We start from the raw sequence: 144,179 nt of genomic DNA on the forward strand, positions 1-144,179 counted from the left end.
ACTATTAACTCCTTTTTAAAGAGAAATTAGTTTGAATTTACATGACTGTGGCAGACTAAGTAACTATCAACATTTCACTAAAAAATAAGTGGATATTTATATGGATGTGGACCAAGATCGGGGACTAGAAAGCTCCACTAATTGCTCCCCCTGCAAGGATACCAAATTAACAACTATCTGCACGGAAAAATCACTTTAATGAGAACCAAAAATCAGATGAGCACTCGCAGTACCTAGTTTTAACTTCATGTCTCTGAAAGAGGCACTGAAGAGGTAGAAAAAACAACCTTGAATTGCCAACACCAGGCCTGCCCCATCCCCTAGCAGTGGCGGCATGGTACTGAGAGTCTTTCTGTGAGCTAGGGGCGGGGGAACAGAGCAATTGTGAGGCACTGAACTCAGTCTTGCCCTATTACAGCAGAAAGAAAAACTGTACCAAACTCACCTGATGCCTGCCCATGGAGGAAGCATTTAAATCCGCCATAGCCAGAGGGGAATCACTGATCCCAGTGGCTAGAACTTGAGTTCCACAAGCCTCACCACTGTGGGCTAAAGTGTTCTGTGGCTCTACATAAGCTTGAAAGGCAGTCTAGGACAGAAGGACTGCAATGCCTAGGGAAGTCCTAAGACTGAACTGAGCCTAGGTCAGTGGACTGGGCGGGGGAGGTGGGGGGGCATGTGACATACTGAGATACCAGCTGGAAGAGCCAAAGGAGTGCTGCTGGCATCACCCTTCCCCTAAACCCATGCTGCACAACTTGCAGCTCCAAAACAAACAGCTTTCTTCACTTGAGGAGAAGAATGGGAAGAGTGAGGAAGACTTTGTCTTGCATCTTGGATACCAGCTCAGCCACAGCAGGAGAGGGCACTGGTTAGAGGTGTGAGGTCCCCTTTCCAGGCCCTAGCCGCTGGATTACATTTCTAGACACACTCTGGGTCAGAAGGGAATCCTCTTCCTTGAGGGGAAGGATTCAGCTGTGGCAGGATTCACCACCTGCTAACTGAAGAGCCTATGGGCCCTGAATAACCAGCAGTAATACTCAGGTAATATTAATACGTCCAGGGCCTTGAGTGAGTCTCTGAGACTTGCTGGCTTCAGGTAATAGCACATTCCTAACTGTGGTGCCTGTGGGGTGGGACTCCTTCTGCTTGAGAAAATAGAAGGAAAAGTAAAGGGGACTTTGCCTTGCACTTTAAATACCAGTTTGGCCACATCAGGGTAGAGTACCCAGAGGGGTCTTGAGGTCCCTGATTCTAGGATTTGCCTATTGGACAGCATTTCTGGACCTGACCTGGGCAGAGGGGAGCCTGCTACCCTGAAAAGTGAGTCTGATGCCAGGCAGCATTCACCACAAGCTGACTGAAGAGCCCTCGGGCCTTAAGGAAACATCAGTGATAATCTGGCTTTACTCTCTGTAGGCCTGTGGTGGTGATAGCTATGAAGTAAGGCTCCTCTGCCTTTTCAAAGGAGAAGGAAAAGTGGGAACAACTGTGTCTTGTGGTTTGAATACCAGCTTAGTTGCAGTACAGCACAACACCAGACATATTTCTAAGGTTTTTGACTGTGGTCTCTGGCTCCTGGATGGCAAATTTGGACCTTGCCAGGGACTAGGGGAACTTGCTGCCTGAAGGGAAGGATACAGGCTTGGCAAGTTTGTCATTATGGATTGTAGAGCCCAAGGGACTTGAGTGAACATAGGCAGTAGCCAGGGAGTGGCTAGAGTAGGCCTTGAGTGAAACCCAGTGCTGTGCTGCTTAAAGTCTGACCCAGCACCGTTTTAGTGGTGGTGGCCACAAGGGTGCCTGTGTCACTTCACCTCCAGTTCCAAGTGGATCAGAACAGAGAGAGACCCAGTGTCTTTGGGAGAAAGTAAGAGAAAAGAGCAAGAGTCTCTGCCTGATTATCCGGAAAATTATTCTGGATGTTTTCCAAGACCATTAAGTTGGTAACTCAACAAATCTGCAAGAACCACAGCATTACTGGGCTTGGGGTGCCCCCTAAAACAGATACAGCTTAGTTCACAACACCCAAGTCCTTTCAAAACCTTCCCAAGAAGGATGAGTACAAACAAGCCCAGACTGTGAAGACTACAATAAACACCTAACTCTTCAATACCCATCTACAAGTATCAAAACCATCCAGGAAAACATGATCTCACCAGATGAACTAAACAAAGCACCAGGGAACCAGTTCTGGAAAAACAGATAAGTGACCCTTGAGATAGAGAATTCAAAATAGCTGTGTTGAGAAAATTCAAAGGTATTCACGATAACATAGAGAAGGAATTTAGAATTGTATTAGATAAATTTAACAAAAAGATTGAAATAATTAAAAAGAATCAGGCAGAAATTCCGGAGTTGCAAAATGCAATGGGCATACTGAAGAATGCATCAGAATCCTTGAATAACATGATTTGTCAAGCAGAAGAAAGAATTTGTGAGCTTGAAGACATGCTAAATAAAAATACACAGTCTGAGGAGGCAAAAGAAAAAAGAATAACAAAAAATAAAGCACACCTACAAATGGCCTTAAAAGAAAATCTAAGAGTTATCTCCTTAAAGAGGAAGTAGAGAAAGAGATAAGGGTAGCAAGTTTCTTCAAAGGGATAATAACAGGTAACTTCCCAAACCTAGATAAAGATATCAATATCCAAGTACAAGAAGGTTATAGAACACCAAGTAGATTTAACCCAGCAAAGACTACCCAAGGCTTTTAATAATCGAACTCCCAAAAGGTCAAGGATAAAGAAAGGATCCTAAAAGCAGCAAGAGAAAAGAAACAAATAACATACAAGGAGCTCCAATACATCTGGCAACAGACTTTTTAGTGGAAACCTTAAAGGATAGGAGAGAGTGATATGACATATTTAAAGTGCGGAAGGTATAAAAATTTTTCTGTAGAATAGTATATCCAGTAAAAATATCCTTCAAACATGAAGAAATACAGACTTTCCCAGACAAACAAAAGCTGTGGGATTTCATCAACACCAAATCTGTCCTACAAGAAATGCTAAAGGAAGTACTCCAATCAAAGAAAAGGCTGTTAATGAGCAATAAGAAATCACCTGAAGGTATCTTAAGTAGAAAGGCTAAACAGTGAATCAATCAAAAATAATAACTAAAATAACTTTTCAGGACATACACAGTACAGTAAGATACAAATAGAAACAACAAAAAGTTAAAAAGTGGGGGAATAAAGTTAAAGCATATAGTTTTTATTAGCTTTCTTTTTGCTTGTTTGTTTATTCAAACAGTATTGTTATCAGGTTAAAATAATGGGTTATAAGACAGCATTTGCAAGCCTCATGGTAAACTCAAGCCAAAAAACACACAAAGAATACACAAAAAAATAAAAAGCAAGAGAAACTAAATTATGTCATCAGAGAAAATCACCTTTGCTAAAAGGAAAACAGAAAGAAAAAGAAAGAAGGAAGAGAAGATCACAAAACAATGAGAATACAAACAACAAAATGGCAGGAATAAGTCCTTACTTATCAATAACAACATTGAATGCAAGTGGACTAAACTCGCCAATCAAAAGACATGGAGTGGCCGAATGGATAAAAAACAACAATAGGAACAACAACAACAAACAACAGCAACCAAAAAATAAGACCCAATTACCTGTTGCCTTTAAGAAATACATATCACCTATAAAGACATACAGACTGAAAATAAAGGGATGGAAAGAGATATTCCGTGCCAGTGGAAACCAAAAAAACAGCCGAAGTAGCTGTACTTATATCAGACAAAATAGATTTAAAGAGAAAAACTACAAGAGGCAAAGAAGGTTACTATATTATGATAAAGGAGTTAATTCAGCAAGAAGATATAACAATTATAAATATATATGCACCCAACACTGGAGCACCCAGGTATACAGAGCAAATTTTATCAGAGCTAAAGACAGAGATAGACCCTAATACAATAATAACTTGAGACTTCAATACCCCACTTTCAGCATTGGACTGATCTGCCATACAGAAAATCAACAAAGAAACATTGGACTTAATCTGTACTATAGACATAATTGATATTTATAGGATATTTTATCCAGTGGCTACAGAAACACATTCTTTTCCTCAGCACATGGAACATGCTTCTCTTCAGGAGATGTAACTACTTCTGATTCCAGTAAGTGTTTCAATAACACCCTGTGCAGATTTCAAGCACTAAATTTAATTCATGTTATTGTCATTATTTATAGGTCTGTCTGCCAAACTGGATGTTGGGCTTTTCAGGTCATTTTAATATCTTCTGTCTTTGTATCCACACAGCAAGTGTAGTGTCTGAGGCGTTGTGAGTCATTGACAAATATTTGTTACAGACATTCATTTATTGAGGAAAGAACTCATGTGGTTTATTTGATCACATAATGAGAGCTTTGTACTACTTTCTGTTTTTCCTGGCTTGCCAAATAAGTTCAAGCCAAATTTTACACTCTGTGACAATAGCTATCTTATCCTAACTCTAAAAGATATTTTTAACTTTTGTTTTTATTTTAATTAAGCTAACTACATATTTTCATCTAAATGATCTCAAATGCATTTTGGAACTATAAGGAACATAAATTATAAATAAATACACTTAGCAAATTTTGGCCCATCTCTATGTTGAAGGAAGATCCAATCAATGCCTCTCACTAAGATGAAACATTAAGAAACATGAAGAAGTAATAACTGTTAGATAAACAGGCAAATGTGTTATGTATTATGCTTATGAATAGAAAAGGCAAATAGAGATTACTCAAAGAGTAGACTGGAGATTTATAAGCTATAAACAGATACATTTACATGGCTAGGGTTGCTGAGATGACTTGGCACTGATGGATATTATGCAGTGTGGAGAATCATGTGTTGAAAAAATTCATTTTACTTTTAGTTATGTATTGGTTGTTTTGCTACTTAGGAGAAAGACAAAGGGACATAGCAAATCCAAAGGATTTCTCAGAGGAGAAGGATACTATAAACCTGGTGAGACAGCTGCATGGTGGTCCAGTTACGAGAAAGGCAGAGGTCAGATGCAGGTACCAAGGTCAGGCAACAGAGTCCAAAAGGTACACTTCTATCACTATGAGAGAAAAAGAGTATTCAATTTGAGATTGGAGAATCTCAATGGTCCAAGGAAATTATCAGTTGCCTTCGATAGTTACAGTGATATAAATCCATAGAAATATTATTTTGTGAAGTAAGGAGCATATTCGTTGTCAAATTACTCTTGGTTTTGCTACAGGCTTACCAAAAGGCTGAAGGTTAGAGTGAAATGGGAAGACAGAAAACAACAGGAGGAAAAAGGAAAACCAGAATGCATGAGGACAAGGCAGAACTTTATTTATTAAAGTTATATTTGGGAAAATTTGAGAAAGTAAAGGAGTTGAGCATTTTCCTGTGGAAAATGACTGAAAACAGACCATTGGTATTATTTATAAAGTAAATAGCACTTTCTAGATGAAAACAAACTACTGAAAGAATGAACAAAGAAGCAGTCATTTCACCATCAAAAGAGTCAATATTTTCTTTTTATTGTAACCAGAAATAGCTGGGTTTGTTTTTTTATTTTAATGGTATAAATTTTAATGACAAAGATTAGCCTTTAGTGAAAAATTGGAAATTCCTACAGTAAAATTTGCTCTTAGAAATGGACTCCAGTTTTAGAATGAAAAGTGCCCTAACTTAACACTTATTTGTTTGTCAAGGTTGATGAGACTATCTAGGCATTGTGAAGTGGAAAAGGAACATGCTCACAGAGAAGGCTGGCATCTGCACTGGGAAAGGAAACTTAGAGGCAGTTGCTAGGCTTGACCCGTGGTAAAAGTTCTTGTCTTTGACACCTGCTCTCAGAGGTCAAAAAACTTTTAGCCTTCATGAGGCCATTTGGGAAGTCTGAAACATCCAAATTCATTACTAATATTGAATTGTGAGATTTCATATAAAAATTTACATTTCTGATTTCTTTTAAAAAATCGGATAACATTCCAGCATAGCAACTATCAATAGGAACTGAAGAGAAGCTGCTCATTTGGGACAGAGCCAGGTCACGATTGTCCGTTTCCCAACCCCGCTATTTTTGCCAGACATGGAGACTGAGTTGCCATCTATCAAAATGATTGCACAGCTGTTTGCATTATTATAGAATTAATAAAATATTGAAGTATTTATTTTTTTTCCAATGTTCAGTTTTCTTTGATGATCCTCACCTCCCTGAAGCACAGGTTCAGGTAGCTGGGTGATGGCAGGAGATGTTCACTTGAAGATCTTGCCCTGATTGAAGGCTTTGCCCACATGCTGGACGGCTCTATCCCAGGAAAAGTACTCTTGAACCTGCATCTGGTCTCATCACTGCCAAGATCCAGTTTCTGCTATGTGTATGACTCGTAGTCCACCTGCCAATCTGGACTCAGGGGAAAGGCAAGCTCCTGGCCTCTTAAGACCCAGATTCCAGAAATGGAGTTGCTGTTGTTGGTTCCAAAGAGGATGACACTGGCAAAGGTGTTCTTCCTCAGCTTGTCTGGTCACTGGAACACTTCAGCGATGAGGTTGCAACTCATGAAGGTCTGGGTGAGTTCTTCAGGGAGGTGACAGTCAGAGTACCATAGGGACCAGCCATCCTTAACAGAGTGCTTCCAAAAATATGGCAGTGACACAGTGTGTCCTCACTGGAGCACTTGGGTGTAAATTCACCCGACATAAAGGTACCCTTGGGCAGCTGAGCAAAGCGGTCCTTGGCCTTAGGCTCAGCAGCAGGTGCATGCTCACATTCATCCATCTCCTCCTCAGGAGCAGGAGAAGCCACATTTTTTCCTCTTTCTGCTCAGCCTGAGGCATCTGCTTCTCTTTTAATGAACCTTTCCCTTTCCATGGGTGTCGTTTTTAGTCAGGCTTTCTACAGAACTTTTAGCATCAGACTGGGCCATCTTCTCACACAGTTTCACTTCTTCCAAGATGGTCTGGAACTGGGTCTGGTTAATGCAGGTGAGGAGCCAACGGTTGATATTGAGAAATGCTTGGAAAGAAGTCTCCAGCACCTGCTTAGAGAGCCACAACAAGGTGCAGACAACTGTGATGTCAGCCAGTTACTCATTCACCCACCAGAAAAGTCCTCATCTTCAAGTGAGCATCCAGCAGCCCCAGAATTCACTTCATGTCCTCTGTTGCATTCTTAGTGGCCTATTTGTTGTGGTGCATGATGCCCAAGGTAGAGAACAAGCAAGTACTGGCTAAGGGTACTATGTTGTTATCAGCAAAGCCTACCCACTGCACCACCTGGGCTTCTGCTTCTGGGGTACTTTCCTGCAGCTCCTCACTGCTCCCACAGTAGGTAATGACATTACTCTTAAACACACAGACTCCACTGTAACCATTAAATGCTGGAATCTTGCCAGCCGGAATAGTTTGGCCAAAGTGGAAGTGTGAATGGTGCAGAGAGCATGCAGACCGAGCCCTGGTGTACTAAGCAGTGATGAGGGCTTTGAAGGCCCTCCAGTTTTCGGGATATGTGTACAGGATCTCAGCCATCATGGTGATTCTTCAGAGAAAGAGAAGGGAAGAAAAACAAATCAAGAATGTATTTGGCTGCCAGTAGCAGAAAAGCTGACCAACATGACTTAAACATGAAGGGTTTATTTTTCTCATATTACCAAACCGATGCAATTACTGGTAATTGGTTTTGCTACACAACTGCACCCAAGAGTTCAGACTCTTGCTATCCTTTCTGCTAAGCATCCTTCACATGCTGGCTTTTGTCTTTGTGGCTATCTCCTCACAAGTACAAAATGGCATTTACATCTCCAGATAATTTGTCCACTTCAAAGCAGGAAGAAGGGGGAATGATCAAGGGCCAAACCAATTGTATGTACCTTCTACAGAGAAATGTAAAATCCTAAGTCAGCAGAGTGTCCTGCCTACATCTTATTGGTCAGAGCTGGGTTACATGGCTAGAAACAAAGGAAGCTGAGAAATAAGAAAACGTGAGTAAAAATTTTGGCATAGACATGGTTCTAGGCACATTGCCACCATAAAAGGCTCAGAATTTCACTGAAAATAAAAGAAAGAAAATAGGACTGTCTCCTGAGGTAGGAAATATTTTATTTAAGTCTCAGTGGTGATCTGTACCCAAGGATGAAGTTATAGATACAAAAACTAAGCTAGGGATCTTAAACCCAAAGTCTAAAAGGGGATAAGTGAGTAAAACAGGCAAGTGACTTGTGTACATCTATATCTTCTATGCAAAATTATTTCTAAGATACCCTTCACAAGAAATATGACTTTTCCAATTGTTCTTGAATCATGTGGCATCTAGGTGCATTTTTATCACCCTTGTGTATTTTAGATATCAGTCTCCAGTCAGATGATGGTTTGCAAATATTTTCTCCCATTCTACAGGTTGTCTCATCACTCCATTTACTGTTTCCTTTGCTATGCAGAAGCGTTCTAATTTAATATAGTTCAATTTGTCTATTTTTGTTTTCATTGTCTGTGCTTTTGGAGTCTTAGCTGTCAAGTGTTTGCCTAGGCCAGTGTCCTGAACAGTTTCCCTTTGTTTTCCTCTAGTAAGTTTACAGTTTGGGGTCTTATATTTAAGTGTTTAATCCATTCTGAGTCAATTTTTTTGTACATGGTGAGAGATAGGGGTCCAGTTTCATTCTTCTGCATATGGTTATCTAGTTTTCCTAGCACCATTTATTGAGGAGATTGTACTTTCCCCAGTGTATGTTGTTAATGGCTTTGTCAAAGATCAGTTGGCTGTGAATATGTGGATTTATTTCTGGGTTGTCTATTCGTTCCGTTGGTCTATGTGCCTATTTTTACACCAATATTAAGCTATTTGGGTTACTCTACCCTTGTAATATATTTTGAAGTCAGATAGTGTGGTGCCTTTAGCTTTGTTCTTTTTGCTCAGGGTTGCTTTGACTATTCAGGCTCTTTTGTGAATAGTTCCACAAGAATTTTAGGACTGCTTTTCCTATTTCTGAGAAAAATGGCCTGGGTATTTTGATAGGGATTGTATGGAATCTGCAGACTGCTTTGGGTAGTAGAAAAAAATTTTTAATGTGTAGATTTTATTGAAAATATTTATATTTATATTCAAAAATAGTTTTGAATTCTAAACACTTAGATTTTACCTAATTAAAATCAGAAGTGTTGATTTTATTGTTAGAAGAAGCTTTGGTTATCTTGTCTTAACAGATAATTTCTACATAAACAATTATTTGATTATATAAAATATCAAATGTAAATAGTAGTAGACCACGAAAACAATAGACATAAATAATTATTTAACCAGTAGCAATCATTTGGACCACCTTTTAAAGGTATTTTTGGATCCATGAAAAATGGAAAGATATTGTAATAAGATATTGCAGCACACAAAGCCATTTGATCCTAACTTGTCACTGTTACTAAGCTTTTGTTTTTCAGTAGTGGTGGACCCTCATTATTGCCCATCAATCATTCGGTTTATTGTATAAACCAGAATGCAGGACTATGTGTTCTGCAGGCAGGACAGGTCTTAGAATGCCAGCATCTCTGATGGGTTGTAAGGCACAAGACTTAAATGTTTATTTCATTCACTACTTTAGACTTTTCTCTTTTTTTAAGTTCTAAGATGGACCAAGTTATCCTGTTGTTTTTTCTCTTCAGGAGGAATAGACAAGCATTTAAGTCAGCAAGTACTGCAACTGGCTGCTTGGAAAAGAAATCAACCAAGGAAGGGCAACAAGGAAAGCCATAGTGACACTGTGCTCCAGAGGCTGAAAGTTCTTAGAATCACCAAGGCAGCCCCTTCCCTTTACAGGCCATGTTCTCTAGCACGTTGCCTCAGTACCCTTGCCAATAGCAGACATTGCTGCTCCCAGCCCAGCATTTGCAGCATCAGTCTTAGCTGGTTGGGCCATGCTGTTGTCTGTGGTTGTGGTTTGTTAATTTTCACTTCTGTATATTGTTCCATTATGCAAACCTGCCACACTTCATCCATAGTACTGTTAATGGATTTTCCTTTTTTCTTTCTTTCTTTCTTTTTTTTTTTTTTTTGGTGAAATAGCATGCTTTATTGGGAAGCAGAGTGCTGCACAGTGACCAAGATAAGAAGGCTGCCCAATGGGCATTTACACATTTTACTCCAAAAGACACACAGAGCATCTTACCAATAAAAATAAACTGGAACAGTGATTCCTCTGGGCAACTCCCCAGCCTCATCCCTTTCAGAGATTGGAAAATCTCCCACCCATTTTCCTCATGGCAGCTGTGGTTCACTAGAGATAGAGCCCCTTGGGAGTGCCTTCCTGTTTTTTGCAAAGAACATTTTTTCTTTGTATTTTTTGAAATCCTCCTTTGTTACCTTCATTCTGTGGCTCTCTTAAGGCCATCAGGCAAGCTTCTGTGCAGATTGCCTTGATGTCAGCACCAAAGATGTCATCTTTAGTCATGATCAAGTCGTCCAGAGTTACATCATCAGCCGGCGTCATCGTGCTTTTGTGAATCTGAAAGATGGTCTTCTTAGTATTTTCATCAGGGAGGGGGATCCCGATCTTCCTGTCAATGCGACCTGGTCTGCTAAGTGCTGGATCCAAATTTCTGTTTGGTTTGGGTCCATGATAACTTTCACATCTCCCCTAGAAACAAATCCATCCAACTGGTTCCACAGTTCCAACATTGTTCACTGAATTGCTTTCTCACCACCAGAATTTGAGTCATATATTTTTGTCCCAGTGGCATTAATATCATCAATAAACACAATGGATGGTGCGTGTTCTTCAGCAACTTGAAACAATTCCAGTATGAGTTTGAGCCCATCACCCAGGTACTTCTGAATAAGTTCAGAGCCAACCACTCTCAAGAAAGTGACTAAGGTTTGGTTTGTTACCGCTTTGGCTACAAGGCTCTACCTGTGCTAGGTGGACCATAGAGAATGACCCCCCACCCGGTAGGAGGCTTTATACCCATCTCTTCATAATATTCAGGTTGGGTAAGAGGAGGCTCCACAGATTCCTTAATTTCCTGAATTTGGTTGTCCAACTTTCCCCCAGTATCAGCATAGGTCTCCTGGGGAGTCTTTTCCACCTTCATCACTGTGACTAGGGGATCCATGTCATCCATCAGCACCCCTAATCACTGCATGCACCTTGTGGCTTGGCAGAACCGAGCAGCCAGGTTCCAGCAGATCCTTGTCTATAAATGAAAGAATGCCGATGTAGTGTTCTGAGCCCACAGATGTAGAATGATGGTATGATTGCGATCTCTTCCAGGGTTCCTACTGCTCTTAGGGTCCCCCTTCAGATCATCCACTTTTAATCTTTTCTCCTGTTGCTTTTCCTCTAATGGTTTCATTTATTTCTGATTTCTAATGAATTCTTCCTCCATGAGAAGACAGTCTTCAGTTCTCTCTAACTTCAGTAATTTTCATCGGCACTTTGCTGGCAGCATCTAGTCCCTGTGTTTTCTTCTTCTCCACTCTAGTTGATACAGGAGGTTTGTATTTATTTTTCTTGTCCTGTCATCCTTCTTGCAAACTCCAGGACCATAACCCCCACTCTGACTTTCACCCATCTTGCCTTGGCCACTTGAGCTGCCGATTCTTTCTTAATGTCTGTCTTTTCATTAGGCTGTGGCTTCACAAGGTGTTCAATAGGTTTTTTTTTTTTGTATGAATGGATACTGAGTAGATGGTGTAATGTCATGGTGATGTGAGATAACCCTGGAAAAGGTTAGTTGGGGCCGTACTGCCGAGAAATGCAAAGTCTGGTGAAAACTTTGTACTAATTTGTTAGACAATGAAGCTTCAGACTGGAGTAATCAAAAGCACAGACTAGGAGCCAGACTATCTATGTGGGTTCCACTGCCAGTCCTACCACTTACTAGCTGTGTAACCATGGGGTTATTTACCTAACATATCTGTGTCTCAGTTTCCTTAACTGGAAAAAAAAAACGGATTTCATAGGAGGATTGTGAAGATTAAATGAATTCATATTTATAAATTGCTTAGACCAGTACCCAGCAGAAGATAAGTTGAAAGCAGTGGTTATTAAATAAAATGGGTATCCATCACAGGTTTTTGAACACAGAAGTGGCATTTTTGGAGCAGAATGAGAGGCTGTAATAAAGGCAGGGGCAGTGGTCCAGGCTACAGCTACTGTTAGGGTCAGAAGGCTGATTCTCACTGATCCCTGTTGCCTGTATAAGACATACTTATGAGCAACTCACAAGCAGGAAATAACTTGACAATAGGGATTGAGAAAATTACATTTTCAAAAATTTTATCCTTTACTTTTGCAGACAAATTCTGAGTAGGCAGTTTGGAATTGCAACCTGTAATTAGAAACTTTCATTTTTTATATCCACCAGTGAATGAACTGTAGTTATCACAGTGGTGGAATTTCAGACCAGCAGGAGAGGGATTTTTTCCATCCCACTGAAGTGGCACAACATAAGTTTCTCCCTGTGTTGCCTAAGCACGAGGTTGATCTGTTGAAATTTGCAGAAATTTCCACTGTAAGTTTCCTACAGTGAAGTTGTCTCTGTAGAGCTGGGTCATCTCACTGAAGCCACACTATGGAACAGTGAATATGTGGGAGTCTAGGAAGAAACAGATGTTCCACTCCAACTGGGTACTTTGAAACATTGAAGAAAAGGATCACTTGCTGACTAGGGAAAACAACAAGAAATGATACAGAACCCTGAAGCCAGCAACCCTGGGGAAGCCTGATCATTTCAAGTCTGAATTGCATGCTTAATCTTATTTAATCCTCACATTATCTCCATAGCTATTATTACTAATACTTCTCAGATAAGGAAAACTGAGGCTTAAAGAAATTAAGTGAGTTGCCCAAGGTCTCACAGCTCGTAAGAATCACCTGAATCAATTTTAGTGCTAGGTTTTCTGAAGCTAAAGTCCATGCTCTTTTCACTACTTGAGTGTTCTACTGACCTTTTATTTATGCAATAACTTTATGTTTTACTCTATTAGATGAGTATACTTGTATACAATTCAAACATTACAGAAATTACAGAGTAAAATTATAGAGTAAAAAGTTCAATTCAGTTCTTCTGACCTCTGTCTCTCAAACCACTTTTTTTTTTTTTTTCTCAAAAGTTATCATTATTGACAGTGGGACATGGTTTCTTCCAGATACTTTTTCCCCTGTGCATTTACAAACTTAGTACATATATAACTATTCTTACAGAAAAGGTAAACTGAAGCTTAGAGAAGTTAAAGCAACTTGCCCATGGTCTGTTTCTGCTGGATATCCACTGTAAATAGGGTCATTTTGTTAATAATTTCCTTTAACTTCTTATTACTTTGTGTTTTTTTTCCTTTCACTTTGGACCCTTCCCTCCCAGAGTGATTTGAATTATTTCATTATACAGTGGCTTAAATTATACAGGTATATATCTACACATCTATAGATACATATCTAAATATATATTTAGGTATGAAACTTCCTGGTGTCTTTATAGTTATACATAACTACAAAACCTGAATAAATTAAGAAACAACATAATTTAAAAATAAAAGTTAAATCATCAATGTTAATGCAATGCAGTTTAATATAATTGAAATAAAATTGCCAGTGTTTGGGTTTAATTATAGGAAGACATTTTATTCACTTGTTGACTTTTGATTGGAGCATGATAGTCCATTTTTATCTTTTTTTTTTTTTTTTTTTTTGAGACGGAGTCTCGCGCTGTCACCCAGGCTGGAGTGCAGTGGCCGGATCTCAGCTCACTGCAAGCTCCGCCTCCCGGGTTCACGCCATTCTCCTGCCTCCGCCTCCCGAGTAGCTGGGACTACAGGCGTCCGCCACCTCGGCCGGCTAGTTTTTTGTATTTTTTAGTAGAGACGGGGTTTCACCGTGTTAACCAGGATGGTCTCGATCTCCTGACCTCGTGATCCGCCCGTCTCGGCCTCCCAAAGTGCTGGGATTACAGGCTTGAGCCACCGCGCCCGGCCTTTTTTTGCTTTTAAACAATAAATATATACTCTCATTTTATCCTATGGCCAGTCAAAAGGCAGTAAAGCAATGTAATAGTGCATGCCCAAACAATACTGAAACATTTTTAAAGAACAATTTACCAAAAATATTTTTCATGTATCTCTACAACTGTAAGTTCTGGTAATGAACTTCTGCAATCTGATTAGTACAGAGGTAGATACATACAAAGAATCAACACTTCCCAAATGGTACTAACTACCATACCACTGTATCTGAATTATTGCGTATAAGATGACTCAGTTCTCTCACAAATTGTTCCTTGTTTGAATTATTGGTAAACTTTTGTTTGCATAGTATAAAATGAGGCAATCTGGCCTCCAGTGGATGTTGGTGCCTTGTTTCCATTCTGAATCCACCTCAATTTCTTCCTCATTAGCTGCCCCTGTTCGTATATATTACTGCCCCGTCATTTTCATGACAGCATATGTAAACCTCGGTTTATTCAGTAACTTAAAAAACTAAAGTTTCAGTCCATGAAAATGTCTTATAATTCTATCATTGAAAATCTCAAGATTTGTCATATAATTGGTTAAAATAAATTACAAGTACAATAGCAGATACAGAATGTTGTCATTTAGATACCAGGATGTGCAGGCTCAAATGCATTCAGTTATGCGTGTGAATACATAGAAATGAAATGCTATTCCTTCATAGGATCACTTGGTTATAACCTGATTAAAAATAGCAGTACAAAATGCAGGGATTGCATTTTGTGGGTATTAGGTGGTCAACTGATGCAGAATATGCCTACGTTTTTTAAAGAGTATCAATCATATGAGAATAAAAAATTAAAATAATCTCACGGTGTTTGTGATATAGTCCCCCACCCCCGCCCCAACCACAGCTCTGGATAAGTGAGAAGTTCCCAGTTTGAGAATTGTTGTGCACTGCGTTCTACTTCCCTGCATGGGGCACAGAGGCCATAGGATTGGGGGTGGGAGGAGAACGCTGCTGAAGGGATTGAACACAGACTTACCTTCAAACTCTTACAGGGTTCTGTCTGCTGCTGGCAAGGAAGTTGGCCAAATTAAGAATGGGATGCTGTAGTCTGTGTGGTTTTATATCTCCCCAGTGCCCAGGCCAGGGAGATATTTCTCCATTTTGCAGACAGGCTTAGATTACATTCTTTCTGTGGATGTCTAGACTCTGCTGGATTGATGTCAGCCTTCCATGTTACCCATCTCCTAGTTTGTACTATGGCTTGAAGCCCCTGTTTCCTGTCCTAAGATATACTTACTATAAAAGGGAAGAGAAAAAGCCAAAATGGAAGTTCTATGGCATGTAATGTCCTCATGAATCCATTACCCTGGTGCATAATAAATTTATTATTCTAGTTGGCATAAGTGCCAGAAGTGTTTCTGTTTCTGGATCTTTCCTTGGGATTCAACATGGGAATCCACTGAAAGGAAAGTGTTCCCTTAAAATACTATTCGTTTCCAAAGTAACTGATAGTTAAGAAAAAGGAAAAGACACTTTTTCCCTCCTTCCTTCCCTTCTTTAGTTCCTCTTGTTCCTCTGTCTCCTTTTTTCTGTCAGATATCCTTTAAGCAGAGTTGTGACTGGACAGGGATACCCAGACCCCCAGGACTGTACTCCCCACACTAGGCACCTGCTGAGAAACATAAATCAACAATATATTGAGAGTAGGATGATAGTTAACAGAGGCTGGGAAGGGTAGTGGGGCAGGGGTAGGAGGTGGGGGCTGGAGAGAAGTGGAGATGGTTAATAAGCACAAAAAGTATAGTTAGAATTAAGAAAATGTAGTATTTGATAGCATAACAGGGTGACAAAAGTCAACAATAATTTATTGTAGATTTTAAAATAACCAAAAGAGTATAATTGGAACATGTATAACATAAAGAAATAAAAAATGCTTGAGGTGACCCTGATGTGATTGTTATGCATTGTAATACCTCATGTACCCCATAAATATTTACACATACCATGTACCCATAAAAATAAAAAATAAAAACAAAAACCCAGTATATCAAGAAACACAGCCTTACAGAAGAATTCCAATTAATAAATGTAAAATAAAAGAGGGGGAATAAAAAACCATCATTGGGGAAATGCCAGAGTAGTAACTATTGCAGACAAGATCCAGTGACAGATAAAATTAGTGGGCAAAAGTTTGAGGAGAAATAGGACATTAGCACAGTCTCAAAATATCTCTCCCAAAGCACTTATCCCTTATAAAGGGAAGAATAATACATTTGCAAGGGAGAAACCCAATAACACCACAGTAACCAAGTGGTCAAGGTTAATGTCACTGGTATTGAGACATATCAACATTACACACCTGCTGATAGTGTTCACTGGGAAAGACACAGTATCATTTTTGCCATAATCTTTCCAAAAAGGTATAAAGCCTCTATTTAATCATGAGAAAACATTAGGTAAACTCAAATTGAGGGTCAGTCTACAAAATACCTGATGAACCCTCATTAAAAGTGTCAAGGTCACGAAAGACAAGGAAAGACTGAGAACTGTCACAGACTGGAGCAGACCAAGGAGACAATCAAATGTGATGTGGGATCCTGAGTTGATTCTTCAATAGAAAAAGGACATTCAGGGAAAGACTGAAGAAATTCAAATAAGAGCTGTAGTTCAGTCAATAGTGTCGTAACAATATTAATTTCCTGGTTTTGATAATATACTATGGCTATACAACGTGTTATTAAAAATATTAGAAGAAGCTAGGTGAAAGGTATACGGAAAGTCTCTCTCTCTCTCTCTCTCTTTTTTTTCTACAACTTTTTGGCAAATCTAAAATTATTTCAAAATAAAAATGTGAATAAATAAAAGAAACACTTAGGACTAGAATGGTCATAATAAGTTTCCTATGTAAGAAATTATTTGATCTCAGCCTTGAATCGTGGGCAGAATTCCATAGGCAGAATTCCAGACAGGGAATCTCCCAGATAGGGAAGGAACAAATCATCACTTGACTGATCAATGGCAAGAACACAGGGGGCCATGGATATTGATGTGAGGTTGGATTTGTAGTGGGAAGAGAGAAAACTGGATTATGAGGATTCTTGAAAACCAGGTCAAGATTATTAGACTATAAGCCTGCAGCAGATAAGAGAGAGTCTTTATATGTCTTGAGAATGGGAAGACTGTTGTGATCATCCAGATGGGACCGGAGGCCTTGCTAAGTTTGTGTTTTGACAGTGAGGATGGAGAATGAATATTATAGGAAATGTTATAGGACATGAAATATTATAGGAAATGTTCAAGATTTGATGAATATAAGGGAAATGAGGAAGAGTCAAAAAGGACTTGATTTTAAGCTCAGACAGGTGGATGGTGGTATCATTGACAGTAAGAAATTCAGGAGGCAAGAAAATGTGGAGTGGGGGGAAAGGACATCATATTGGTGTGAAGTTTGAGATATTGCAAGAGATTCAAATTAAAAAGTTTTAGTAATAGTTCTAGGGACATTTCTTTCTTTATTTGTTTAGCAGACATTTATTCCTTACTTTGTGCTAGGACTTGTGCTAGGTGCTGGAGATACTAAATCCCATGATGTGGCTCTTACCCTAAATGAGCTGGAGAGGAAACAGACACTGTATGGAGGGTTGCATATAGGCTGGGATTACAGGGAGTATGAAAAGCTTTAAGAATTTTCCCAGTGTTGGGAATATGGGACTACAGGTCAGACAAATACAGAAGATGTGAAAACTTAGGAGTCATTAACCAAAAATGGTAGTGGAAGCCTTGTATAGCTAAGTTAAAATTTAATAAAAGAAGGAAGGCAAAAGTTCAAGAGGTAGTCCTGCTGAGACTCACCCCGAGAGAGTGAAAGTCAAAAGTTACTCACAGAAAGGAAGAAAGTGTTGGAAAAGTTGCAACAGAATCTGTAGTCATGGAACCACAGACATGGAAGAGAGTTTCAAGGAAGTAGGAGTTTGCCAGTTGTTTGGATTTTGAGGGGATCAGTTCAGTGGAGTGGAAAGGTCAAGAATTATAGAGGCACTAGAGAGGAAATGAAAGCATGGAGTACTCATTTGAAAAGTATAGTAATGAAAGAAAGTCAAGAAGTAGGAAGGTACCTGGAGGGGGCACCGAGAGTGTGTGAAGTAGAATCTTCTCCACTCATTCACTCAATTCAACAAATACTGATTTCAGTTGCCAGGCACTGTGATGGGTATTTCATGTATATTTCTCAGTTAGTCCTCACAACTTTTTGAGTGGGTATTATCTCTTCAGCAAACATTTTTTTGGAGAGCCTACTTGGTACCAGAGAGTGTTTCAGTTGATGAGGACAAAATAGTGGACAAAAATAGACAATCTCTAACCTCTTGTCACTATTGACGTTAAGCAAATTATGTCACACGTCATGAAAAATTGCAAAAGGAAGAAAGTATACTATTATGGAACTTGTGATCATTCATAGAGGGTTGTGCTCAAGTTCACCTTTGTCCTGTAAAAAAGAAAGGCTTGCTAAACAAATTAATAGTGGAAAGGTCATAACATCTTTATGCAAAACATTCCCATTTACAGAGAAGTGTGTAAATGGGAACTCTGGGTTTGCTGTAACTCTTAAGGCCATTCTAATTGTGGGCACTGACTTTAGGTGACTTCAGATGGAAACTTGTTCTGCTATTCTCTTGAGCCTTTCAACTCACAAATGAACCTTTTCAAAGTCCAGAATGGTTCCAGGAGTGTGCTCTGAAAGTGGTGGAGCTGGAATTTAGCATTGAACCTGGGAAACTGGGTTGTCCAAATGCCTTAGGACAACTTAGGTTGTCCAAATGCCTCCTCCACCCTAAACCCCAAGGGCAGCCAAGAATTTGGAATCTGCAGATTCTCCTTATCTGGGGTAGAAACCATAGAGTTTCCAGACAACATTCTCAATGCAGCCTTTGGAGTTTCTCACTTGGTCTTGAGACCCTATTTCTGTTATCTGAAGCTCCTGATCATTTTCTTTTTTACCCAGGCCCTGATCTCTGTTCTTAACTTAGTCTGATAAATTGAAATCATCTTTGATCTGTTTCTTTTTTCTAAGTTGGTTTCTGGGAAGGGCAAGACTTTCATAATTTTGATAAGTTTTATCACTTTTTTCCCTGCCCCTCATTTGGAGGCGGGTAACTTCAAATTTCCAGGCTATATGATTGTCTTTAGAGTAGAATAATTTTTGAGCTTGGTTTGAGCATCTTATTACAGCAATTAATTAACTCAGAGTCATTCTGTTGCACCTTTGCAGAAATGAGAAGCAGTCATGTCTTCCCTGACATTCATTTTCTGAGCTTCTCAGTGTTTTCAGGTCTTATAGGTAAATGTGTCTTACAAGGCTAGTATCTTTGCATGACTGTAATATAAAGTCACCATAATGGTTAACTTAAATAACTATTCATCATTACAACAAATCTGAAAAATGTAAAATTAAATAAAAGACAAAATTATAAAAAACTACTATTCCAATATGGCCCTTTTTTATTCTATCTGGTCACTGTGCTTTCCTGTTGGTCTAACCACCCTTAAACTAGGTCACAGAGTATATAAGTAGAGCCAGTTTTAATTTGTCTGGACTCACGAAGATGTGGCATCTATTTCTTCACACCCTCATGAAGTTAGTGGATCATTACCTTTGATTTATTAGAAAGTCTGAAGCTCTTGACTGTGAGAAGGAACTATTTCTCTTCCTCTTTTGCCCTGAATTATTTTCTCCTTCCCTAATCAAGAATTTTATTAAATTTTTCTTTACTTCTCTAACTGCCCAAGAACATCACCTAGAAGTTCCATATTAAGACTTTCATATGAAAAGCAAGTTCCTCTAATTATAATAGCACTGAACTTTATTCTTATATATAATGTGAGGATTTCTTTGAGTTTTGAGGAGGGATGGCTAACTCTATTTACTGAAAGATATATTTAGAGGTCCAAGTTATATAACCAATTGGCAAGGGAGAATGTTTATATTAGAGAATAAACTGATTTTAATTGCTAATTTTATTGTGACTAATTGCTGTTCATCCTCTAAGATGTAACTCGGGCATCGCTTTATGTAGAAAGACTTCTCTGAATTTCCTCATCCCCACCCAAAAGCACTAGGTAGGCAAACCAGAATCTGTGGTCATCCTATATAATGTTCTGTCTAAATCTCAAAGTGCTTACTACATTGATAGATGTCCTATAATCACACAGAATCAGTGAATGATAGAATGCAGAAAAAAGTGTGGTATAGTGATGGTTTATGTGGACGTGTAGAAGGTGCCATTTCGTCCAGTGGTTAAACACGTCACGTCTGCAGCCTCAGTTCAAATCTCAGCTCCTTTACTAACTGTGTAACCTTGAGCAAGTCACTTAAACAATCTATGCCTCAGCTTTCCCTATCTGTAGAATGAGGATAATGATATCTACTTAACAGGATTGCTGTGAGAGTTAAATTAATTACATATGCAAAATGCTTAGAAGAGCAGATGTATAGTACCTGCCTTATAAATATTAGCTATTTAATGTTATGGCATGTAGTTGGCCTAATAGAAGAGGTAGAATTTGAACTGAAGTTGAAGAATAAGCGTACCTGAGTATATAGAGACAAGCTGCCAGTATGTGTGTACACATTTCTATGTGGCTGCAAAGATTACCTGTTACAGTGTTGTAAGTAGGTGTTTTCGTTTTATGTCCACAGGTTTCCAGCCACTGCACTGGGTTAGGAAAGTAATTCTATGATTTTTGACCCAGTAGAACTTAAAGTCCACTTCCTTTCTACTGATCTCATGATAGACACTGACATGTTCATAATGGCATTCTTTCCAATGAGCAGGTATACTGATCTCATGATAGACACTGATATGTTCATAATGGCATTCTTTCCAATGAGCAGGTATAGCTTCAAAGTTCTTAACAGCATGACCTTCTAGGGTGGCCCTGCCAGTGATCACAAGAACCAATAAGAGAAAAACACATATGCTATTCCCAGAGGAGTCATTCTTTTCACAGCAGAGAAACTGGATCCCAGAGAAGTGAAGTCCCTTGTCCAAGGGCACACACAGGTAGGCAGAGCAAGAAGAACTCGGGTCATTCTACTCTCTGAGGGGTGATTATCTTTCCATTATCCATATCACTTGTTTATCTTAGTTTCTAACTAAAATTTTCTGCCACAAACATTTGCAAACTATTCACCTGACAAAAGTCTAATATATAGAATCTCTAAGGAACTTAAACAATTCAACAAGAAAAAAAAAACCCATTAACAAGTGGGCAATGACATGAACAGACATTTCTCAAAAGAAGACCTACAAGTGACCAACAAAAATATGAAAAAATGCTCATCATCACTAATCATCAGAGAAATGTGGATTAAAACACAATAAGATACCATCTCACACTAGTTGGAATGGCTATTATTAAAAACTCAAAAAATGACAGATGTTGTTCAGGATAAGGAGAAAAGAGAATGTTTACACATTGTTGGTTGGAATGTAAATTAGTTCAGCCTCTGTGGAATACAGATTGGAGTATTCTCAAAGACCTAAAAATAAAACTGCCATTTGATCCAGCAATCCCATTACTGGGTATGTACCCAAAGGAAAATGAATCATTCTACCAAAAAGACACATGTACTTGTGTATTTATTGCAGCACTATTCACAATGACAAAGTTATAGAATCAACCTAGATACCCATCAATGGTGGACTGGATAAAGAAGATGTGGTACCTATGCACCATGAAATACTACAAAGCCATAAAAAGTAATGAAATTATGTCCTTTGCAGTAACACGAATGCAGTTGGAGGCCATTATCCTAAACTAATTAATGCAGGAACAGAAAATAAAATACCACATGTTGTCACTTATCTGTGGGAGCTAAACAAGGGGTATACACAGATATAAAGAGAGAAACAATAGACACAGGAGACTTCAAAAGAAGGGAAGGAGGGAGGAGGGCAAGGGTTGAAAAACTACCGTTTGGGTACTATGTTCACTGTTTGGGTGATGGGTTCAATACAAGCACAAACCTCAGCACATTATGCGATATATTCATTACATCCGCATGTCCGTGTAACCAACCTGCACATGTACCCCCTAAATCTTAAACAAACAAACAACAACAACAACAACAACAACAAACCCACACCCGTTCTGGAGCCAAGTCTGGGTCCAAATAGGTTTGTTGAAATAAATACATATAACTGCAAGTAATTAAAAACAAAAGGAAGCAAGGTACACTCATTCATCCATGAGGTGCCCTATTGTGATATTATTGTGAAATGCACAGATTTGCATGCTCCGCAGCGGTGCTGATGGTACTATCTATCTGACTTAACCAAATTATTGTGACACGATCTTGTACTCAGGTTGTAAATGAAAGTGCTCCACCAAGCTCATCAGCAGCAGACTGAGTGTTCTTTAGAGCTTCATGCCTGTAAGCATAATTTGTGATATTTTACTGCTTTTAAATGATGCATGATGAAATGATTGAAGACATCATTAAGTGGAACAAAATGTAGCAGGGAGCGTGATGCTAACTATTAAGCACTTCAAGCTTCTATGGGAGTGTTGAGTACTTTTACTGAAAAACAGTAAGGAAGCGCTGTTTGTTATGATCAAGACCGTATCTAGAGAAAGAGTAGTGCCTTAATCGTATTATAGACATGTTCGACAAGCCTGGCAAGTGGGAGGGTACAGAGGAGCATCCAGCTTGATGCTGGATTTTAGTGATTTAATCAGCATTCACTAAAAGTCTGTTAAAGTGGTTCCCAATCTTGGCCAAGTATTAGAATTATCTGGGGAGTTTTTAAAACTACTATGTTGGGCGCTCCCTTCTGGGGGTTTCGATTTAGTTTCTCTGGTCAGGGCCAGGCATTGGTAGTTTTTAAAGCTCCCAGACGATTCTAATGTACAACCAGAGCTGAGAACAAATGGTCCAGTACTTGAGGAGAAAACAGTTGCAGATCTTTACAGATGCATCAATGAACTTTTAAAAAAAGTCCTCCCTTTTAAAAAAATGCTCATGTGGGGATTGCTGTGAGAATAAATAGGAGCAGGAGAGAAGGAATAATGGGTAGGAGAATACAGGAGAGGGAGAAAGGTCTCTCAAAACCTTCACCAGATGTTTAAAAACTCACCTTAGGTGAGTGACTTCATAAAAATGCTAGTGACAAATCATGTCTGGAATATGACTCAATGCCTCTACTCTGGAGTTGTAAAAGGGCTTAATTTGTTCATCAATCCATTCGTTTACTGAGTTTTTATGAGAATATGTGGTGCAAAAAACCATGTGCTGTGGTTCTCTGTGCTCTTCAGAAGGAACACTTGCATAATTCTGAGGCAACCAACACCTGAAAGGTACAGAATATGCTATGTGGGTGATGAACTTCTCTTTTCCCTCTTTGAAGCCGGGTACCTTCTCTGGCCCAGGTAAATATAACTCAGGACTGGGAGGAAGGCATTGCATTTGCATGGTAAGGTGCGAGAGATAAGCAGGGTTTCAGGGGTTTACATTTTGACAGCGTAAGGGCCAAGGGAAAACGTCCCTTTTGGCCTCTGAAGATTCACTGAAAAATCAACTGACAAAAGGCAGATTAATAGGAGAAATGGCAGACAAATTTATTAATATGCATGGAGAAGAATCATAGAATGATTACCCCAACACCCCGAAGTGGGTACAGATGCTTATATGCCATCTTGAGGTTCCAGAAAGAATGGGGGACTTGGATCATGGTCTGAAACAGGTTATGGTGGTAAATCATGCCTCTGTCCCATCCACTCTTACACCACAGCCAGTGCCATCATCTTACAGTATAAATGACATCACATTCCTTCCACATCATCCCCCTGCTTACAGTCCCTCAATTAGAGAAGTTTGAATCCTGCTCTACTGCAGCTGGAAGAACTATGTTCTCTTTGCCCCAAGGGCTTCATCATCCCCAGCCACCTGTCGCTGTCTTTTTAGCACACTAGTGTTTTTTTTTTTAACTTTATCACAATTCATAAATATTTTGCTTGCTTGATTTTTTGTTGTTGTTGTTATCTTGCCTACCAGATAGTATCATTAATAAATCCAGAGATGTTTCTGCTTCTGTCTCATTCATTCTCATTTTCTAGTACGAAGCCCAAAGACTAGCACATGGTAGGATTTTATTCCCTATGTTTTTAAGTAAAAAACTTCAAACACAATGTTAACAGAATTTTGCAATGAATGCCTGTATACCTAGCATCTAGTTTCTATTGTTATATGTTCTTCATCACATATGTTTTCATTTTTCTATCCTTCTATCTATCCATCAATACATGGTTGACTTTTAATAAATTTATTGAATGAATGAATGAGTGTTACTCTTTTGGTCCATAGCCAGGAGCTGTCCATCTTGAGGTTGGTCCAATACAAACACTGAGCTTCTTTGTTTTTGTGTGGTCACAGGGTAGAAGGAGCTACATAATGTCCTCTTGGGTGGGAGTTTGCTAAGCTCTGTATCAGCAGATTCAGAAATAAGGACAAATCTTACTGGGGATCACTCCAGTAAGAGGATCTAAATATATTTGTGATGGAAGAAGAAAAAAACAGAAAATGCGGATGAGTGATTTTTTTTTCCCGCAAACAACTTAATGAAGATTGGTTAGTCCTATCTTGATATTTAAACTGCCTGATATGTTGACATTTTGTGTTTTTTGTTGCACAAGCAGATAAAAGTAATTGTTGACTTGGCCAATGCCAGGGAAAGAACATTTTACAATTTCTCGTTTGGTGAGTGACAAATGCAAGTTCACTGGGACCATGGAACCTTTGGCCTTTCTTGTTTTTAAAGTTCTGTACACATCATTGAAATATCTAAGTAATGGAAGCAAAGGAAAGACACACGAAAAGTGTTTCTAATCTAGGCAAACTGTGGTCAAGGTAAAGAATGTCTCTGCCATGTCTGGAAAATAAACTTAGCAGGCAGGGAAAGTAATGCTTACTCTTCTTTCCCACTACACGCTGATAGGTTTTTTTTCCCCCAAACTATTTTTGATTATGTTTTTTGGACGCTGTATTATTATTTTGACCGCTCATAAGAAACACCTTCGAAGTGACATCCTGGGGTGGTGTTGTGCAATAATCTTTTATTAAGCTTTGCTGTGTCTATTCATGTTTATTTTAACTCTCTTATTTTTAGATGGAGGATTTTTTGAGAAGGTCAATGCCGTATCTTTGTGATTGAATTCCAAGAGTGCTTAGCAGGGGTCCATGTATATAAGGGTGTTGAATCATTATGAACTGGGAATGCATCCAAGTTCATGCTTAACTGAGAATTCTCTTAAATATTTAGAAGTGAAAGCAATCTTTCAAAATAGGCACGTGGGCTTTGGAAGCATAGAAATGGGTGAACACAGCATCCTAGGTACAGCAAAAAAAGTGACAGCTAGGACCTCGGCTTATCATTCCTCCAACCTTGGCTGTCTCCTAATGCTCTTCTTTTTATTTGATGGAGTTATACTTTCAAACGTTGGTGACACTCATCCCATCAACTTTCATTTGTTCATTTTGTCCTCCCCTGGGCTTTCGTGTACAAAATATTTGCAGGGCCTGGTGTGGTCCTGACCTGGATTTGCATCCTTGCTATGCTACTGGTAGCTAATCCACCTTGAATAAGAAATGTAACCTTTTCAAGTTTCAGGCTCTTTACCTGTAAGTAGGAGATCTTTGCACCTACTCCAACATGGAAAATGTGTCCAGCATGGAGAAGTCCCTTGATAAATGTTAGGTTTTTGTTACCATTTTAAGACCCGTTACCACATTGGATTAGTAAGAAATGATATGCTAGGGAGAAATATGCAATGTACCGTCTAGATATTTAGTGCAATATGAAAAAAAAAAAGTAAATCTGGAAGTAGATATTTACTTACAAAATTAATTTTATTTTGCAAAACTCAACAAATACATGTTCAGATCTGGTTTCTCTTCAAAACATGTGTTTGTTTTTTTAACAAACATGCAAGTTAATTTGGCATGCCAAACATCTTTCTCTCCAGCTCACCTTGGAAAAAATTTTTTCATAACACAAACAAGGGTGCAAATATTGTTCAAACCTATTTACATTTTTACCCTCTAGAATTACATACATTAATATTTATTGGGAGGAAAGCAAAACTGTAAAACTTAGTCTTTGGCATTCACATTCACTTCAGCAGTATAATTAAAACCTTGTATTTGTTTTAAAGATAAACCCTTTGAAGGAAATTTAATAAATCTTGTTTTGGCTCTGCAAAAGAGCCACTATATCAAAGCACTTAACTGGAGCTGTTGAGTTCCTGCTGGTAGAATATTACTTCCAGCCTACTTATTAGCTTTTCTTCCTGTGGCCCAATACATGCTTTTTTCCCCTCCGCTGAATAAAAGCACAAAAAGAAAACAATTTCCTTTCTCTTTTCCCCCCAGCATTATGCAAGGCAAGGCAATACCACAAATCACAATATCTGAATTTACTTTGATTACACTTTAGTTTCCTACACTTAAAATTATTTTGTATTATAATACTTACTTGGTTATCTAAAATCAACATTGTTGATTTTAAACGGTTATAAAGCCAGGCTTTAAGAAGCATTTAAAACAATTCATGAACTGTGTATGAAAGGAAATAATTGCCTCCAGCTTATTCTTTTGTATTTGAAGTAAAAGAATTTCCAGTATCATCAGTTTACTAGAAAATAAGACTTAGGGGTTCCATATAATTTCTTCACATCTTTTTATACATCATAAACAAAGATAGGATACTTCTGACAGTAGCCTAAAAAGAATTTTAAAAATTTACCCTTCAGTATAGAATAAGTGTCAAGGGAGTACTTTAAGTATGATTCTGGTAGGTCTGTTATGAGCTTATTTTCCAAAAAAAATTTTGTAGGAAATTGTTCTGATTTTAAATAAACTAAATTCATAGATTTGTGTTGAGAGAATTTGATTTGTGAGGTAAAGTCACTGTATTATCTATGGTCTGATGCACAATGTAGCATGTGCGAAAGAAACTAAAGAGACATCTACTTCAAACTCCAGGCAGAAAGGCAGAATATAAGAGTGCATAGAGAAGAGAGTGCTTTTCAGGTCAGATAGTGAAGGAAGACACAATAGTTACCTAAATCAATAAGTTGTAAGCAATATATAAATATGCAATGCCATTTCACTGAACGTGAACAAGATCAATTAGAAATGGTACTGTGATATCCACATATTTTTGAGAAAAATTCCCAAGCCAGGCGAATGTGGATTGGAATAAAGACATAGGCAGTGTATACCACCATAGCAATAATGGTTAGTAAGATGGTGTTAAACATAGATCGCTCCCAGGGCTCTAAAACAGCACAGCAGCTAATGATTTGGTATTGATAGTAAAGCCAGGAGAAATATTCCTTCACGCGCCTCAAATCCATGGTTGGCTCCTTCAAGTTGCAGTAAGTTTGTCCTGTTAAAAAATGTAACATATTAGAGGACAAGGAACCAAACAAAGAATCTCTTTAAATGTTCATGATCTCAGCATGTTAAAATCTTTCAAAGATTTGTTAAAGATCAGTGAATATATTACTAACATATGAATATTCTGTAAAATAATATATACTATATTAACTATAAAAATTAATAGTATTGTCACCACTACTAATAATTACTACTAAAATTGGCAGCAATAATACTATTAGTAATGGTAATATCTATCTAAACATGATAATTGTTAGAAATAACTTTCATGATAACAGTACCTAAAAATTGAGGTTAGCCTCATTTTCCTGAGCCATGTATACAAAGAGAAATAAAAGTTAACTTTTCTATTTCCTACAGCATATATTCTAACAGAAGATTTAAAACACGGTGTGCAGAGAAGAAATAATATAGCAAGCCCAAGGCTACTACTCTTAAGAAGGGCATGCTTGCAAATTTAGTCCTTGACTGGCATCTGAGAACGTGGCCTTTGGAATGTTCTCTCCATTTCCTAACAGATAAGGAAGATTCACTGTGCCTAATCCGTACAAGCAATACAATTTATAGTGAATATCTACTGTATTCTGGTAGTCTGGAATTTTTAATTGCCAAGCAAAGTGTGCCCACATGACCAGCCCCAATATAAACTTTGGATGCTGAATTTCTTTCTAATCGGTCTCCCCAGGCAGAAGCTGTACATACATTACTGCAGTTTTTGCTGGTAGAGAAAGGAACTCTTAGGTGGATAATGCTCCAGAATCTGGAGAAATTCATGTACATGCTTCTGATGCGCTCATGAATAGATACTCTGTGGATAAATATATGTTGACTCCCACAAGTCCTTCTGGTGAATCACTGGACATGTGGGTGGTCTTAGGGGTCCCCAAAACAAATGGGAAGCCCTAAGCGTACCTTTGGGTGGTCATTTGGTTTTGTAGTAAAGAACTTATAAAAACCTCGTTAGTGTTTCATTAGTCTTCAGATAGGACCACAGTTACAACCACAAGTAAAACTTCCCTGAAAGAAGTCATTTCTTAGAAAGCTTCCTGGGGGCTGGGCGCAGTGGTTCATACCTGTAATCCTAGCACTTTGGGAGGCTGAGGTGGGAAGGTCACTTGAGGCCAAGAGTTTGAGGCTACATGGCAAAACCCCATATCTACTAAAAAAATACAAAAATTAGCTGAGTGTAGTGGCTTGCGCCTGTAATCCCAGCTACTAGGGGGAGGGGGAGTGGGGGCGCTGATGTGGGAGGATGACTTGAGCCCGGGAGGCGGAGATTGCAGTGAGCTGAGATTGTGCCACTGCACTCCCGCCTGGGAGACAGAGGGAGACTCTGTCTCAAGGAGAGGAAAAAAAAAAAAAAGCCTTCCTGGGAGATATTGCAGACTTTCATAGGCATAGTGGTGGGTGTCTCTGAAAATACAGGCTCATCTTTGTGCCTCTTTTGCTTACTCCTAAGAATAAGATGGTGTCGCATCATCAAAGTTCACTTTGATAACTTTTACTATTCAAAGCACAGTGAGGATTTTTAAAGATAATTTCTATCTTCTGATCTGAAAATGTCTCTTTTTTCTTTTGAGTATAAGCAAGATGCATTTGTTCTATAAGACTGTGGACTCCTTAGGCTATGGGGAAACCCTCATTGATCTTTGTATACTGGACGCTAGGACAATGCATGGCACAAAGATGGTCATCAGTAAGTATTTGCTGAAGGAATGAGTGGATGAATGAATAACAGGTAACCAACTTAAAAAATAATTATAGAGCACTCATAGTATCAACGTAAGTAGAATACAGTTAGCTATTGTTGATTTTCATACAGCTTGGCTCTCATAAGAAGTGATCCATTTTGACAAGCATCATTTTCACAAAAACTTAAAATGGAAAGCCCCTGTGTGACCAGGTCACAATTATCTGTAATAATGGCTAAGATAATCCAGACAAATAGATAATACAAAACTGAAGCATTCTGACTTTCTTATGGAATGAAAAGTCAGCCTCCCGTCTTTCCTAGAAGCCAGAGTAAAAACTAAATAATTTGATTTAAATTACCTCAATAATTTAAATTATGAAATTTAAGTTGGTAGGTGGACTTCAGTGAGAAGTTACCTCCAATGTTCTTTCCCCCAGCTCTGGCTTCACAGAAACAGCAAAAGTCAATAGGGTTAGGTCTTGGAGGAAATGAATGACAGAAGGAGAGTGTCTTAGTCTGTTTGTGTTGTTATTACAAAATACCCTAGACTGGGAAATTTATAGATAATAGAGATTTATTTCCCAGTTCTGCAGGGTGGAAGTTCAAGATCAAGGGCCCAGCAGTTTTGGTGTCAGGTGAGGACAATGCTCCATCTCTGCTTCTAAGAATGCTATGTACATCACACAGCAGAAGGGATGGAAGGGCAAAAGGCTGACTCTGTGGAAAGCCTTCGTTTATACAGGCTTTAAGTGCGCTAAAGGAAAAATACCGTGTATAAGGGGCTGTGGGAAACCTAAGCACAGCTCTGAGGAAGAAACTTTTGAGATAAGGTCCGAGGGATCATTATGAGTCAAATAGATAGAATAGGCAGTGAAGTGGGGAGAACAGCCAAGACAGAGGGAACAGTATGTGCAAAGGTTGTTGGTGGGAAGACGTAGGTTGGTTTCGAGGGGCCACCGAGGGAGCAGGGAGTGTGATGACACTGAAGAGGTGGGAATGGCCAGAGTGAGGGCAGGAGCTATAGGGGCTAGTTGGATAGGTTAACTGTTTTATCTTCAACCTCTGAGTTAGGGCAATGCTGTGGTGGGTTTGAGAGGAGGAGGGGTTAAGTTCATGTGATAACGCTGCATTCTGGAGTAGAGTTGAAATGACTTTGGAGCCCAATTATTTCAGAAAATCTGTACCTCTACTCTTCCCTTGGGCATTACTGTTTTGGAATGAACAGTGTAATGAGAACTTGTTTAAAATATTCTTAATACTCTTCACTTTTACAAATGAGATAATATTGCTTATTTAGAAATATTATTAACTTTTGTCTATATGTCATGGATTTTTATTATTTAATTAATTAATTTATTTATTTATTTGTTTTTGAGACAGAGTCTCACTCTGTCACTTAGGCTAGAATGTAGTGGCATAATCTTCGCTCACTACAACTTCTACCTCCCAGGTTCAAGAGATTCTCCTGCCTCAGCCTCCTGAGTAGTTGGGATTACAGGCATGTGCCATCATGCCTAGCTAATTTTTTTTTTTTTTTTTTTTGTATTTTTAGTAGAGATAGGGTTTCACCATGTTGGCCAGGCTGGTCTCGAACTCCTGACCTCAGGTGATCTGCCCGCCTCTGCCTCTCAAAGTGCTGGGATTACAGGCATAAGCCACTGCACCTGGCCTTGTTGTGGCTTTTACAACTGCACTAATTGCCGGGCTCGGTGGCTCACGCCTGTAATCCCAAAACTTTGGGAGGCCAAGGCAGGCGGATCACCTGAGTTCTGGAGTTTGAGACCAGCCTGGCTTACACGGCGAAACCCTGTCTCTACTAAAAATACAAAAAATTAGCTGAGCATGGTGGTGGGCACCTGTAATCCCAGTTGCTGGGGAGGCTGAGGCAGGAGACTCACTTGAACCTGAGAGGCAAAGGCTGCAGTGAGTCAAGATCTCGCCATTGCACTCCAGCCTGGGCAAAAATTCTGTCTCAACAAACAAACAAACAAACAAACAAACAAACAAACTGCACTAATTAAGCTAGGCCTGGTGGGGCAGGACAATAGTCTCAGGTACTAGAGAGGCTGAGGCCGGGGGAAGGATCCCTTTGTCCTAGGACTTCAAGTCCAGCCTGAGAAACGTAGTGAGATCCTGGCAAAAGCAAAACAAAACAAAACACTCTAATTTTTTTTTTTGAAATGCATTGATTAATTTCCTGGCTATTGCGTTCTCTATTAAAATTAGAATTCCTTGCTTGGGTAGCCCTAGCCAACACCTTAATGATGGCCTTGAGAAAGACCCTGAGCCAGAGGCACCCAGCTAATCTGTATCCAGATTCCTGAGCCATAGAAACTTCAAGATAATTAATGTCTATTGTTTTAAACTGCTAAAAATCAATCAATCAATCACTGAATAAAAGAAACAGCAGATAAAAAGCACACCAACCTGTATAACACCAACAGTGGATACATGGTAAGATCTTGATCACAAATACCCTAAATCTGCAATGACTTTAAATCTGGCTGTTTTAAATATACTTTTGCACTGCTAACCATTTAAGCGGTTAAGATTAAAAAAATTTTTTTTGCCAGTTTCCACAATCTCAGCCCTCTAAGTAGCTAGAACTGACATGTGAAGTGTCTCTTGAAAGCACTGATTGTCTCCTTTTCTTTGATTCATTTTCCCCTTATTGATGATAAGCAATTTTAAAGACAGTTTGTGTGTCATTTCTTATTATGTGAAGGTGAGAAGAGCGAGAGTTGGTTATTATTGGTGAACCATCTGCTACAATCTATTGTTAGAATGCACCCTATTTTTAGGTTCTAGATTTGCTTAGGTAATATATTTCTACCTTCTGTGAGTCAACTTTCTTATCTCCTATGGGACTATATACAAGATTAAAAGGAAAAAAACCACTTTAGACAATTTGATGAGTAATGTGGTTAGGAGAATTCATTCATTCATTGAATGAATACATTTTGAGTACTACTATGTGGCTCCTTCTGAATATTAATGGCTTTGGAAAGACTTTATTCTCAGAGGTATTACAGGCAGGAGATGGTCTTCCAGGAAGCAGCAAACTGGACCATGTAACAAACATGCAGTGATCAAGGGCCCAGGAATGAGCACTAAGTGGGAGTAAAGGACATGGAAAAATGCTAAGAAGAAAGCTAGAAAAAGAGGCTGCATTTGAGGAAATAAGATGACAGAAATACCGTGAAATTAATTATCCAGAGATAACCTAGAACTAGATGACAGCAAACATTTTAAAGTTCTAAATTTTCACAATGAAATGTGATCTTAATCTATCCACTTCCTTAGAGACCTAGCGCTACATCTCAGCAAAGCTAAACCAATAACTTGAAATGCTTACTTTATTCAGGCACACCATGCATCTCCTGTTTTCAGTTATGTGCTTTTGAAAAGATGACTTTCGATATATGGAAAAGAAGAAGGAGAGAGTAGTTTATTCTTTTTTTTTTTTTTTAAGCTTCCTCTAAACTTGATGACTTTAAAAATGTTCTTAGATCTTTCATGAGATTGTGTATTCAAAAGTGGCACTCCTAGGCAGACTGTGATGTGTCTTCAGGCAGGGATACAGTGGCCTGGGTACAGTTTGACTCTGACACGCTGAGACTGTGATAATACCTGCTGTAGACTGAATGTTTCTGTGTTGGAAGTCCACTAAAAGGTTATTTCATAGCTGGGAATGCAGAGAAAATGATTATTTCTTATTTCTGATTGTTGCTACTCTTTTATCAATGGGTGATGATTTTCCTCTCATTAGATTTGTGTGCAGTAGAGAAGGAGATAAAAGTTATACCTCCTCTTTCAGACAGAGAGGGAGAAGATTTGAGACTCATGACTCATATTATGCAGGGGCAGTACTTTGTTCTGGCTTGGATGCAGAAGAAAGTGAATAAATGTAACAATTAAGAAAAAAAAACACATGTGGTAACATGAACATTGCTGTATGAGTCATGGGATGTGAACACTGTTGAGGGGAGATTGCAGGAAAAGTATTGGCTGGGCTTGCTCAGGGAGCTCTTCGTTGTCGTTTTCTGTTTTGGGGAACAGCACTGGTAGGAAGTCAGGTAACTGCAATGAAAGAGGTGTAGCAGGTGATTTGGTACAGTGGCATTTACCTTGGAAATATTGCAGAAGATGTGATCCGTACCCCTCCCCTGCCAAAAAAAAATACCCCAAGTTATTGGATTTTCTCATTAAGGAATTTCTTATTCTAAAGGTAGCTATTCTCCTGGGGAAAATAGACTTAGTACATTTTGGTTTAAATTTACTTCTAGAATATCAGAATAAGGGACTAAATAGTCTGAAGGGCCTAAAGTTGATTTTTGGGTTAACTCCTTTTCAACTCACTTTGGAACTCTACATCAATCACTCAGCTTCATTTTTTTTTTTTTTTTTTTTTTTTTGTGCTTCATATTTGGAACCTGAAAATCTGAGAAGTGATAAAAGTGTCCTGCCAGTTTCAGAGAGAGAGATGCTGTATCTAAAAAGAGACTCTTTCTGTACTCACAGTAGTTTTCTTTGGAAACAGCTTAATATGGCTTACTCAAGTACAAGCCTTGCTTTAACTAAGTAATTCATTTATTTAAAAAATTAGGAATATAGCGATTTCCTTCCAAAGAACACAGTATGGAAAGGGGGATAAAAATGAGTAACTTTACAGTGGAGAAAACTGATAAGCCCTGCTTCAGGCAGATGATCAAGGCCAACACTGATCATTATTAATCATGTTGATAATAGGTCTTCATGATATGAAGTCAAAAAAGACACTTGACCTCTGTAGTCTTCTTTGTAGTAACCCATAGCTCCAGCCTAATCTAATACCTAAAGCCTAATGTCTGATACCTAAAGAAAGGTATCAGACAAATTGCAATAGGGGGGCATTCTACAAGATACCCGACCAGTACTCCCCCAAACCCCCAAGGTCATCAAAAACAAGCAAAATGTGAAAAATTGTTATAGCCGAAGGAGGCTAAAGGAGGCATTATGACTAATTGTAATGTGATATCCCAGATAGAATCCTGAAACATTAAATGTCCCTGAAAAGGGACATTAAGTAATAACTAAGGACACATGAGTAAAGTAAGAACTTTAGTTAATAGTAATGTATCAATATTGGTTCATTAATTATAATGAATATGTTACACTAATGTAAGATTTTAAAGGGGACACTGGATGTAGAGTATATGGGAACTCCCTGTATTGTCTTCTTGATTTTGCTGTAAATCTACAACTGCCTAAACAATGAAGTCTATCCAAAAGAGAAAAGATTAATTAGGAAAACCTTCTAAGGTCCAGATTTATCCCTATTCTAAACTCCAGTGAACTTTGCTGATGTTTTATTTCCTATCTGGAAAACTTTTCCCACTATGTACATAGATGAGTAATATCCTTGTATAAGACACTGGTTTTTAAAATTTGTTAAACACAACAGAGAGGAAAAATACATCTTACATTGTGATCCATGGTGTACACACACACACACACACACACACACACACACACACACACACAGAGAGAGAGAGAGAGAGAGAGTCATATAACTGAAACGAACATCTCTCAAAAGAATACTTTGCAGGGCATGCTGATATTTTTTATTCTATTCTGTTTCATTATATTTATTCTTTTCTATTCTAGTTAATTCTACCTTATTTTGTTATTCTCTTCTTTCATTAAAAACATCCTGATTGTGATTTACTACATTGATTTCTTAACCTACTAATTGCAACCTGCAGTTGGAAAAATCCTACTTTAAGGCTTAAGTGTTAGCTTCTCTAAGATGTCTCTATACTGCCCAATATGGCAGCCACTAGTCACACATGACAATTTAAATGTCTAGTGTTTAATAGCCACATATGGCTAGTGACTACCATATTGGAGAGCAGAGATATAGAATATTTTCAACATTGCAGAATATTTTGTTGGATAGTGCTGTGGACTCTCTCCATCTGTTGCTTGCACTAATGAAATAGCCTAACTACTTGTCTCTTTTTTACCTTATAATCTTCTAAACTGCTGCTAGAATTAACCGTCCAAACTTAACAGATTCATTTCTCTTCTTGAAAGCCTTCAATGGCTCTCCATTTCCTATGAAATAAAGTCTTCGTTTAAGGCCCTTCACAGTTTCATTTCTTCACCTCTCCAGTTTAATCTCTCAACTCTCCTGCTAAATGCCATTCATTCTAAAGCTTCTATGTTTTCATTCATGCTCTTTTCTTTTCTTGAAGTTTTCTTGTGCCCCTTCTCTGCTAGATAAACTCCTATTTTAAGCTATTACTTAAAGAAGTTATTTTAAGGCATATCTTCTATGTCCTTTCTTCTTTGAAACATTCTCAGAAGACCCCTCTCTTGCAAAGGAAAATATTATTACTTTCTTTTATGTGTTACCATTGTAGCAACATTTTTAGTTATGCACAGTCTGTTTCCCCACAAGACTATGAGGGCTTTGGGTACTGGGAATGTACGGCATTCATCTTTTTATCCCCAGTGCCTGGTTGGTGAGCTGGCCTGTTGGCTGACTGACGGATTCAGTTGTAAGTTGGTTGAGGGCAGGAAGCCCACTCAAACTTACTTAATATTTCCACAGCACAATGTGGGGATCATAAAAGGTGCTTCTGAATTCTCATTGTCTGCTTTCAGGCAGTGAGTTTTAGACAGATTGTTTTGTGATAATTCACTGCAATCTGTTTTTATTTTTTTTATTTTTTGAAGCATAGAAGGGTTCTGGTGCTAAATTTTTAAAAAATGTATAACAAGTGCTTTTTAACTTTCTTATAATGCTAAAAGTTAATGGACTTTGCAGGTGAATAAGAAAGACTTATGAATTAGTTTTAAATCCTATTAAAATAGCTCTTAGAAGTGCTTACTCTAGGTGAGTAATAATTTAAGATTGGTAGGTAGAAAAGTGGTTCTAATGGGAAAAATTCCAGGATGGGAACACCTGGACACTTGAAGACTTGAATTCTATTGCAGCTCTTTTCCTCTCTTTCTATTTATTTATTTTATTTGTGTCTTTGGGTAAATTCCAAAATCTTCTTGTGTCACAGTTTCTCCATGTGTAAAACTAGGATAATTGATAATTGTCTCTAAGCCTGTTTGAGTGATGTAGTAAGGAGAGGTGGAATGGGTTTTAGCTCTTTAGATGTAATAGTAATATTCACAGCAACTGCAGTGTCTTGTCATTACTTGTGGATGGGTAAAACTTTAAACCACTTTTAAGTTTTCATGAAATTATAGACTCAAAGAGTCTTTGTGGAATATAACAGTTACTTCAACAATGGAGTGATTTGTATATTTGATGGGGAAAAAACTACCCCTTATTTATGTTCGCTAATTGAATTGCCTAGTACCTTAAAATAAATAAATAAATACACACGTGTATGTAGCCATGATTGCAAGCCACTAGTTGAAAGGTATTGGAACCTCTAAACAAATGGTCCAATTTTTTTTGGGCAGGGCCACCGCACACTATTGTGTGGGCTGTGCACTGCACAACCAATGTGATGGCTCTTGTCTCGGGGGCCTAATCACAAGCTGCATCTTCATGTGAGCACAATTAGATTCACAGAGATACAAAGACATGCAATTTCTTATTGTATCAGAGACATGAATGTGGTTTAAGTTCATCTGATTAATGCCAAAACCCCATATTGCTTCTGTGTAAGAATTAGACATAAACACATTTTATTGGCTGCTCAGTTTCCAGATATTTTGCTCTACATTCTATGTGGGTGACCCCAATGTTTTCTGTGCCCCACTATAAATTCGATCCTTGTTTAAACTTTTAGGGGAGAATTTCCTTTTCATCTTAGAATACTCCCCAGCCTTCCTTTGGCAACCAATTCCTCATGTTGACAGCAGAGTGCATACCAGAAGTCAGACTAGAGGTGAGGATTTGGAGTCCAAGTTTTTAGAGAAAGCTGAAAAAAACAACTTAAAAGTTTATGATGAATCAAAGCTAGGGAAGAAAATTGAACAACTACAGGGCAATTAAGGAACTTTCTCTGCACATTCATTAGTTGGATAATTTTATAGACCCTCTAGAGAGTAAGAAACAAACAAATGTAAGTCAAAGCACATTATTGGTTTAGGCAGCAAAGTTACTCTAATTAAATTTTATAATCTTATTCTTGGAAGTTTACTGAAATCATTTACTAGAAGGAAAAAGTCTCTCTAACAGTTTAGTCAAGTTTTTGTTGATACAGTGTTTTGTGTTATATACAAGAACAGAGTGTTTTGTGGCTACCTGAACTCACCTTATTTTATTTATGTATTTATTTATTGAGACAAGGTCTCGCTCTGTCACTTAGGCTGGAGTGCAGTGGCATGATCACAGTCATTGCAACCTTGAACTCCGGGGCTCAAGATATCCTCCTGCCTCAGCCTCCCAAGTAGCTGGTACTATTGGCGCATGCCATCACGCCTGGCTAATCCTTAAAAAACAGTTTTGTAGCGGCCAGTTTGTACTTTGTTGCCCAAGCTGGTCTCGGACTCCTGGCTTCAAGCAATCTTTCCACCTTGACTTCCCATAGTGATGGGATTACAGGTGTCAGCCACCAGGCCTGGCCTGCACCAATTTTATTGCCTTCCATTTGTATTAACACTAACAAAAGCAAAACAACAACAACAACAACAACAACAACAACAACAAAACATGTATTTCTAGTCCAACTATCAATTGAAGTCATTGTGCAACATGACATGTGTTGAGTAACTGCAATTTCAAGGCAGTCCTTTTTTTGGTCATCTTCTAATAGATTACAGAGGAATTTAGGAATGAGAAACTTCTGGCTGGGAAAGAAAATTCGGAATTTGACTTTAACAAAAATTCTCATGATAATATAGAAAATACTAAATTCAGATTAGATTAATCTCAATATTGTGTGGCTATCAAAAAGAAGATACATATTTAGAAAATAAAAAGAGTGCCACATACATTGATGCTGAGTAGATACTAGGAGTAGGAAGAGAAATTTGTAACAAGGGAATGGTCTATCTTGTCTTGCTCCTGATGTCCTTTCACTTCCTAACATAGAAACAGGACAAGGATCCCTGTTTATTTCTGGCAATACTGGAAGGGAGAGTATGGCTTCTAGGTCAAGGTTTAGCTACAATGTTATTTCTTAGGATGAGCTTCTTTATAACTATGTTATTCAAGAAGAAAAGAAACTTTGTTGTTATCTAAAGAAGGAAAAGGGAAAATATATAGCTTCCGAATGGCTTTTTCCTTTCGAATATATTGTTGCCAAGGGCTGCCAGCTTGTTTTTAGAAGCAAAAAGTGAACAAACTGCAACATTAACAATGGCATTAAAGCCACTAAAAGTTGTTTTCTAAGTCATTAAAAGTGTATCCACATTCATAGAAGCATTATTCACAATAGTCAAAAGGTGGAAGCAATCCAAATGTCCATGGACAAATGGATGGAAACATAAGATGTGGTGTATACATACAATGGAATATTATTCAGCTTTAGAATAGAAGGAAATTCTGGCACATGCTGCAACATGGATGAGCCTTTCTTGTTGAAGAGAAATAAGCCAGTCACAAAAACTGTATGATTTCACTTACATGAGTTTTCTAGAGTAGTCAACCATAGAAACAGAAAAATGATGGTTATCAGGGGCTGGGGAGATGCAGAAATACAGAGTTGTTGTTTAATGGGTGTAGAGTTTCAGTTTTGCAAGATGAGACAGTTCTAGAGATTGGTTGAAGAACAATGTAAATATACTTAACGCCACTTAACTGTACTCTTAAAAATGGCTAGGATGTCAAATAGATTGCCACAATTAAACATTTTAAGAAATCAATGAGTAACCCTAAAAATTATGAAGGACTGAAATTTTAAAATAAACTTTAAAACAGTCTGAACAATATTTTAAAAAAGTTATTAAAAATCAATGAGAGTCTCAAGTTGGAATGGGGCATTACCAGCCTAGCAAAATCACACCAATGTACCATACAAAGGTGAATAAGCAACCGCAAAGGCCTTCAAATAATAATTGTGAGGTCCCAATTGGGGTTCCCTTCTTGGTTGTCAAAATAGAAGGGGAAAACTCGGAAGAGCCAAACCCCCAAGAACCTTCTTGAAAAGAGAGCTGATATATTTAGGTATGCTCTTGGCATTGGTGAAATTCTAATAGCTTAATCTTCTACAGTACTTGAGGGAATTGTGAATTCTATGATATGCTTAACTGCCTTAGGAAAGGCTTGATTTTTTTTTCTAAGGCCTTTGTTTTTCTTAAGAGCTAGAAGCCTGACCATGAACAATTAAGCCTTTTTCTCTTCCCTACCTACTGTTATTACATTTTATGAATCTTCAGCAACTGAAGACCTTTATCCAGTGAATAATTTGAGGGTGAAAAAGGTGCGTTACTACAGTATTGATCTGTCAGGAGCACATTCTCAGAGTTCTGCTGAAGCAAATCTGGTTGTATAAGGAGCTGCTTAGCCGAGACCTTTCCAATAGTGTTTTCTAGCATTAATTGTCCATTTCCTTTGCACTGTTTTGGGTAACATTGAATAGACATGTTTATTTTTTATTTATTTATTTATTTATTTATTTTTTGAGACGGAGTCTCGCTCTGTCGCCCGGGCTGGAGTGCAGTGGCCGGATCTCAGCTCACTGCAAGCTCCGCCTCCCGGGTTTACGCCATTCTCCTGCCTCAGCCTCCTGAATAGCTGGGACTACAGGCGCCCGTCACCTCGCCCGGCTAGTTTTTTGTATTTTTTTTTAGTAGAGACGGGGTTTCACCGTGTTAGCCAGGATGGTCTCGATCTCCTGACCTCGTGATCCGCCCGCCTCGGCCTCCCAGAGTGCTGGGATTACAGGCTTGAGCCACGAATAGACATGTTTATACAACTTTTTATAAAATGTATTTATTTGTCTTTCCCACTTCTACTTATTCTTTATTTCTTATTACATTGTCTGGAAAGCTGTGGCAATGAGGTCAGTGTTTTTCCTATTTTGGTGACTGACAACATTGAACTTTCATAGATGTGATTTTGTGACAGTAGTAATCTAGCTTGCTGCCCTTTCATTGTCCTCAGTTGACCTGCTTCTGTATCTCAGTTATTAGTGCTTTTACAGAAAAGAGTGGATGCTGGGCGTGGTAATCCCCACACTTTGAGGGGCTGAGGTGGGAGGATCTCTTGAGCCCAGGATGTTGAGGCTGCAGTGAGCTGTTGTCATGCCACTGCACTTCAGCCTGGACCACAGGGTAAGACTCTGTCTCAAAAAGAAGAAAAAAAAAAAAAGAAAAGGAAAAGAAAAGAGTGGAGAACTAGGCGGATCAGGCCATAGAGACAGGCATAGCATTGATAAGGTGCTCTCTCTGCCAATCCCTGAATCAAGGGACATTTCCCCGCTTGGTTAGTTATACTGATGTATTCCAGGTCAGATGGTTTCAGAGACAGAGACGGAGGGGAAGTGAGAAGGGAAAGTAGGAGTTTATAGTCAAATTCATGAGTATTCAGTCAAAACATGTTGCTTTAGGCACCTAAATTACTTAGATTTTATAATCTTATACTTAGAAGTGAGTTACTGCAATGATATACTAAAAGAAAAAACTCTCACTGACAATTTAGCCAAGCGGATTTCTGATTCTCCTGAGAACAGTGTGGAGATATTACTGTTGGCTTCATCCTCCTTCACCTGCTCCCAGCCATATGGCTACCTACATGCTTCCAGTGCAAAGCAGAGGAGTGGTGAGATAAAATGATTTACTCCCTCTGAATAAAGCTGGCTTGTTGTCAGGACGAATGCCAGAGGGAATCTTCCAAAACATAAAAATACTTATATTGGGATATTGTAGTAAGTCAGATATTAGCTGCCCAAAAGCTATGTCCATGTCTTGGAAGCAGTGAATATGACCTTTTTGGAAGAAGTCTTTGTAGCTCAATTAAGTTAAGGATCTTGAAAAAAGAGCATCCTGTATTACCCAGATTAGCCTTAAATCTAAGGACAAGTGTTTTTAAAAGAGAGACACAGAGAAGGCCCTGAGAAGACAGAGGCTAGATCAGAGTTATCTAGCCACAAGCCAAAAAAAAATATGCCCAAAGCCACCAGAGCTGGAAGAGGTGAGGAAGAATTCTCCCTAGAGCCCTTGGAGGGAGCACAGCCCTGCCAACACTTTGATTGCAGACTTCTAGCCTTTGGGACAATCAGAGAGCAAACTTCTGTTGTTTTAAGCTGCAAAATCTGTGGTGATTTTTTACAAGAGCCCTAGGAAGCAAATACAGATATCGTCCTTAGAAATGGTAGAATCTTATAATGTGAACTGTTTGCAGGGAACAGAAACTTTTTTTTCTTTTTTTTTTTTTTTGGGATTGAGTTTTCCTATGTTGTCCAGGCTGATCTGAAACTCCTGGAGTCAAGTGATCCTCCTGACTTCAGCTTCCCAAATAGGTAGGAATATAGGCTTGCACCACTGCCCCCTGACCCCTGGCAGAAACAGCAGTTTTCAGTACCAGTGTGGTAGGCAATGGCTAGATGCCTAACTTAAATTATCCCTGTTTTGAAGATGAAGAAACTCAGGCTCATGAGGCCATGTGGAGAGCTGGCTGGGAATCCTGCTGACAGGTGTTATAGTGAAGTGGTTACAAGCTTGGGCTCTGGTCCTGTCTGGGTTTGAATCCCAACTCTATTCTTACTAATTTTGTGACCCTGGCCAAGTTACTCAATCACTCTGACCCTCAATTTCTCTAACTGGAGAATAGGAATAAGATAACTTAATTCACGCAAATGCTGGGATGATTAAAAAGTATAAAATATTTAGAATAACACATAGGAAGAGCTAAGTGAATGCTAGCTATTATGATTATTACCACACTATGCTAATATGCTGTTGCTAGATTATGACTACCAGGCAAAGAATGAAAGAGAATGGGATCATTTTTAAGGCAGGGCATGTGACTTTTATTGGTTACTAAATTCAAAGCCAGTTTTAGAGAGGTTATTCTTCAGAATGTTTATTCAATTTTGGTGTGGCTGTCATAAAGGAGACAAACAGGCTTCAGCAACCTCAATGGCACCTGTTCTTTCTTGAATACCTTACAGTGTTTTACAAATGCCAGGCATCCTACAAGTATTTTTGAATTAGTAAAATCGAGGCTTGTTATCAATAATGTTAAGGTAATATTGAGCTTTCACAAATATTTTTAAATGAAGAAACTATTGCCAACCATTTCAGAGTTACAAATCTCCGAAAACACTGTAGCAAAAGGGGAAGGATTAGGAAACAATCATTCATAAGATAAATCTATTTCTTTTTGTCCATGTCCCCTACCCTTGGCTGATAGGTTACTTTTACTACAGGTCACTCATTATAATTGAATAAAAGTGGACAGGCAGCTAGTAGTATCTAGGTGTTTTTTTGTAATTCTATTTCCTTTTCTTTCTTTATTAAAAATAAAGGAACCAGAAAGAAAATTAATGTTCTATTATAAACATTAGGTATCTTCATTTTAATTGTTAATATTTTTTGAAAATAATGTTTTCATTTTACCATATTTTTCTCTGAATTTGTCTGATCTGGTTAATTAAATGCTTATTAGAACATATATTCCTCTCTTGTACCAAAGGTCTTCAAGGATAAGATGCTGCTCCATTTAAATAAAAGATGAAGGATGTCGAAACACAAGCAGCCCCTTCATTGAAACACAAGCAGCCTTTAATCACTAGACCCATAAATAAGACAGTAGCTGGTGCTACGCAATTCTAACACTGGCACTGGTGCTGGGATTGGCCTTTTCTAGGCAGGAGTTCTTAACCTGGAGGTCAAGGACTTGCGGGGAGGGTCCTATGGACCCTTTGCAATCTATGCAAATTTTGTATAAACATTTTTCGGCATACGTTTCAAAGGAGCTTGGAATATCCGTAAGCTGAGACCACCAAATCACTAAAGCTAATTGCCCCATTTTATTCCCTTGTATCATCTCAAATGCCAATATAGTATCCAGTGTATAATAAATGATTGCTGGCTGCTTAGGAGAGAACTAGAAGCTTCATTGTGTTAATGACACCATCTCACAGTGAAAAGGGGCAGACTTCTCAAAGGAAGCGTCCATGATATAATCAGAATTTACTTGCCTAAGAAAGTCCAGGTCTGGGTCTTCAGCCTTGCTCCTTCACGAAATGATCTAGTGTGGGTTACTTCTCCTCTCTGGGTTGCTGTTTCCTCATCTGCAAAATAAAGATTTGAATTAAATAAACCAAAAGATGTCTTCAAATTTTAAAACCATTCTGTCCCATGTAAAAGGTCATTAAACCACTTAGATGGATAAACTCTCACAAGTCTAGAATGTGTTATAAAAACAAACTTCCCCAACCTAGTAAGGCAGGCCAACATTCAAATTCAGGAAATACAGAGAACGCCACAAAGATACTCCTCGAGAAGAGCAACTCCAAGACACATAATTGTCAGATTCACCAAAGTTGAAATGAAGGAAAAAATGTTAAGGGCAGCCAGAGAGAAAGGTCGGGTTACCCACAATGGGAAGACTGTCAGACTAACAGCGGATCTCTTGGCAGAAACTCTACAAGCCAGAAGTGAGTGGGAGCCAATATTCAACATTCTTAAAGCAAAGAATTTTCAACCCAGAATTTCATATCCAGCCAAACTAAGCTTCATAAGTGAAGGAGAAATGAAATCCTTTACAGGCAAACATATGCTGAGACATTTTGTCACCACCAGGCCTGCCCTACAAGAGCTCCTGAAGGAAGCACTAAACATGGAAAGGAACAACCAGCACCAGCCACTCAAAAACATACCAAATTGTAAAGACCACTGATGCTAGGAAGAAATGGCATCAACTAACGAGCAAAATAACAGGATCAAATTCACACGTAACAATATTAACCTTAAATGTAAATGGGCTAAATGCTCCAATTAAAAGACACAGACTGGCAAATTGGATAAAGAGTCAAGACCCATCAGTGTGCTGTATTCAAGAGAATCATCTCATGTGCAGAGACAAACAAAGGCTTCAAATAAAGGGATGGAGGAAGATCTACCAAGCAAATGGAGAACAAAAAAAGGCAGGGGTTGCCATTCTAGTCTCAGATAAAAGAAACTTTAAACCAACAAAGATCAAAAGAGACAAAGAAGGCATAATGGTAAAGGGATTAATTCAACAAGAAGAGCTAACTATCCTAAATATATATGCACCGAATACAGGAGCACCCAGATTCATAAAGCAAGTCCTTAGAGATCTACAAAGAAACTTAGACTCCCACACAATAATAATGGAGAGTTTCACACCCCACTGTCAACATTAGACAGATCAACGAGACAGAAAGTTAAAAAAGATATCCAGGAATTGAAGTCAGTTCTGTACCAAGCAGACCTAATAGACATCTACAGAACTCTCCACCCCAAATCAACAGAATATACATTCTACTCAGCACCACACCACACTTATTCCACAATTGACCACATAATTGGAAATAAAGCACTCCTCAGCAAATGTAAAATAACAGAAATTATAACAAACTGTGTCTCAGACCACAGTGCAATCAAACTAGAACTCAGGATTAAGAAACTCACGCAAAACCACTCAACTACATGGAAACTGAACAACCTGCTCCTGAATGACTACTGGGTACATAACAAAATGAAGGCAGAAACAAAGATGTTCTTTGAAACCAATGAGAACAAAGACACAACATACCAGAATCTCTGGGACACATTTAAAGCAGTGTGTAGAGGGAAATTTATAACACTAAATGCCCACAAGAGAAAGCAGGAAAGATCTAAAATTGACACCCTAACATCACAATTAAAAGAACTAGGGAAGCAAGAGCAAACACATTCAAAAGCTAGCAGAAGGCAAGAAATAACTATGATCAGAGCAGAACTGAAGGAGATAGAGACACAAAAAACCCTTCAAAAAGTCAATGAATCCAGGAGTTTGTTTTTGGAAAAGATCAACAAAATTTATATTCTGCTAGCAAGACTAATAAAGAAGAAAAGAGAGAAAATCAAATAGATGCAATAAAAAATGATAAAGAGGATATCACCACCAATCCCACAGAAATACAAACTACCATCAGAGAATACTATAAACACCTCTACGCAAATAAACTAGAAAATCTGGAAGAAATGGATAAATTCTTGGACACATACACGCTCCCAAGACTAAACCTGGAAGAAGTTGAATCCCTAAATATACCAATAACAGGTTCTGAAATTGAGGCAATAATTAATACCCTACCAACCAAAAAAAGTCCAGGACCAGACAGATTCACAGCCGAATTCTACCAGAGGTACAAGGAGGAGCTGGTACCATTCCTTCTGAAACTATTCCAATCAATAGAAAAAGAGGGAACCCTCCCTAACTCATTTTATGAGGCCAGTATCATCCTGATACCTAAGCCTGGCAGAGACACAATAAAAAAAAGGAGAATTTTAGAGCAATATCCCTGATGAACATCGATGCAAAAATCCTCAATAAAATACTGGCAAACCGAATCCAGCAGCACATCAAAACACTTATCCACCATGATCAAGTGGGCTTCATCCCTGGGATGCAAGGCTGGTTCAACATATGCAAATCAATAAACGTAATCCAGCCTATAAACAGAACCAAAGACAAAAACCACATGATTATCTCAATAGATGCAGACAGGGCCTTTGACAAAATTCAACAGCCCTTCATGCTAAAAACTCTCAATAAATTTGATATTGATGGAACGTATCTCAAAACAATAAGAGCTACTTATGACAAACCCACAGCCAATATCATGCTGAATGGGCAAAAACTGGAAGCATTCCCCTTGAAAAGTGGCACAAGACAGGGATGCCCTCTCTCACCGCTCCTATTCAACATAGTGTTGGAGGTTCTGGCTAGGGCAATCAGGCAAGAGAAAGAAATCAAGGGTGTTCAGTTAGGAAAAGAAGAAGTCAAATGGTCCCTGTTTGCAGATGACATGACTGTATATTTAGAAAACCCCATTGTCTCAGCCCCAAATATCCTTAAGCTGATAAGCAATTTCAGCAAAATCTCAGGATACAAAATCAATGTGCAAAAATCACAAGCATTCTTATACACCAATAACAGACAAAAAGAGAGCCAAATCATGAGTGAACTCCCATTCACAATTGCTTCAAAGAGAAAAAATACCCAGGAATCCAACTTCCAAGGGATGTGAAGGACCTCTTCAAGGAGAACTACAAACCACTGCTCAACGAAATAAAAGAGGACACAAACAAATGGAGGAACATTCCATCCTTATAGATAGGAAGAATCAATATCATGAAAAAAATGGCCATACTGCCCAAGGTAACTTATAGATTCAATGCCATACCCATCAAGCTACCAATGACCTTCTTCACAGAATTGAGAAAAAACAACTTTAAAGTTCATATGGAACCAAAAGAGAGCCCACATTGCCAAGACAATCCTAAGTCAAAAGAACAAAGCTGGAGGCATCATGCTACCTGACTTCAAACTATACTACAAGGCTACAGTAACCAAAACAGCATGATACTGGTACAAAAACAGAGCTATAGACCAGTGGAAGAGAACAGAGGCCCCAGAAATAATACAACACATCTACAACCATCTGATCTTTGACAAATCTGACAAAAACAGGAAATGGGGAAAGGATTCCCTATTTAATAAAAGGTCCTCGGAAAACTGGCTAGCCATAGTTAAAAAGTTGAAACTGGGTCCCTTCCTTACACCTTATACTAAAATTAATTCAAGATGGATAAAGGACTTAAATATTAGACCTAAAACCATAAAAACCCTAGAAGAAAACCTAGGCAATACCATTCAGGACATAGGCATGGGCAAGGACTTCATGTCTAAAACACCAAAAGCAATGGCAACAAAAGCCAAAATCGACAAATGGGATCTAATTAAACTAAAGAGCTTCTGCACAGCAAAAGAAACTACCATCAGAGTGAACAGGCAACCTACAGAATGGGAGAAAAATTTTGCAATCTACTCATCTGACAAATGACTAATATCCAGAATCTACAAAGAACTCAAAGGAATTTACAAGAAAAGAACAAACAACCCCATCAAAAAGTGGGCAAAGGATATGAACAGACACTTCTTAAACAACAACATTTATGCAGCCAACAGACACATGAAAAAAATGCTCATCATCACTTGCCATCAGAGAAATGCAAATCAAAACCAAAATGAGATATCATCTCACACCAGTTAGAATGGCAATCATTAAAAAGTCAGGAAACAACAGGTGCTGGAGAGGATGTGGAGAAATAGAAACACTTTTACACTGTTGGTGGGATTTTAAACTAGTTCAACTATTGTGGAAGACAGTGTGGCGATTCCTCAAGGATCTAGAACTAGAAATACCATTTGACTCAGCCATCCCATTACTGGGTATATACCCAAAGGATTATAAATCATGCTGCTATAAAGACACATGCACATGTATGTTTATTGTGGCACTATTCACAATAGCAAAGACTTGGAACCAACCCAAATGTCCATCAATGATAGACTAGATTAAGAAAATGTGGCACATATACACCATGGAATACTATGCAGCCATAAAAAAGGATGAGTTCATGTCCTTTTTAGGGGCATGGATGAAGCTGGAAACCATCATTCTCAGCAAACTGTGGCAAGGACAGAAAACCAAACACCGCATGTTCTCACTCATAGGTGGGAATTGAACAGTAAGATCACTTGGACACAGGAAGGGGAACATCACACACCTGGGCCTGTTGTGGGGAGGGGGCAGGGGGAAGGGATAGTATTAGGAGATATACCTAATGTAAATGATGAGTTAATGGGTGTCACGCCCCAACATGGCACAAGTATATATATGTAACAAACCTGCACGTTGTGCACATGTACCCCAGAACTTAAAGTATAATAAAAATAAAATAAAATAATAAAAAAAAACAAGGCCCAACAAGCCATCCTTGTTTGAAAAATTATTTTTAGAAAAGGTCACAGTTTGAAGACGTGCCATTGGCTAGTGATTCCCCAATTGTACTCTGAGGATTATAAAGTGCCACAGGTACCAGGGCTGAGGGGAGGCCCAAGGAGGGGCAAAGGGAGGGGCTAAGAACACCCCACTTCACTTCTGTTGGAGCAGACTGCTTTTGGTCTGCTCTCTAATTCAGTTTCTGGGTGAGATTTTGTTTGTAGAAAATATTTCTTAACTTTATTAGCCTATCTTAATATCCATGAGGGGCACGGGGAAGAGATTAGATTAATCACTATCTATAAAAAATCTGTCTTTAAAATCACATTAGATATAGTCGGAAGCACTAAGGCTTATATCTTATTGTATCATTTATTTGATGCGTCACATCAGGCATGTCATACAGTCTTTCTCAGTGTTTTTCCTCACATATAGAACAATGATATTGTCTTATGCATAGATTAGTTGTGAGAATTAAATGAGAAAATATCTGTGAAAATGTCTTGTAATTTGTGAAGCATCATAAAGATGGTTAGTGTGTCTTCAGTAGTTAGCCCCAGGTTTTGGCACTTTGCCCTGACCATTTGTAGCTTTTTTGTCCATATGAATTAAGTTATAGAATGTATGTATGATCAAATTTCCAGATGTTCCCATGTTATGGGGTGAGGGATAACAGACTTAGCAGATTGCAGATTCTGAGAGTAAAATGGGGGACTAAAAAGGTCCTGTTCTTCCATACAAAAAGATAATTGGTAAGGATAAGATTGGAGAAAATTTTGCTTATAAGGAGTTCAGGTAAAAATACTAAGTATTTTTTACTGGCTTCAAATTCATTTTAAACCAATAGTATTGTGACATGACTGCCAAATAAATAAATAAGCGGTCCAATATTCTTTCATATCTATAGAAATACAGTGTCACAGATGAGAAAAAGGGGATATGGCTTCTGGACTTGATTAGCACTCTTCCTCTAGCTGTTAAAATGGTCACTCCAGCAAGCTAAGCATATCCATACAAAGCTAGATGGAGAAGTCCTGGAAAGTTTCCTCTGGGAAATGCTGAGAGAAGATTTTGGGGGAGGAATGTGTCATGGAGGTCTTAAGAGATCTAAAAGGGATTAAAGGGTGTTATAGACTGTCGTGGAGGAGAAGATTTGGAACTATTGTATTGTTTTCAGGGGTGAATCTTAGGAATAACTTTAAACAATAAGAGCTGTCTAAAGGGGAATGGGTTATGTGGTGAGGCAGTGAGAGCTCCATTAGGAAAATTGTTCAAGCAGAGGCTAGACAACACCTTCTAAGGGTTGCTATGAGTCACGAGGCAGGTTTGAAGAAGATATTACTAAAATGTCACTGATTCTGAGATAGTATTTCTACAGTAGAATTAAATACTCCACTAGAGAATTATTTACTTTTTTAAAAATGTTTTTGTCATATTAAAAAAAAAGTGTGGATTTTGAAATTGGCAAACTGGAGTTTGCTATTGAATGGTATTTGGATATTGTTTAACCTCTTTGAACATTAGTTATGTCATCAGTAACATGGATATTATCAATTATTTCTGCATTATTGTGGAGATTAAACAACACAACATTGGTGAAAGATCCTTAGTAATGACTTGTCTTAGCAAGGGCTCAAAGATAGTAACTTTTGTCACAATTATTATTTGTTCCTTCTATTTTCTACATGCATTTTATTTCCTCTTATCTAACAGATTCCTTTTAGGTGATTCTACTGAATCCTTCAGGGACATATGATATAAGTGGGTGAAAAGATAATTCCCATGAGTCTGGTAGAAAGAATTCACCCTGAAGGAAGTTGGCAGGTCGCAGACGTACTGAGTCATCTGTTTTGTGTTTGCATTGATGCTTGTTTCCTACTAAACAGAGGCAACTTGTGGAACAGCTTTTCTTTGCTGTTGTTCTAAATTATAACCTGATTTTCCTGCCCATCAAAACCAGAACTAGGCCAACCTGATTGATTTATTTTTTCTTTGTTCAAAGTTTTAGGCAATAAAACAACCTATTAAAATTTTAAAGGCCCAAGCTCTCCATCGCAGAGTAGACATGATATCTGCAGCCTCCAGGAGTAAGAAGGGTTAGTAACTGAACTATTGGGCTCAGTTATGTATGTTTCTATGTCTAATTTTTCTATCAATAAAGTGAACCTAAATCAATTTTACTTAAAATTACTCTTCAATGGTTGAGTTGATAAAGGAGAAGCAGTTTACTATTCTTAGAAAAAGATCAAACACATGAAATCCTGTTCTCTCAAGCATATTGCTAAATATTAAGTAAGAATCTTCCACTTCAATGCATTGAACTAAGGGACAAATGTACTGCGACTCCACCTCCCCGTGACAGTCCTTTGGTAAAGAGTTCACATCAAATTTTTTAAGTTGTTCACTTTGTTTCTTAACTACTTTTTGCTTTTCCTTCTAAAAATCAAATTTGTACTCCACAGCATTAACTATTCTCGACTTTTTCCCTGCCAAATATGAGAATTCATTTTTTTGATTCTATAAACAAGAAACAAATTAGAATCTATAGCTAATCAAAACTGATAACTGTGAGAGTGGGAATGATCAAGGTACAGCTTGTTATTGCTTAAACAGTTGCCTTGTTTATGATGACAAATAATTAGATTAAAAAGCTGCATGACCAGACTGTGAAATAACTTATTTAAAGGATTGTTAGAGGAACTGGGCCTATTTAACATATATTATTCATAAAGCCCATGAAACTTGAGTAAGCACTTTCTACAGTATCTAATTTAGTGAGTACTAGTGATATTATGTTTGATTACAAAGGTAGAGACAATTAGACAACATTTATAAGAAGTTGTTGAATTTTTCTGTTGCAGCATTATACAATATGATAGCAATAATAATATGTATAAATGTATATTTATAAATATATTTTTGTATTATTTCTTTGCATTATTTTCAAATACATATATTTATATCAACTAATATGTTTGTATATCATTTTTAAATTTAAAAGTAACCAAATTAATTTATTTTATCATTTTAAAATAAGGTGTCAATTATGTTCTTAAGAGTTTACAGTTGCTAAATATTACATCAGAAGGTTATTTATTTCTAAATTTCATTTCCATTATGTTGGTTCCATTATGTTTAGCTTAAAAGATTTTAGAGAAGACCAAAGGTAAACTTTTTAGGAAAACATTTCTTTAACTCTTAACCTCACTAGAGAGATAAGGTTCTATGTTATGTGACAAATAATGCTTCTCCATCAATAGTATAATATATTTTAAAACTGTCTCTAGAAATAGTACAGTTAATCAGATTTTCTTGACTCGTTGAGTGACAAATACTGACTTTGGTACATTAAATTCAATGTTAGTGAAGGTAGATCAGATAAAGAACGCAGCTAAGTCAGAAGACTTTGTTGACAACTTTAAGAGAAATATTGTTGCTATGCTAATAGATTTTGGTTTTTAATCACAAAGAATAATTTCTTTGTTTATTTATAGTTTTAACCACTGTTAAAACCATACCAGCTCTTACAGACATAAAATATCCCCTGAAATATCACAATAAAAATTATAAAATATTATGAAAAATGTAGACACCCATAATTTTACCATTTTAAAAAAACTTTGTATATTGTTAACACTTTGGATTTTTTTTCTATGCATGTTTTTCTTTCACACTTGGTTGTAATCAAAATTTGTATTTAATTCTGTATTCTGATTTTTTCAATTAATTTTGCTCAAAGGGATTTTCAAATATCTTTACACAGTTTTCTAATCATCTTTCTAATGATTGCATTAGGCTAAATTTCAAGGTACCTCAAGATTTATTCCATTCGTACCACAAACATTTATTGGTCACTACTATAAGCTTAGCATTGTTTTAGGTACTTTACAAAAACTTCTACCCTTGTGCATTCTATGGGAAAATGACACAGGATGTATAGATGGTATATGAAAAAAAAAATCCATAAAATCTCTAATTCAGTGCTATTACTATCCTAGTGTTAAATATTTCAGTTTTTCATTAGGTTGCTGATTATCAGCCAAGGCAGTAAAAAAAAATGTGTATATGTTTGTATAGATCCTGTGGCAGGTTTAAATCTATTAAACTTAAACTACTTTTTTTTTTTTTTTTTTTTTTTAATTTCTCTATCTAAACAGATATACAGCAGTCATAGCCTAGTAATAATGCCAGAAATATTTTGAGACTAAAAGAAAGTTCTGCCTGGATAGTTGATCTATTTTCAGTGGATCAGCCTGGACAGCTTCTATTTTCAGTGGGCCTGGGCATGTGCGCCAGGCAGCACCTGGATATTGACATGCTTTCCTTCAAGTGTGATGGCTCCGAATTCACAGATCCCACAGTCATCAAAGGTCCCTATCTAAGTAATTAAAATAAAAATGTTTTTGAGTGAGATTTGAAATTTCCTATGAGGATCCCTTTGGTAGGGGAAGAGCCCAAGCATATTCTCTCAGATAGAAGTAGAAGAAAGCAGCAAAGTTACTGGGTTTCCATATGTTGGTCACAGGTTAGCTTTTCATCTCATTTAGATGGTAATAGATAACTCCATACGAGGAGGCACTATGCTAATTTTGATTAAAGGTCACGCATAGAAAAAAGCATTAGATTTTCAACAGAAACAAAAAGATAATACAACACCCTTAGGTTTAGATAAGACTAAACTTCAAATAGGATACAGCCATATATATATATATATATTTTTTAATTATTTTTGCTTTGTTTTCTACTTCTTCATCAGTGAACATTCATTGATGCTTATTTCTATGAGACACAATTAGAATGTTCCAGGACATAAACATAAACTAATATTTTGGCTATCTATGGGGAATGTAAGTGTGGTATTATTACCCCAGAAAAGTTGCTGTGGACATGACATCTTGAGCTTTTTTCCCTCTTTCTTTTTTTTGAATCATTTTAACTTTCTTTTTCAATAGGGTACTTACATTTATTCCCAAATTCTCTTTTTAATATTTTTATAGATATTGAACTCAAAGTGATAACTTTAGCTTGGAATTACTAATTGACATCCTTTGATCTTATAATGGAGCTGAAAGAGTAGGGATGCAATACTTAAATAGCAAAGTGTCACCTGGAAACTGCCATTTTATACTGGTAACAGTAGTAGATATTTATTGAGCAACTTATGTTTCAGAAGTTTGGTAAGCACTTTAAATGAATTTCTTTATGCAATTCACTTAACAACAGTATAACAGATGCACTACTTCTATACCTGTTTTACCAATGAGGAAATTGGGGCACTGGGAAATTTTAAAACTGGCCCAAAGTCTCATGGTGAATGCAGAGCACACACTCTTAACCACTCTCTCAGGCTGCCTCTCTATATAAGGAGTTCTGATCATAACCTGGCAAATCATTTATCCATCCTTCCAGCCAGCTAGCCACTGAGTCAAGTATTTAGCAAGGATGTAGGAGGGATATAAACTGTCAATAAGATAGACACGGTCACTGTCCTTGGGCTGCTTTCTAGAGAAGAGGAGGAACAATTAAGCAAGCACCCACACCCAGTGTGGTTTATGCTATGATAGGGAAGTGTAAGGTACTCAGGGGCATAGAAGAAGACTCTAAGCTAGTCTGGAGGAGGTGTCAGGTCGGCAGATCAGAAAGTTGTCCTTATTCCTGTGTTCTCAGACATTTTGTCACAAAAGGCATATAACATATCCTCAGAGGGAAAGGTCTTTGAAATAAGGTCCTCTTCTGTCTTGTTACCTGAGGGCCTGCCGCATAGTAGCTGGTCAATGAAAATTTGTTGAATGAATGAGAATTCTAATGCTCCATAATAACTCCATTGTGACAGGGGGTCTTTTGACTTATTTCTAACTTTATCTTTATTCTGAATATTCTTAAACACTTTTCCTCTAAGTCTGAAATAAATGTATCCTTTTGACTTGCGAATTCAAGTCTCTGCTCCCTTTTAAGCCATTACTAAAAGCTGTAGTCCAAGAAAGCTGCTGCACCCATAATATTTCACTAGAAAGAGACCTCCCCAGGTCTCTTTTAAACCAAGTGCCCTGAAGTAGGAATTCTGGGACAATCTGGTAAAGCGGAGACTGGTTGCTTTTTCCCTCTTTTTTTCAGCTGGTCTGTGGGATTTGATGCTCTGCTCACTTTCCATAGTTCTGAAAGACTTGTTCTCCATTTACCTGGGCATGGTGGCCTGGAAATTTCTCTTACCTCACTTCTCCCCAACTCTTTCACTCTTCAAACGGTATTAACTTTGGGGAACTAGTTCTTAATTATTTACCACACACTTCTCTGGAAGACTGTAAGAATCCAGGACGAAACTAGAGGAAGAGGCCAAAAGTAAACTGAAAGAACAGGCTAATGATTTCTCTGAGCAAGAATTTTTGTTATTATAATGCAGTGATTTACATAGGTTGTAATTCTCGAGAGCAGGTGTTGGGTTATGTCTTCCTTATGCCTGCTTGGAATGCCTTTGTGCTAATGTGCTATTTTTTCTGATGAAACAACAGCAAATATAGGCAGCAAAATAATGTTGGTGGTTGAAGCTAATGGCAAGGGGAAACCAAAGCTTCCCAGGGGAAGAGAGAAGTTAACTGGGAGCTAGTAATCTTTTTGGCGAGTTACAGTGGCCAGGTTTGTATGTGATTTTACATTTTTCTAATTGCATCATCTTAATTCCTAGCCTGATCCCACTATTTAAAATTGTACCTCATTCTTTTCTCCATTTTATGTTTCTTCAGAGCCCTTATCTTCATTATGTGATTTACTTACTATTATTAATGTCTGACATATTGGGAATTTTTGTCTGTTTCGTTTATTACTTATCCAGGGCCTAGAAGTGACCTGGTACAGGGTAGGTGTGCCATAGTTCATTTATCTGTTGGATAAATGAATTATTAATTCTGATGAAAGCAATATTTTAAAAGTAACTATAATCAAGTTTTTTTATACATGTATTGATTTTATAAACAAATGGCTGAGCTGGGCACAGTGGCTCATGCCTGTAATCCTAGCACTTTAGGAGGCCAAGGTGTGTGGATCACCTGATGGCAGGAGTTTGAGACCAGCCTGGCCAACATAGTGAAACCCCATCTCTACTAAAATACAAAAAAAAATTTAGCCGGGCATGGTGGCAGACGCCTGCAATCCCAGCTACTGGGGAGGCTGAGGCAGGACAATCGCTTGAACCTGGGAGGCGGAGGTTACAGTGAGCTGATATCACACCATTGCACTCCAGCCTGGGCAAAAAGAGTGAAACTCTGTCTCAAAATAAATAAATAAAAAAAAATAAAGTAAATTGCTGAACATTAAAAATTATTTTATATAAATCTTGTAATTAGACAAAATATTACAGTGGACTTCTACAAAAGCTTTGATAGTCAAAACCCACACGAATCAGCATGATATGCTCCTCAAAAACATACACATGGAAGAATAAGCCTGTGCTGGTGAGAATGGAAAATCCTGAGGTTTCCTGAAGCCAGTAGACTTGAATCCCTAAAGCTAAGGGTACGGTTTGTTTCAATGAACTTATAACTGTCTGGCAGCAAGGCTGAGGCTGCTTGCCACCCCCATGACACTCTGAGGCTCACTAGTTTTATATTTCTATTTCTGTACAAAACATTATCATTTGATTTCGTGGTTCTTAGTACAGGATCAGGCAGCTTGTGGGAACTCAAAACATAAAAGATGAATAGAGGAACATATTAATTATTTGGGAGTGTCTCCTGCATTTGAGGTTGACATAATCACAGCAGGTGCTTTCTGACAATGACATGTTAGTATGCTGTGAAGACTTCAGTGGCTGCTCCAGTTTTTCCTCTTCCCAAGACTCTCTGGCTTTTAGGGCCAATCTAGTGTAGGCAGAACTGGGCTAATCTGAGTAGAAGGCAAGTACACTTTTGGCTGAGATCCGGGTACCTTCCTCTGTCACCCAGTGTGGGCCTGAACAAACTCAACCGCTGGCCTGAATCACTGATAAAGGACTAGACATATCTAGAAGTAGAAGGAACAAGTGGCCTCACAGGTCCTGGGTTAATATAACGAGTGGATGAGTTCAAAAAGATAGAGCATTGCAAGTGAGTTCTTTGTAGGACTGTACTAATGACATCTGACTTAATTCTAAATGGAGAAAAGTTTGGGCAGGCAGGTCAACATATGTGAATCACATAGTTGTGTGACACCTGTGAAATTCTTAAATATTTCGTATATTTTAACGTGGTCACTGGGGGAAAAGCCTCACATAAACTATTGGTCAAATGGTACATGGGGACTCATCAACTCTAACTTTTAAACCCATTTGTTCTTTTAACACTCTGGAAAATTTTTTTAAACCAGCTTTATTGAGATACTTTATTGAGATATTGACAATTTACCTACTTAAAGTACACAATTCAACAGTTTTTAGTATATTTACAGTATTGCAACCATCATGACAGTCAATTTTAGACTATTTGCATCACTCCAAGAAGACACCCTGTACCCTTTAGTCACTCCCCTTTTCTCCCTAATCTTACCTTCTACTCCAGTCTCAGGAAACAACTAATCTACTTTCTCTGTAGATTTGCCTATTGTGGATATGTTATGTAAATAAATCATATAATACGTGGTCTTCTTTCACTTAACATAATCTCTTCAATGTTCACCCATGTTGTAGTGTGTATCAGCCACATGATTTTCATTGCTGCATAATATTTTGTCATTTCATTCCATACTACATTTTATTTATCCATTCATCATTCAGTAGACAACTTGGGTTGTTTCAATTAACTTGTAATGCTCAATCAATGAGTAATGCTGCTATGAACATTTGTGTACAGTTCTTGAATGGACATAAGTTTTCAGTTCTGTTGAATATATGCCTAGGAGTGGAATTGTTTGATTATGTGGTAAATCTATTTTCAACTTTTTGAGGAACAATCAAACTCTCTTCCATAGCAATTGCACCATTTTACATCCCCACCAGCAATACCAGCAATATGTGACAGTTCAATTTTCCCTACATCTTACTAACACTTGCTATTATCTATTTTTATTTGTTTGTTTGTTTGTTTGTTTTTTGGTGATAGCCATTCTGGTTGGTGTGAAGTGGGATCGTATTGTGGTTTTGATTTGATTTTCATTTCCCTAACCACTAATGGCTAGTAAACACCTTCTCATGTGTAAATTGGCTGTTTGTACCTGCTCTTTGGAGAAATGTCTATTCAAATTTTTTGTCCCTTTTAAAATGGGTTATTTGTGTTTTTGTTGTTGAGTTCTTCATTCTCTGCCTTAAGAGTGGAGGATGGTTGGAGGAAGAGAGTCTCAGACCTCTCAGTTGCTCTCATCTAGAATAGAGCTCTGAAACTCAAAGCTGGGGATGATGAGTAATGCTGGTAGTCTCCTTCTCTCAGGGTATACTGTAGACGAGAGTCTAGGTTGAGAGGGGGCCCTGTGTTATTGGCTGCACCCATCCATAGTGGAACATCATCACACTCAACGGGAGAGGGCGGGGAAACATATTGTGGTTCAAGCGTCACAATTGTTTGCAGTTCTTACTGAAATATAAGAGATTGTCTTGAATATATATTTTCTTCATGCTATATGTTCTCAGGACAATTTCCAGGAACTTTAAATGGTTATTTATCTATAATTTTCACTAGTTATTGTTGTTTTTAGGGAGTGGATTTGAAAAGCTCTTCACATCACCATTCTGGAAGTGAGTCCCGTTTGGATCATTTTTTATGAAATGAATATTTTGTTTCTTTTATACTTGGTGGTAAAATAGTGGTAAAACTCTCTTTATAATTAGCATAGTAGAGATAGAATTGCTGTATAATTACAAAGGGTAGTTTTTATAAAGTATTTGCAAATTTACAGTGAATTAAGAAAACCAATGAGAGTTGAGGACTGGTTGACTTTCAACTTCAAATTGACTTTCAACTTCAAATCTAGTCAAATTCTAGAATGTCCATGTTTTGACAAATAATTTTTAACTTATTGCCATTAAACAGTTGTAAAAAAAATCTGAATAACGAGAGTGACAGTGCATTTCATACTACAGCTTGTTGGTTTTGGTCTAGTTATCTGTGTATAAAGCCATCACAGTCATTGAAAAAGTCACCAAAATGACCTGTTTTAAACAGCATAGGAATAATTCAGATGTCGAAATCAAGTTATTAAAAATTCAACATTTTTGTGTATACATTTTAAAATTTCACTAGCAAAAATGACCATGTATTTTCTAATTTTTGTCTAATTCAAAATAAGTACTGCACCACAAACTATTTTTGAAAACCAACTTTCCCAACTCCCCTGATGCAGTTATTTGGACTTTGGGGGCTAAGTCTTACTTTTAACAATTCTTCAAACTCCTTATCTGATTATGCACTGGGCTCATATGTGAATTGCCAACCAGCTGAATGTCACTTTAGTTGAAACAAATCTGGAGTCCAACTCATATTTAAAACACTTCTCTAAACATTTCCCCACCTTCACCATCCCCACGGCAAAGGTAACTATTCAGCTAACTCTAGCTGGCTGTCTTTTGGTGAAGAAGTTTGGTTACTTATAAAGGATCACTTAAGTATCTTTGAGAAAATACATACTGCTTAATACTTACAAGAGAATGTTAAAATGTATTCCTTGTTGGAAATTCTTCACTTTTTGGCAGGTGACTTGTGTGTACTATTGCCTAAAGTACAGTAGTTTAAGTAGCTTATGGGCAGAGAGGGATTGTATAAGACCATGGAACCAGGTAAAGATGAATATTTAAGAAGGAAACCAAGCACATCCCAATGATATTTTCCTGAGTAGTTAATGGACTACACAAAGGTAAATAGTGAAAATAGCAAAGTAATTTTCTCTTCTTTTAGTTTGGAAAGTTTCAGTGTTAAAGTTTGGCTTCTATTGAGTGAAACATCTTAGTTTCCCACATAGTGAAAGGTAAATGGAAAAATCCATCAATTCTGAAAATTGTAATGCAGTTAAATAATAAACTGATAAATTGCATTAAAGCTCAGTATTAATTTTTTCTCCTATAGAGACAGGAATTCTATCCTACTAAAGCTACTTAACAGTTCAAGTAGGTATTTTGGAAGATGCTTACCTCCTAGTTGGGTGTATCTCCCTGCGGCTTAGGTGAGCGCCGAGGCTTTGGCTCCTCCCCAGCTGCTGCGAGCTTCCCACTGTGCCGGGCGCCTGGGAGCCTCCCGGAGTTAGGTGTTCGGCCCCGCCCTCAGGACTATTGCTAAAACTCAAATTCTACCCGGCTAATTCCGGTGATTAATTATTGACAAAAGGAAAACACTCCTACGCAAACTTGTGTCCAACCGCACTGCTCCCAGCGACTCCTTCCAGAAGGGAATGCCTGCTGCAACACTCCCCTCCCCCCCTTGCTCTATGGTCCCAACTTCTCAAACGCTGCCACTCTCAGTCCTGGGCGATCAGACTGGTCCTTGGAGGAATGCAGCTCAACGACTTCTACATTTTAAAATTTGGTTTTCTGCAGCTCGTTCGCACTTCTCCAGAGACAAGCCTCTCGGGAGGGGGCGCTTTCCCAGTGCAGGGGAAGCAGGGGCTCCGAGAGCAACAGAGGCGGCTGAGGCGTCGCTGTCACCTCCGGCTGCTGCAGTAAAACCCCGAGCCGAGGCGGCGACGGGGAGGAGGGGATAGGGAGGCGCCCTCCCCCGCGCTGGGGCTGGGATCCCCGACACTACTGAAGGGGCACGTCCTTTGGCTGTGGTAGAGGGGCGGGCCGATAAACAGGAGGTGAGAAGGTGGGAGCTCTGGGGCTTTAGCCTAAGCCGCGTTAAAGCGCCCAGGGAAAGCCCGCGCCCAGCATCCACCGGGCTGCAGACTTCGGCAAGGGGGCGAAGAAGCCCTGGTGTAAGCAGAACAGGACTGCGTCTGAAAGTCGGCATCAGGCTGCTAAGTGAGCCAAGGGCTCGGGCTGGGGCAGCGGGCGGCCAAGCAAGCATCCCACCTCATTTGTTTGTCAAAAACCGAAGAAAACAAAGCCTTTTAGCACTGGCAGCTAATTTTGGTGCCTCTGAACGTGTGAAACGCCCCTCCCCGCCTCACTCGCATCCTGCCCCCTTGCCCGCGGTAGCTGGGAGGTTAATCTTTAAAAAGGTGGACTCCGCCGGGGAAACAGATGAAAGGATCGTTTCCGGAGAACTTGTGTGTGTGTGCCCACTCACAAGTGCAGATAATTAAGCTGGGCCCGGACTGCGGCAGCAGGGCAAACTGGGGAAAGAGGGCTGGGAGGCGGCCCGGTGGTGCAGAGACGCGCAGCGCCTGCTTCCGCGGCCCCCGGGCTGGCGTGCCCTGCGCTTACGCTCCGCGCTCGAATATCTTCCCCGGAGGGCTCGGAACCAGCGCGAGCACCTTCCCTGGAAGCCCACATCCATCACCCAGCGATCTCCTCTCCATCGAGAGCAGGGCTTGCTGAGAGTGGCAGAGGACCTTGAAGGCTCCCAGCTCTGTATCTCCGTGGCGGAGACGCTTTCTGCTCGAGGCCCAGGGGAGACCGGGAGCGAAAGCCTCTTCTGATGAATGAGCATTTGGGCAGTATCTGCCCATCAGCCCCCACTGCCGAAGGAGGAGACACTGCACATGCTCGGCCAGGGCTGATGGTGCTAAAGCGCGAATTTTGGCTGCTGGCAGGTCTCTGCTCATCCTCAACGCGCTTTCAGCGGATTCCACACTGCCAGGGCTACCAAGAGGGAGGCTCAAACGTTATTGGGCGGTGGTATCTCCATGCAGGAGGGAGGATGTCCCCAGAGGAAGCTAAAGGTAGATGGGGGCAGGGAAGGGAACCAATAGAAACAGAGCACCTGCTTGGAGTCCCTGTTAGCCATTTTACATAGTTATCATTTCCTTCTGCTCCCGTGTCTAAATAGCAGCAACCACTGTTAGTGTTATTTATTTCTTTATCACATTCCTTATCTCTTGGCTTCTCCCGACACACCTTGCAATGCTGGCAGGGTAGATATGACCACTCAGGGCATGTAGATCAGGAAATAGAAACCCTAAGAAACGACTTTGCCGGGGCTACCAAGTCCATCTGTAGTGACGCCAATTCTATTTACACTGGTAAATCTTATTTTTCATTATCTATTTTCCCTCCCTTGGTTGTGACACTCCACCCTCCACACTGTGATTGCACATTTGTGGAAATATAGAAATAGACGTTGTTGGCAAAGGTTTGTGAAATGGATGTGAGACCTTGCAACTACTCCAACTGGAGGTTGGGGGAAACTGGTACAGCTGGCAGATGTATTCAGACCATTAAAAATAATCTGAAATAACACACACGTATTATAACCACACACAGGAACACCTTTATGAATATCTTAGCAACTCCAAATGGAGAATAAATATTCCATGTTTTCCATACAGCTATAGAATATTCTCGAAACTTAACTAGATCACAAACTATAGGTCAACACTTTTATTTTTATTTTTATATTGGAGACCTGGCTCACTCTGTCGCCCAGATTGGAGTGCAGAGGCATGGTCACAGTTCACTACAATCTCAGCCTCCTGAGCTCAAGTGATCCTCCCACCTCAGCCTCCTGTGTAGGTGAGACTACAGGCACGTGCCACCACACCCAGCTATTTTCTAAATTCCTTGTAGAGATGGGGTCTCATTTTGTTGCCCAGGCTTAGGTCAACACATTTTAAAAGGCAGAAATCATACAGACCACATCATCCATCAAAATACAATAAGGATAAGATTAACAACAAACATTTATCCTGATTGATATACTATGGAAATTTAAAGATGCTTTGAATCTGTATAAAAAAGCACAAATGGGAAAATTACAAACTCTTTAGGAACAGAAGAAAAACAAAAATCCTACATAATAAAATAGAGAGAATATAGAAAAGCCAAATATTCTATGAAATTATACACTAAATGTCTTTATTGCAAAACAATGTACAAAGAGATTTAGAAAAAAATTATGAAATAATTATGTTAACTAATAAAGCTAACAGCAGAAAATAATAAAGTAGGAAACTGAAAAAGCAAAAACAAAAATGAAAAAGGAGACTTGATCAATAAAAGAAAAAAATGTGTTCTCTGGAAAGATCAAGAAATAAATCTAGAAAAGATCAAGAATCAGAGAAGATACAGATGACATTAGGAAAGAAAGATGGCATATAACCACAGGTAAGGAAGATAATAAAAAGTTTAGAAAGCACCTCAATTGATTTTTTTTTGCCCATGAGCTGGAATCTTCTTTTGCTCTGATTATTGGAACTTGTGAGATAATAATTAGCTAGCACTACAGTTTGTGCAGAGGTGAATGAAATTTGAAGAACCAGGCAGAATTGTTAACACTATAATAGTGTAAGAACATAAAGTAATGATAACTGTATCAACTGAACATTTTGAACCAGGTGTTTCATCATCAGTATCATAAAGTTTCTATTGCATAACTGAAAAACACACTGCTGGAGTAGAAAATTTTCCAAAATAATCATCACTAGTATGTATGCCCTTAGGTAACCTGAGATGTTTAGAGACAGATATTATTTGGAAAGGAATGGGTCCACTTTGTAAAACTGTGTTTAGGCTTTTTTGGGATGTCTCTGGAGTCTACAATATCAGGAAGAAGAAAGGAGTTGACGGGAGAATCCACTTAAAATGACCCATAGTCAGGTACGCAATCTTGTATGCATTGGCTGAGAGTGATCTTAGATTTAGCAGATTAAAATTCAAGGATAAAATGTGAGTTTTTCTAAAGCTTCCAAACCCGACCATGGTAAAGAGAATACGGACTTTGAAGAAAAACAGCTCTGGATTCAAGTCCTAGCTCTTTCTACTAATCAGTTCTGTAGTCTGAGACCATTAGCTAGTATCTGTATACTTGGTTTTCCCAATGATAAAGTAGGAATAATATTGACTTCATAAGGTTCTTCTGAAAATTAAATGAAATGCCATTTACAAAGTACTCATCATATGGTTCCTGCTGAACCCCAAACCCCATTCTGCCTTTCCTAAATGCCATCTTTTAGTAACTTCTCTTCTGGCCATTGACATTTCTTCCATTTTGTCACTGGGATGCTATCCTTCTTCCCTTCCTTTCAGTGAACCATGCACCTACTCCATAACTTACCAGCAATCAGAGAAACCCAAGCATCATTACTGAGTACCCTTGGGATGCTTTGGAAAGATCCTCTTAAATCTAAAAATAACATAACCCCTCTTTTACAAGGTGTAAATGGCAAAAATGAGGCCTGCTTCTTCTTTCTTTCCTTCCTTCCTGCTTCCCCTTTATTTTTACTTACCACATTTTTTTGAGTTCTTAAGAAACTATGCAAGACTGACATTCCCCAACTCACTGATTCTTGTTTAACATGTATGCACACGCTTAGACTGAAGTCCTTCACTGGGGAAAGACCCTAACCTTGAAACACTGTAAAATGTAATATTAGAATAAAGATCATGTTAATAATGATCCATAATGACAGTCAGTAGTTTATTCTAAAATTTGGAAAAACAGCATTCCATTAAGGAACTTAATGTTGATGTCCCCATTAGCACTAACAAAAATAAGAGATTTATCAGAATAGGCAAGAGTTTTGCCCTTAACAAGCCTATCCCCATCTACTACTAGAGAGCTGAGGAGTAGCATTAAGACCAGTGTAACAAAAGATTTTCTGCATCATTTATTCTAAAGCAGTCTTTTAAAAACAGTATTTTTTTTTTTTTTTAAGTTCTAGGGTACATGTGCACAACGTGCAGATTTGTTACATATGTATACATGTGCCATGTTGGTGTGCTGCACCCATTAACTCGTCGTTTACATTAGGTATATCTCCTAATGCTATCCCTCACCCCTACCCCCTCCCCACAATAGGAACCTGTGTGTGATGCTCCCCTTCCTGCGTCCAGGTGATCTCATTGTTCAATTCCCACCTATGAGTGAGAACATGTGGTATTTGGTTTTCTGTTCTTACGATAGTTTGCTGAGAATGATGGATTCCAGCTGCATCCATGTCCCTACAAAGGACACGAACTCATCCTTTTTTATGGCTACATAGTATTCCATGGTGTATATGTGCCACATTTTCCTAATCCAGTCTGTCACTGATGGACATTTGGGTTGATTCTAAGTCTTTGTTGCAATAAACATACATGTGCATGTGTCTTTTTAGCAGCATGACTTATAATCCTTTGGGTATATACCCAGTAATAGGATGGCTAGGTCAAATGGTATTTCTAGTTCTAGATCCTTAAGGAATCGTCACACTGTTTTCTACAATGGTTGAACTAGTTTAGAGTCCCACCAACAGTGTAAAAGTGTTCCTATTTCTCCACATCCTCTCCAGCACCTGTTGTTTCCTGACTTTTTAATGATCGCCATTCTGACTGGTGTGAGATGGTATCTCATTGTAGTTTTGATTTGCATTTCTCTGATGGCCAGTCATGATGAGCATTTTTTCATCTGTCTGTTGGCTGTATGAATGTCTTCTTTTGAGAAATGTCTGTTCATATCCTTTGCCCACTTTTTGATGGGGTTGTTTGTTTTTTTCTTGTAAATTTGATTGAGTTCTTTATAGGTTCTGGATATTAGCCCTTTGTCAGATGAGTAGATTGCAAAAATGTTCTCCCATTCTGTAGGTTGCCTGTTCACTCTGATGGTAGTTTCTTTTGCTGTGCAGAAGCTCTTTAGTTTAATGAGATCCCATTTGTCAATTTTGGCTTTTGCTGCCGTTGCTTTTGGTGTTTTAGACATGAAGTCCTTGCCCATGCCCATGTCCTGAATGGTATTGCCTAGATTTTCTTCTAGGGTTTTTATGGTTTTAGGTCTAACATTTAAGTCTCTAATCCATCTTGAATTAATTTTTGTATAAGGAGTAAGGAAACGATACAGTTTCAGCTTTCTACTTATGGTTAGCCAATTTTCCCAGCACCATTTATTAAATAGGGAATCCTTTCCCCATTTCTTGTTTTTGTCAGGTTTGTCAAAGATCAGATGGCTATAGATGTGTGGTATTATTTCTTAGGGCTTGGTTCTGTTCCATTGGCCTATCTCTCTGTTTTTGTACCAGTACCATGCTGTTTTGGTTACTGTAGCCTTGTAGTATAGTTTGAAGTCAGGTAACATGATGCCTCCAGCTTTGTTCTTTTGGCTTAGGATTGTCTTGGCTATGTGGGGTCTTCTTTGGTTCCATATGAACTTTAAAGCAGTTTTTTCCAATTCTTTGAAGGAAGTCATTGGTAGCTTAATGGGGATGGCATTGAATCTATAAATTACCTTGGGCAGTATGGCCATTTTCACAATATTGATTCTTCCTATCCATCAGCATGGTATGTTCTTCCATTTATTTGTGTCCTCTTTGATTTCACTGAGCAGTGGTTTGTTGTTCTCCTTGAAGAGGTCCTTTACGTCTCTTGTAAGTTGGATTCCTAGGTATTTTATTCTCTTTGAAGCTATTGTGAATGGGAGTTCACTCATGATTTGACTCTGTGTTTGTCTGTTACTGGTGTATAAGAATGCTTGTGACTTTTGCACATTGATTTTGTATCCTGAGATTTTGCTGAAGTTGCTTATCAGCTTAAAGAGATTTGGGGCTGAGACAATGGGGTTTTCTAAATATACAGTCATGTCATCTGCAAACAGGGACCATTTGACTTCTTCTTTTCCTAACTGAACACCCTTTATTTCTTGCTCTTGCCTGATTGCCCTAGCCAGAACCTCCAACACTATGTTGAATAGGAGCGGTGAGAGAGGGCATCCCTGTCTTATGCCAGTTTTCAAGGGGAATGCTTCCAGTTTTTGCCCATTCAGCATGATATTGGCTGTGGGTTTGTCATAAAGAGCTCTTATTGTTTTGAGATACGTTCCATCAATATCAAATTTATTGAGAGTTTTTAGCATGAAGGGCTGTTGAATTTTGTCAAAGGCCCTGTCTGCATCTATTGAGATAATCATGTGGTTTTTGTCTTTGGTTCTGTTTATAGGCTGGATTACGTTTATTGATTTGCATATGCTGAACCAGCCTTCCATCCCAGGGATGAAGCCCACTTGATCATGGTGGATAAGTGTTTTGATGTGCTGCTGGATTCGGTTTGCCAGTATTTTATTGAGGATTTTTGCATTGATGTTCATCAGGGATATTGGTCTAAAATTCTCTTTTTTTGTTGTGTCTCTGTTACGCTTTGGTATCAGGATGATATTGGCCTCATAAAATGAGTTAGGGAGGATTCCCTCTTTTTCTATCGATTGGAATAGTTTCAGAAGGAATGGTAACAACTCCTCTTTGTACCTCTGGTAGAATTCAGCTGTGACTCCGTCTGGTCCTGGACTTTTTTTGGTTGGTAGGCTATTAATTATTGCCTCAATTTCAGAGCCTGCTATTGGTCTATTCAGGGATTCAACTTCTTCCTGGTTTAGTCTTGGGAGAGTGTAAGTGTCCACTAATTTATCCATTTCTTCTCGGTTTTCTAGTTTATTTGCATAGAGGTGTTTATAGTATTCTCTGATGGTAGTTTGTATTCCTGTGGGGTCGGTGGTGATATCCCCTTTATCAATTTTTATTGTGTCTATTTGATTCTTCTCTCTTTTCTTCTTTATTAGTCTTGTTAGCAGTCTATTAATTTTGTTGATCTTTTCAAAAAACCAGCTCATGGATTCATTGATTTTTTGGAGGGTTTTTTGTGTCTCTATCTCTTTCAGTTCTGCTCTGCTCTTAGTTATTCCTTGCCTTCTACTGGCTTTTGAATGTGTTTGCTTTTGCTTCTCTAGTTCTTTCAATTGTGATGTTAGAGTGTCAATTTTAGATCTTTCCTGCTTTCTCTTGTGGGCATTTAGTGCTATAAATTTCCCTCTACACACTGCTTTAAATGTGTCCCAGAGATTCTGGTGTGTTGTATCTTTGTTCTCATTGGTTTCAAAGAACATCTTTGTTTCTGCCTTCATTTTGTTATGTACCCAGTAGTCATTCAGGAGCAGATTGTTCAGTTTCCATGTAACTGAGCAGTTTTGAGTGAGTTTCTTAATCCTGAGTTCTAGTTTGATTGCACTGTGGTCTGAGAGACAGTTTGTTATAATTTCTGTTATTTTACATTTGCTGAGGAGTGCTTTACTTCCAATTTGTGGTCAATTTTGGAATAAGTGCAATGTGGTACTGAGAAGAATGTATATTCTGTTGATTTGGGGTGGAGAGTTCTGTAGATGTCTATTAGGTCCACCTGGTGCCGAGTTGAGTTCAATTCCTGGATATCCTTGTTAACTTTCTGTCTCGTTGATGTGTCTAATGTTGACAGTGGGGTGTTGAAGTCTCCCATTATTAATGTATGGGAGTCTAAGTCTCTTTGTAAGTCTCTAAGGACTTGCTTTATGAATCTAGGTGCTCCTGTATTGGGGGCATATATATTAGGATGGTTAGCTCTTCCTGTTGAATTGATCCCTTTACCATTATGTAATGGCCTTCTTTGTTTCTTTTGATCTTTGATGGTTTAAAGTCTGTTTTATCAGAGACTAGGATTGCAACCCCTGCTTTTTTTTTTGTTTTCCATTTGCATGGTAGATCTTCCTCCATCCCTTTATTTTAAACCTATGATTGTCACTGCATGTGAGATGGGTCTCCTGAATACAGCAAACTGATGGGTCTTGACTCTTTATCCAGTTTGCCAATCTGTATCTTTTAATTGGACCATTAAGTCCATTTACATTTAAGGTTAATATTGTTATGTGTGAATTTGATCCTGTCATTACCATGTTAGCTGGTTATTTTGATTGTTAGTTGATGCCGTTTCTTCCTAGCATTGATAGTCTTTACAATTTAGCTTGTTTTTGCAGTGGCTGGTATTGGTTGTTCCTTTCCACGTTTAGTGCTTCCTTCAGGAGCTCTTGTAGGGCAGGCCTGGTGGTGACAAAGTCTCTCAGGATTTGCTTGTCTGTAAAGGATTTTATTTCTCCTTCACTTATGAAGCTTAGTTTGGCTGGATGTTCAATTCTGGGTTGAAAATTCTTTGCTTTAAGAATGTTGAATATTGGCCCCTACTCTCTTCTGGCTTGTAGAGTTTCTGCCAAGAGATCCGCTGTTAGTCTGACAGTCTTCCCTTTGTTGGTAACTCGACCTTTCTCTCTGGCTGCCCTTAACATTTTTTCCTTCATTTCAACTTTGGTGAATCTGACAATTATGTGTCTTGGAGTTGCTCTTCTCGAGGAGTATCTTTGTGGCGTTCTCTGTATTTCCTGAATTTGAATGTTGACCTGCCTTACTAGGTTGGGGAAGTTCTCCTGGATAATATCCTGCAGAGTGTTTTCCAACTTGGTTCCATTTTCCCTGTCCCTTTCAGGCATACCAATCAGATGTAGATTTGGTGTTTTCACATAATCCCCTACTTCTTGGAGGCTTTGTTCATTTCTTTTTACTCTTTTTTCTCCACACTTCTCTTCTCACTTCATTTCATTCATTTGATCTTCAATCGCTGATACTTTTTCTTCCAGTTGATTGAATCGGTTACTTAAGCTTGTGCATTTGTCACGTAGTTCTCGTGTTGTGGTTTTCATTTCTATCAGTTCTTTTAAGGTCTTCTCTGCATTGATTATTCTAGTTATCCTTTCATCCATTCTTTTTTCAAGGTTTTTAGTTTCTTTGTGCTGGTTATGTAGCTCCTCCTTTAGCTCTGAGAAGTTTGATCGACTGAATCCTTCTTCTCTCAACTTGTCAAAGTCATTCTCTGCCCAGCTTTGTTCTGTTGCTGGCGATGAGCTGCGTTCCTTTGGAGGGGGAGATGCATTCTGATTTTTTGAATTTCCAGCTTTTCTGCACTGCTTTTTCCCCATCTTTGTGGTTTTATCTGCCTTTGGTCTTTGATGATGGTGACGTACTGATGGGGTTTTGGTGTGGGTGTCCTTTCTATTTGTTAGTTTTCCTTCTAACAGTCAGGACCCTCAGCTGTAGGTCTGTTGGAGTTTGCTTGAAGTCCACTCCAGACCCTGTTTGCCTGAGTATCAGCAGCGGAGGCTGCAGAAGATAGAATATTGCTGAACAGCGAGTGTTGCTGTCTGACTCTTGCTCTGGAAGCTTCATCTCAGGGGTGTACCCCACCGTGTGAGGTGTGAGGTGTTGGTCTGCACCTAGTAGGGCATGTCTCCCTGTTAGGCTACTCAGGGTTCAGGGACCCACTTGAGCAGGCAGTCTGTCCATTCTCAGATCTCAACCTTCATGCTGGGAGATCCACTTCTCTCTTCAAAGCTATCAGACAGGGGCATTTAACTCTGCTGAGGTTTCTGCTGCTTTTTGTTTAGCTATGCCCTGTCCCCAGAGGAGGAGTCTACAGAGGCAGGCCGGCCTCCTTGAGCTGTGGTGGGGTCTGCCCAATTCAAGCTTCCCGGTGGCTTTGTTTACTCACTTAAGCCTCAGCAATGGCGGGCACCCCTCCCCCAGCCTTGCTGCTGCCTTGCAGTTAGATCTCAGACTGCTGTGCTAGCAATGAGGGAGGCTCTGTGGGCGTGGGACCCTCCCGACCAGGTGTGGGATATAATATCCTGATGTGCCGTTTGCTAAGACCCTTGGTAAAGTGCAGTATTAGGGTGGGAGTTACCCGATTTTCCAGGTGTAGTGTGTCTCAGTTTCCTTTGGCTAGGAAAAGGGATTCCCTTCCCCCTTGCTCTTCCCAGGTGAGGCGATGCCTCGCCCTGCTTCAGCTCTTGCTGGTCGGGCTGCACCAGCTGACCAGCACCGATTGTCTGGCACTCCTCAGTGAGATGAACCTGGTACCTCTGTTGAAAATGCAGAAATCACCTGTTTTCTGTGTCACTCACACTGGAGCTGGAGGTTGGATCTATTCCTATTCGGCCATCTTGGGCGCAACCTAAAACATTATTTCTATATTACATTATTATTACATACAGCATCCATTTTGGTGTAGCTATATCTATTTGGGCAAGACAAAGAAGATAATGGAAAGTCAAGAGACAAGAGTGAGGCTCCACTTAATCATATTAGGTGATATCCCTACTTAGCAACTCTTATCCTTTTTTATTGATCTCATTTTCAGAGGGGAAAAAAGAAATAAAATGAGTAATCCATGAGGATATTTGAAAGTATAAACAGAAATTGAAGCAAAGTTTTTTTACTTTTTTTTTGGTTTGCTTTCATAAGGTGCAGATTAACCCTTGCTTATTTCTTTTAAACCTTGTTATATTAAGACTATTTATTTATTTATTTTGATGCCATAAAGATACTAGTACTCCCCCAGAGTAGAACTCTTCATAACATTCAGTAGAATTTGAAGGGTATTTGAAGGAATTGTCATGTGTTAATGGAGTTTACATGCTCTAACAGCAAGCAGCTATGCACCTCTGGTACACTAGCTAACTTCCTAACCATTTTTAAATGGCCAGTGCAGTGGTATTAAATACATTCATAACATTCTGCAACCATTACCACCACCTCTCTTAATAATTATTTTCATCTTATAAAACTGAAATTCTGTACCCATTAAACAACAACCTCCCATTCCTCCCTCCATGCAGCCGCTGCCACCACCTATTCTACTTTCTGTCTCTATAATTTTAACTATTCTAACTGTTTCATATAAGTGTAATCATACGGTATTTATCTTTTTGTGGCAGGTTATTTTACTAGAAAGTTGTTCTCAAAGTCTGTCCATGTTGTAGCACAGGGGTCCCCAATCACTGGCCCTGGACCAGTACCTGTCTGTGGCCTGTTAGGAACGGGGCTGCACAGCAGGAGGTGAATGGTGGGTGAGCATTATCACTGGAGCTCTGCCTCCCATCAGATCATCAGGAGCATTCGATTATCATCCGAGTAAACTCTACTGTGAACTGCGCATGCGAGGGATCTAGAATGTGTAGAATGTCTCCTTATGAGACTCTAACTAATGCCTGATGGTCCGAGGTGAAACAGTTTCATCCTGAAACCATTCCTCTCCTACCCACCTCGCTGTCTGAGGAAAATTTGTCTTCCGTGAAACAGATTCCTTGTGCCAAAAATGTTAGGGACCATTGTTATAGCCTATGTCAGAATTTCCTTCCTTTTTAAGGCCAATATTCCATTATATGTATACGACATTTTGCTTGTCCATTCATCTATTGTTGTGCATTATGTTGCACTCTTATGCTCAGTGATGCATCAGTGAATGAATTGGTTGCCTGGAGCTAGAGGTTGTTCCAGGTACCTACATAATTGGACCATATAATGGTTAAACCTAAGATCTTGAGTAAATTACTGGAATACATTTATCAATAAAGGAACCAATCTCACTTTCCTTCTGGCTGGTATAAGGAAAGCCCCATTAATAATCTGATAGTTATCTTTTTATTTTCCTCAAAATAAGTGGGCAATTGTTTCTCTGTAAAACGGAAAATATTTTTCCCTTCATTGCTATATTGTTACAAAGATGCATATGATATCCCCATTACTATCAATTCATTTGCTTTAATTTTCCTGTATCAAAATAGAAGTTTATTTTCTTCATTAATTAGTCCCGTTAGATTAAAGGAAACAAAACAGGTGGGGCGCAGTGGCTCACGCCTGTAACCCAGCACTTTGGGAGGCCAAGATGGGTGGATCACCTGAGGTTGGGAGTTCAAGACCAGCCTGACCAACATGGAGAAATCCCGTCTCTACTAAAAATACAAAATTAGCTGGATGTGGTGGCGCATGCCTGTAATCCCAGCTACTTGGGAGGCTGAGGCAGAAGAATTGCTTGAACCTGGGAGATGGAGGTTGTGGTGAGCTGAGATCACGCCATTGCACTCCAGGCAGGGCAACAAGACTGAAACTCCATCTCAAAAAAAAAAAAGAAAAAGAAAAAGAAAAAAGAAACAAAACAGGAAAGTGGTAGTGGCTTGAGTGTTTGAACTCTGTCAGGATCAAAAGAAGATGAATAATATTGATGTAGATAATAATAATGATGATAATGACATCAGTTATTAAACTTATATCACAAAATTTTCACAAATAATCTTACAGCAAGTTTGGAGGGTAGAAGCTTTTTATCTCATTTTGTAGGCCAAGAATCAGAGAGGTTGGAACCCTTCTAAAGTGATACAACTTTACGAGTTGGATACCAAAGCCTGATTTTTTTTTTTTTTTTTTTTTGCTGTTTTTTTTTTTTACCCTTTACTCTGTTAACTCACTTTAAATGATTTCTCCATGACTGCTCATGCATCACTTCTCCTGATATTTTTCTCAGAGAAGATAGTTGTGCTGTGCTAGTTAAAAGAATAGATGTTGGAGCCAGACCTACCAGATTTAAATCCTAGCTTTATCACTTAGCTGTATGAATGAGGACAACTTACTTAAACTCTCCTCAGCCTCAGTTTCTTTATCTTCCGCGAAGGATAAAACCAGTGTTGAATTATTGTAGTTCATATACCGAAGGCATTTAGAAGAGTAGCTGACGTTGAGTAAATGCCCTGTAAGTGTTCACTACTATTGTTTTGAGAGTTTCAGATAATAACATCTGTAAAGCACTTAGGGCAGTATCTGACCCCAAGGAAATGCTTAATGCATCTCTTTACTTTTAAATATGTTTTATTTATATAATAAATAGTTTTAAAGTAGTTTTTCAGGAATGCAATCAGCATCTTCTTCCTTCCCTCTCCCCTTCACTCTGTCACTCCCTTTTTCCCCTTCTCTCTTTCTTTTGTCTTTCCTACCTCCCCTTTTGTGACAAGTGGCTATGACGTGTGTGTGTGTGTGTGTGTGTGTGTGTGTGTGTGTGTGTGTGTGAGACGGAGTCTTGTTCTGTCTCCCAGGCTAGAGTCAGTGGCACAATCTCAGCTCACTGCAACTTCTGCCTCCTGGGTTCAAGTGATTCTCGTGCCTCAGCCTCCCAAGTAACTGGGATTACAGGTGTGCACCAATACACCCACCTAATTTTTGTATTTTTAGTAGAGACAGGGTTTCATCATGTTGGAAGGCTTGTCTCAAACTCCTGACCTCATGTAATCTACCTGCCTCTGACCTCCCAAAGTATTAGGATTACCAGCATGAGTCACTGGGCCCAGTCTGCAATTGTATTTTCTATGAGCTATTTTTCATGGAAATCCATTTATTTACCCTAATGTTTCAGACCAACAGAAAATACATTTACTTCAACATCACATAGTCAGAGGAGAACACTGCATTTCCCCCATCTCATTAAAAGACTTTTACTAAAACAGTGGTTGTTAAAAAAGAACTTAAGGTTTTCAAAGTAGAGATTAGTTTAAAAAGAAAAAACATCCCAATTTATGAAAAAGAGAGAGATTAATGATAATGACAGAACTCTCTATATTTGAATTACAGATTGAGCCACATTTTTGATGATCCAACCATCTTACTTTGCTTTTGACATGTGACCATGTCTCTGCCCAGAACAAACTTACTTTGCCTGTCCTTGCTGAGAGATTTATTGCTTCATCGAAGGCTTTTGATTTAGCAACCATCTTCCCTAACTAGTTTTCTTATCTTGAATCACTTGGAGTAAGACTCTTCAGCTATGATGAATAGCTGTGTAATGAGATGGAGAGGAAGCCACCCCATCATTTTATATTTCCACTGGGTGAGTTGTCACTCACCTCCAGCAAAACATCTTTCTCTCTTATATATTATGAAAATTCATAGCAACTCTAGTGTAGTGACATTTTGTGGTGGAGAATTTGGCATTCGTTGTGAAGGTATTATTTTAATTCCTGTCAAATTAAACTTTCAGGTCAGGGTTGCTATTAGGGCTGAAAAGAGCAAATCTGGAATGAAAGTAAGAAGTAAGAAAACAAGGTAACAAGACAATTCAGATGTCAAGATTTAACAACAGGAAAAGAAGCCCATGGAAACAGAGTGGCAACTGGAAGTAAAACCATGGTCTTTCATGGATAATTCTGTCCCAGTCTTCATCTCATCTAGTGATGTGTACGTTAAATTTATATGATGACTTGGTGGGAGGCATTGGGGAGGTTAGAGAAGCATCTCACAAGCCACATAATAATAACCTAAGAAGTTTTTCCCAGCTGGACTAGACTTTTAAAAACCAGGGAGCTCACAACATGCCATCATCTATGTAATTTAAAATAGAATCTCACCACAACTAGCAACTCAAAGTTTATATTAATCGCCAGCTTTTTTATTTTGTAAATAGTTGTCATACTCTTCTACCAGGTGTTTTAAAAATAGCGTTACTGAGACATAATTCATATACCACAGAATTCACTGGGTTTAAGTACATTCACAGAGTTGCACAACCATCATCACTATCTAAGTCTACAACATTTTCTTGACCTGAAAAAGAAGCCCCATACTTGTTAGCAGTCACTTCTCATTCCTCCACCCCCACTGTCAATCCTAGGCAGCCATTAATCTATTTGCTGTCTCTACATATTTGTCTATTCTGGACATATTATATAAATGGAATCATACAATATGTCGCCTTTTATGACTGTTTTATTTTACTTAGCATAATATTTTCTGCTCACTGTTGAGGAGGGCACCTGGCACATAGTGGGTGGTCAAAAAATATTTACAGAATGAAGAATAAGAAGTGGAAACATTTATACCTTCATGCTTGGAGTTGGGAGGTGAGTGGATCCATTCCCTACTCTGTTCATTCATGTTGTAACATGTATTAGTACTTCATTCCTTTTTATTGCTGAATCGTATTCTATTGTGTGGCTAACCTACATTTTGTTTATCCATTTCATCAGTTGATGGACATTTGGGCTGTTTTCCCTTTGGGGTGATTATGAGTAATCTGGCTAAGAACAGTTTGTGTGGACGTATGTTTTCATTTCTCTTAGGTATATGAGAAATGATAATGGAATGGCTGGGTCATATAATAACTCTGTGTTAACTTTGAGGTACTGCCAAGTTATTTTTCAAGGTGGTTGCTCCATTTTACATTCCTACCCATAATGTATGAGGTTCCCACTTCTTCACATCCTGACCAATGCTTGTTATTGTTTGTGATTTTAGCCATTCTGATGGATGTGAAGTGGTATCTCATTGTGGTTTTCATTTATACTTTTCTAATTAATAATTATATTTAGCATCTTTCCATGTGTTTATAGGTCATTTATACATCTTTGGAGAAATGCCTATTCAAATTATTTACCCATTTTTAAATTGGAATATTTGTCTTTTTATGTTGAGTTGTAAGAGTTTTTTTGTTGTTGTTGTTATTATACTTTAAGTTCTAGGGTACATGTGCATAACGTGCAGGTTTGTTACATATGTATACTTGTGCCATGTTGCTGTGCTGCACCCATCAACTCGTCAGCACCCATCAACTCGTCATTTACATCAGGGATAACTCCCAATGCAATCCCTCCCCCTCCTCCTACCCCATGGTAGGCCCCGGTATGTGATGTTCGCCTTCCCGAGTCCAAGTGATCTCATTGTTCAGTTCCCACCTATGAGTGAGAACATGCGGTGTTTGGTTTTCTGTTCTTGCGATAGTTTGCTGAGAATAATGGTTTCCAGCTGCATCCATGTCCCTACAAAGGACATGAACTCATCCTTTTTTATGGCTGTATAGTATTCCATGGTGTATATGTGCCACATTTTCTTAATCCAGTCTGTCACTGATGGACATTTGGGTTGATTCCAAGTCTTTGCTATTGTGAATAGTGCCGAAATAAACATTCGTGTGCATGTGTCTTTGTAGCAGCATGATTTATAATCCTTTGGGTATATACCCAGTAATGGGATGGCTGGGTCGTATGGTACTTCTAGATCCTTGAGGAATCGCCATACTGTTTTCCATAATGGTTGAACTAGTTTACAATCCCACCAACAGTGTAAAAGTGTTCCTATTTCTCCACATCCTCTCCAGCACCTGTTGTTTCCTGACTTTTTAATGATCGCCATTCTAACTGGTGTGAGATGGTATCTCATTGTGGTTTTGATTTGCATTTCTCTGATGGCCAGTGATGATGAGCATTTTTTCATGTGTCTGCTGGCTGCATAAATGTTGTCTTTTGAGAAATGTCTGTTCATATCCTTTGCCCACTTTTTGATGGGGTTGTTTTTTTCTTGTAAATTTGTTTGAGTTCTTTGTAGGTTCTGGATATAAGGCCTTTGTCAGATGAGTAGATTGCAAAAATTTTCTCCCATTCTATAGGTTGCCTGTTCACTCTGATGGTAGTTTCTTTTGCTGTGCAGAAGCTCTTTAGTTTAATGAGATCCCATTTGTCAATTTTGGCTTTTGTTGCCATTGCTTTTGGTGTTTTAGACATGAAGTCCTTGCCCATGCCTATGTCCTGAATGGTATTACCTAGGTTTGTAAGAGTTTTAAAAATATACTCTGGGTACAAGTCCCTTGTCAGATATATGATTTGCAAAGAGTTTCTCCCATCTTATGGTCTGTCTTCACTTTCTTGATGGTGTCCTTTGAAACACACAAGTTGTTAATTTTGATGAAGTCTAACTTATCTCTTTTTTTCTTTGGTCTGTTATGGATTTGGTGTTTATGTAAGACACTATCACCTAACCCCAAGTTATAGAGATTTTCCTCTAGTTTCCATCTAGGAATTTTAGAGTTTTAGCTCTTACATTTAGATGTGTGATCCGTTTTCAGTTGTCTTGTGCATGGTGTCAGGTAGGTATTCAAATTCATTCTTTTGCATGAGGATATCAAACTGTTCCAACACTGTTTGTAGAAAACACTGTTCTTTCTCCATTGAATTGTCTTAGTACCCTTACCAAAATCAATCGACCATAAATGTAGGGAATTATTTCTGGGTACTGAATTCTATTTCATTGATCTATCGATCTATCTAGCCTTATTCCAGTACCACACTGTTTTGATTACTATAGCTTTACTCTAATAAGTTTTGAAATTTGGTAGTGTTGATCCTCCATTTTGTTCTTCTTTTTAAATCTTGTTTTGGCTGTTATTTTTTTTTGCATTTTCATATAAATTTTAGGATCATCTTGTCAGTTTCTGTGAAAAAGGTAGCAGGAATTTTGATAGGTATTACTATCCTTTAATACAGATTTAACTTATAGATTAATTTGAGGATTATGCCACCTTAACAATATTACATGTTCTGATCCATGAACATGGGAGGGCTTTCCATTTATTTAGATCTTCTTTATTATCTTTTTCAATAGTATTTTGTAGTTTTCTGTGTACAAGTCTTGCACTTCTTTTGTTAAAAGTTTTTTAAAACCCCAAATGTAAATGAAGCTTAGTGGTGTCCAGGAAGTACGTCTTGGTCAACCCTGCATCCATTGTACCAAGCTTAGTATCGGCATTAGTGTCTTGAATTGTGGTTGGCAATCTTTGTACTTATCAAGGTGAGTTCAAAAAATATCTTTCATGTCTACAGAAAGTTGACAGTATCATCTCCTCTTTATTACAGCATTCCATTAAGAAAACAACATATATTAATGCCATTTAATAAGAATGGTAACTTATGGATAATATATTAAAGCCAAGAAGGTTAACTGACATAGCCAAAGATATGCAGTCAATGTCAAATATAAAATTTGACCACAATTCAACATTCTCCCAGTGATGCATTAATTCTAAAAGCCTTTAAGCCAAGAAAGACATGACAAAGATACAGAGAAAAAAAGGGGGTGGAACTAAGTGATTTTTATTGGATCATATAAAAATGTATATTGTCATATCATCCACCTTTTTTATGGCTGAACAAAGGCTTTCAGTTAGGAAATGTACTTTTTTCCTTTAACTTCTAAATTAGCTAAGTGTTTGAAAAGGAGACTTAAGAATTATCTCCATGCCACATATCAATGGCATTGACATGAATATACCAGAATCTTGACTTAGTGAAAGTTAAGGTCAGACTCCCAAAGATGAAGCTAAAGATGTAGCAAACTTTCTAAACTCCCTTTTCCACTTGTGCTTCAAAGGTAGGGATCTCTTTAATGAGATAACACTTCCTAGGATGTGGTCTGTGCTTCAGGATTTAGATTGAGCATCCAGTTAAACATCTGACAAGGTGCTTAATAGAGAAACTCCTGAGGGGGTGAAACTGGTGTTAAATTACCATGATTGAAAGGAGTGGAGGGTAAGGGTAACTAGCATTTACTGAGAACACTTATAAAGCAGAAAGGCATTGTCAAAGTGAGGCAACCAAATGGACCAAGAGGTGGGTGCTATACTGGCTAGATGTTACTGATTATGCAACTCTCATTCACAGGAGAAAATGAGGCCTATTGAGAATTTCTTGATGCTGAAAACAGGAGGTGCAAGAAGAGAGATGCTTATTATCAAGGGTATCAGACATTGTGCCTGCAGGAGCTGCTGTGGTTGACTGAAACGTTTTAGATCTGAACTGGGCAAATGATGATGGCTGCCTAGACTCAAGACCCATAACATATTCTATTATAAATGGTTAAAAAAGAAATAACTGAATACCCCCAGACGTGCTCCTTATGGGAGCCAGGTTAAAACCTGTAGGAAATATAGGTAGAGGGGCAGAGAACTTCTAAAATGGGAGTGAAACAAAAGATCTTTCAGATGAGGTGTGAGTTGAACTAATGTTAACTACATATTTACTATCCTATCGGTTGTCTGAGAGTCAAACCAATGACATCATCATTAAGTGATGAAGCCCTTGAAATAAATTCTTGGCACACATGGATGTAACATTTGTGGTTCCACTATATTTAAAGCGTTGTAGAGGTCCGTTAAATTTGTAATTTTGCTGAGACACAAGCTTGAATTCTGAATTTGATGTGAGAATGAGCAAGTTGATTGGTTAGGAAGTCACCTAGCTAGTGAATAAGAAGTAATCTGAAAATAATTTTTCATGTGTTTTGAATTTGCCAGCACCTCTAGTAAAAATTAGCTAGGAGGTAACAAATATTTACAATAAAATAGTTTAATTACTTGAGCTTTATTTCACCTTATTCCTGTCTCCCGTTAACATTGATAATTCAGTTTATTTGGAGGAAATAGAGTGATTTCACATTTCTATTTAAAAGTTTCTGAGAGGTAGCAGATAGTAGAAAGGAAGGCTTTTGTCATGAAACTGTATTTCCATAGTAAGTATCCAAATTTAATTCAGGAGAAAATTAAATAAAAATTGGAAGGGTTTAATTTTTAATCTTAGTTTCAAGTAGGCACATAGCTTCTTGAAAGGAATTAGATCACTGCTGTTGTTAAGAAAATTGAGATGCAATTTTGAGGAATAAGTTACGTAGGCATTTTCCTCAAACCATTAGCAAATAATATCTGATCAATTCCAAGTTGTGGCTTTCAATTTTCAAGGTGAAAGCTATTTTTCCGCAGTGGCTGTTTGGATGCAACACAATTTAGTGGAAGGCATGCTGAGAAGTATCTTTGAGAGGTCTTTGTAGGCTGTAAGAATGACAACATGAGTTTAAGTCCTTCTGAGGACTAAGACTATTTAAAGTTTCAGAAGAACAGAGCCGGAGTTGCTCTTATGGGATTTAGCAATAAAGGACTTAATTTTGAGGATCAATTAACTAAATTGTGAATTTGGAACCATAGCAGGATCTGATAGTGACCCTGAAGCTGGAAGGAACCTTGGAGCACAGCTTCTGTTCTCTGACGGTTATAAGCAGGGCAAGTAGTTTCAGTCAGCAGTACATCAACATTTAAGTCCTTTCTTTTGAGACATTTGGCTGTCTTTCAGTTTAGAAGGTGCAGGGACAAGCAGATACTATCCTTTCCTTCTCCCCCATCAGCCCCTATTCCCCACAGGCATTTAAAAAATGACTTATCATTTTAATTATTTATTTATTTTAATTTCTTTTTTTTTTAGATTCCGGGGTTATATATTCAGATTTGCTACAAGGGTATATTGTGTGGTGTTCAGATTTGGGCTTCTATTGGGTACCATGTTCACCCACATAGTGAACATGGTACCCAACAGGCAGTTTGTCAGCCCTTGTCCCCCTTCCTCTCTCCTTTTGGAGTCTCCAGTGTCTGTTGTTCCCATCTTTATGTCCATGTGAACCCAAGATTTAGCTCTCACTTATAAATGAGATCATGTGATATTTGGTTTTCTGTTTCCCCACAGGCATTTGAGGGATAAACGAATGAAGAAATGGTAAGCCCTCTTTCTGATTCTGAAATCAATATTAACAACAGAAGGAGCAATTAACAGATAGATCAGTAGCTGAAAAAAAATGATTACTCTGGATGAAATTTCTGTTTACCTTCGAAAAATGTTCTATATTAAGACAAATTTTTTTATTTAAAAATGCTTTTTCTTCCTTATGTTTTTGTTCTTTATGCTGAAACAATATATCAGCCTGAGGAAAGAGTCACGTTACTGCTCAATGGTAGTATATTTTATCTGCACCAAATTTTCTGGAGATTTTTCTTTTATAGTGTCTTTTTTAAATTCAGTGATTGGCTTTACAAGTGGCCATGCATTCCTGGATACATCCCTCTTGCAGTGTGTGCTCCTTTCACAGGTCTGTGAAATGCATGCTTTTCATGAGTCTATCTTACTGTGATCTTTCAGGAAGGCCTAGAGAAAGATTTACTGCACATAGCAGATTTCAAGACAATTTTATTTATTATAACATTTGGAACTTTTAAGCCAGACTGAAGCATATACAAAAGCTAAGAAATTCTTGAGAGAGAACTATTGAATTTTCTAATCAAGAACTATATAAAATTGAGGCCTTGTATTCTTCATTATGGTCACTAGGAGGGAGAAAGAGGAAGGAAAAGGAAGAAGAAAGAAGAATATGGGACATCAAAAGACCAGAAGAGATGAAAACAGATCTTTCTCCTTCAGAACAAAAAGAGGAATAAGAAGTTGCTTAGCTAGGGAGAGAGACAGACTAGAGAATAAGAGATGGCAGTGAGTATTTAGTGGCAGATGAGCTCACGTGCTACACTGCTTTTCAACCATTCTGGTAAGCATTACACTCTTATTTGAGCCCTCTTTGTACTTTGGGGGAGGGTTTAGACTTCCTGACCTTCTGCAAAGAGTGGCATGACCATCCTTACCCTCCCTGTAACCTACCAAAAAGTCACTTGCAGTCCTTTTGATTGACTTTTGTCCATGAGGAAATACTCAATGTCCTTTGAAATGTCACTCTTCAGTTACATCAAACAGTATTCCTGACTAGACGCGGAAATACCCCTCCCACTCCTATCTACTGAAGTCAATGTTTATTTTCTCCAATTTTAGTCACTTAACACATGTATGAAGGCTTGTGTTAGGTGTCAGAGATTTCTCTTAACTTTATAGCTGTTACATTGTTTAATTTAAATTTAATACACAAATTACCAGATTGGCTTCCTCTTGATTTCAATAGAGATCTAGATATCTAGGCTACCTGGATATAGTGCCTCTTAAATGTGATAAATAAGATTGATGCTTGCAAAGGAGCATTTTCAATTGCCTTGCACATAACATGTGCTCAGTGGTTATTAGTTTTCTTCTTTAACAGTGAAGTTGATAATGAAAGATTTTAACTAGTAAAGTTACAATCCAAGATTAAATGAGTTAGCTAAGGTTCCAATTTGCTTTCTGAGTAAATTTCATGTTTGTATATAGAGAGAGCTTTGTTAGGCTTCAACTAAAAGTAAAAATTCAAAGAATTTCACAACACTAACAATTAATATATCATATTTGCATCTATGGCTTAACATACTTTTAGTTTTTTCTGCTATTTTGAAGTGTTCCCTTGGTATCACTGTCAAGTATTTTAGGTACGACTCACAGTTGCTTATGATCTGAAGCCAAAACTTGTGTCTTTGCAGCCTCATGGGATGCTCAGCAATAGAAAATATTATTTAGAGTAATTCTGGAAAGTTACAAAAATGGTATTATAGCTACAAATTGAGTCTCACTTATTGACTAATTTATCCAGGCACATTTATTGAGCCCTTATGTCCAGCTGCGCTGGCTATGGCATACAGTGGTGGCAAACACAGGCTGACTTCCTCTCTTCATGGAGCTTTTATTTTTGTGGTGGTAAACTAATTATTTGAGCAGTCTTGGCTCCCTTCAAAGCTGTTTTAGATTCCTTTGTTTTAGAGGGTTCATTTGAAACAATGGTCATGTCACATGAGGAATAGGCCAGGGAGCCAGATAATGTTACTCTGTCAGAGAGAAGTCTTGAAAGTTTGTCTTCATCTCTATCTGGATGATTGCCATATTTACATCTTCTAAGAACTTCATAGGAAAGGTTCTTGCAAAATATGCTGACAGGAAGTTAAGCCAAGAAGTTTTAAAGGACTCTTTCATATCAAGGGGTTGGTAACAAACCAAGGGAGGAAAAAATCTCTCTTAAAACAACCTCAGAAAAACATAGAACCCCCCCAAAAAGTGCTGCCTGCCTTGGTAACTGTAGTGAGCTCTAATGAGCAGGCAGGCATGGGTTATGTCTACCACACTATTGACCCTTGTTCATCCTGTATCATTTTGTGCAAAGAAAGCCTGGAGACTAATGGAAAAACATTATGGAGCTTTTATTGATCTTTGCTTCTGACTGTGAACTGTAACTAGAGACTTGTTAAGCTAAATGAGCTCAACTGAGACTCAGGCTGTCAACATTTGTGCAGAACCTGTACATTAGCTTCTGGGTCTGCAGGGGTTTTCTTCTGATGAGGCATAAACATTGTACATGTACAGTTTTGAATTGGCCTTTCTGGTAGTTATATGAAAAGAGTCTGCCTTTAACGTTTTTATGCTTGTAGCACTTTTGTTGTTTTTATTTCAAAAGTAAACATGTTTAGAACGTATTATTAAAAAGTGTGTGTGTGTGTGTATGTGCGTGTTTACTTAACATTTGGCAGCATTTCTTTATCGTCAGTGAATGAAATGGTAATTTCCTGTTTTGTTAAGTGGGCAGTGTTAATTTCAATTCAGTGTCCCTTGTGATTGGAGATATTTAAGCAGAGACTTGGTAAGGATTAATATTATGGAGGAGTGGTTCCCAACATGTGGGCTCCAGGCTAGCAGCACTAACTTCACCTGGGAACCTGATGGAACTCCTCCTGTTCCAGGTGGTTCTGATGCATGCTGAAGTTTAAGACCCCTGTGATAGAAACATGAGCCTAAAATCGGTAATTTTCTAGGAAGTAAGAAGAGGATGGGGAGTTTCAGCAACACCTGGATTTTTTATTTTCCCAAACTCACAGGCTCTTTCCTCCACTCTGCTCCTCCTTCTACTTCCATTATTGCACAGCAGCCATTACTCTGGAACTCTGACACAGTCTTTGGGGGTGTTGGGGTAAACCACTGGACTATATGAATGACATTTTAGAGATGATCCATCATCATGGCATTGTGTCCTGACCTTGTGACATTTTTAGGATAATTGTTAATAAAAATTTCTACATTTTGCTTGTCTTTGCATCTACCTAGGTATACTGGTGATCTCTTATGAGTTAGAAGTAAGAAAAGTGCATTATTTTATAATCTAGGAATAGCCTCTGGTTGCAGACCTTTCCTAGGAAATTTGAAAATGTTTTTACTCTTATATGAAATAAAATTTTAGTTTTATTGTATAATGCTTTGCAGTGTGGGTTTATCTGAAGTAAACGAACCATTCACTGGCATTGAGAAAGCACAGTGGAATGGCTGTCATGGTCACATGTCTTGAATCCAGATTCCCTGGGCACAGATCTTGGCTCTCCTAAGCGACATGCATGACCTTGGGAAACTTCCTTTACATCTCTTGGTCAGTTTCTTCATTTGTCAAATCAGGCTAGCGATAATGAGAACTTCTTAACTGTTTTAAGCATTTAGTGAGTTATTGCACTCTTAAGTGTCTGACTCTTGATCAGGACTCAATAAATGTTAGATATTACTATGAGTGACTATTGTGTAATGGGATAAAATTGCCTACAACTGTGAAGATAACTAATTAAAACAATTATCAAGATTGGAAAACATGTATTTATTGTGTACTATATAAAAAATCTGTCAGGATAGAATAAAGCTATGAAGACAGACAGATACAGGTTTGAAAATTTGTTATGTGTCATATGGCAGGTAACTTAGCTGTTCCTGAGTTTTAGTTTTCTTATCTTCAAAATGGAGATAACACTGCCTTATAGGCTGTTGTGAGCAGAAACAAGAACATTTGGAAGAGGTTGGTATACTCAATACGAATGGCTATTATACTTTTTGTTGCAACTTGCTTTTCTTGAACTAAATTTTAAATAGCAACTTCTCTTTTTTATGGAAATCTAGGGAGTCTGATTTAGAGGAAGTGAGTATATGCTGTAGAATGGCCCATATGCCACTTTGCTATTAGAATATGAGTCATTATTTCTAAACTTAGTATTGCTTTATTTGTATGTTCCTTGCTTTTCTCAGAATCCCTAAGTCAGATCTAACCATAAACTTTGGATCATAAAAGAAAGCAACTTCAATTAAGTGCATTTTTTTGAGTCACTGCAAGTCACTCATATAAGGTTGTCCGACCAAGCAGTGATATAAAAAGGACTAATGGTATTTCAGTGAGCAACTCTGGCATTTAATGTTTGTACAGAGCTCTTCTACTTATGAAAGTTTTAAACTTGTATTATCTTTTTTATTGCGGTACAATTTACATATGGTGAAATGTGTAGATCTAAATTGTGCATTCCCTCAGTCCCAGTCCTGACAGATGCATACACTTCTATAACATACAGAATATTTCCATCACTCTAGAAAGTATCCTCATGTCCCTTCTCGGTCAATTCTTTCTCTGCTCCCATGCAACCGCTATTCTGATTACTATTACCTTTGGTTAGCTTTTCTTGCTATAGAACTTCACATAAATGGAATCCTGCAGTCTTTTGTCTGCACTTTTTTCCTTACCATAATGCTTTTGAGATTCGACTGTATTCTGTATTGTTGTATGTATCAATAATTTGTTTATTGTTGTCAGTGACTAATATTCCATTGTATGGATATACCACAGTTTGTTTATCCATTTTCCTATTGAGAGACATCTGGAACATTTCTGTCACTTCTTTTGATCATTATTGTAATGTTGGATGGTCAGAAGATTCTACTATCTCATTCTCTAGATTAGGAAGCTGGGACTCAGAGAATTGAGACAACTCAAGGTCCCACTGTTGGTAAATGAGGAACTCTTAGGAGAACCTGGTTTTCTGGTTCAGATCATCTGGTTCCTATACTTCCCATTTTCTGAGCCCAGGTTGCTTTGGGCCCTGATCAGGAGTTCTGCCCTGTCTGACACCAGGATTTGATCTGATCCATCTTATCTTTGATGGAGAAAGACCTAGCATATCAAAATTTAGGAATGTAATCTTAACCTGAGCTAACCCTTGCCAAAGCCTTAGTTTCTCAGGTGGAGTGAATAGACTTCTGAGGCTAGCTCAAAGGTTGAACATTCAGAGGGTCTGGATGACCTTGGGTTAGGCTATAGAATGTCTGAATATATTCTACGAGAGGGGCTTTGTCTTTCATAGTGGCAAAGGGAAAATAAGATAGACATGGAGTAAGACAAGCCTGTCTTAAATCCCAGCTTTACTACCCATTAGTTTTGTGAGGTTGGGTAACTCAACTTCTCTGAGTCTGTTTCTCCATCTGTACAAGAGATGTTTCCCTGTCAAGTCTCAGCAAGGAAGTTCCTGACACAACCTGTCCTTTCTGTGCTCAATCAAAGTTGGACTTAAGGGAGCATTACAATATGATGTGGATCTTGCTGCAAGATTTTCATTGTATGGAAGAACTAATTCTTCCCTTTATCTCTGAAGACAGTTCATTATTTACAGAATCTGAATAAAAGCAGAAAAGTTCGTCAGTAAAGTTCTCATAAAAGTAAAGCAAGGGGTGGGGGGTAAAGAGTAATGCATTTACTTTAAGACAGCTGGAAAAATGAATGTAGGTAAATAAGTCCTTTGAAGATACTCTCTTCCTTCTCAGGAAAAAGTCAAACATATTTAGAAGGTTACTCCTTGTTCAGTATACTGATTAGGCTGCGTGGTTAAATAAGGTCTCTAGGAGAGCCAAAAGAAAAAATGGTCTTAAAAGAAACCCCATTTTTGCACTGTTGTGGATTTAACGATGTCTCTGGGTCACAGTTTCTCCCTCTGTAATCCCTAAATAGCACTTTTTGTCACATATCTCAGGACTTGATATGAAATTTGATGTGTTCAGTTTTCTCATAATTTATATAGTTACAAAAATTTTCCTTAAAAAGAAGAATAGTGTTTATGTGTATTTTATGTAATTTGAAAGAAAGTATGCTGTCCAAGAAAACCTTATAGTTTATGAGAAGATTGATATGTGAGTGACTTAGCAGAATACATTAAACGCTTGTCATAACAAAAATTGGCAGGAGTCTTAGAAGAACCTAGAGTTGGATGATTAGCTTGGTTCATAAAAACTTCTAAAGGAAATTTCAAAGACTTAAAGACTTCACTGAGCTTTTTCAACCAATATTGAAAAAAGCTGGTATAAAATGATTCAAGGAGTATTTGCTGCACTGAAAAACAGCTTTGCTTCATATCATTTGCCTTTAATGTTTCCCAAGAAAAGGACATACTTGTAAATACTTAATGGTTGTCCTTAGAGAGGAAAAACAATCCTAACAGTCAGGACATCAGAGTGGTTGAAAAGTATTCATGCAGGAAACTGAATGATGTGCTTTATTTATGGATTTTCATAATTGGCATTGAAACACCGCAACTTTGCTGGCTCAGCTTTTTAGTGTATCAGATCGTTCACTTGTAGGAGGAAAGAATGAATGTGCCTCTGAATGTTGGGTGCTCTCTTTTAAGAAACTTGAGAGGAAAGAGATGACAATAGGCAAAGATGAAACAAGTTAAAAGGAGTAGGCAGAGGATACAGAAAACTGCATCTCATACAGTTGACATTTATGTGGCAATTGCTTGGTTTGGACTTTTTGTTGGAGAATTTTTTTTGGAATTTATTTTATGTATCACTCATAAGTATTGCATAAATTCAATATTTATTTATACTGTAGGTCTGTCTCCCCTTCCAGGCATAAAAAGGACAGTTAATTTCAGGTGACAATGGAGCATACAATTTTAGCTACTCGCTTAAAAGTTAACATTTATTGAGTGCTTTTTATGTGCCAGGCACAGGAATCATCTATATATAAGACATTTTATTTATGTCTCATAGCAACCATATGAGGAAAGTATGATTATTATTTTTATTGTCCTTGCGTTAAAGATGAGGAAACTGAAGGTAAGAAGTTGCCAAGTTTAGACAATTGGTAAGTAACAGATGTCAAAGCTATGGCTTTATACTATCTAGAGCTTCTTGATGGTGGAGGTTCCATCTCATACTTTTTTGATACTCAGCTCAGTGTCTCTAATAGAATGTTTGTGGAATAATCTATAGAATCTAAACATTTTTAAAGGGACTTTTGCAAAACAACTAATATCCTTAGATCCTTTTTTCCCCCATGTACATCATCAAGAGCTGGAGATGACTAAGGAAAAATTTGGGCTTCCTTTTTTTTTTTTTTTTTTTTTTTTTGAGACGGTGTCTCGCTCTGTCGCCCAGGCTGGAGTGCAGTGGCCAGATCTCAGCTCACTGCAAGCTCCGCCTCCCGGGTTCCCGCCATTCTCCTGCCTCAGCCTCCCGAGTAGCTGGGACCACAGGCGCCGCCACCTCGCCCGGCTAATTTTTTGTGTTTTTAGTAGAGACGGGGTTTCGCCGTGTTAGCCAGGATGGTCTCGATCTCCTGACCTTGTGATCCGCCCGTCTCGGCCTCCCAAAGTGCTGGGATTACAGGCTTGAGCCACCGCGCCCGGCCTGGGCTTCCTTTTTGGACATGTTAACCATAACATTGAAATGTGGATGTTGGTTCAATAATTATATTTATGAGGTCAGAGCTCAGGAGATAAATCAGAGCTGGAGAAATAAATATGGTTGTCATCGTGAATAGAAGCATTTAAAATCATGAGTGAGATGAGCGCTGTGATGGGGTGGAGTGTGAATGGGAGTGGGGAAGTTGGAAATGTGAAGAGGGCTAAAGACTTAGCTCTGGGCTGCTATCATTAGCAACTGAACATAGAAGAAAAAAAAGTGAGCTGGAAATGGAAAACTAGGAGTGAAAAGTCATAGGTGCTAAGAGAAAAAGGTGATTTGGGCAGATGAGTGTGGGCAGCTGAGTCAAAATGGTGTGAGAGGTCAGGTTAGATGAGGACAAAGCACTGACTGCTGGGTTTAGTGTGGCCAAGGCGATTGGTAAGAGTAGATTCATAGGTATGGTGGGGATGAGAGAGGAGCAGAGTGGGTTGGAAAGAGAATGGAAGTTGAAGATTAGTCAATTCCTTAGAATTTTGCTGTAAAGGGGAGATGAAGGAAACTGAATAGGGTTATAGGATCAAGGGAGAGTTGTCTTCTTGAAAAATAGATGACAGTAAGGCATATTTTATGCTCAAGGAAATAATCTGGTAGTGCAGAAGAAACTGAAGATGTAGGAAAGAGAGGGGAGAATTGCTAGAATGTAGTCCTTTAGGAGGCAAAGTGGGGAGGAGAGCAGGACTCCATGCCAGGGAAGAGAGTCCATTGGAAAAGGGACACTTCTTCCATTGGTCCAGGAGAGAAGGCAAGATAGGTGGAGCTGATGAGAAATATTCCTCCCTTCCATTCATATGACTAAACTTGCAAGAGCTGATGGATTTTACATATGCCAACTGATACATGTTTCTTCCTCTGAATAAATACATATGTACAGAGAAAATATTCAGTCTGAAAGTGCGTGCAAGAATTAGGTAAAATTTAATAGTCAAAGGCAATTTTATGATCAAAAAAACTTTAGGGTTGAACTTTAAACTTTTTTGCTATTTCTATGGCTGTCACCTGAGGTTAAAGGAAGAAATTTGCCATAAAAATTAATGTAACAAAATCTTTAATAAAATGGCAAAACGTGAAAAATTTTAAATCGGGAATTAGTCTGTTTTTGCTCAAAGAAATTAAATCTTTATATATATTATAGAAATAATGGTGGCTATAATCAAATGTAACTTCTGTGAACTGAGAACCATATCATGTTCCCAGTACTTTTCAAACAAACATTTGTGCTGATTTTCACAGCAAAACAAACAGAGTAGTTTTATTACAGTCTGACAAGTGAGAAAACTGGCAGTGAGGTTCTGCAAGGTTTAATGATTTGCTCAAAGTCACCCAGCTGGTAAGGTGATGTTTAAATTAAAACTCATTCTGGATTCAGAATTGCTTTTCCTAATGCACTGTCTTGATATATAAATGTTGTGATATGAATAATGTCCCTATTTAATGTGTGAAAAACTTTTGTCTCAAAAAAAAATTAAGCTGCTCAAATATCTATAGAATTGTGTTTATTTGCACAAACTACCCATTTTTTCTTCTAGTCTAGTGTATATATTCAGCTAGAAGGAAAGAAGGAATGAAGGAGAGAAGAGAGGAAGGAAGGAGAAGAGGGAGGCTAAGATATCGTTATTGGTCTGATTTATGAGGTTAGCAAAGTCAGTAACTACTGGTATGTCTTTTCACCCTATCATATATGCAAAGGGCTATCATGTATTTTCTATTTTGAGTCTGACTTGATTTTTAAGCTATTTTTTTTATCACTGTGGTTTCACAACATTTGTGGGATCTTTATATTTTAACATGTGGTTAAAACATGTATGTTCCCTGTGTTCTGTCAACTACTGAGATGAGTATTTGCTGAGCCTGTTTCTGTTTCTCTGCCTCAGGACCTGTGTATTAGTCCATTCTCATGCTGCTATAAAGAACTGCCTGAGACTGGGTAATTTATAAAGAATGGAGGTTTAATTGATGCACAGTTCCACATGGCTGTGGAGGCCTCAGGAAACTTACAATCATGGTGGAAGAGGAAGCAAACATGTCCTTCTTCACATGGCAGCAGGACAGAGATGTGCAGAATGAAGCGGGCAAAGCCCCTTATGAAACCATCAGATCTTGTGCCAACTTACTCACTACCGTGAGAACAGCATGGAAGAACCACCTCCGTGATCTAATTACCTCCCACAAGGTCCCTCCCCCAACATGTGGTGATTACAATTTGTATTACAATTCAAGATGAGATTTTGAGTAGGGACACAGCCTAAGCATATCAGCCTGAATGCTTCCCACCCCACCACCTTAGTTATAAAAGACCTACCTCCTCACTTGGTCATTGGCAGCTGAGGGCTCAGTCACATTTCGCAGCAGAAGCCACCTGTCTGGGGTCCCTCTTCCACAGCTTTTTCCTACTAGATGTCCACCATGTTTCCTGGCTGCGTAGCACTCACTGACCTTCCTGGCTATGTTTGGAGACTTTCTAGTTTATGGGACCTACATTTGCAAGACATAATTTAGAAAACTTTCTTCAGCTTTCTTTACAGCTATTCACTCCCTCTCATGACAGCTGAATCAGAAGTGGGCAACTGGTGGAGGGTGGATCCATGGGGAGTTCACTTTGCTAGCAAGAGTGGTGACTGAGATTGCCTGTTCTTAGGGGTGGCAGTGATTGCAAAGTAAGGCTCCTGGCACAGAAGTGGCTTTGAAGGTGTGGTGGTGGCAATGGGGGCAATGGGGGCAATTTCCTTATCAGGCCAGTTCTGTGGTATAGTTTTGAATGTTTTTCCTAGAAGTTTAGTTTTGAACCTGCTTCTCCCACCCTTCTAATGATTTTGTGAGTGATCTAATGTCCTTCTGAAAAACTGTTGTTTCCAAAGAAGATCATCACCAGATGTACTCCTTCAATCTTTCTTCTACAATGAAGCCAGAACAACTTCTTAGGAACATAAGTCTGCCCCTGTGCCACCTAACAACCACAATTTATTGTCTTTCCATTGTTGTCAGAATACCACATTTTATAGAACTGAGCATTCTGTCTTTTGAAAGGCACAGCTTATTTTGTGAACTACAAGGAAAGAAAATGTTGCTATGTCACATCTTTGATTATAGCAGGTATCCTGATTTCAGAGCTGTTGAAATGAGGTGTGGTGGGCAGTGTGTTAGAAGTGAGGAAATGTGGTAACATCTCAAATCTCTGATGTGGCCTTCTAAGGCTGGGAATTGATGTGAGCAGCTCCTCTCTCTCCTCTTGTGCCCCTTTACTCTTTGCCCTCTCACTAACTCTCACAAGGGTCTTTTCTCCCTCCCTGGAAAGGTTATGCTTTCTCATCTGTGCTCTCTGTTTCCCTTGCCCACTTCTTAAGATAATTACTATTCCTTTCTAATGGTTAAGCTTAAATGTCATTTCCTTAGAGAAGTGCTCCTCGAACTCTCACATTCTTCCTCCCTCTAATATTAGCACAGTACTTAGCCTTTGTTCAGCATTTGCTATCTGCTGGACTCGGTGCTAAGCACGTTACATATATCGCCTCATTTAATCCTCACTACAAACTTGCGAGATAGATGCTATTTTTTTGGTTAGTTTTCAGAAGAGAAAACTAAAGCTTCGAACTGTGAAATAACCTGCCTAACGTTTCACAACCAGAAAACAAGGAGCAGGAGCCAAGATTCACACCCAGGCCTGGCTCTTCATGCTGCTAGGCTGCCTCTCTGTTTACTCACAGGTGATCAGCAGGTCTGTTATGTAATCTCAGACTGTACAGTTGAAATTATTAAAATATTTGTGTAAAATAATTATCTACTAAGAATGCCAAATTCCATGAAAACAGTGATGGTAGATCTTGACCACTCTGGCACATTTTAAGTGCCCGGCTAATCTTTATTTTTAAAATTTTAATTGTGGAAATTTAAGAACGCATGTAAAACTAAAAATAATAGTATCACAAGCCCTCATATCCCTTGTTCCAGCTTCATCAAAAATCAATTCCTGGCCAATCTTGTTTCATCTCTGTCCCCACCTCCTCTCCCTTGCTACTAGATTTTTTTGAAGCAAATCTCAGAGATCATATCATGTCATCTATTAGTATTTCTAAAAGGTAAAAATTATTTTCAGGGATATAACTTTAATACCATTACCACATGTTTAAAAGTTAATAATGATTCCTTAGTCAGTATTCAATTCATGCCAAATATTTCATGAATAATTTTTACAATCAACTCACTCCAATCCAAGCAAAGGCTGCACAATGTAGTTGGTTGAATCATTTCTGAAATCTTTCTTAATTTATAGTTTCTACAGCCTCATTTTTCCATCATCTTGCAATTCCTTTGTTATTTGTCCTGTAGACTTTTCATATTCTGGATTTTGCTGATTACATCACTGTGCTTTTGGTTTAACATATTTCTTTGATATGGTGTTTCTTGGAAATTGTTGATGCTTGATCAGATTCAGCAGTATGAAAGCAGGCCCATATACCATACACCTCAGTATTTTAAAGTTATAAAGCTCTGTCCAGACAGATGACCCTTCCTACCCCCAGTTTTTCTCCTGGAGCTGAAAGAGTTTTGTGCTCCTGGGAAAGAATTAATGCCCCAGTGGTCACCATGATCTGCAGGGACACAACAGAATGAAGTCAGGGACTAGTTTCTGACAAAACAGACTTTAAACCAACAAAGATCAAAAAAGACAAGGGCATTACATAGTGGTAAAGGGATCAATTCAACAAGAAGAGCTAACTATCCTAAACATATATGCACTCAATACAGGAGAACCCGATTCAAAAAACAAGTTCCTAGAGGCCTACAAAGAGACTTAGACTCCCACACAATAATAGTGGGGGACTTTAACACCCCACTCCCAATATTAGACAGATCATTGAGACAGAAAATTAACAAGGATATTCAGGACTTAAACTCAGCTCTGGATCAAGTGGACCTCATAGATATCTACGGAACTCTCTACCCCAAAACAACAGAATGTAAATTCTTCTCAGTGCCACATGGCACTTACTCTAAAATCAATCACACAATTGAAAGTAAAACACTCCTCAGCGAATGCAAAAGGACTGCAATCCTAACTAACAGTCTCTCAGACAACAGCACAATCACATTAGAATTCAAGATTAAGAAACTCACTCAAAAGCACACAACTGCAAAGGAATTGAACAACTTGCTCCTGAATGACTCCTTGGGCAAATAATGAAATTAACGGAGAAATCAGAGTTATTTGAAACCAATGAAAACAAAGATACATCATACCAGAATCTCTAGGATGCAGCTAAAGCTTGTTAAGAGAGAAATTTATAGCCCAATACCCTCATCAAAAAGCTAGAAAGATCTTAAATCAACACCCTAACGTCACAACTAAAAGAACTGGAGAGCCAAGAGCAAACAAACCCCAGCGCCAGCAGAAGACAAGAAATAACCAAGATTGGAGTTGAACCAAAGGAGACAGAAACACAAAAAACCCTTCAAAAAAATAAACCAATCCAGGAGCTGGTTTTTTTGAAAAAATTAGTAAAATAGACCACTAGCTGGAATAATAAAGAAGAAAAGAGAGAAGAATCAAATAGACACAATAGAAAATGATAAAGGGGATATCACCACTGAACCCACAGAAATACAAACAAACATCAGAGAATACTGTAAACACCTCTATGCACATAAACTAGAAAATCTAGAAGAAATTGATAAATTCCTGGACACCTACACACTCCTAAGACTGAACCAGGAGAAATTGAATCACTGAATACACCAATAACAAGTTCTGAAATTGAGGCAGTAATAAATAGCATATCAACCCAGAAAAGCTCAGGACCAGGTGGATTTATTGCTGAAATCTACCAGAGATACAAAGAGGAGCTGGTACATTTTTTTCTGAAACTATACCAAACAACTGAAAAGAAGGGACTTTTCCCTAACTCATTTTATGAGGCCATCATCATCCTGATACTGTAACCTGAGAGAGATACAACAAAAAAAGAAAACTTTAGGCCAATATCCCTGATGAACATTGATGCAAAAATCCTCTATAAAATACTGGCAAACTGAATCCAGCAGCACATCAAAAAACTCATCCACCCAGAGCAAGTCAGCTTCATCCCTGTCGTGTAAGGCTGGTTCAACATATGCAAATCAATAAACATAATTCATCACATAAACAGAACTAAAGACAAAAACCACATGATCGCCTCAATAGATGCAGAAAAGACCTTTGGTAAAATTCAACATCCCTTCACGTTAAAGAGTCTCAGTAAGCTAGGTATTGATGGACATACCCCAAAATAGTAAGAGCCATTTATGACAGACCCAGAGCTAATATCATACCGAATGGGCAAAAGGTGGAAACATTCCCCTTGAAACCTGGCAAAAGACAAAGATACCCTCTCTTATCACTCTTATTCAACATGGTATTGAAGTTCTGGCCAGAGAAATCAGGTAAGAAAAAGAAATAAAGGATATTCAAATAGGAAGAGAGAAAGTCAAACTGTCTCTGCAGATGATATAATCCTATGTCTAGAAAACCCCATCATCTCAGCCCCAAAGCTTCTTAAGGTGATAAGAAATTTCAGCAAAGTCTCAGGTTACAAAATTAATGTGCAAAAATCACAAGCATTTCTATACACCAGCAATAGACAAGCAGAGAGCCAAATCATGAATAAACTCGCATTTACAATTGCTACAAAAAGTGTAAAATACCTAGGAATACAGCTAACAATGGAAGTGAAGGACTTCTTCGAGGAGAACTACGAACTACTGCTCAAGGAAATCGGAGAGGACACAAACAAATTGCGTGGGAAGAATCAATATTGTGAAAATGGCCATACTGCCCAAAGTAATTTATAGATTCAATGCTATTATCATTAAACAACCATTGACATTCTTCACAGAATTAGAAAAACTACTTTAAAATTCATATGGAACCTAAAAAGAGCCCATATAGCCAAGACAATCCTAAGCAAAAAGAACAAAGCTGGAGGCATCCTGCTACTTGAGTTCAAACTACATTACAATGCTACAGTAACAAAAACAGCATGGTACTGGTACCAAAACAGACACATAGACCAATGGAACAGAATAGAGATCTCAGAAAGAAGTCCACACACCTACGACCATCTGACCTTCGAGAAACCTGGCAAACACAAGCAATGGGGAAAGGATTCCCTATTTAATAAATGGTGATGGGAAAACTGGCTAGCCATATGTAGAAAATTGAAACTGGACCCCTTCCTTACACCTTATACAAAAATTAACTCAAGATGTATTAAAGATTTAAATGCAAACCCCCAAACTATAAAAACCCTAGAAGGAAATCTAGGCAATACCATTCAGGACATAGGCACGGGAAAAGATTTATTGACAAAAATGTCAAAAGCAATTGCAACAAAAGCAAAAATTGACAAATCGGATTTAATTAGACTAAAGAGCTTCTGCACAGCAAAAGAAACCATTATCAGAACGAACAGACAACCTACAGAATGGGAGAAAAGTTTTGCAGTCTATCCTTCTGACAAAGGTGAAATGTCCAGAATCTACAGGGAACTTAAAACAAATTTATGAGAAATTTGTTTAAAACAACCCCATTAAAAAGTGGGCAAATGACATGAACAGACACTTCTCGAAAGAAGAAGACATTTATGTGACCAACAAACATATGAAGAAAAGCTAAACATTACTGGTCATTACAGAAATGCAGATTAAAGCCACAATGAGATACCATCTCATACAAGTTAGAAAGAAGATTATTAAAAGTCAAGAAACAACAGATGCTGGTGAGGCTGTGGAGAAAAAGGAATGCTTTTACACTGTTGGTGGGAATGTAAATTAGTTCAACCATTGTGGAAGACATTGTGGCAATTCCTCAAAGACCTAGAAGCAGAGATACCATTTGACTCAGCAATCTTACTACTGGATATATATCCAAAGGAATATAAATCATTCTTTATAAAGATATATGCACACATATATTCACTGCAGCACTATTCACAATAGCAAAGGCATGGAATCAACCTAAACGCCCATCAATGACAGACTGCATAAAGAAAATATGGTGCAAATACACCATGGAATACTATGCAGCCATAAAAAGGATGAGATCACATTCTTTGCAGGCACATGGACGGAGCTGGAAGCTTTTATCCTCAGCAAACTAATGCAGGAACAGAAAACCAAACACTGCATGTGTTCACTTATAAGTGGGAGCTCAGCAATGAGAACACATGACACAGGGAGGGGAACAACACACACTGGGGCCTGTCGGAGGAGGTTGGGGGAGGGAGAGCTTCAGGATAAATAGCTAGTGCATGTGGGGCTTAATACCTAGGGGATGGGTTAATAGGTGCAGCAAACCACCATGGAACACATTTACCTATGTAACAAACCTGCACGTCCTGCACATGTATCCCGGAACTTAAAATAAAATGAAGTTTAAAAAATTAAAACTAAAAAAGAAGTGTTGGGACTGAGAAACCAATACCTTAAAATATAGTGCTTTGACATGCTGAACTAAAGCAGAATCCTCAAGGTCTCTCTGACCAACCCCCTCCAGCTCCCCACCCCTGCCACCCCACAATCCTGTGTCTCAATCCTCAACTTCAGACCTGACAAAGAAGAAAACAATTACCTCTTACCTCTGATCCCTTCCCTGAGTTTTCATTAGCTGAGCTCATAATACAGAAAGAGACTGAACTCTGCCAATACACCTGGACCGACTTTGGTCACAAACCCTTATCTGCTCTTCAGGCTGGCCTAGTTGGCTTTGTCCCAGCCGTTGTATATTGTTCAAGCCCATTGAATTCCTCTAAAAATAATTTACTACACCACTAAAGTTATTCATATTTCCCCATCTCCTTTTCCCCTAGGAGGGGGAAGAAGGAAGAAGGAGTATTTAGCCATTTGTACCCCATTGTGTGGTGGGGTAATCACTCTGATTCTCCCTTGCGCACATTAATAAATTTGTATGTCTTTTCTCCTGTTAAACTGTCTTTTGTCCATTGATTTTCAGTGAATCTTCAGAGGGTTAAAGATAAGTTTCCCCTTGACCCCTACAGAAGCAACAGATACCTGTAGAGATAGCAACATGGATGGATCTTAAAATCCGAGTGCTTAGTGAAAAAAGTACAAAATACAATGAAATAGAAAACTAAACACTATTTAATTTGTGTGAATTAATGTGAAAAACATATATGCACACAAAATAGAAATATCCATTTGTAAGAACATGCACAAGCAGATACTTATTAAATTCATTAGAGTGACCGTCAAGTGACCAGAGAAAGGGAATGGAAGTGGAGTATGAGAATAAAAGAGAATATAACAATCGATCAACTGGGTCAGCTCCCTTAGGCTTTCGAAGAGATAGCAGCTAGTTGCCAAGGCAGCATAAAAAGATGTGGAAAATCTTGGGTTCCCTCCACTTCTCAATATTTCCTTATCATCACATCTTGTACTGCCTAACTCATCTATTCTCCATGAAAGCTGGCCCACAAAAATGCAATTAGTTAGAAGCAATCTCCTGATAGTACTTCATTTCCTGCCCAAATTCATATGAAAATGTCTTTCGCCTTGCATCTGGAGCTTTGATGCTTTCCTGATATTCTGGCCAAACGTGACAATTCTTTGGTGATCTAAATGCTAGTATAGAGTTGATAACATTATTTGTTATTACAAAGAAATTATGGAAAGCAAGCTCACATTTATATTGGCAGTGAAGAAATCCCTTGTTTTGTACAGGGTCTAACTTAATGCTTACATATGCAGCTGCTTTGTAGGAGTGAGGAAGCAATGTCTGTCCTTAAATTCATTCTGGAATTGGAGTTCCAGAGCTACTGAAGTTATAGGAAGTAAGAGCTAAACTACATTAAATGGAAAAATAGCACAAATAAAGGGAATAAGTAGCATAAGGGATTTAGTCACGAGGTGAATTGTTTAATGAAAAACCCCCTTTCTGTAATTTATAATAATGGGAGTTCAACAGCCTATTTCTTCCAGTCTGCCTCAAGACAATAATTAGAGTATTTTATTTTATTTTGCAGCCTTCAAAATTTAAAGGAGCTGTCAAAATGGAGGGTAGAAAAAGGGTAAGAAATGTTAACAATATTTAGTATGATTTATGGGTGAGTTTAAAAATTCCCCATTATAGTAACTAATTAGATATCTTGGATATAAGAATTCTAGATGCTTTTCTTGATTTCTCTTGATTTATAGAATTAATTCTTCAAATTCTCTGGGATCTCAATTTCTTTACCAGTAAAGGAAGAAAATAAAGTATAAAACTTTCATTCATATTCCAAGATCTTTGAAGAGTAATAAAGTTATTCTTTGCAAGTATTACCTTCAGGGTGATCACGACCTCCTTGGGAAAAGATATCATGTGGACATTGTAAGTTTTTATTATCATCAGTTTCTATGTTAAATATCTTGAAAAGCCTTTAGATCTGGAAAGACTTCTTTCATTCAAGTTTAAATAAGTTGATTTACAAATCTGAAATTTGAGAAGCTGGAATGGGAATGGGAAAAGTAGAAGCTCATGGTATAATGATAAGAAAATATCAACAGCATTTGAAAAATGTCTTGCCCTCTCTCAGTGGGTCATTGTAAACCATTTTTGAGTCTTATCTGAAATAAGAATGTTCAACAACATGATAAGCTCTCAGGAAGATTGTGAAAATGCCAAAGCTAAATCTCTAGATTAAAGTAAAATGACTATTGATTTGAATAACATTATGTTTACTCTGTTGAATCTATCATTTTTATCATTCAAAAGTTATATAGTTTGAGTCAGATTTCCTCATTTCAGTTTAAAAGATCCAAGCCATTCTTATGTCTAGATTTATCTATGGTTACTATGGAGATGGCTCACTTTGTGTGAGGATTTACATTGTCATCCCAAAAGGGCAAATAATTTGGGCTATTGAGTGCTTTAAAGACCTTCTGAGGTTGGGGGTTGAGGAAAGACCAAAAGTTGCTGACATTTTAGTTGAGACTCAGTGATTCATGGATAGTGGGTCAGGGAGTGGGGATTGGTTATGTTCTGCATATGATGGTGCCCATCTTGACAATAGTGTCACCTTGTACACACCAGTGTTAGCTACTATACAGCCATTCTATTCATCATGTCTGTTTCTTTGATTTCAGAGAGCTATTGAGTTTATAACTTGTGGCCAATAGGCTTAGAATTATAAAACACATGTCAGTCCACTGAAAGTAAATGTAGGGAAAATGAAAAGGAATTTAAAAAATGTATTAATGCCCAGAAAATCTGAGTTTTGGATCTCATTGAGTGGTCCTGGACTGTTCTTTTCACCCTAAGGCATATGAAGCATTAGACTGGACTGGATGAATCATCAGGGTTCCCAAACATTTCTCTGGAGTGCATCCAAGAGTTTGTATGTTTACCTACTCCCTTCTCCCCAAGTCCCTTTCATATGCTCCCAAACACCCCAAAACTAAATTTATTTTTATTCCCCTACTTAAAATAAAAAAATAGTGTAAATTTTACATCCTACTGCATAATATATTTGTATGTTTTGATATAAACTATTTCAAATGAATAAATCACCTTGAACTTTCCAGTAAAATAGATGCACCAGAATAACATGTCCTGTTACCTGTGGCTCTGAGTACAGTGCAACATACTGCCTTATATGCCTAGTGGTGCACAAAATTCCATCTGAGGAACAGCTGAAAATTATACTTTAGCAGAGCTGTGAAAGACCATTGCCTCTGGTCTTCTGTGATGTCTGAAATCCCACCATTTAAAATGATGTTCTTTAATCTCTGTGTTCTCCTTGACAATGAAGCTAGAAAAGGGAGCATAATAAATTATTCATGCCTCAGCAATGGCTAGTGATAGCTCAAAGACAGCATACATTTATAATAATGACAGTTGTTGGTGTGGTTTAAACGTTTTTTCCTCCAAAACTCATGTTGAAATTTAATCTCCAATTTGGCAGTATTGAGAGGTGGGGCTTTTAAGAGGTGATTGGGCCATAAGAGCTCTGGATTAATTCACTCATGGATTAATGAGTTAATGGATTAATGAATTAACGGACTATCATAGGAATGAGATTGGGAAGCTTTAGAAGAACAGGAAGAGAGACCTGAGCTAGCACACTCAGCCCCCTCACATGTGAAGCTCTGCAATGCCTCAGGACTCTGCGGAGAGTCCCCATCAGCATGAAGGCCCTCACCAGATGTTGCCCTTCAATGTTGCACTTCTCAGCCTCCATCACTGTAAGTAGTAAGTTCCTTTTCCTTATAAAGTACCAGTTTCAGGTATTATAAGCAACAGAAAATGGACCAAGACAGTTGCTTAATAATTGGTTAAAGGGAAAATCATAAATGAAAATTGAGTTATAGTTGTTTATTTTAGAGATAGAAACTAAAATAATTACCTGTAAGTCAAAGAACAAGTTGGTGAACTCTTCGAGGATCTGGAGCTCATCTAATTATTTCTGACTTCCTAATACCTATCATATTGAAAATACTAAATGCTTGTTTAATGAACAACTCAGGAAATTAGAATTCACATCTTAGGCCACCACTGTTTCCGTTTGAGGGAACTAGATGTCCTCAGTTCCTTTGAAGCAGATTTACATTAAATCGAAGAGAATTTCTGTTCATAGTACCACTGCTGAACCTGGAACCAGGGTTTGAAGTCTCACTTTTACTGCATTTATCCATTCTGTGTCCTGTTCCTGTGGCTTTTTCTGTTTTGAGGTCTTTCATATTTCTGATTTTTTTTCTGCTTCTCTGGCTCAGGCCCTGGTGGTTTCCTTTCTGGAGAAGTATGCTAGCCTTCCAGCTGTTAAATAAAATTTGTGGAGGTAATTGTTTCGGATTGAGCTTCTGCACTAGGCCTCAGCAGACCAGACCAAATCAGAATGGGGTCACCCATGCTAAATGCCATGTAAGGAAACTTAGAAATAGGTCAATTTTCCAAAAAGCAGGAGATTCAGCAACAACCCATGTAAAGGGGCCTAGTTAACCTGAGCCAGCATGACAGAGAAATCATGCTTTAACCCTATATGAAAAGTAACTTTGAAAAGATCAGTCCTCTTCTTTTCTTTGTTTCTACCTTTTATTCAGGTTTTTCTTTTTCTTGTTTCTGTCTTTTTTTTTTTTTCAGGTTTTTCTGCCTTCTGCTCAGCCCATTGGAGCACCTTTCTATTTTATAAATGGGATGCTGCCCAATTCATGGATTGCTAATAAAAGCCAATTAGATCTTTAAACTCAATGTGTTCAAATTTTGTTCTTTGACACAGCCGATCTTTCTGCTTTCAAATACTTTATCCTCCAAATATTCTGGCAGGCTGTTATAGGACAGTATTACTAATTCACTCATCAATGGTGCTGTCCTTGCACAAAGGATATCAACCTTCTGTCACCCATGAAATCCAGTTAAATTTTCCCCACTTGGCATTGAAAACCTTCTTGAGGTTGCCTGACCTACATTTCTGGGCTTATCTACATAGCCACTGACATAAAACCTACATACTTGACAATCTAGTTGTTTTACATTTCCTCATGCCTGAGGAAATGTTATGAGAAAATTTGTTAAATTATGAAATTACCTTTGCCATTTGATAGTAATCAGCTCAAGGATAGAGGACGTATCTTGTACATCCTTGAATTTATTCCCCAACACAGCAAATACCCCTGTGGAGATGCCCACTAGAGATGGCAATTTTAGGTTTTCCATGAAATCTTGTAGCAAGAGGGAGGTAGCATGCAGGGTTTAGATGTAGCAGTCTGTCTCTGATGGCATGGGACAAGGAGATGTGAAAGAATGAGCAAGGGATTAAAAGTGATAGGCAAAATTGGGAAAATTGGTGCTGAAGACACATTTGATCTGTTTAAACTTCCTGAAAGGGTCAGATCACTGTGAGCAATCCTGATGTTTGCTGGGTTGGGGAAACAGCAGGCTTGCACACTGACATGTGACTGGAAAGAAACGTTGACCAGGGTTCAAACCAATGCCAAGGAGAGGGCTTCAGTGGGTGGAACCCAGTGAAAACCAGCACACGGGTCACTAGGTTGAGAGCTGGGAGGCATGAACCAGGCTGATAACCAGCTTTCCTGGGATGGGGACAAGGATGCTGCTATAGTCTCAATGCTCCCCTAAATTCATGAGTTTAAAGTTAATTCTCATTGTGGTTGGGTTAGAGGTGGGGCCTTTTGTCATGAAGTCATGAAGTTTCCACCCCATAATGGATTAGGGAATTAAGAACTGGAAGAAACTAGCTTGGGACCCTTTTGTTCTTCTGCTCTTCTGAAAAGGATTCATCTTCTTTTTTGTCCTTCCATCTTTCCTAACATGTTGCGGACATCTAGATGGTGCCATCTATGAGGAACAGGCCCTCATTTGAAACTGAACTTACCAGCACCTTGATCTTGGGCTTCCCAGCCTTCGGACTATGGGACAATAAATTTTTATTCTTTATAAATTATCCAGGTATCAGGAGAACCTGCTCCCGATGTTTAACGTGGGTTCTTTTCTATTTCCTAAGTGTCTCGGCTGGGTTGAGAAATAAAGGGAAAGAACACAAGAGAGAGAAATTTAAAGCTGGGTGTCCGGGGGAGACATCACATGTTGGCAGGATCCGTGATGTTCCCCGAGCTGTAAAACCAGCAAGTTTTTGTTAGCGATTTTCAAAAGGGGAGGGAGTGCACGAATAGGGTGTGGGTCACAGAGATCACATACTTCACAAGGTTATAAAATATCACAAAGCAAATGGAGGCAGGGCGAGATCACAGGACCACAGGATGAGGAGAAATTAAAATTGCTAATGAAGTTTCCGGGCACGCATTGTCACTGATAACATCTTATCAGGAAACAGGGTTTGAGAGCAGATAACCTGTCTGACCAAAATTTATTAGGTGGGAATTTTTGTCCACCTAATAAGCCTGGGAGCACTATAGGAGGTCGGGGCTTGTTTCATCCCTTCAGCTTCGACCATAAAAATGGGTCGCCTTAAAAGGGGCCGTCTATAGGCCTACCTTCAGGGCGCATTCTCTTTCTCAGGGATGTTCCTTGCTGAGAAAAAGAATTCAATGATATTTCTCCTATTTCCTTATGAAAGAGGAGGAATATAGCGCTGTTCTGTCCGGCTCACCGGTGGCCAGTTCAAAGTTACCTCTCTTGTTCCCTGAACATTGCTGTTATCCTGTTCTTTTAAAAAGATGCCCAGATTTCATTTGTTCAAACACACTTGCTCTACAAACAATTTGTGCAGTTGATACAATCACAGGGTTCTGAGGCAACATTCATCCTCCTCAGTTTACGAAGAAGATGATGGGATTAAGAGATTAAAGACAGGCATAGGAAATCACAGGGGTATTGATTGGGGAAGTGACAAATGTCCATGAAATCTTCACAATTTATGTTCAGAGATTACAGTAAAGACAGGTGTAAGAAATTATAAAAGTATTAATTTGGGGAACTAATAAACGTCCATGAAATCTTCACAATTTATGTTCTTCTGCCGCGGCTTCAGCCCGTCCCTCTGTTTGGGGTCCCTGACTTCCCGTAACATGCAGGTTCAAGTGTTTTTTTAATAGCAGCACAAATGGACTAAGAGAGATGCCTAACAAAGGGCAAAGATAGCCTTGGCAGGAGGGATTGCATGAGATTAAGGCCTCATCTTCATGCAAAATTTTATTATGCATTAAGCTAATATTTCCCAGTGTCTGAGGAATTTTGGCTATTGTTTTCACGTGTGTATGTGTGTGTTTAGCTGGAGCCTAACAAAAGAAGGCTGTGGATGATGCCACCACTTCCTCACTTCCTGTAGCCACACACCAAAGTGCCTTGTGAGAGGGACTGTTAACTCCAGAGCTACAACCTGGGTCTAGGAAAGCTCTGATTTCAAACATGCTGTTGATTCTTCCCAAAATAGCACTAATTTTTATCATAATCTGTATCTTTATTTTTGCTGCCTAAAACATGACCATTTTCTATCACACCATCTTTGTCATGGAATGTTCTTTAACTACAAATAGAACCTTTGCTTCCTAAGAACTTTCTTTTGCACTTTGCCAGAGTTCACTTTTGCACTTTTTGATTTCTGAATGAAATCAAAAGTGAAACTTTGTGCAGGAGTGTGGGGTCCAGAAGCATAAGAATTCTCTTGTTCCCAGCTATGGGATTCTCAGCATAATAGTAAGGACCCTTAAAATAATAATAATTCAAATATCTCTTGAAAAATGTTCATTTACAGTGGAATAAATGTCAGGAGGTGTTAAGTGTTTGCTACTAAGAATAGACTCTTTCCCAGCTCCAAAAACTCTTTTCAAAGCAAATATGTACATTTGATACCTGCAAGTTTTGAATGTGCAAATATTGACTCAGCAGATGGATGAACCAGGTCTAACATATTGCTTTTTTTCTCAAGGGTTGGGACTATTATGACTCTGGCTAAGGGTTACATGTTTTTTCCTACCCTAACTGATAACTAATGAATTTTTAGAATGGAATGGTTTCCCACCCTTTTCTCTAGAATGTATAACACCTGTGTAAAATGCTAAAGAGATTTTTAAAATCATTCTTATGGTTTAGGCTGAATCCCTGTTTTTACCCCTATAGTTTCTCTAGTGACCCTTGCTGATGACTTATATCAAATCGCTAGGGGATTTGTCAGGAATCTCCAAGTTGTTTGATTCATTTGATTCTCAGCCTTTTTTATTTTGAGAGTGGTTAAGAAAACAAAAACAAAAACAAAAAACTACCTTCATAGAGGGCAAAGAACCGTGAATGATGGAATTTCAAAATGTTTTCAGAATTAGTTCCGAAGATAAACAAGTGAGGAGAAAATGTATGTAGAATTCTAAATTCTAAAACAGTTTTATGCAAGTATACTTGCATAAAATCATAAACTTAAAGGTGGTATAAGAAGCTAGTTGTTCTAGAATATGATGTACAAAGCAAGGGACTCATGGCTGAATCATTTACATCAACAGGTGTTGTCAAGAAGTGCTATGATTTAACAGCACCTAAACTTTCTACTTTTAAAGTGAAGAGCAGGCACATTATTAAGTAACTTAACATGGCACAACATGATTTTCATAAAAATTGATAAAATCATCTTGGAAAAGTTAACTGCATCCTGAGGCAAATTTAGGTACATAATTTTAACCTATAATGTATCTATAGTTATTGGCACTAGGTATGTATACAGGCTATCAGTTTCCGGAGACCCGCAGGAAAATTCAACACTAAAAGAGCTTGCCCACCCAGGCCCCACTGGTTTTGAGCAATGTTTCAAAACATCGTGCATTCCAACATGTGGTCCCTATTCCCTGCTGGGGGAAGCTGCAGTTGAGTAGGGGTTTTACCTGAGACTCTGATTTTCTTGTACATATGGGTCTTAGGGACTCAAGTTGCAGGCTGTTGGTTACCTCCTGCTTTGTGCTTCTAAGCATATGGTGTCTTCACGATGTGGATCCAAACAGGTAACCCAATAATCTATTTGAATTAATTGTATATTTAATCAAATCTTAAAATCTTACATGTGCAGACCAGGCACGATGGCTCACGCCTGTAATCCCAGCAGTTTGGGAGGCCGAGGCGGGTGGATCTTTTGAGGTCAGGAGTTCGAGACCAGCCTGGCCAACATGGTGAAACCAAGTCTCTACAAAAAATACAAAAATTAGCCAGGCATGGTGGTGTGCACCTGTAATCCCAGCTATTTGGGGAGCTGAGGTGGGAGGATTGCTTGAACCTGGGAAGTAGAGGTTGCAGTGAGCCGAGATCTTACCACTGCACTCCAGCCTGGGCAACAGACTGAGACCGTGTCTCAAAACAACAACAACAACAACTACAACAACAAATCTTACATCTGCAGACACAGCATTACACCGGGAATTAGCACCTTCCCTCTGTGGTAAATAGTGCAGGTGGGATTAATGCTGTTTTACAGACGTGAGTGGGGTTAGTGTCATTTTACAAATGTGAACGTGGAGACCCAAAGAGGCCAAAAGACTTGCCCGAGGTCAAATTTCAGTTTTTACATTTCTTGATTATTTTGCTAGTTAACTATGATAGTCATGAAAAGGTTTCACAGAGCTTGAAATTCCTGGCAGTATTCTTAAAGTCAGTTCCTGGAATATTATTTTTGGAGTGAACAACTCGATCTCTGGAAAATTTGGAGGTTAAAGAGAGGAATTACAGGTTTTTGAAGGGATGTCTTGCCTATGTAACGGCCCCATGTTGCCCCCTTATGGAACTTGCGGTATTTGCAAAATTCTTTGCTGAATTAGTCTTTCACCGAAGTGTGACAAATAAAACAGGATTTACAGCATCAGCTTTTCTCAGGATAACATATTACCTTACCATTTTCATATATTAAATCAACTGTCACTGAAATTCAGCCAAATTGAAGGAAATAGTGATTATGAGGCAGTCTACAGAAAACTTTTTTGTACTAATTTCTAACTATACTCACAGCCCCCTTTCCCATACCCTCAGGGTTGACTATTTTGCATATTAAAAAGAAATGTATCTAACGAAATAGGATGGTGTTCTTAATATTTTACTAAATATTGTGGATCATTTTAAGTTTCATGCTTGTGAGGCATTTGGGGATTTGGTTAAGTTTTTCTCGTTCAATGGGTTTGAATTTCACCTCTGCTACTTAGCTACATCACCTCCGGTAGACTCAATTTTTGAGTCTCAGCATCTTCCTCTGTAAAATGGGAAGAATGGCGCTATTTGTGAAGCATTTGAAACAATTCCTGGTAGAGTATGCATGCAGAAATGAATGCAGTAGCGATAGTTGTAGCAGTAGTAACCACTGGATCTTAACTCCTCAGTTATCACACGAGGAGATTGTACTAAAGGAGCTCTGAGATCCTCTCGAGTTCTTACATCTCTGATCCTCTGGACGCAAAATAAGCAGAGGAAGAAGGAGGCACCGTGAGCAATGTTTCCATCTCTGCCCTCCTGAGAAAGTCTTTCCCTCCTTTCCACAGCACCTGGGAGGAGCAGGAAGTTACTGAGTAATTTGCTGGCAGGACCTGCTGGTTTCGGCCATAGTTTCTGAGTCCTTTGGGGAGTCAGATGCAGCAGGGGATACGGCAGATACCAGAGCCTCTCCAGGAGTGGGAAAGCATTCTGCCTTTGGGAGCCCACCCACCCTGGATGGGGCAACTGATCGGAGGAAGTCTCAACAGAAAAATGGAAGCGGGTGGCGTGCAGTGAAAGGGGATGTAGGGAGGCTGGAAAGTGGGACATGTCAAAGCCTAAGAAATGGACTGGAAGGAGGCACAAAGAAGGCATTGCTGGCAGGGAAGTTCCTCCTGTTGTCCCAGGGTCTCAACTTCACACCTGTCCAAGATAAACACCACTGACATTAAAGTGGTGAAAACATTTTATTCAGTAACTACTGACAGTCATGGAAAAAGCTGCATTCCATTCCAGTTTGTGCAGAGGTGGCAGTGTGTTTTATTTTAATTTTTGTTATTCCAGTAAGACCTTATTGTTTATGTCTGAAAATTAGCTATAAAAACTTGTAATATACATTGTTTTATCATTTCTCTCTCTAGTTTTAGCTCTATTGAGGTACAATTGATGTACAAAAAAATTGCATCCATTTAATATATGCATCTTGATGAATCCAGACATATGAACACACCCATGATGTCATCACCACATAAAACACATCCATCATCTGCGAGGGAGAGAGTGGGAGGGAGAGAGAGCTGGGGTTCAAATAAAAAGTTACCAAATAAAAAGTTGGTCAGTGTGAATGTGACTAGGCCAGCTATGTCTGCTAGCTGGCAATGATGGCCCCAAGTTGGGATTCTATCCTGACACTTACATTTCTAACAATGGTCTTCAGGTCCTGGAGAAAGACAATCCTAAATTGCAGAAGATATGTATACATCTCAAAGGGACAGAGGAAGGATTCATGATTGTAAGACCTTTTTAGTAAATGGTTTAATAAGAGGAGGTATAGGGGCCAAGGGAAAACTTCTACTTTGACCTCTGAAGGTTCACTGAAAGTCAATTGACAAAAGGCAGATTTAATAAGAGAAATAACATCCATAATAACAACCCTTTGGGAGGCTGAGGCAGGAGGATCGCTTGAGCCCAGAAGTTTAAGACCAGCCTGGGCAATACAGTGAGATCCCATCTCTACAAAAATTTAAACATTATCTAGGCATGGTGACACATACCTGTAGTCCCAGCTACTTAAGAGGCTGTGGTGGGAGGATCATTTGGTCTGGAGAGGTGGAGGCTGCAGTGAGCTGAGACCATAACACTGCACTTCAGTCTGGGTGGCAGAGTGAGACCCTGTCTCAGAAATACTACTACTACTACTATTAGAAATGGTATACAAATTTATTAATATCCATGGGGGAGAATCAGAGTGATTACCCCACCATGAAATGGGGCAAAAATGGTTATATAGCCCTTCTTCCTCTACTTAGGGGAAAGGGAGATGGTGAAGTGTGATGATTTTAGGGGGATAGTAAATTATTTTCAGGGGAATTCATTGTGCTTGAAGAACACACAATGGCCTGGAACAAAGTCTGTTGGGCCTGCAGAGCAGACAATGGTTTGTGAGACAAGTCTGTCCAGGTGTGTTGACATATTTCAGTCTTTCTTCCTACAATATGAGTTAAGTGAATAAAAACTCTGGGAAAGAACTAGAGGCAAGAGGAAGTTGTTTTCTTCTTTGGTGGGTCTGGCATTTAGGCAGATATGGGAACTTCAGAGAACAACTTCATCCTGGGCTTTGGGAGAACCAGAGGATTAAGAGATAGTAGCGAGGGGAGGTCAGAGAGACACTGAGGCTGCTTCCTTGGTTCAGCATGTCAAAGCATCATATTTTGGGGTATTGGTTTTTGAGCCCCAACAGAGGTCTGGGACCTATCTTCAGGATAAACAGAAAATTCTCCTGGCAGCTCTGTGCTTTCTCAGGCAGCCATGTTAATCCAGGGTTGGGGCCAGCCTGCAGACATTGCCTTCTGCTGCTAGAAGCCAGGCTAGAGTGTGGTGCACTTCTCTTTAGTACAGAGGTGTGGATGGAGTCGTTACATGCTGAAAGTTCTGCAGTTCTTACCACGAGGTCTTCTCTGACCAGTCTAACCCCTCACAGGGCCAACTTTCATGTAGGAAGTGAGTAGTTCATCCACTCATTCCACAAATATTAGTTGGGAGCCTTCTATGTGCTGGGCACAGTTTGAGAGTCAGGGAGTCTTAGAATTGTTTGCACTGTTCACTAGTTGTTTTATTTGTATTAGTCTCACCTTAACTAAATAGATAGTTAAATTCCTTCAAGTCAGAGATATTATCTTATTCTTCTGTTTTCCACACTGTATGGAATTTTGCAGAGCCTATTAGTCACTTGAATTTATTAAGTATAATTAAGCAATACAACAAATAAAGAAAAACACTTTGAAACAGAAGTTAAGTAACTTGAGAGTTAAGTGGAGAAGAAAAAGAAAATGAAAATGCTGAAGTAATGAAAGAGATTATCTAACTGCACCTCCCAACTTTTATATCTTTTTTATGGTCTCCAGAAAATTTGGATTGAAAATAATCACTTATTAAAAATAAAAGTTTGAAGGCCACTGATGAATTTTATAGGCCCAGAGAGGTGAAGTCAAACAATGAGCTTCCCCTAGAGCTGATGACACAGGATGATTAAGCCAAAGGTGACCTGTTGCTCCGGGCAGAGTGTAATCAGAACACACATGTTTCCTATCTTAGACTCCGAATCCTTTGAACTCAGAGAAGAAAGTCAAAAGAGGTCTGCAAAACTGTGAGCTTAGAAAAGAGCCACAGTGTAGAAGATGAGGTTTTGAGGAGAAATCATTGAAGGTGATTCAACTCAGACTTCAGAACTGCTCTCTGTCCTTCAGAGACTGGGAATTTGATGTCTAAAGAAGTTGTATCCTCACTGGCCTTTTTGACAGGAAGACGAATCTAAAATTTACCCTAAAAGTTTTGCTAACTTCTGTATTTTTGAACTATTTTGAAAAATATTTGCTATTTGCTTTCTTAAGTGTAAATAAGGAGTGAATCTCTGAGGTACATCATGTAGGTGACATTAAAACTACACTTTTTTGTGTGTCTGATTTAACATTGCTAAAAATAGTCAAAATTTCTACTAGTTTAACATGTATCCAAAGGCTAAGAATAGATACAAAGAATTTTATTCTTTCTAGATGCTAGGAGTATTCTCAGATCTTGCCAGCTCTGCAGCAAATGGAGGAGGTGGTTCTTGGATGTCAGACTTTCCTGGAGGGAGGCCAGGCTGCGGTAGCCCAGTTGTAATGCTTTCGTCTGAGGTGTTGGCATCAGGGCTTGCGTCCACTGCTGCTCTTCCCATGGTGATTTCTAAAGGAAGGCCAAGGTTGGGCAAGGGTCAGGGCTGGCACAGAACTGATGTCAGAAGCTGTAAGACCTAGATCTGCTTTTACAAAGATGCGTGCATTTTATCTACCAGCCTTTTCCCCTAAAATATCCACAACATATATTCTATTTCTGTAGTTCTCAGCAGGGTGATTTTTGTCTCCCAGGAGGAATTTAGCAATATCTGGAGACATTTTTGATTGTCATAAGTGGGGGAGGTTTGCTACTGGCATCTAGTGGGTAAGAGACAGATATGCTGCTAAACATCCTACAATACACAGGGCAGCAGCCACAACAAAGAATAATCCAATCCGAAATGTCAACTGTGCCAGTGTTGAGAAATCTCATTATATATTTCAAGACAAGCAAACCAGTTCCTTGCTTAGTGTGCTGACTAATGCCTTACTGATGAATGTGGTCTCCAGACACCAGCATCACTTGGGAGTTCCTGAGAAATAACAGGCTCTCAGTACCCACTTGGGATACTGGATCAGAATCTGCATTTTAACAAGATCCCCAGGAGACTTATATGCATCTTTAAAATTGAGAAGCACCGATAACCTTGTATGAGAACTACAAGTGCAAGGCAGTGAGACAAGGGCTTCAGCATGGCTAAGTCAGGAAGAGACAGTTTTGGCCCTACTTAGGCAGCATCTTTAAATTGGAAAATAACCTCACCTTTTCTCTGGTTTGTTTTGTGTTTTTAAATTTGCATTGAAGTTTATTCTATTTTTTTCTTTTTTTTTTTGCTACTTCGTCCTTCGTTCCTTCCTTTCTTTTTTTCTCCCTTCCTTTCTCTTCTAATTACTCTGCTTCATCATTTATCTTTATCTCACATGTGTGCAGTGCTTTTCTGGTCCTTAATTTTGAGTTACTCATGATATTAAGAAAAAAAAAAGGCAGACACTTATCTGATTAAAAAAAAAAGGGTAGAATCTAGGAGGACAGTCATACTTTCTGAAACGTAATAACACAATTAAATTCTACCTTCCCTTCAGTAGTAAGATATTAAAAAGGAAAACAATAAAGCTCATCCAATACTAATTTGATCAGAAGCCTGTGCAATCAGTCTCTTTGATATACCTTTTGTCAACACAGCTTCAGGTTTGGAATAGGCAATCTAAAACCCTGGAAATCTACCATATTGATTTATCAGCAAAATTTCTGCTGAACCTAGGAATAATAATAGAACTGATTAAAAATAAAATTTAGTCTGTATGCCATGCAATGTACTGTAACATTTTAGTTTCATGTTTCTCTATAACAAATATAAGCTAAAATTTTAAATTATTAAAACAAACTTCAGTTCAACTTGCTAAACATTTACTTAGCACCTATTGTTTACAAAATGCTGGAATAAAAATTGTGAAAGATTAAAAAAGATTAAGATAGAATTTTGCCCTGGTTCATAATCTGGGGTGTGTGTATGTGTGTGTGTGTGTGTGTGTGTGTGTGTGTGTGTGTGTGTGTGTGTGTGTGTATGGTGGGATGGATATAATATGCAGGGGTCTATTCATGTTAAGTACATTGACACACATACCAACAAAGAGCTGTAAGAGTTTATAGAAGAATATTCATACTTAGTGTTTCTTTGTTATAAAAAAAATAGATTTTGAAGTAAAAAGAAAATGACTGAAGAGGTTCCAGTTCCTAAAAAGCTGTGGTTTTCTCAGTGACATTTTACAACCTGTTTAACAATTGCATTAAGTTTCAGGGAAGTTTAAGTAAGGAGCATAAATAAACCTGATATTCTCAGTGAATTACCACTGATATTTATACCTGTTTTCTCCAGAATTTCTTTATACTTATATTTTAAAACACATCTTATCACATCTTTGTAATTTTTTCTTTTTTCTCATTTAAAACTACAGTGGTACCAAAGCAGAGAGATTTATTCTTTTTGATTGTGGATTAAAGTCATACATGTAAGACAACAAAACTATTATGTAAGTATTGAAAAGAACTTACTAAAAACCATATGTAATGGGTATTTTTATCAATATAACTGAATAAAATTTATCTTGCTCAGAAAGGATTTTTTAAATATAATGCCTAAAATAGTTATGATGCAAATTTATTCACCTGGCATCTATAAGCGACTTTAATAATAACACTCTAAAAATGAACTTCAACTTTTCCCTGGGATCTAATCAGTATGCAAAAGGACATATGCTATCTGGAAATGACAGGTAATGGGAAAGTTAGTCCTTTTGCTCATACCCTGTGACCTTAGAAATGACTGTGCCAAAAATTGCATCAGTATTTGGATGAATTCCTAAATAAATTCAAATTAAATTGAGTCATAGTAAAGCTTTATTCAATTAGGCAATAGCATTGAAAGATTCATTTTAAAAAAAGCTAGATAGAACTGGTTTTGTGTGATAAGTTTTATAGGTCAGGGCTCACCTTTTGAAATTGGAAGGTGTGTCTTCACTATTGTGATATTGAAGATCATTAAGGTAATTAAGAATGTGTGTTCACTGCTATATAAAACAAGTCTACTTCATTAATAATTCTGGCCTCAAATTTTCTAAACATACTTTTATTTTCCCCAGGTTCTAGGAGTAACGTACCCTCTGGATTCAATCCGGTGCTCACTTCCTCCCCCATGGCTTTTCTACAGCCTCTGGTCACTTACTGCTGGCTTGCTTTTGGCTCCACATCAACACTTTGAGAAACTAGTTTACATGGGTTTTTCTTGGTGTGTTTGCTTTTTAAATGAGATAATGAAAAGGCCTGGTTGGAATGCTGAAGTTGTGCTGGCAACTAAGGGAGTAAAAGCTGGTAAAGAAATTCTTGAAAGGAGTTCAAATATTCTGCTTCTGAGAAAATAAATGTAAGGAAATTGCAATTTAGAAAATACTGAACAGACTCATTTTGCTTTGCTCTAGAATAGCTTTTATTTTTTCTTATAATCTTTCACCTTTGAGCATTAACCATGAAGTCAAAAGCTTCAGGGAAAGGGAAGATGAGTCCCATCGGGGCACCAAAGTCACTTGTACCCTACCTGACTGAGGATATCACCAATATTTCTCCAGGAAAGTCCTGGACAGGAAGGAAGATAAAGAGGAGAGCTGTTCTTGTGGTAGGAAGGAGGTAACAGAGGCAGCAGGAGCAGATGCTGAGAAAGCCTGTCTTCGGGACCCTCTCTGGGCCACGGTGCTGAATATAGAGTCATTTTAGGCGGGATGAGGACAGAGGGAAAAGAAGAGTGTTTTTTTGCTCTGCTTCCTTCTGGAAGAAAGGGAAATCTTACAGAGAGATTCTTCTCATAACCACAAGGGCAACTGCGTGGTCAGGCAGGCCTGATTCCCCGGAATGCCCCGTTTCCAGAAGCTTCCATGATTCTAGAGAGAACTATCTAGATAGCTGATGGTACTGGTGGAGGAACTTAATGGAAGGCGTAATATGGGAGTATGTGTGTGTTGCAGGGAAAGTGACACCCAAAACAAGAGTAGGGTGGTCTGACTGGCTGGACATAGAATAGAAACATGAGAAAGACCTGACAGTTCCTCAGGCCCAGACCTGAACATCAGTTGCCATCCAGCTGCTCCAGTGATGAGGCAGAGGAGCTGAAGGGTGAAGAATGATGTGTGTGTTTGTATACGGGTCCCAGCACCATTCACTCAACTCCCATTTTGAGAGAAGCAGAGGAAATGAAGCAAATTTAACCTGCTCAGCTTTCTCAGGAAGCCAGAGTTAACCAAAGATGCTATTTATTTAATGAAGTTTATCAGTTGGAACAAATTGTCTTTTTCCCTCTTTTGGTGGGGTAGAGGTCCACAAAGAATATCAAGTGTTACGGAAAATAAATAAGCAAAGGGCTTTCTGTGCATAACGAGTGTAGGATGATAAAATTGGCAAGACTGCTCTATAGGTGTGGTCCATGTACCCCGGGGCCTGTGGATGCCATTCACATAATTGAGTTTTTTCAGAGCTTCAAGAATTTCTAAGTTGTAAAACCATACAGTAAATTTAGAATGGTAGACAAGACCACCATCGTTTAGCATGGTAGACAAGGCAATATATCACAATTGTATTATCGCTATGTTAAAAGATTTTTGCAGTAAGAAGCTCTGCGCTGTAATTTTGGGGAGTGTAATTTCTTGTGGGGAGATGTCGGGTGCTGCTGGGGTTTGGAACTCTCTAAATGGAACCTGAGAAGAGCTGGAGAAGACTGTGGGGGCTCCTCTTTAGTCTCCCACAGTGGACTTGCCATTTGTCTTCCTCTTTCCACCTCCAAGTTGACTCTTCCCATCTTTTGTGTGTTCTGTGGGACTTTTTTCCTTGTCAGAACTGCTAGAACTTGGATAGACCAAGCCTGGGGACCCCAGAACAAGGACCTCTCGAGATCTTCTAAATCACAGATAACCATAGCTGTCACTGAAGAGAGCTCAAAGTCACTTCCTGTGAGAGGAGTCCATTTCTTCCATAACACCTGTTCTGAGTCCAAATGAGGATAATCAAAGTCTGAACAAGCTATTTTCAGTTGTTCATTTCACTTTGTTCTTCAATGCTGCATTGCAAAGTAATGCTCTCCATTTTTTTTGGAAACTACCATTTCTTTCTTTTAAGTGATTTTAGTTCCTTAAGGAGCCTTGTTTAGTCCAAGATGGAGTTTTCTCCATTTTTGCCTCTGGCCATTGGCCTCACTTCCCACAAGAGGGGAGCACTCATCCATTCTCTAGACATGAAAATCCCTTTGAAGTGCTGTTTATGCATCTGTCATTCTCACTGTCAAGTTTGAGAATGAAAGTACAGTATTCATTGTGGCCCTGGTTGGGCAGGTGGGCGAGGGTCTGCAGCATGGAGGGTGCCCCTTGATTGGACACCTTTTCCTGCTGAGTCCTCAAGACCTGTGCCATGGGCTCCCAGGATGTGGTTAGAAGCCAGGGAGGTGATGGGGGCCTGGGGTGGTGAAGAGGATGCAGTTTCTGTATATTCTCAGCTTGGCCTACTCCAGTTTCCCAGTCTTGAAACTGAACATTTGGGGCCAGATCATTCTCTTTGGTGGGGCCTGGGGTGGTGAAGAGGATGCAGTTTCTGTATATTCTCAGCTTGGCCTACTCCAGTTTCCCAGTCTTGAAACTGAACATTTGGGGCCAGATCATTCTCTTTGGTGGGGCCTGTTCTGTGCACTGTAGGAGGTTGAGCAGCAACCTTGGCTTCCACTCACTCAATGCCAGTAGCACCTTCCTGGTTGTGACAAGCAAAAATATCTCCAGACATGGCCGAGTGTTGTCGTCACATGAGATATCTGTCTTGAGTGAGCAGCTGCTTACCTTCTTGTATTGTTTTCAAGTCTGGAGAAAGGAGAATTGCCCCCCTTGTGGGGATCAAGGCAGATGGATAAGGGGCAAAGATGGAGGAAACCCATGGGCTAAACAAAGCTTTCTAATGAGCTACTGTTAACTATTTTTAGGTGTCATGGTTTTGAAAGGTCTTGTTGGTTGTGTTTAGTTCCTTCATTGCAATAAATATACTGTGTCTGTGTAAGACATTTACAACGGGGACAACTGGGTGTGGGATGTTGAGAACTCTGCTGTGTTTGCCACATTTCTATAAAACTATAATTATTCTAAAATAAAATGTTTATGTATAGAAAAAGGAAGTGCTGACCTTCATGGAGGAATTTCAAACAGCATTGAATCATGAGAGATTGTTGATGAATTTATGCCACTCAAACTTCACACGCTGTCCTTCCACCCCAAGAAACACGAAGTGTGGAGTAGCTGTTTATAGAGCCCAAAGTAACCCAGCGTTAACTAAGTGCTGAGAAAGACCCAGGCAAGAAAGAAAAGGCAGATGTGTTGAAATGCCCCTTTGGAAATTCATGGAAAAAAGAATCACAAATGTTTCCCTCTCTACATAGACACTGATGGCAGTGGGGATATAGATAGTTTTAATAATAAAATATCTTACTGATAAGGATAGCAATATACATAGAAACAATATGAGTTCATGACCCTGTGGTCTTTTTCTTTATTTCAATAGTTTTTGGGGAGCAGGTGGTGTTTGGTTACATGGATAGCCTCTTTAGTGGTGATTTCTGAGATTTTGGTGCACCCGTCACCCCAGCAGTGTACACTATATCCAATGTATAATCTTTTTATTTTTATTTTTTTATTTTTTAATTAATTAATTAATTATTATTATTATTATACTTTAAGTTCTAGGGTACATGTGCATAACGTGCAGGTTTGTTACATATGTATACTTGTGCCATGTTGCTGTGCTGCACCCATCAACTCGTCAGCACCCATCAACTCGTCATTTACATCAGGTATAACTCCCAATGCAATCCCTCCCCCTCCCCCCTCCCCATGATAGGCCCCGGGGTGTGATGTCCCCATTCCCGAGTCCAAGTGATCTCATTGTTCAGTTCCCATCTATGAGTGAGAACATGTGGTGTTTGGTTTTCTGTTCTTGTGATAGTTTGCTAAGAATGATGGTTTCCAGCTGCATCCATGTCCCTACAAAGGACACAAACTCATCCTTTTTTATGGCTGCATAGTATTCCATGGTGTATATGTGCCACATTTTCTTAATCCAGTCTGTCACTGATGGACATTTGGGTTGATTCCAAGTCTTTGCTATTGTGAATAGTGCCGCAATAAACATACGTGTGCATGTGTCTTTATAGCAGCATGATTTATAATCCTTTGGGTATCCAATCCATGGGATGGCTGGGTCATATGGTGCATCTAGTTCTAGATCCTTGAGGAATCGCCATACTGTTTTCCATAATGGTTGAAACAGTTTACAATCCTACCAACAGTGTAAAAGTGTTCCTATTTCTCCACATCCTCTCCAGCACCTGTTGTTTCCTGACTTTTTAATGATCGCCATTCTAACTGGTGTGAGATGGTATCTCATTGTGGTTTTGATTTGCATTTCTCTGATGGCCAGTGATGATGAGCATTTTTTCATGTGTCTGTTGGCTGTATGAATGTCTTCTTTTGAGAAATGTCTGTTCATATCCTTTGCCCACTTTTTGATGGGGTTGTTTGTTTTTTTCTTGTAAATTTGTTTGAGTTCTTTGTACGTTCTGGGTATTAGGCCTTTGTCAGATGAGTAGATTGCAAAAATGTTCTCTCATTCTGTAGGTTGCCTGTTCACTCTGATGGTAGTTTCTTTTGCTGTGCAGAAGCTCTTTAGTTTAATGAGATCCCATTTGTCAATTTTGACTTTTGCTGCCGTTGCTTTTGGTGTTTTAGACATGAAGTCTTTGCCCATGCCTATGTCCTGAATGGTACTACCTAGGTTTTCCTCTAGGGTTTTTATGGTATTAGGTCAAACATTTAAGTCTCTAATCCATCTTGAATTAATTTTCGTATAAGGAGTAAGGAAAGGATCCAGTTTCAGCTTTCTACTTATGGCTAGCCAATTTTCCTAGCACCATTTATCAAATAAGGAATCCTTTCCCCATTTCTTGTTTTTCTGAGGTTTGTCAAAGATCAGATGGCTGTAGATGTGTGGTATTATTTCTGAGGACTCTGTTCTGTTCCATTGGTCTATATATCTGTTTTGGTACCAGTACCATGCTGTTTTGGTTACTGTAGCCTTGTAGTATAGTTTGAAGTCAGGTAGCGTGATGGCTCCAGCTTTGTTCTTTTGAGTTAGGATTGTCTTGGAGATGCGGGCTCTTTTTTGCTTCCATATGAACTTTAAAGCAGTTTTTTCCAATTCTGTGAAGAAACTCATTGGTAGCTTGATGGGGATGGCATTGAATCTATAAATTACCTTGGGCAGTATGGCCATTTTCACGATATTGAGTCTTCCTATCCATGAGCATGGTATGTTCTTCCATTTGTTTGTGTCCTCTTTTATTTCGTTGAGCAGTGGTTTGTAGTTCTCCTTGAAGAGGTCCTTTACATCCCTTGTAAGTTGGATTCCTAGGTATTTTATTCTCTTTGAAGCAATTGTGAATGGAAGTTCATTCATGATTTGGCTCTCTGTTTGTCTGTTACTGGTGTATAAGAATGCTTGTGATTTTTGCACATTAATTTTGTATCCTGAGACTTTGCGGAAGTTTCTTATCAGCTTAAGGAGATTTGGGGCTGAGACAATGGGGTTTTCTAAATATACAATCATGTCATCTGCAAACAGGGACAATTTGACTTCTTCTTTTCCTAACTGAATACCCTTGATTTCTTTCTCTTGCCTGATTGTCCTAGCCAGAACTTCCAACACTATGTTGAATAGGAGTGGTAAGAGAGGGCATCCCTGTCTTGTGCCAGTTTTCAAGGGAAATTTTTCCAGTTTTTGCCCATTCAGTATGATATTGGCTGTGGGTTTGTCATAAATAGCTCTTATGATTTTGAGGTACGTTCCATGAATACCGAATTTATTGAGCGTTTTTAGCATGAAGGGCTGTTGAATTTTGTCAAAAGCCTTTTCTGCATCTATTGAGATAATCATGTGGTTCTTGCCTTTGGTTCTGTTTATATGCTGGATTATGTTTATTGATTTGTGAATGTTGAACCAGCCTTGTATCCCAGGGATGAAGCCCACTTCATGGTGAATAAGCTTTTTGATGTGCTGCTGAATCCAGTTTGCCAGTATTTTATTGAGGATTTTTGCATCGATGTTCATCAGGGACATTGGTCTAAAATTCTCTTTTTTTGTTGTGTCTCTGCCAGGCTTAGGTATCAGGATGATGTTGGCCTCATAAAATGAGTTAGGGAGGATTCCCTCTTTTTCTATTGATTGGAATAGTTTCAGAAGGAATGGTACCAGCTCCTCCTTGTACCTCTGGTAGAATTCAGCTGTGAATCCATGTGGTCCTGGACTTTTTTTGGTTGGTAGGCTATTAATTATTGCCTCAATTTCAGAGCCTGCTATTGGTCTATTCAGGGATTCAACTTCTTCCTGGTTTAGTCTTGGAAGAGTGTAAGTGTCCAGGAAATTATCCATTTCTTCTAGATTTTCTAGTTTATTTACGTAGAGGTGTTTATAGTATTCTCTGATGGTAGTTTGTATTCCTCTGGGGTCAGTGGTGATATCCCCTTTATCATTTTTTATTGTGTCTATTTGATTCTTCTCTCTTTTCTTCTTTATTAGTCTTGCTAGCAGTCTGTCAATTTTGTTGATCTTTTCAAAAAACCAATTCCTGGATTCATTGATTTTTTGGAGGGTTTTTTGTGTCTCTATCTCCTTCAGTTCTGCTCTGATCTTAGTTATTTCTTGCCTTCTGCTAGCTTTTGAATGTGTTTGCTCTTGCTTCTCTAGTTCTTTTAATTGTGATTTTAAAGTGTCAATTTTAGGTCTTTCCTGCTTTCTCTTGTGGGCATTTAGTGCTATAAATTTCCCTCGACACACTGCTTTAAATGTGTCCCAGAGATTCTGGTATGTTGTATCTTTGTTCTCACTGGTTTCAAAGAACATCTTTATTTCTGCCTTCATTTTGTTATGTACGCAGTAGTCATTCAGGAGCAGGTTGTTCAGTTTCCATGTAGTTGAGCGGTTTTGATTGAGTTTCTTAGTCCTGAGTTCTAGTTTAATTGCACTGTGGTCTGAGAGACAGTTTGTTATAATTTCTGTTATTTTACATTTGCTGAGGAGTGCTTTACTTCCAATTTGTGGTCAATTTTGGAATAAGTGCGATGTGGTGCTGAGAAGAATGTATATTCTGTTGATTTGGGGTGGAGAGTTCTATAGATGTCTATTAGGTCTGCTTGCTGCAGAGATAAGTTCAATTCCTGGATATGCTTGTTAACTTTCTGTCTCGTTGATCTATCTAATGTTGACAGTGGGGTGTTGAAGTCTCCCATTATTGTTGTATGGGAGTCTAAGTCTCTTTGTAAGTCTCTAAGGACTTGCTTTATGAATCTGGGTGCTCCGGTATTGGGTGCATATATATTTAGGATGGTTAGCTCTTCCTGTTGAATTGATCCCTTTACCATTATGTAATGGCCTTCTTTGTTTCTTTTGATCTTTGATCGTTTAAAGTCTGTTTTATCAGAGACTAGTATTGCAACCCCTGCTTTTTTTTGTTCTCCATTTGCTTGGTAAATCTTCCTCCATCCCTTTATTTTGAGCCTATGTATGTCTCTGCATGTGAGATGGGTCTCCTGAATACAGCAGACTGATGGGTCTTGACTCTTTATCCAGTTGGCCAGTCTGTGTCTTTTAATTGGAGCACTTAGTCCATTTACATTTAAGGTTAATATTGTTATGTGTGAACTTGATCCTGCCATTATGATATTAACTGGTTTTTTTGCTCGTTAGTTGATGCAGTTTCTTCCTAGCCTCGATGGTCTTTACATTTTGGCATGTTTTTGCAATGGCTGGTACTGGTTGTTCCTTTCCATGTTTAGTGCTTCCTTCAGGGTCTCTTGTAAGGCAGGCCTAGTGGTGACAAAATCTCTAAGCATTTGCTTGTCTGTAAAGGATTTTATTTCTCCTTCACTTATGAAACTTAGTTTGGCTGGATATGAAATTCTGGGTTGAAAATTCTTTTCTTTAAGAATGTTGAATATTGGCCCCTACTCTCTTCTGGCTTGTAGAGTTTCTGCCAAGAGATCCGCTGTTAGTCTGACAGTCTTCCCTTTGTGGGTAACCCGACCTTTCTCTCTGGCTGCCCTTAAGATTTTTTCTTTCATTTCAACCTTGGTGAATCTGGCAATTATGTGTCTTGGAGTTGCTCTTCTTGAGGAGTATCTTTGTGGCGTTCTCTGTATTTCCTGGATTTGAATGTTGGCCTGCCCTACTAGGTTGGGGAAGTTCTCCTGGATGATATCCTGAAGTGTGTTTTCCAACTTGGTTCCATTTTCCCCCTCACTTTCAGGCACCCCAATCAGACGTAGATTTGGTCTTTTTACATAATTCCATACTTCTTGCAGGCTTTGTTCATTTCTTTTTCTTTTTTCTTTTGGTTTCTCTTCTCGCTTCATTTCATTCATTTGATCCTCAATCGCTGATACTCTTTCTTCCAGTTGATCGAGTCAGTTACTGAAGCTTGTGCATTTGTCACGTATTTCTCGTGTCATGGTTTTCATCTCTTTCATTTCGTTTATGACCTTCTCTGCATTAATTACTCTAGCTATCAATTCTTTCACTTTTTTTTTTTCAAGATTTTTAGTTTCTTTGCGCTGGGTACGTAATTCCTCCTTTAGCTCTGAGAAGTTTGATGGACTGAAGCCTTCTTCTCTCCTCTCGTCAAAGTCATTCTCCGTCCAGCTTTGATCCGTTGCTGGCGATGAGCTGCGCTCCTTTGCTTGGGTAGATGCGCTCTTATTTTTTGAATTTCCAGCTTTTCTGCCCTGCTTTTTCCCCATCTATGTGGTTTTATCTGCCTCTGGTCTTTGATGATGGTGACGTGCTGATGGGGTTTTGGTGTAGGTGTCCTTCCTGTTTAACAGTTTTCCTTCTAACAGTCAGGGCCCTCAGCTGTAGTTCTGTTGGAGATTGCTTGAAGTCCACTCCAGACCCTGTTTGTCTGGGTATCAGCAGCAGAGGCTCAGTTGAAAATGCAGAAATCACTGGTCTTCTGTGTCGCTCGCGCTGGGATTTGGAGACTGGAGCTGTTCCTATTCGGCCATCTTGCTCTGCACCCCCCATGTATAATCTTTTATCCCTCACCTCCCTCCCACCATTTTCCCTGAGCCCCCAAACTCCACTGTAGCATTCTTATGTCTTTGCATCCTTGTAGATTAGCTCCCACTTATAAGTGAGAACTTATATAGAGAGTTGCCAAATGAAATTCAGGATGCCCAGTTAAATTTGAATTTCAGGTAAACAACTTTTTTTTTTTTTTTTTTGGTATAAGTATATTCCTAATATTATGTGCTTGGTTCCTGTCAGCCTCAACATTCCTTTCTTCCTCTTCTGTTAGAATCAATTCACATCAGTTCATTTGCTTAACAAATATTTATTGAAAGCTGCTCTGCATGCTGTGTTCAGGGTGCTGGGAAGAAGAGTAAACACAACTAGCAGTTTCCTGCCCTCACAGCAGAGGTGAGTAAAACAAGCAAACACACACTCCATGGAATTTCAGGAATAGAAAGAGCATCAAAGAAAATACAAACAAAGGAATGAGAATGACAGGGTGGTGGAAACGAAGTGAGGATCACGTAATTCATTTGTGGAGATGTCTGTGAGACGGTTGACATTTCAGCAGAAACCAGAACCACGTAAAGTGTAAATCACACGGCGCTCTGGGCAACTGTGTCCATCTGGTCCAAGGGAATAGCAAATAAGTCCTAAATCTAATAAAATTCGAAATATTTAAAAGACATTGCCAGTTTTTAGAAGTGGTCTCTTTTGGCTCCCACCTGGCAGTCTTGTTTTCATTGTCCATTTTCAGCAACAAATCAGCAGGGAACACAAGGGAACTGGGTAGCAGGGCTTTTCTGCTGCAGCAGGAGATATTTAGGGCAAAGCCCTGCTTATTCTTGTGGGAGATTATTTTGTGAAAGTCCCCACTGGATGATAAGAGCCAATGTTCTCTGAAGCAGGTTTTATCACCTGGTGGGCTCCGCCATGCAAAACTAAGGTCAGGCAGCTGCGGGATGTGCTACCCTTTAAACAATGGAGAGTCTAGCAGTCAGGATGCTACACAGTTCAACTCAATTAGTTAGATATGATATTAGCTTTAACATACACAGCTTCTATGAGGCATGCTCCCCCTTAAAATACAGAATGAAGAGGCATAGAGTAACAGTGACTTTCTTTTCTTTTTCTTTTTGATATTCAAAACATTATCCCATTGCTTTGTTAACAAATAGATATAAATGCAAACAAAACCAGAAAATAAATACCGTTTTGTATCTGTCAAATGAGCAAAATGTTTTAAAATCTTAATATCTAACACTGGTAAGGATGTGCCGATGCAGGCACCGGTGAGAGTAGAATTTCTTTTCTTGTTTACTCTTTTAAATTGAAAAATAAAAATTGTATATATTTATGTTGTACAGCATGATGTTCTGAAATATGTATACATTGTGGAATGTCTAAATGAAATTAACTAACATATACATTACCTCACATATTTATTTGTGGTGAGAACACTTAAAATCTACTCTGTTAGCACTTTTCAAGTATATAATGCATTGTTATTAACTATAGTCAACACCCTTATCTTCTTAATCAAAACTGCTCCGTGTCCTCTGCCTTCTGGGTCTATGTGGTTGGCCATGTAGTAATGGTGGCTCACTCCTAGCTTCTGCACTGGATTTTTCTTTGCCTTTTTCAGGTCAGTGCTTTGGAAAGTCTTCCCTCTCTCCTGCAATCTCCAATTTTCCCTCTCTACTGTTAATAGCATAAAAGCATGCTATCATTTTTCTCATCTTTTGAAAATGCTCCCTTGAGCTCATATCATCCTCTAGCTGTTGCATCATTTCTAGGCTTCCTTTCTGTCAAAATTCCTTGAAAACACTATTATACTTGCTGTGTCCAGTATCACTCTTCATCTCTGTAATCCTGTCTGATCAGGCTTCCGGCCTCTCGCTCCATGAAATTACTCTTTATAAGGTTACCATAAGCTCCATGCTGCTTAGGTCAAGGGTCAGTCCTTGCCCCCAGTTGTTGATGGATCACTTTCTGTCCTTTAGAGCAGCTGGCTTCTGGATACTTTATTCCTGGTTCTTCTCCTACCTCACTCAACACTCTTCAGCTTTCATTGCTGGTGTCTCTTTGCCTTGACTTCTAAACATTGAATGTTTCAGGGTTGAGCTCTCATTCCATCTCTACACTGATTCTGATGTCTTCCAAATTTTGTATTTCCAACCCAGACTTCTTCTCTGAATGCCAGTCTCCCATATGCAACTACCTATTCTTTAGCTCATTAGCACCATTCATGTCATCTGCCCCCAAACTCTTTTCTTTGTCACCATCACCTTGGTCCAAATCACCACAGTTTCTCATCTAGTTAATTTCAGTAGCTTACTAACTGGTCTCCCTGTCCTACCTTTGTCCCTGTAAAGTCTGTTGTGAAAAGAGTGATCAGAATGATTCTTCTTATGCATGTAGATAATGTCCTGCCTATGCTTAAAATGCCAACTTTCCTCCATCTCATTCAGAGTGAAAGTCCAAGCCCGAGGTTGCCAAGGCCTTCCACCCTCCGGCCTCTTGTTCCTCTCCACTCCTCCATCCCTGGCTCACTTGTCTCAGTCACACTGGTTTCCTTGCTGTTTCTCACCAGTCAGCTCTTGCAGCTGACGTCGCCTCCCTGTTTGGATTTGTCTTTCTTCAGATCGACATGACTCTCAGCTCCCTAAGCTCTCTGCTCAGATGTCATCCCCATGTGAAGCCTCCTTGGCCACTCCATTTAAAATGGTCTCCGCATGTATCCCATTGTGCTATATCCCTCTTCCGGGCTTTATTCCCCCCTAACACCCCCGACCCTGCCACACTCCAATGTGTTTATAGGATGCGTGGATTTGTCTCTCCTTCATGTCCCAATCCTGTAACCTGTAAACTTCCTGAGGTTAAGGATTTGTTTTCTTCACAACAATATCCTTAGCACTCAGAAGGATACCCGGCATATCTTTATTGAATGGGAAGAAGAAGTTAGGTTTTATCTTGTTATGTGGTCAGCCAAAGGTGCAAAATAATTAGAGGCAGGAATTAATCTGGTTGCCTTTAAAGAATGGCTTTTCAGGAGTCAATTGCTCTTCCTGTTTATGCTAATGGTTTATGAAGATTCTATTATAAATCATACTGTGAACATCATTCTAGAAATAATGATAATTTAAGTAAATGGATATAATAAAGAATGCTAATAAAGGCATGGTTTTCATTTGAACTACTGATTATAATTACTGAAATTCCATTCTTATATTTTCATGTGTTGAAACAAATTAAATAGAAAATTTATAACAATGTAACTTTTATATAATGATGTGCTACTTGCATAATGAAGTATTTAACTTTATCATCTTTGCAAGTATTTTTCAGGAAGATTCTTCTAGTGAAAATAAATTGAAATCTTTAGAGCTGTAGAAGCCAGAGAAATAATAGATGGGCTAATATTGCCCTCTGGTGGAAAGATTGAGACATGACAGGTTGGATCATTTATTAAAGACTCCATTCCTTTAGCCCAGAGAATGCCCAGGAATTGAATGACTCAATTATGTGATCTTACAGTGTTGTGTTAAATTTTTTAATTTAACATTTAAAATCTGAATTATATTAGATAAAAAGGCTTGAATAAGCAATGTACAAAAAATACATGATCAATCAACTTCTGGGAAAAGTGTTCAAATTTCATTAGCAATACAAAAATACAAAGAACAGACTGATGTACTATTTCATCTCTCAAATCAGCAGAAAGTTTGAAAACAAAGTGATAGTGCGAGCAAAAGGGCGTTCATATGGTCTGTAGGGACAGAAAATGCTACTGCATTCTCAATCGGGGATTGTTTTGGTAGGAAGGCTCCGAAGTTGTATAAAAATGTGAACATATTTGCCCATTTTTTTCTGAGAAGAGATGCAAAATCCATCAGATTCTCAAAGGGATTCATTCTCTCAAATGTTAAGAACAAATATTTGGGAGAATAATTTGGCAAAATGTGCAAGAAAGGTTTTGTGTATGTGTATTCCAATATTGTTTTGAACAAATATTCAGCAGTGGAGCATTTGAAATAAATCACATTCCAGTCCTATGATAGAGTTAATGTAGTTATTAATAATTGTGCTGTAGCATTAATGATGTAGAAATGTTCTTTACATATGATGAGGTAGAAAAAGCAGTTTGCTATTTAGTATATGTTATACGATCCTGAGTTTGTTGAAACATAAACATATAATGTGCATGAGAAAATATCTGGGAGTAGCCATGAAAAATGCCAATGCTAGTTATGAGTAACTAAATGCAATGTGCTTGTCTTTATTTTTAAATGAATTTACAATGAATGTATTACTTTTGTAATAAAAAGCATGATAAATATAATACAAAAAGGAATGATTAATTCTATCTATTATAAGATTTGACACAGAAGATTGTTAACTTTTAATTAATCAACTGAACTGAATAGATACAAAGTTGAAAAAGCATTTTAGAGGACTAGAACAATAATTATGTAATACTCCACATTGTTACTATCTGCAGAAAGACCTTCTTAATATTTAAAAGCAATTTAAAAAAATCTGTAAATTTCCAAGCAAATAGAAAAATCTGTGCTATTCAGGACTTTTACAAGACACTAGAGCCTTTGTAGGTCTTTTCTAGCATAAGACAGGGTGAAATAAAATAGAACAAATCAAAATAAAGTAATTTAAGAAATTAGAGCATTAGCAAAGACAACTAGGCCACTTTAAATATACAAATAAACTCCTACAATTTTTTTTTTGTAATTTTTAGAAAAAAGTTTACACTTCTTTCACCTTTTAGGAGTGAAAAGAGCAAAGGAAGTAAGAAAGGCTTGGGCCAGACCTGGTGGCTCATGCCTGTAATCCCAGCACTTTGGGATGCTGAGATGGGTGGATCACCTGAGGTCAGGAGTTCGAGACCAGTCTGGCCAACATGGTGAAACCCCAGTCTCTACTAAAAATACAAAAACGTAGCTGGGCATGGTGGTGGACACCTGTAATCCCAGCTACTCGGGAGGCTGAGGCGGGAGAATCGCTTGAACCCTGGAGGCAGAGGCTGCAGTGAGCCCAGATCGTGCCACTGCACTCCAGTCTGGGCAACAACAGGAAAACTCCGTATCAAAAAGAAAAAAAAAAGAGAAAAAAATTAGAAGGGGAGGGGAGGGGAGGGAAGGGAAGCTTGGTAGAGGAGCAATGATTTCTGAACCGGCTTTTTTTTTCTTTTTAAACTACAGGTGACCAAACAGAACTTCTCCAGTACAAGTCTGTCTGTCGTTCCATTTGATATTGTGTTGTAGGCATGAGCCCTGCCTTCTAGTTCCTTGGCAGTGGTGAAGAGGTATGGAGCTGGGGCAGGGAGGTGGCGCATTTAGGACTGTGAGAACATTGCTCCTTTATACAAAAAATTCCTACCCAATGGATCACTTAAGGTCAAGAGTTTGAGACCAGCCTGGTCAACATGGTGAGACCCTGTCTCTACTAAAAATACAAAAATTCGCCCAGCATGGTGGCGGGCGCCTGCAATCCCATCTACTTGGGAGGCTGAGGAATGAGAATTGCTTGAACTCAGGAGGCAGAGGTTGCAGTGAGTCGAGATCATACTACTGTACTCCAGCCTGGGTGACTGGGTGAGACTCTGTCTCAAAACAAAAACAAAAACAAAAAACAAAACAAACAAAAATTCCTACCCAAGAAGACTCATGACTCTGGAACACAATGAGTGCAGCTGTTATGGTAAATGAAACAGCTACTGATCTGGCAGAACCTTCAGGATACAAGGTAAAGAGAAGAAAGCCAGGCACAGCGTAGTCCACTTGCTGTCTTTTGAGTGAATCTATCTGTGTTTTTAAATGCAGAGACTACAGGAATTGGCGGTAGGTAGGCATTGCCTCCAGGGAGTGGGATTGGGTTACTGGGAGGCACAGAGAGAGGTGTACTTTCTTTTCACTGCAAACCTTTTGTGCATTCAGCCTTCTGCCTTTAAAAAAAAAATCCGTGTATGGATCCTTCTTCAAACAACAGAAAAAGGAAACCAAATTAAAAACAATCTACCCAAAGAATTTTTTTTTAATAATAAAAATTGTTCCAAGCTTCAGAGCTTGGCTCCCTTGTTTTGAGCAACATCAAGTATTCATGTACTCAGCTGAAGCTCATCCTTAGGTTTTTGATCAAGCTGTGCCATGTTTTTTATTTCCTTTGATAGGGTTTCTCAACTCCCGTCTTGTCAATGAAGTGGTTTTTAGTTGAACTATTATTTGCAGTAGATGAAAGTAAACAGTGCAAGACATTAACTGTGGTGTTTCTACTTTAAAAACAATCAGATAAACTTCTAGAATAAGATTTGCTGTTCGGTAGGAAGGTCAAATTCTTTTCCCTATACACTTAATGCTACATATTCATGCTCCAGTGCAGACTGCTTGCAAGGTAAAGAGGCTGACAACCAGAGTTATAATTAGGTCTTGCTTGTTTCCTTTAGAGTTTACAGTCCAGAAAGTTCATGGAAATAATGAGAGCCTTATAGCATTTTGTTATGCGTTGAAATGTATTTTCCAACACTCATATGTTAAAGTCCTAATCCCCAGTACTTTAGAATGTGACCTTATTCGGAAATAAGATCATTACAGATGTAAGTAAAGATGAGGTCACCCTGGAGTAAGGTGGGGTATAATCCAATATGAGCATGTCCTTATAGAAAGGGGAAATATTTACACAGCCACATACACAGGGAGAACTCCATGTGAAGATGAAGGCAGAGACCAGAGTGATGGTTCTACCAGATAAGGAATGCTGAAGATTGGCAGCAAACTACCACATGCCAGGAGAGGGTAATGGCACAGATTCTTCCTCGCAGCCATCAGAAGAAAGGACCCCTGCTGGCAGTGGATCTCTGGCTTCTGGACTCTGAAACTGTGAGACAATACGTTTCTGTTGGTGAAGCTGCTTCGTTTGTGGTACTTTGTTGCAGCTGCCCTAGCAAACGACTAAATATTCTAGTTCAAATGGAATCAAGAAGCAGAATAAACTTGGAAAAGAGAAGGCAGACCATGACAGAGTGGCCAAATTATCTCCTCCTTTTACAACTTTACAATCTTTTTTAATGGTAAAAGAGCACTCTGTGTGCGAATAGCAAAATCGACGCTCTGGTTCCCAAAGCGTCAAGAACCTAACAGGTGTGATTGATTGAGCACTGACCACAGGTGCCAGCCCTGGTGCTTGGTGCTTTAACTGGATTATCTTTCCTTCTCACAGATAATGCACAACGTTGATACAACTCTCTCCGTGTTACAGGTGAGGACACTGAGACTCAGAGAAATAAAGGAAAATCCCAGGGCTGCACAAGTGTTAAGTCCTGAGCTCAAGATTGGGGCACAAGTTTGATGGGCACTGTCAAATTAAGAATTGCTGGACTATAAATTCATCAACTGTAATTTTGAGATGTTTCTCCAATCTTTTTTTTTTTTTTTGAGTATGCAGGATTTAAATTGTTTTTAGAGATAGGCTGTTACTCTGTTGCCCAGGCTGGAGCACAGTAGTGCAGAAATAGCTCATTGCAGCCTCGAACTCCTGGGCTCAAGTGATCCTTCCACCTCAGCCTCCCACAGTGCTAGGATTTCAGACATGAGCCACCATTCCTAGACTGAATTTACCCATTTTAGATAAAATGCAGAGTGGCAAAGCTGGCATTAGGGACAGGTTGAATGGTGGTACAGTCTTTAGAACCTCAAAAAAGGGGCTTATTGATGTGTGTGTGTGTGTGTGTGTGTGTGTGTGTAGTGGACGTTGGTAGTCTGTGCTTGTAGTAAATGATAATTCTCCTAATAAAATTGATGTGTTGCTATGAGACTCTAAAGAACATGGCAAAAATCCTTTATCCTATTTTTTTTTAATCATGTTAAGAATGGAAGGAAAGTTTTACTCTAGGATAGCCTTAATGACATCTGGTGATTTTGTAACCTGAAGTCAATTTATCAGGTCAAGTAGATTTTCCTGGGTAGGAAATATTATTTTCTTTTTCATTCACTTGTTGAACAGAGTCTTCAAGTTATTTGGAATTTCTACTAAGTTATTTTTTTTTAAATAACAATTTTAAACTCTATAGCTTTCCATAGATTGTTCTATAATGCAAAAATTTATAATTTAATCCATTCAATATATGACATTTGACCATAAGAAAATCATATGTAAGTTATGATACTTAGTGAATGTTTTGTAGAGTGGAATAAATAGTTCTTCTGGACACATCTGTCCCCTCTACAAGGTAAGAGAAAACTTGTTTTTCTTCTAACTTGAACATATGCTGTGTTTTAAGGTAGATTTTTATTTAAATGTAAAACTTTGTTATTTTAAATATCAAATGAAATCTCATTTGCTTTTATCTTCTCTTATGCATTCTAATTAAATTTTGTAATCTATTGGCTCCTTCCCCTTATTCATCGGTAGTTAGTAAGACAAAAAAATAAAACATATAGATGTTTCATTTAAAATTTTGTCACATTTACATAAAATCAAGCAAAATTGTTGTATCTAACACCCCATAAAAGTGTATATTCTCTCACAATTTTCTCTCATGTAATTTGAGACATTTTTATTTTTGCTCGAAAGACATGCATGACCTCTGAGCACTTTTTTTTTTCTTTGAGGCAGAGTCTTATTCTGTCACCCAGGTTGGAGTGCAGTGGTAGGATCTCGGCTCACTGCAACCTCCACCTCCCGGGTTCAAGCAATTCTCTTGTCTCAGCCTCCCGAGTAGCTGGGACTACAGGTGCATGCCACCATGCCCGGCTAATTTTTTGTATTTTTAGTAGAGAGAGGGTCTCACCATGTTTGCCAGGCTGGTCTCGAACTTCTGATCTCAGATGATCCACCCGCCTAGGCCTCCCAAAGGAGCATTTTTTTTCTTTATTTTTGTTATACAACAGCATATATGAATAACTATGAGAAGTCATTAAAAGTCTTATCGTTGGGGAATAGAGTTTCTTTAAATCACTTTTACAATTACATTTATTGCCCTGTTTCTTTCAGGTGTGTGATTTCCAATTTACTCATGTAAGTTCTCTGATGAGCTACCTAGAGGCCTATAACCCTGTTCCTATCTACAGCACTGCCCAAATAGTTATTGGTCTTACAGCACGACAAAGCATTTTAAACAAACCTCCTCTATTCATCCAGACTCTGTATAAAAGAGCTCTGAAACTGATCCAGGCACAGATGGCCAGGTTTTACCAGTGCTCTCAGCCTGTGCAACATCCCCCACCACCGCCGTTTTCCACAGTGAGATAGATGGAGTGGAAAACACTATGAATCTTCAAAAGCAAAATTCATGCATTATTGGTCCCCAAGAACCAATCCTTTTAAAACAATTTACCATCACAAACTAGGTGCCATTTTACAGAAACGTGACCTATAACAGAAGAAATCTGTTTTCTAATGATTCAGGTGATTGAATCCACAAAAGGCATTGCATTGGTGAATCAATTCTCTTGTGTTTTAGCAATACCACCAAATCCTACTGTGTCTTAAAACAAACACAAAGACACCAGGAGAAAACTAGCATTAAGATCCTTTTCTTTTTTGGCTAGTTGTTGTTCACTGCCTAAATCATTTCCCAGTTTTTTTTTTTAAACTAAAGCAGGTTAGTGTTATTAAAATTTTCAATACAAATAATAACTGGGTTGAAAATTATTAAATCAACTCTATGGACTGTTTTTAAATGTCCTGTTTCTGATGATGAAAGCTAGGCTATGCAGCCTTGTACCTTGTCTTAGTCAGTTCAGGCTGCCATAAGAAAATATTACAGACTGGGCATCTTAAAATCAAACATTTATTTCACTCAGTTCTGCAGGTTAGGAAGTCCAAGATCACGGTGCTGGTAGACTCAGTGTCTGTGAAGGCCCACTTTCTGTTTGGCAGATGGCTGCTTTTTTGCCATGTCCTCATATTGCTGGCGGTGGGGTAGGAGGTGGTAGGAGTAGTTGGGGGAGAGCGATCTCTAGTTTCTTCCTCTTCTTATAAGGACACTAATTCCTTCATGAGAGCTACACTCTCATAACCTCATTTAAACCTAATTACCTCCCAATGGCCCCATTTTTTTTTTTTTTTTTTTTGAGACAGAGTCTTGCTCTGTCACCCAGGCTGGGGTACAGTGGCGCCGTCTCGCCTCACTGAAACCTCTGCCTCCCAAGTTCAAGTGATTCTCCTGCCTCAGCCTACCGAGTAGCTGTGATTACAGGTGCCCGCCACCATGCCCAGCTAATTTTTGTATTTTTAGTAGAGACGGGTTTTTACCATGTTGGCCAGGGTGGTCTCAAACTCCTGACTTCAAGTGATCCACCCGCCTCGGCCTCCCAAAGTGCTGGGATTACAGGCATGAGCCATCGTGCCCAGCTGGCCCCACTTCTAAATACCATTACACTGTGCGCCGAAGTTTCAACACACGCATTTTGGGGGAACACAAACCTTCAGTCCATATGAACACAGATTTTTGGTAAGCTAACTCAAAAAACCCTTCTAGGCCAAAATATGTTTAAAATCTAACATCTTTTAAATGAGAGGTTTCAGCCTCTGCAGGTTAGAAGGCAAGATAGAGTTATCAAAGAAGTATCTATCATTCCATTTTTGTTTTCTATTGCTTAGGATTGTCACATTATTAATTGTGTTTATTTCCAAATTTATTCTACAAATGTATTGAGTGGTGTATATTTAGGAAATACTTTTCTCTAGAATTGTAAGTGGTTTCTCCAAAAAGACAGAATGCTAAGTCATGTGGTATCTCCCACCATGGGCATGTGCTATCTTCTCTTTTGAATATAAATGAATCATGTGCCCAGAAGAGGATGTTGAGAAGGGTTTTATTAAATATGCCTTTTCTTTTTTCAATCTGTGGCCTTTTGGAACATTGTAATGAGGTTGTTTCACCACAGTTCCAACTTGTTCTTGTCAGTCCAAAGCCTACATTTTTAAATAGGGGGCTCATGAGTGTCCAGGGATGCTGAAGATGAGGCAGCACTAGGGGTTATGTAGGTATGGACTGAGAGAAGTCTCAGGGCATCTTATGCACCTTATGCAGTCTTGCCAGAAGATTAGTGGACTTGTTATTTTATAGGTCAACTACTAGAGGGAGTCTCATTGGTGAGATTGTTACAAGGATACTTTGAATTAGAAGCTGGATACTCCATTACTTGTGGGTTGAAACTGCTGCTCTGCTAAGATCTTGGGAGGTGAGGTACATCACCGTGTCCTGGGTTGAGGTAGAAGATACTCAAGATCCTGCAACCCTGACTTGGAACATTGTAAGAGGAGATGGGTAAAGAATTTGTAGGGTGAGAATTCTTCCTGTGGGAAGGTATATATCTGGAATAAAGAGGCTTGAAGATGTTATCTATGCCAGGTAGAAGGTAATATTTCCCTTGCATGTTGCGATTCCTTTCTGAAAAGTGCCTGAACATGCCTGCACTGCTTGTTGAGCTAGTCTTGGGTCACCACAGAGTGGCAAAGGGATAAGGAGCCTTTTCTATCCCAACTCCTCCCAGCTTCCAGGGCAGAGACAGCTTCAGCCTCTCAGGGGGTTGTGCCAGTTTTGTGGCAGTGGATGGGGATAGTGACAAGAGACAGAAAGAGTCCTCCCCAAAGCCAAAGCAGGCAGTGTCAGACGCTCCCACGGGGCTGGAGGAGTAGCCTCAAAGGACTCTGCCAGATGACACCAACACAGAATTGCTGCCAGTCCTGGTAAAATATAGAGGGGCAGAAGGTGGCACAAACTCCTGAGTTACTTCAGTAAGGGAGGAAGAGCAAAGAGGTAATGCAGAAGAGAGTCTATGAGCATGCACAACCATAGTTTTCCTAGAAATTTTAGATATATCAGAATTTCATCTGCTACTCATGATCAAGATCTGTTAGTATTTTCTAAATGGAAACAAATGATTCTTTAAAGGAAATGGTGTCAAGCGCATTTTGATTTAAATTGAACATCCATCTCTTCTCACTCACCAGGCTGCAGTCATGTAGGCCTTCTGTCAGTTCCTAGAACTTTCCTGACCTAAAGTCTTGCTCAGGCCATTTGCTCTGCTGGGAACACTCCTACTCCAGTTTTTTGCAGAACTGGTTCCTTTTCACCCATTATGAGGATTTTTTGTTTGTTTGTATTTTTAGCAGGGACGGGGTTTCACCATGTTAGCTAGGATGGTCTCGATCTACCGACCTCGTGATCCGCTTAATGTTGTATCTTCAGAGAGTGAATCTTGACCTCTTTATCTGCTTAAACCTTTGCCTCTGTTGAAGTCCCTGTTTATCTCCTTTCCAGAATATCTCAAAACCTGTAATTATTGTATTTGTGTATTCCTTTTCTTCCTGTTGGTTTATCCCACTGAAATATAATTTTCATAAGGGCAAGGATTTTGTCTATCTTAGTTACCTTTTGTCTTTAGTACCTGGCACAGTGTTTGGCAATTGGAAAGTGCTAAAATGTTTATTTTTGGTAATTGATCATCAAATATAAATGTGATATATTTATATATTTGCCTTATAAATGTTAGCAGCAAATTCTCAAAAAGTTACCTTTGTCTCAGTGGTTTCAAGAAACCCAACCCTTAATACAAAATTGTTAGAGAGATTCTAAAGTCATTCTGACAGGTTGTAGTTCCTTTCTGAATGAGTTAATGAACAAAAGAAATCTCATTATGTTCAAACATTCTAAAAATTGCTCTTCATTCTCGATTATTGACTAATAATTTTTTTAAAAGTTGGTGCACTGTGTGGTAATTGCACTGAAAGAGAAGGTAGTCTGTTTTAATGTCTGCCACCCCAGTGATTATTACTAGTATTGATCTCCTGATTTGGCTGCATGGGAGGGGAGCCACTCATTTAGCACCAGAGCAAGTTTCGCAGGTGGAGAAAAGCCTTTCTTTGGTTGCAGGTACTGGTTTCCTGATACTTTCCCTACTTCTGGTTCAAAAATTTAGTGGCCGACTTTGTCGGGAAACAATTCTTCATGGGTTTCTTGTGTTTCTGCATGTTTTGTATCAGTTTTTGTTCCCAACTATTTTGCCAAGGATGTCTGTATGGTAAATAGTTTTGGAAGATGCGATAATGTCTGTCTCTGACAAGGACAGATTTGTTTTCTGTCTGGAATAAAAGGATATTATCTCCTTCTGGAACAAAGGTTGGGCAAGTTTGGTAGCAGCCCTTTTATAAGACTGAGGGCTTCCTAAGATCAGTGATCATCAGTTGGGATACAAAATCATGGTGTGGGTAGCATCCATGCTGGCCTCTGGACATATCCCTGTAGAACTTGTGTGCATTTGGAGATGGGAAAGGGAACTGAGGTGAACACGAGGCTCATGCTATCTGCTGTGCCTTGAGTAATAAAGTCCTTCTTCTCGGACCCATGAGGTTTTTTTTTTTTTTTTTTTTTTTGGCCAGCATCCAAAAACCTATGTTCTTAGATGCTTCTCAGTTCTTGAGACTTAATTTCAAGGAAAACTTATGCTGTGATTATTGTTATTTTTTCTTTTATATGTGTAGGCGTTTTTTGTTTTTGTTTTGTTTTTGTTTTTGTTTTTGTTTTTTTGCCTGTACCCTTGTTTGGCAGGAAGGCATTTTTCCCAAAGACTCCCTTTCCCTCATTTCTAGTGAGTTCTGACAAGCACCCAGCTAGTACAATAGATTTTTGGTAAAACAGAGAAAAAGGAGAGTGTCAGAATAATAATCTGGCCATGTAGATAAAAAGAAGCATTTAATGTTAATTCAAGAAAGATTTCCTGGTTGACAATGTTTCCTTCTGCAGCTATTTAGGGAAGAGATATTTTTATTTATCCACTATCCATTTCTTCACATGTGCCCACAAAGAGCCCCAAACATCCTACTCCCAAACTGAGAGAAAGACATAATTACAGTAGAGTAAAGTGATCATATGAAACTTCCCACAGATAACACTGATAAAATCCAAACAAAATATTAAAAAAAAAGAAAAAGAAAACACCAACTATGTAGAGGAATTGGAAAGTATCCAAAAACAAAGAGAAACAAGGTAAGTTGACTCCTGAGAAACTGCAACTGAAAGTAGTGAGAATTGCAGGTTTGTGGCCTGTTACCTGATAGTGCTCCCTAATCCCTGTAGGTAGGGGAAAATGTAGCTTTACCAGACTAAACAGTGTTCATGGCTTAAAAACCTGTTGGAAATTTAAGAGGGAGACTCTGACAGAGAATGAACTGTAGAAAGGATGAGACTCAGAAATCTGAGCAGACACACTGCCCACATCTCTTCTCATCATTAAACTCTGTACGCAGAGAGGAAACCTCAGGGACCCAGTGAAAAAGCAGACAGAGACCACAGAGGAACAGACCCTTCGAAGACAGAGCTGCATTGTGAACACGAGTTTATTTCTATGAGATGTGTCCTGGCTTGAGATGTCAGAGCATAGAGCCTGAGTCTGGAAGAGTAGCAGGAAATTAAAGGTTTAAATCCCTACTAAGGAAAAAGACACATTACAAATCAAGAAATGGATGAAATGCAGCTTTCTCTTTTATAGAGCATGGTACTAGTCTTGAGGAATTATTGGCCTTCTGAGAGTAGTACTTCCAGCTAATATTCCTCTCTGAACCCCTGGATTCCATTCTGGTGGGGCTGTTTCCTTTCAAAATTAGCAAAGAACAACTGAGGAGCAGGTGGAAAGCATAGGGTAATCTCGGTTTCACCAATTGTGGGTTAATATTTTTCCTTAAAATGTGACATTTTGTCTTCAAAGACATTTCTCTTCTGACTTCTTCCCTAATGTCTCTTCTTCCACTTCCATATTAATATGTGTGACTCTCAAGACTCAGTTCACTTGTCTTCATTACACTTGTTCCTTTGAAGAGCTCACTCATTCTCACTGCTGCCACTATCAATTTCTTGTGGATGTTTCTCAGATCCATAATTTCATTTTTCTTTCTATAAGAATAAAATTGGATCCCTACATTATACTATATAGAAAAATGAACTCAAAATGGATCAAAAACCAAAATGGATGTGCTAAAACTGTAAGTCTCTTAAAAGAAAAAATATATGTAGATCTTTGTGACCTTGGATTAAGCCATGGTTTTTTGAGATACCTAAATACAAGCAACTGAAAAACAAAAACAAATTAGACTTCAGCAAAATGAAATGCTTTGTCTTTAAAAGACACTGTTAAGAAAGTGAGGATTAATACCAAGAAGAACTCTCAAAACCACACAATTACCTGGAAATTTAAAAACTTGCTCCTGAACGATTCGGGGTAAATAATGAAATTAGGCAGACATTAAAAATTTCTTTGAAATAAATGAAAACAGAGGCACAAAATACCAGAATCTCTGTGATACAGCTAAAGCAGTAAGAGGAAAGTTTATAGCACCAAATGCTTACATCAAGAAGTTGGAAAGATCTCAAATTAACAATCTAATACTGCATCAGAGGAACTAGAAAAACAAGAACAAACAAAACCCAAAGCTAAAGGAAGAAAAGAAATAACTGAAATTAGAGCAGAACTGAATGAAATTGAGACCCCAAATCCATACAAAGGATCAATGAAAAAAAAAAAGCTGGTTCTTTGAAAGGATAAACAACATCTATAGACTGCTAGCTAGATTAACAAGGGAAAAAAAGAGAAGAACCAAAATAAATAAATAAATTCTGAAATGGAATCAGTAACAAAAACCTACTAACCAAAAAGAGCCCTGGACCAGATTGATTCACAGCCAAATTATACCAAATGTAAAAAGAAGAGCATATACCAATGCTACTGAATCTATTACAAAAAATTGAGAAGGGACTCCTCCCTAACTAATTACATGATGCCAGCATCATTTTGATATCAAAATCTGGCAAACACACAACAACAACAACAAAAAAAAAAAAAAAAAAGAAAAAAAAAAAAAAAGAAAGAAAACTGCAGGCCAATATCCTTGATGAATATAGATGCAAACATCCTCAACAAAATACTAGCAAACTGAATCCAGAAGCACATCAAAAAGTTAATTCACCATGATCAAGTAGACTTTATTTCTGGGATGCAGGGATGGTTCAACATACATAAATCAACAAACATGATACCACATAAACATAATTAAAACAATAGATACAGAAAAAACTTTTGATAAAATCCAGCATCCCTTCATGATGAAAACCCTTAAGAAAGTAGGCATCAGGGGTGGTTCCAAGATGACTGAATAGGAACAGCTCCAGTCTATAGCTCCTAGCATGAGCAATTCAGAAGACGGGTGGTTTCTGCATTTCCAATGGAGGTACCGGGTTCACTTCACTGGGACTTGTTGGACAGTGGGTGCAGGACAGTGGGTGTGAGCATGAGTCAAAGCAGGGTGAGGCATTGCCTCACCTGGGAAGGGCAAGGGGTCAGGGAATTCCCTTTCATAGCCAAGGGAAGCTGTTACAGACGGCACGTGGAATATCGAGTCACTCCCACCCTAATATTGTGCTTTACCAAGAGTCTTAGCAAACAGCACACTGGGAGATTATATTCCACACCTGGCCTGGAGGATGCTACGCCCCTGGAGCCTCCCTCATTGCTAGCACAGCAGTCTGAGATTGAACTGCAAGGTAGCAGCAAGGCTGGGGGAGGGGTGCCCACCATCGCTGAGCCTTAAGTGGGTAAAGGAAGTGGCCAGGAAGCTCAAACTGGGTTGAGCCCACCACAGTTCAAGGAGGCCTGCCTCCCTCTGTAGACTTCACCTCTGGGGGCAGGGCATAGCTGAACAAAAGGCAGCAGAAACCTCTGCAGACTTAAATGTCCCTGTCTGATAGCTTTGAAGAGAGTAGTGGTTCTCCCAGCATGGAGTTTGAGATCTGAGAATGGTCAGACTGCCTCCTCAAGTGGGTCCCTGACCCCCGAGTAGCCTAACTGGGAGGCACTCCCCAGTAGGGGCAGACTGACACCTCACACGGCCGGACCCCTCTGAGATGAAGCTTCCAGAGGAACAATCAGGCAGCAACATTTGCTGTTCAGCAATATTCGTTGTTCTGCAGCCTCCGCTGCTGATACCCAGAAAAACAAGGTCTGGAGTGGACCTCCAGCAAACTCTAACAGACCTGCAGCTGAGGGTCCTGATAGTTAAAAGGAAAACTAACAAACAGAAAGGACATTCACACCAAAACCCCATCTTTACATCACCATCATCAAAGACCAAAAGTAGATAATACCACAAAGATGGGGAAAAAACAGAGCAGAAAAGCTGAAAATTCTAAAATTCAGAGAGCCTCTCCACCTCCAAAGGAATGCAATTCCTTGCCAGTAGTGGAACAAAGTTGGATGGAGAATGACTGATGAGTTGAGAGAAGAAGGCTTCAGACGAACAAAGTTCTCCAAGCTAAAGAAGGAAGCTCGAAACCATCACAAAGAAGCTAAAAACCTTGAAAAAAGATTAGACGAATGGCTAACTAGAATAACCAGTGTAGAGAAGTCCTTAAATGAACTGATGGAGCTGAAAACCATGGCATGAGAATTACGTGACGAATGCACAAGCTTCAGTAGCCGATTCGATCAACTGGAAGAAAGAGTATCAGCAATTGAAGATCAAATGAATGAAATGAACTGAGAAGAGAAGTGTAGAGAAAAAAGAGTAAAAAGAAATAAAGAAAACCTCCAAGAAATATGGGATGTGAAAAGACCAAATCTGTGTCTGATTGGTGTGCCTGAAAGTGACAGGAAAAATGGAACAAAGTTGGAAAACACTCTGCAGGATATTATCCAGGAGAACTTCCCCAACCTAGCAAGGCAGGCCAACATTTAAATTCAGGAAATACAGAGAATGCTACAAAGATACTCCTAGAGAAGAGCAAGTACAAGACACATAATTGTCAGATTCACCAAAGTTGAAATGAAGGAAAAAATGTTAAGGGCAGCCAGAGAGAAAGGTCGGGTTACCCACAAAGGGAAGACTGTCAGACTAACAGCGGATCTCTTGGCAGAAACTCTACAAGCCAGAAGAGAGTAGGGGCCAATATTCAACATTCTTAAAGAAGAGAATTTTCAACCCAGAATTTCATATCCAGCCAAATTAAGCTTCATAAGTGAAGGAGAAATAAAATCCTTTACAGACAAGCAAATCCTGAGAGACTTTGTCACCACCAGGCCTGCCCTACAAGAGCTCCTGAAGGAAGCACTAAACATGGAAAGGAAAACCAATACCAGCCACTCCAAAAACAAGCTAAATTGTAAAGACCATCAATGCTAGGAAGAAATGGCATCAACTAACAAGCAAAATAACTAGCTAACATGGTAATGACAGGATCAAATTCACACATAACAATATTAACCTTAAATGTAAATGGACTAAATGGTCCAATTAAAAGACACAGACTGGTAAATTGGATAAAGAGTCAAGACCCATCAGCATACTGTTTCAGGAGACCCATCTCACGTGCAGAGATACACATAGGCTCAAAATAAAGGGATGGAAGAAGATCGACCAAGCAAATGGAAAACAAGAATAGGCAGGGATTGCAATCCTAGTCTCTGATAAAACAGACTTTAAACCATCAAAGATCAAAAGAGACAAGGCCATTACATAACGGTAAAGGGATCAATTCAACAAGAAGAGCTAACTATCCTAAATATACATGCATCCAATACAGGAGCACCCAGATTCACAAAGAAAATCCTTAGAGACCTACAAATAGACTAAGACTCCCACACAATAATAATGGGAGACTTCAACACCCTACTGTCAACATCAGACAGATCAACGAGACAGAAAGTTAACAAGAATATCCAGGAATTGAACTCAGCTCTGCACCAAGAAGACCCAATAGACATCTACAGAACTCTCCCCCCCCCAAATCAACAGAATATACATTCTTCTCAGTGCCACATCGCTCTTATTCCAAAATGGACCACCTAGTGGGAAGTAAAGCACTCCTCAGCAAATGTACAAGAACAGAAATTATAACAAACTGTGTCTCAGACCACACTGCAATCAAACTCAGGATTAAGAAACTCACTCAAAACCGCTCAACTACATGGAAACTGAACAACCTGCTCCTGAATGACTACTGGGTACATAACGAAACGAAGGCAGAAACAAAGATGTTCTTTGAAACCAATGAGAACAAAGACACAACATATCAGAATCTCTGGGACACATTTAAAGCAGTGTGTCGAGGGAAATTTATAGCACTAAATGCCCACAAGAGAAAGCAGGAAAGACCTAAAATTGACACCCTAATATCACAATTGAAAGAACTAGAGAAGCAAGAGTAAACATATTCAAAAGCTAGCAGAAGGCAAGAAATAACTAAGATCAGAGCAGAACTGAAGGAAATAGAGATACAAAAAACCCTTCAAAAAACCAATGAATCTAGGAACTGATGTTTTGAAAAGATCAACAAAATTGATAGATGGCCAGCAAGACTAATAAAGAAGAAAAGAGAGAAGAATCAAATAGATGCAATAAAAAACACCTCTACACAAATAAACTAGAAAATCTATAAGAAATGGATAAATTCCTGGACACATACACCCTCCCAAGAGTAAAACAGGATGAAGCTGAATCCCTAATAGACCAATAACAGGATCTGAAATTGAGGCAAAGGTTAATAGCTTACCAACAAAAAAAGTCCAGGACCAGATGGATTCACAGCCGAATTCTACTAGAGGTACAAGGAGGAGCTGGTACCATTCCTTCTGAAACTATTCCAATTAATAGAAAAAGAAGGAATCCTCCCTAATTCATTTTATGAGGCCAGCATCATCCTGATACCAAAACCCGGCAGAGACACAACAACAACAAAAGAGAATTTTCAAACAATATCCCTGATGAACAGCGATGCAAAAATCCTCAATAAAATACTGACAAACCGAATCCAGCAGCTCACCAAGAAGCCTATCCACCATGATCAAGTGGGCTTCATCCCTGGGATGCAAGGTTGGTTCAACATACACAAATCAATAAACATAATCCAGCATATAAACAGAACCAAAGACAAAAACCACATGATTATCTCAATAGATGCAGAAAAGGCCTTTGACAAAATTCAACAGCCCTTCATGCTAAAAACTCTCAATAAACTAGGTATTGATGGGATGTATCTCAAAATCATAAGAGCTATTTATGACAAACCCACAGCCAATATCATACTGAATGGGCAAAAACTGGAAGCATTCCCTTTGAAAACTGGCACAAGACAGGGATGCCCTCTCTTACCACTCCTATTCAACATAGTGTTGGAAGTTCTGGCCAGAGCAATCAGGCAGAAGAAAGAAATAAAGGGTATTCAATTAGGAAAAGAGGAAGTCAAATTGTCCCTGTTTGCAGATGACATGATTGTATATTTAGAAAACCCCATTGTCTCAGCCCCAAATCTCCTTAAGCTGATAAGCAACTTCAGCAAAGTCTCAGGATACAAAATCAATGTGCAAAAATCACAAGCATTCTTATACAACAATAACAGATAACAGAGAGCCAAATCATGAGTGAACCCCCCTTCACAATTGCTTCAAAGAGAATAAAATACCTAGGAATCCAACTTACAAGGGATGTGAAGGACCTCTTCAAGGAGAACTACAAACCACTGCTCAACGAAATAAAAGAGGACACAAACAAATTAAAGAACACTCCATGCTCATGGATAGGAAGAATCAATATCGTGAAAATGGCCATACTGCCCAAGGTAATTTATAGATTCAATGCCATCCCCATCACGCTACCAATGACTTTCTTCACAGAATTGGAAAAACTACTTTAAAGTTCATATGGAACCAAAAGAGAGCCCACATTGCCAAGACAATCCTAAGCCAAAAGAACAAAGCTGGAGGCATCATGCTACCTGACTTCAAACTATACTACAAGGCTACAGTAACCAAAACAGCATGGTCTATAGACCAGTGGAAGAGAACAGAGGCCCCAGAAATAATACAACACATCTACAACCATCTGATCTTTGACAAATCTGACAAAAACAGGAAATGGGGAAAGGATTCCCTATTTAATAAAAGGTCCTGGGAAAACTGGCTAGCCATAGGTAAAATGTTGAAACTGGGTCCCTTCCTTACACCTTACACTAAAATTAATTCAAGATGGATAAAAGACTGAAATGTTAGACCTAAAACCATAAACACCCTAGAAGAAAACCTAGGCAATACCATTCAGGACATAGGCATCGGCAAGGACTTCATGTCTAAAACACCAAAAGCAATGGCAACAAAAGCCAAAATTGACAAATGGGATCTAATTAAACTAAAGAGCTTCTGCACAGCAAAAGAAACTACCAGCAGAGTGAACAGGCAACCTACAGAATGGGAGAACATTTTTGCAATCTACTCATCTGACAAAGGGCTAATATCCAGAACCTACAAAGAACTCAATCAAATTTACAAGAAAAAAACAAACAACCCCATCAAAAAGTGGGCAAAGGATATGAACAGACATTTCTCAAAAGAAGACATTCATACAGCCAACAGACACATGAAAAAATGCTCATCATCACTGGCCATCAGAGAAATGCAAATCAAAACCACAATGAGATACCATCTCACACCAGTTAGAATGGTGATCATTAAAAGGTCAGAAAACAGGTGCTGGAGAGGACGTGGAGGAATAGGAACACTTTTACATTGTTGGTGGGATTGTAAACTGGTTCAACCGTTGTGGAAGACAGTGTGGCGATTCCTCAACGATCTATAACTAGAAATACTATTTGACCCAGTCATCCCATTACTGGGTATATACCCAAAGGATTATAAATCATGCTGCTACAAAGACACATGCACATGTATTTTTTTTGTGGCACTATTCACAATAGCAAAGACTTGGAACCAACCCAAATGTCCATCAGTAATAGACTGGATTAAGAAAATGTGGCACATATACACCATGGAATACTATGCAGCCACAAAAAAGGATGAGTTCATGCCCTTTGTAAGGACATGGATGAAGCTGGAAACCATCATTCTCAGCAAACTATCGCGGGGACATAAAACCAAACACCACATGTTCTCATTCACAGGTGGGAACTGAACAATGAGAACACTTGGTCACAGGAAGGGGAACATCACACACTGGGGCCTGTCATCGGGTTGGGGCAGGGGAGGGATAGCATTAGGAGATATACCTAATGTAAATGACGAGTTAATGGGTGCAGCACACTAACATATCAGATGTATACCTATGTAACAAACCTGCACATTGTGTACCTGTACCCTAGAACTTAAAGTATAATTTTAAAAAATGAAAAAAAAAGAAAGTAGGCATCAAAGGAACATACCTTAAAATAATAAGAGTCATCTATGACAAACCCACAGTTAATATCATACTGAATGGGCAAAAGCTAGAAGCATTCCCCTTATGAACTGGTTAGCCATACACAAAGTGAAACTGGACTCCTGTCTTGCACCATATACAAAAAGTAACTCAAGATAGACCAAAGATTTAAATGTAAGGCCTTAAACTTTAAAAGTCCTAGAAGAAAACCTACTAAACACCATTGTGGACATTAGCCTTGGGAAAAAATTTATGACTAAGTCCTTGTAACAACAACAACAAAAATTGACAAGTGGGACGAATTAAACCAAGCAGCTTCTGCACAGCAAAAGAAACTATCAACAGAGTAAACAGACAACCCACAGAATGGGAGAAAAT

General features: G+C 38.7%; 1 protein-coding gene and 3 pseudogenes across 4 annotated transcripts; all 4 read right to left on the reverse strand.

Annotated features, from left to right (window-relative positions):
* Positions 1-6,242: 6,242 nt before the first annotated feature.
* On the reverse strand, positions 6,243-7,517 carry LOC102125805 (elongation factor 1-gamma-like; annotated as a pseudogene).
* Positions 7,518-10,249: 2,732 nt separating this feature from the next.
* On the reverse strand, positions 10,250-11,543 carry LOC102126209 (26S proteasome regulatory subunit 4 pseudogene; annotated as a pseudogene).
* A 14,270-nt stretch (positions 11,544-25,813) lies between these two features.
* On the reverse strand, positions 25,814-59,159 carry SPTSSB (serine palmitoyltransferase small subunit B). Of its 4 annotated transcripts, none has more exons than XM_074031345.1 (3): positions 59,077-59,159; positions 43,173-43,265; positions 25,814-27,372 (listed from the first exon to the last, which is right to left on the reverse strand). In XM_074031345.1, exon 3 carries the CDS (start codon positions 27,338-27,340, stop codon positions 27,110-27,112), a length of 231 nt encoding a protein of 76 aa, XP_073887446.1. In that variant the 5' UTR covers positions 27,341-27,372; positions 43,173-43,265; positions 59,077-59,159; the 3' UTR covers positions 25,814-27,109. The 4 variants fall into 4 exon arrangements, with proteins under 4 accessions (XP_073887446.1, XP_045242615.1, XP_065396208.1 ...); XM_045386680.2 differs by lacking the exons at positions 43,173-43,265; positions 59,077-59,159 and adding exons at positions 32,432-32,488; positions 33,204-33,234; XM_065540136.1 differs by lacking the exons at positions 43,173-43,265; positions 59,077-59,159 and adding an exon at positions 33,204-33,234.
* Positions 59,160-59,534: 375 nt separating this feature from the next.
* LOC141409645 (uncharacterized) lies at positions 59,535-60,552 on the reverse strand (annotated as a pseudogene).
* Positions 60,553-144,179: the final 83,627 nt, after the last annotated feature.

Source organism: Macaca fascicularis, chromosome 2 (assembly GCF_037993035.2).
Source record: "Macaca fascicularis isolate 582-1 chromosome 2, T2T-MFA8v1.1".
NCBI lineage: Eukaryota > Metazoa > Chordata > Mammalia > Primates > Cercopithecidae > Macaca > Macaca fascicularis.

What these genes read in the sequence shown, in the direction of transcription:
- SPTSSB (XM_074031345.1), bottom strand. Translation starts at nt 27,340, where the DNA reads ATGGATTTGAGGCGCGTGAAGGAATATTTCTCCTGGCTTTACTATCAA.